General features: G+C 42.4%; 2 protein-coding genes across 4 annotated transcripts; one reads left to right on the top strand and one right to left on the bottom strand.

Annotated features, from left to right (window-relative positions):
* Positions 1-78,091: 78,091 nt before the first annotated feature.
* Positions 78,092-81,997, top strand: LOC147420332 (pentatricopeptide repeat-containing protein At4g25270, chloroplastic-like). The gene has a single exon (XM_086504373.1). The coding sequence runs from the start codon at positions 80,503-80,505 to the stop codon at positions 80,860-80,862; it is 360 nt and encodes a 119-aa protein (XP_086360499.1). The 5' UTR covers positions 78,092-80,502; the 3' UTR covers positions 80,863-81,997.
* A 1,424-nt stretch (positions 81,998-83,421) lies between these two features.
* Positions 83,422-122,368, bottom strand: LOC147420331 (serine/threonine-protein phosphatase PP1-like). Of its 3 annotated transcripts, XR_015186965.1 has the most exons (5): positions 121,979-122,367; positions 84,575-85,134; positions 84,266-84,487; positions 83,982-84,096; positions 83,422-83,843 (listed from the first exon to the last, which is right to left on the bottom strand). XR_015186965.1 is itself a non-coding variant. In XM_086504372.1 (4 exons), the coding sequence occupies exons 1-4, from the start codon at positions 122,154-122,156 to the stop codon at positions 83,737-83,739; spliced, it is 936 nt and encodes a 311-aa protein (XP_086360498.1). In that variant the 5' UTR covers positions 122,157-122,368; the 3' UTR covers positions 83,422-83,736. The 3 variants fall into 3 exon arrangements, 2 of the variants coding, with proteins under 2 accessions (XP_086360498.1, XP_086360497.1); XM_086504372.1 differs by lacking the exon at positions 83,982-84,096 and having other exon boundaries at positions 84,397-84,487; positions 121,979-122,368; XM_086504371.1 differs by lacking the exon at positions 83,982-84,096 and having other exon boundaries at positions 121,979-122,366.
* Positions 122,369-144,179: the final 21,811 nt, after the last annotated feature.

The following is a 144,179-nucleotide window of genomic DNA, read 5'->3' as shown; positions in this document are numbered from 1 at the left end:
CACGCGCAAAGATAATTTTCATTATTTTCATGGAAATGTCAGAGGCAATGTTCAAGCTTACACAATCCTTTACACATCAAGGGGGGCAAAGTGGTACAAATACCCCTCCAAAGATACAAAGTAGTTTTCAACGTATAATGAAATGTCATCCTCGACATCAAACAAGGGTGTGCGGCGGCTCTAAGTAGTGGGGAACTTCTCATCTACCCACCCACAAATCCATGGAAAATTGACCTCCATAAGGTACTTTGACTTTTTCGGGTCATAATATTTTGGCTCATATGATCGAATGCAGCGGCACAAGTTGTAATCATTCTTCAAGGACTTGTATCTCGTGTCGTCCACAAGGAGGGTGTTCGCTTTATTAAACTGCGGATGCTTGCACCACACTCTTTTTAGGAGCTTTAGAAAAATGGGCTTGTCACCGAACTCCTCCAAAATTGCTGGCACATCTCTGAATGTGGGAGCCCACATCTCACATTGAGACTGGTCAGAAATATATGTGACAGAGAAACTAAGTGATTAGAATAGCTATGTATAAATAAGAGTACTAAAGCAACAAACACACAATACCAAATGAGTAAAGAACCAAGTACAAAACAATAGGAAATTGTGTACACAGTACTAAACATAGTACCAAAGTACCATAGAACCAGAAAACCAAAGATACAAACATTATCAAATTCTATACACAACAGTAAACAATACCAAAAGTACCAAAGTACCATATAGTACCAAAATGTGTACAAATCAGTAGCAAAGTGTGAAATATTACCAAAATCAGTAAAGCTAGTTTGAAAGTTAGGGATAAATACCTAAAAGAGGTCTTTCATCTTCGTCAATTTAGGGAAGCAAGCATTCATTATATTCATGAAATTCTTCCTTTGGCTACATGACCAAAGCATAAGGTAGTTCTGCTTCCTCAAGTTGATGATGCAGTCCTCCGCATCAGGTCCGACCACACAATATTTGTATCGGGAGACCTGATCACCTCGGGGCCTACATCCCATTGGGAATGGGATATTCCACAAATCTTTGGGTTCTTCAACACAATCCTTCAATAGCACTCCATTGACATCCAAAATAAGAAGGCAACTATTGCTCGTCATTTCATCTGCGGACATTGATGTATCCGGTCATTCTTCATTTAGCCACCAATTGTCCCTGGTTGTAGTACCACTAAACTATATGAGCAAAGTTGGACATTAGGCACCATCAAAGTTTACCAATTTTTGACAGTAGGACATGAAATTTGACAAACACATTGACATCTTTTAAGAGTAGAGTGACATAACACCAAACGCATTGGCATAAGAAAAATGGGTTGGTATTTCATATTAAGCTAGAAGCAAGTACAAAATGCTGTCACAACAGCTAATTTTTGCAGGTTCATGGCTTGAGGCAACAACCAACAAGACACTTTCTAGATTTCACATTGAAGAGGTGGGAGGGAGTGTCTGAATCAATGTTGTCACCTATTTCTAAGGGCATCGCATCAGGTGTCTCCTCCACACCTTTGCCCTCCGCCAAACCTTTGGCCTCATCCGCGCCTTTAGCCTCCTCTGCAACTTTAGCCCCTTTGGCCTCCTCTGTGCCAAAAGCCTCCTCACGGGGCTCCTTGGCACCTATAGCCTCATGTGCACTTTTAGCAGATTTCGTCGTCCACTTTACCTTCTTCCTCCTCTTTTCATCCACCTCCTCTACAACTTTTGATGTCGCATCCAAAAATTATGCCGTCAAGAGAACTTCAAGTGTTAACACTTCAACGGGCATTTCTTCGTTGATCTTCTTGCCTTGGTCAATCTCCATTTCAACAACTTCCTCAGTAGGATCATTTCCCTCTTGTTGCTTATCCTATTGTCACCTTCCCTCTTTACCTTGTTTAAGCCTCTCTTGCACTTCAACTTTCAGTTGCTCTTCTCCCAAGCTTGAGTCCACAGTGCCCTCATCCCCTTTCCCTTTTGCTGTGCTGGCATCAAGGTCTTGTAGTATATCCTGCACTTCAGCTTTCAATTGATCTTCTCTCCTGATTGAATCTATAGTAGGCTTAGTGCTTTTCCCTTCCATTGTGCTGGCATCAAGGTCTTGTAGTATTTCTTGCACTTCAACTTTCAGTTGATCTTCTCCCAAGCTTGAGCCTACATCAGGCTCAACCCCTTTCCCTTCCACTGTGCCGTCATCAAGGTCTTGCAGTATTTCTTGCAATGACTTGTGAGGATCTTCCTGGAACATGTGAGTCGCATCGGACTTGCTATGACCACATAGATCCTTCCGATCCACTAGGGTGTTGTCATGGGTGTCCGCACATAAAGATCCTCTACCTACATATACACAAAGATGAAAGACAAGATTAGATCATCAATTCAAATGAATATAAGCATAGTGTCCAACACAACGCCCCACTTACTCTTCAATAATGATGAAAGGGCGGTGGTAATGTGTGCTAGTCTCCACCCAACCATGCTATCTTATAGCCTCCCCCTAGTGTACACATTGTCAGGCCGTGCCGGTGGCCTTACCCGTAGGACCCATGTCCTTACATTACCCCCCCCCCCTTGAAGAACCATTTTTGTCCTCGTAAACGAACATAGGAAAACGTTTCTTAAGTGCGGAGACATTCTCCCATGTAGAACCTTCTTCAGGTCTATCTAGCCATTTTACCAACACCTGTTGTCTGACATGATGTTTGGTGCAAAGCTCATGAAAATCCAAAATCTTTTCAGGCTCATGAGGGATGCTTGGTGGTTCGATAAGGTCAACTAACATACCTGTGTCAATGACATTATCATTCTGTCCTAGTTGTTTTTATAAATGGCTAGTATGAAAAACAGGATGAACTCGTGAGTGCTCTGGAAGAGCTAACTTATAGGCCACTTGACCTATACGTTTGAGAATGGTAAACGGTCCACAATAGCGTGGTGAAAGTTTAGCAAATTTTCCCGTCTTCAAACTTTCTGAATGCTTCGAAACTTTGTGGAAAACCTTGTCTTCTTCTTCGAAAGTAGCAAGACGATGATGCTCATCTGCATACTTCTTATATCGATCTTGAGCTTGCTTAACATTCTGTCGAGAAACTTGAAGCATCTCAAAATGTTCTTAGAGAAAATCCTTCGCTTGTTGTATCTTCTCCTTAGCCAACCCCACCGTAACGAGTGATCTAGGTTGAAATCCATATAAAAGCATAAATAGACTAAACCCTATAGTCACATGCTTTGAACTATTATAAGAAAATTCCAATATAGGTAAGTAGTCTTCCCAATTGGTTTGCTTCTTGCTAACGTACGCTCATAGAATATCCTCTAACACTTGATTAACTCTTTCAGTTTGACCATCTGTTTCTGGATGATCATTCATACTTAGATTAAGTTTAGTTTACAACTTTTGAAACACAACTCTTCATAAGTGATTATCGAACTTTCAATCTCTATCACTAATGATACTAGCTGGAAGCCCGTAGAGTCTATATATATGCTCTACAAATAGCTGTGCTAATTTCGATGTCTTAACCGTAGTCTTAGTGGGAATGAATCGACCCATCTTTGTGAGATGGTCTACAATTACCCATATGGCATCATGGCCACGATTTGTAGTAGGTAGTCCTACTACAAAATCCATAGAGATACTCTCCCACTTACCTTGTGGAATCTCTAAAGGATGTAAAAGGCCACCTACCTTGAGGCACTTTGCCTTATTAACTTGGCACTGTTGGCAATTTAGTACGTACTCTTGAACATCATGATGTAAGCCCGGCCAATAAAATTACCGTCGAACTAAGGCATACGTCTTAGTATAATCAAACACATAAACAATTGTAAATGTCAAAAACTAAACAAGTTTGGGGTCGCTAATTTTAACGATCGAAAGGCACTAGAGGTCAACTATTAATACTATGGGTAAGCTTCTTAATTTTCTCTGGTTAATTAAGTTGTTTAATCGCAAGAACCAAGTATTTCATGTCCGAGGGCTGACTAGAGGCTAGACCTAGAAGACCTTGTAGTTAAGCTACAATAAAAGGAATTGCTCATGAAATCATTGCATGTCTTTTCTTTGACCCCCCAAAGTCTTTTTACATTGATTCAATTTTGATGTGTGTGATTATTTTGTATGCCTTGGGTTTTTTGCTTTTCAAGGAAAAGCGTCCACACCACTGGGAACCTCTAGGTCTCTAGTACCATAGGTGATACATGTGAGTGAAGTACCAAATCAATCTTGGATTTCTCTTCCAACTTAAGATTTTACATTGTGACACTTTTGATTTTTTTTGTTTGTTCATTTTCAGCATTTTAATTTTGTAACTTTGGGGGGTCATATAACACTGTTACCTTCCCCAGGCTCATCACAAGAGTAAACTCCCTTTATAATACTTAAGCTAAAGATCAATAGCCACTAAGCCCACTAGAAAGTCCTAGTACTTTGCACACAATTTCGCCTAAATCGGATTCAGAACCTAAAGTAACCATTGATTATTAGGAAGGCATTCCCCATGGTATTAAGAGAAGATCTCTAACTCCTAACTTGGTCAAACTAGCTTAGTTAGACTGCTTGATTCTGAAACCTAGACAAGGGATTATGATCAAAATTTATATAGAATCTAATGTTTAATCTAAGCAAATGTGTGGAATATTGTGCTACCAGTCACATTTAAAGCTGATAAACATGGATGCAAAAACAAAGACAAGGGGCAAAGCTAATGGTCAAGAAACACCTGTTTGTGTTGATGATCACGCTTGATTTGAAGAGTGAAAGAGAGAAAGATTCCATGAAGTTCCAAATCCTAACAACAACAACACATTCCTATACACACTAGGAAACACAAAGAATACCTCTAGGGGGCACATCAAGTGGGAAGAGGTACCAACCCTTATTGAACACAATTAAAGAACATAAGGAACCCTAACCTATTTATTTGCACTCCCGCTAGAGAGTCAAGGGAATATGATATTGTATAGATTGGGGGGGAACCCTAAGGCTAAACCCCTATCCTCCTCGTCGTCGAAAAAAACAAAGTCATCATCTGTGAGACCATACGAGCCATCCGTGTAATCATGTAAATCGTCTTCATCATTAGAGGCACCAATGCTTACTAAGAATGTCACTAGACGTCTATAGTCATCTTGGTCAAAAGGGTAGGCTTGTGCAATGGAAGAGACGCTCTCTACTAAGTATGGATCAGTCATGGTCAAGAGACGTATCAGCCATTCTAACTCCTCAAAATTCCTCTCACATACTAGCATACCTACCAAATCCCATTCACATGCAAGCACCAAAAAGACCATGTGAAACATTTGTGAAAAGTAAAGAGGATACCTCTCACCCAAGGCAGAAGTAGATGACTCTAGTGTACTAGCCATATCTATACACACAAATAGATGATGGTTAGAGTGCAAATATTATAAGGGTCGTGTCAAAAGGTCGTGTACTTGTGCATAATGTGTTTTTATGATTTTGTGTTATGTATAGAACTTACAAGCTCTTAGATTATTGTTTGGTGGCTCCTGCTCTTTTAAATTTTTATATTGTTTTTGTGAGTATAAAGCTTTATATATACATTCCCTAAGATTGGGAGATTGAGAGGTCAGAGAGGAAGGTTGAGAGGGGAGTGAGTGAATGATGAATGTCAGTAACACTCCCCCCTTCCTTGGGTAGATCATACCTTTTGGAATGATGTCATCACCTTTTGAAACCAATTGTTCCAAGTTGTCTTGGGTGAAGACTTTGACCAATAGTTTTCAACCGCCTTAGGCATTTCATCTAGTTGCAAGGGTGGTAAGGTACTCTCCCATGATTTTACTTGCAACATTGTTGTAGGTGGTGAACTTACAACGGGAGGTGAAAACTCTTTCTGTTTTTATGGATATGTACAATGGTCGGTGGAGGTTGTGTCGAAGATTCTATTTTCGCATATGAACTACATAAGAGCAAGAAGCTTCATTCGTTTTTTCCACGGTTGAGCTGAGCAAAACAAGCCTTTTTTGCTTGGGAACCCATACTAGCTCCGGATCCGGTGCATAGTGTTCTATGATTTTTCCCTTCCCACTATCTTCCATTGTATTTGTCGTCTCCCAAGATTTGACTCACATGGGTTAGGTGACACGTAAGAACACAATTTATGTTTTGGCACCCAGATTTGATCATTTCCTTGATAGTAGCCTTAGGCTTTCAATAGTCATTTAGGAATCCAACGCAACATTTTCTTACATTTCCGGGAGCGAGTGGGGCTTTTCTTAAAAGGCTCCCGTTTTTTAGCATCAACCATGGTCGCTAAAGAAGCTTTAGGGACCACCCACTTGTATGTTTTCTTTGCTATATTAGGATGCGTCTTATGTGTCTCAAGCTTTGTTTCAACTACTGAAGTTGAAGATCTAGAGAGTTGGGCTATAGGGACATATGGTTCAACCTCCTTGTTACCATACACATGTGGTAGTGATGTGTGTGAACACACTAGGACCGCCGGGGCATTTTTCCCCTCTTTAGGAGGTTTTTTCCCCCGTGCATTGAATATACGCCATCAATCTTTCCATTGCACACTAAGTAATACACTCTCTATTGTGTGCCTTGAGCTTCCTTCGTCTTCTCCAAGCTGTGTGTGTTTCTCTGCAACCCTAATTCCAACAATTGGTATCAGAACAGGTTGCGTCCTCCCGGGCTTAGTCGCCAGCTGCTTCAGTACACGCCTGCTCACTTTCTCCGATTTCAGTGAGCTTTGGCGAGCGTTCACAAGTCGACAAATACTTCGGGTTTGGGCTCATTTCGGCCTTTGTTTCCACTACAGGCAGTATTGCACAGGCTATTTCGTCATTTTGTGCAGAATTTCTGCCAGTGCCGTTTTCTGCATAACAGGTGCCTTATAGTCTTCTACGGTTTGTGCTATATAGTACGTGTTGTTCCCGCTCCAGTTCTCCTATTTTCGGGTAGTTTTTACATCAGGTGCAGCATTTACCATGGCTGACAACAACAACACAGATGTGTTCAAGATGTTTGTTGCTGAGGACAGGTTGGATGGGGACAACTACCCTATGTGGGCTTCTATGATGCAACATGTTCTTGTGTCAAAGGGTGTTTGGAACATTGTGCAGGGCATTGATGTATGTCCTGGTTCTGAGGATGTAGGCGATGTTGAGGATGTTGCAGGTCTTGCTGCAAGGATTGCAGCTGTTAGAGTTGTTTTGCCTACGGCAGAACAAGCTCGTTGGGATGTTAAGGATGCGCAGGCTCATGCATTGATTGCGTTGTCTGTGAAGCGCACCATTATCCCTCACATCCGTTCAGCAAAATCTGCAAACAAGCTTGGGATATTCTAGCACGTCTTTATGCAAGCTGCAATGAGGCTAAAATTGCTTTGCTCCGTAAAGAGCTGGAGTCAAAGATTATGCATGAGGAAGATGACATGGACACTTTCCTTGCTAGTGTCAAGGATATCAATGAGCAGCTTATTTCTGCAGGTGAAGTCATTTCAGATAGTTCCCTTGTGCAGACTGTTCTTGATGCCTTACCAGATTCTTACTAGACTTTTGCTAGTACTTGGAGACTTATGACCCAAGGAAATCCAGAAGTTGTCAAGTTTGATGCATTATGCACATTGCTATTGCAAGAGTCACTTTCCAGAAAAAACAAGACTAGACAGCGTGCAGTTGAACATGCTTTTATTGCTTCTCAAAGAAAGGGTGGTAACAGCAATGCAACCACTTCTTATGGTTTTGCTGTGAGTGGCAAAACTTCTGTTCCTAATGCTTCTTCTGGCAACACTTCATCTGGCAATTCTGGTGATAAGGGCAAAAAGAAGATGCGTTGCCATTATTGCAAGGCTAATGATCACTTGATCAAGTCGAGTCCTAAGTTGAAGGCCAAAGAGGCTAAGAAGAAAGAGGGTGGTTCCACTGCAAATGCTGGTTCCACTACAAATGCAGCCATTGTTGAGTCTTCTGTGAAAGGAGACTGTAATGCTGATGTTGATGCAGAATGGGCTTTTAGCGCAGAGTGCACTTACAATCCTGCTGTCCATGATGCATGCTTGTCAGTTGCTGTAGATTCACATGTGTGGTATTTCGAAAGTGGTGCTACAAAGCACATTACCTCACATCGTGAATTGTTTACCTCTCTCGAATCTGTCCCTCATTGGAATTCAGTCACTTGTGCCAACAACGCCTCTTATCCAGTTCAGGGAGTTTGAAAGATTGTGCTCACTACTGCTAATGGCAGCTCCTTCACACTTGTTGATGCACTTTATGTACCTGGGATCAAGAAGAATCTCTTGTCTGTATCCGCACTTGATAGACTTGGACTTGTAGTCAACTTTGTGGATGACAGATGTACACTTCATGATCTCAGTTTTGGAAATTGTTGCATCTGGCCTTTTGTGCCATGGGCTCTATAAGCTCACTTTGTATGACAAGTGTGGACAAAATTTTGCAAATGTTGTTGCAGACTCAAGGGCTATTTCAGATGAAAAACTTTGGCATGCACGTTTTGGTCATCTGAATTTTGCTAGTTTCCTACGTTTGCAAAAATCTGATATGGTTGCTTCTTTGCCGCCTCTTGAAGCACCTATCAAACATGTTTGTGAAGGCTGTATTATGGGTAAGATGCAACGTTCTAAGTTTCCAAAGGATGGTTCAGTTCGGGCCACATGCAGGTTGCATCTTGTGCATAGTGATGTTTGTGGGCCCATGCAAACTCCATCCTTGGGCAATTACCTGTACTTCGTGACTTTCATTGATGATTACTCCAGGCATGCATGGGTATTTCCGCTTAAAGCGAAGTCCGAAGTTTTTATGTGCTTCAAACAATTTCTGGCTATGGTTGAAAATGTCTCGAAATGTACTATGGGCACCCTTCGTTCCGATCGAGGGGGGGAGTATATGTCTCATGAATTTAATGCATTTCTGGCACCAATGTACAGTGCCTTATACACCTCAACAAAATGGTGTTGCTGAGAGGAAAAACACGTCACTGACGGAAATGGCACGATGTATGGTCAAAAGTCAAGCTTTGTTGCATTCTTTTTGGCTTGAGGCCATCATGTGTGCCACTTATGTACTTAACAGGTGTCTTACGAAAGCTTTGCAGTCTATTACTCCATATGAAGCATGGCATGATAGAAAGCCTTCTATTGAGCACATGCGTGTTTTTGGCTGTTTGGCATATGCTTTGGTGCCACAAGTGCAGCGCAGAGAATTGGATGATAAGGCTGTCAAATGTATTTTTGTTGGTTATAGTGCTGAAAGCAAAGGTTACAGGTTGTATCATCCGCAAACAAAAGGTATTCTGGTTTCACGGGATGTAGTGTTTGTGGAAGATTCTGCTCAGCCCTTGCTGTCATGTACTAGAGACAGTAATGTAAGCTCACAGGACATTTATGACACTTTGTTGCCTCTTTTCAGTGGTGGAAATATGAATGTAAGTTCCAATGAGGCAAATGTACAGCATATGGGGGTTGCTCAAAATGTTTTAGATGTGCCTATTACTGATGTAGATGTACATGATGTACTTGATGAGGAAAGGGCTGAAAATGAGCAGGCTAGAGGTATGCCAAAATGGCTGGTTCACACTTTGCGTGACAGTAAATTGCATGCACCTTTGTCTAGTCGTACTCGTTCAGGCTCTCGCCATGCATCTTATCCATCAGATTGTTTTGCTTTGGCTGTGTCTAGCTTACATGATGTTGAGGAGCCTCTGTCTTTTGATGAAGCACAGAATTCAGAAAATTGGATGGCTGCCATGCAATCAGAATATGATGCACTTATAGAAAATGACACATGGACTTTATGTGATTTTCCTCTTGGCAAAAAGGCCATTGGTACGAAGTGGGTTTACAAGTTGAAACGCAAGCCGGATGGTGCGATTGATCGCCATAAGGCTCGACTTGTTGCAAAGGGTTATGCACAGCAAAAATGCATAGATTATGAAGAGACTTTGGCTCCCACTTGTCGTATGACTACTGTGCGTTTTATATGTGCATTGGCAGCTCATTTTGGTTGGGATGTACATCAATCAGACATTGTTACTGCTTTCTTGAATGGTGACATATTTGAGGAAGTTTATGTAACGCAGACTCGCGATGTTGTCATAAAAGGACAAGAGGACAAAGCGTGCAGATGTAAGAAGGCTTTGTATGGGTTGAAGCAATCTCCCCATGCTTGGTATGAGAAAGCTGACACTCATTTGGTTAAACAAGGCTTTCATAACAGTCAAACAGAAAGCACATTGTATGTAAAGCGTGAAGGTGATGTACTTCTCATTGTGGTTCTTTATGTTGATGATTTGCTGATCACTGGACCCAATGATAGACATATTGTTGAATTTAATGCTGATTTGAATGCTACTTTCAAGATGAAAGATTTGGGGCTATTGCATCATTACTTGGGTATACAGTTTAAGCAATGTGATGGTGGTATTGCCTTGTGTCAGAAAAGTTACATAGAGACATTGCTATTGAGGCGGTCCGGGGCGGGCAACAAGAAGAGCAACCTCTAGACACCCTTCAAGGCTCCCGTGTTGCTCAATGGGGCTGGGACACAACACAACACAAACCAAAACAACAAACCCCCAGCCAAATCCCAACTACACAAGGGGCACCACCTAGTTTAAGAGCGAACTAGGACGCAAAAGAGGAGAATCGTTAGAGCAACCCACAAACAAGCAAGGAATTTACACTAACCCTAACACCAATGGAACACTCTCATACACTAAAACACGAGAGAGAGAGAGAGAGAGAGAGAGAGAGAGAGAGAGAGAGAGAGAGAGAGAGAGAGAGAGAGAGAGAGAGAGAGAGAGAGAGAGAGAGATGGTGCTCGGGCTGCTTTGAAGTGTATCGTTAATGATCAAGCAAACATAAATATATATATGTAAGAAAGAGAGAGAAGGGGGAAGGGGGTGCTTGTTGCACTAATGCCTTCTTACAAATCTGTCATGACCAATCAAAGTGAGATTAGTATTTGTTCAACATAGCCTGAGTAAATTACACCACAACACATCACAAGAAAAAAGCCACCCCAATCACTGTCTTAAGGCCAGGGGAGTCCTCTCCACCCTGTCGCCCTCTTACAGCATGTGGGATTTATGGCTAAATTGATAACAGTACCCGGAGACAAGCTATCAAGAACTTACGTAAAACACCAAGACACTTACACATCATTATTGTCCATGACTTCACGTTGGAAGGGAGACAGGGTATCCATGCTTAGTCCAAATTCACCCTCCTTGATTCAACAAATGTTGGGCTTACTCTAGTAGGAGAAATGATAGATTTCCTACTCTCAATTTAATGATCACTCTCTCTTACAATGGCATAGAGTTCCCTTGCTAATCACCCCTAATACAACACATACATATGCCTAATGCCAATGAGATTCCACTCAAGAGCTCCTTCTCAAGAGGTTGAGCTTGGCTTCTCAAGCTATAGCATAGTGCTCTTTCTTCTCCCCCCCTTTTGTGCTAGCTACACCCTCCTTTTATAGCAATTTTGAAGGCTAGGGTTACTCCTCTAACCATGGTTGGGTTAGATTTTCAGCAATTTATCTAATTTCTTTTGCTTGGAATTATCAAGAAGTTGGTGGGGAAAGAGAGAGGAGAGAAATGGAGGTGATAGGACTTTTCATAGTGGGTTAATGTTAGTAGAGTTAGTATTAATTTACAAATGGAATTGGATATTTACAATGGGAGTATCCATGTAGGATACAAATAAGGAAGAAAAACTCTTAAGAGGTAAGAAAAGGTGGATTTCTTACAAGGTTGATGCTCCAAGTGTCTTTAGTAGGGCCAATTTTGACGCTTGTTGACGGTCCACTAGCTTTGACGGTACATTTTTTCTCCACTCTTGACCTTCCTTGAGAGACAAGGTAATTGAAGCTGAGTAATCAACCACCATGATGCTGTCTTTTAAGAGAAGAGGCTGAATTTTGTGGTTTTTTTGATAGATCTGGGTAATTTGGAGGAGGAAAAATGAGACTAGGTGGTCAATTTTGGAATGGAATTGTGTGTGGGAGGTATGAGTTCACCATGGTTTCTCTTATTCTTCAAGGTTGAGGAGAAGGTGAGTAGGGTGCAGAGAGGAGTGGTGAGAGAGGTGGGGATGATGAGTGGAGAAGTGTGTGTGAAAGAGGAAAATGATAAAGTGGAAGAGAGAGTGTGGCTGCATAGCATGGGAAAACTGGGGTCCACTAATAAAATCACAGCTCACAGCTCGTAGCTCAAAAAAATATGAAAAAATTTGAGGCAAAAGTTCAGCCCACGAGCTACAACTTTTGTTTGTATCACCTTTTCAAATTCGGAGAGCAAGTGAACTTTAAAAATTCAGCAAAACCGACCGTTTTTTTCCACTGCACAAGGTCCTTGTGGGGTCCTTCTTTGGATGATTCTTTTGAATACCTCCAAGAGTGAGCCCTCCATAGTGCATGTATGCATGCCACCTACCCTTGACCTTATTTGGTAGGTCTATAATTGAAGATATTGTTGAGATCATGATATAAGTGAATAGTACAACTAAGAAAATCAAATATTGAGGGGTCTAAAAAATATGTACATGTCAAATATAAATAATATAAGTGGAAAAAATATAAAGGGGTCAAAAGAAATCTCTCTCATTATGAGGCTACCATAAAAAGATAAATATTTTTGGTGTTCTAATTTTTTAGAAAAAAAACAAAATAGATGTAGGAAGGGAAAAATCACAATAGTGAAAAAATATACACATAAATAAAACTAGTTTTTTTGGATTTTTGTTGGGGTGGAGGTACACCAAATATAAGAGAAGCTTACATGAAAATATTTCTATATGGAATAAAGAGTATGAAAAATGGTAAGAAAAATTGTGGTAATGGTGAGGCAATGTACAGAGCATAAATAACACACACCTACGTAAAAATATTTAAATAAATACCAAAATAATTATGAAAAAATCTTTTATTTAGGCCCTATATACAAAGAAATATTTACATACGCATGGGCCATAATATACTTATATTTTTTATATTTTTATTTTTTTGGCTCAACTAGCCCAATGACTAGCTAATTGAGGGTTTTTTATTTCAATAAGGAGATATGGGAAAAGTCCCCTAACTCACACGCACCTATATACAGTGAAAGGGTGAGGGTAACCACAGTGTTTGAGTGATTTGATAGGGTGAGATAACTCACTATGGCAATTACAGAGAGTCGAAAAACGGCTATCACTATGTAAGTTTGGACTTGAGGATTGCAAACCTATTGCCACTCCCATGGAAACATGTTTGAAGTTGAGTCTACATGATGCTGGGGATCCTGCTGATGTCACTCTTTAACAAACTGCTGTTGGCTGCCTCATTTATGTATGCAACATGAGGCCGGATATTCAGTTTGTAGTCTCATAGGTCAGCAGATTTATGCATAGCCCAGGGTCTAAGCATTCGCAGGCTGTCAAGAGGATTTTCAACTACCTCAGTGGCACTTTACATCTCGGCTTGTTTTATCCCAAGGGGGGATCATTGCCGCCAGACTTACATGCTTTTTCGGACTTAGATTGGGCTGGTTGTTTTGACACGAGAGTGTCCACAAGTGGTTTTTGTTTCATGCTTGGTAGTTCATGTATATCATGGTTGAGCAAGAAGAAACCTACTGTGGCCACTTCGAGTTGTGAGGCTGAGTACAAGGCAGTCTTCACAGCTACGGTTGAGTGTGTATGGCTCAGACACCTTATGGCTGATTTGGGTGTTGGACATGACACTGCCGACACTATCTACACTGACAGTCAGAGCGCATTGGCAGTTGCGAGGAACCCAGTTTTTCATGCTCGCACAAAGCACATTGAGGTGCATTACCACTGTGTCAGGGAGGGGCTCTCAACAGGAGAGATTAGCTTGGCTTATGTGCCAACACAGGACAACCTTGCAGATCTTTTCACAAAGTCATTGTCTCGTGAGAAGCTTGAAGCTTTCCGCAAAGCTTTGGGCTTACTCCCCTTTGTGGACTAATCATGTCCTCAGGGCATGGCACTTCCCTTTACTCATGTGCCAGCTCTCGTTCACCGCATCACTCCAGGGGGGGATTTGTTACCATATACATGTGGTAGTGATGTGTGTGAACACACTAGGACCGCCGGGGCATTTTTTCCCTCTTTAGGAGGTTTTTCCCCCCGTGCATTGTATATACGCCCATCACTCTAGGGCTATCAATCTTTCCATTGCACACTAAGTAATACACTCTGTATTGTGTGCCTTGAGCTTCCTTCGTCTTCTCCAAGCTGTGTGTGTTTCTCTGCAACCCTAATTCCAACACTCCTGGACATGCATTGTTTTTGGTTTTATTTCCTCAGGGGGTAATATCTCAGGGACTATGGCTTGAGTGACAGGGCTAAGAGGTTGTTTCTGTGTTGTGACACTCCGTGTCCCCCAATCAATAGTGCATTTGGTGGCTATCATCCATGTGCATCCTAGGTTTATATGACCTTCCATAGTTCCAACAGGCATGACCAAAAAGTCTTGAGTCACAATCCCATTGTCATAACTGATAAAAGTGTGCCAGATTCCAAAAATCGTAGTTTTTTTCTTGTTGACACCCTTGACTTGGATAGTACTCTTAGATAGAGATGGCTTTTTCAACTGACACCACACTCCATATAACAACAGATTATATTTAGAACCTGTGTCTAACAAGGCGTTATATAGCACTTTCCCATCTTAGAGGTGTGTCAGAGTCCAACCAATCATCCTCTATTTCAACGTGGAATGCATGTGTAATCCCAAGGTTGACCTCCCGTTGGCGTCTTATGCATTGTTGTCGCTCCTTAGCCTCAGCTTGAGCTTGTATCTTCTTCAATTATGTTTGTGTCTTGGCTGCCTTTTTTTAATGGATGGCACATAGCTCCTCTTAAATTAAAGGATCATTATATCTTTTAAATTTGCTACCATTGAGAAATCCAGTGGTTTCAACTCCATCAAGTGTCTCCACAAGAATGGTTCCTTGTGGGGTGATTTCACATACTCTATATGGTCCTTTTCTCGCATATTTGAACTTTTTTCTCGTTACACACTCCATACATAAGGACTTTATCAACAACATTGATATCTTTGTTCTTTAGATGACGATCAAACCATTTCTTCCTTCTATCTTTCTCCACAAGTGAATTTTGCACAGCCAATTGTCTTTCTTCATCTAATCTCTCAAGGATATATAAGCGCTCAACTAAAGGGTTACCATCCCAACTTTCTTGTGAAGCTACTGCAGACTAGGAATTACAAACTCCCATGACATAGCTGCTTCTTGGCCATATACCATTTTGAATGGTGTACAATTAATAGCAACTTTGTAAGAAGCAGGGTAAGCCCATAGAGCTGATGTCAGCTTCAAATCCCAATCTATGCAATGAGCTTTGACTGTTTTGGTCAAGATAGAAATTAAGGTCTTGTTAGTGCTCTCTGCTTGGCCATTTGCTAAGGCGTGGACTTATGGTGAGCTATCATGAAGTTTGTTGTGAGTTCCTTTATCACTCCATTTATAAAATGAGTACCATTGTCACTAACAATTTCAAAGGGACAACCAAATCTTGTAATAATGTTCTCAAAGAGAAACTTGGCAGTTGACATTGCATTAGCCTTATGTGTCACCCTGGCTTCCGCCCACTTTGTCACATAGTCAATGAAAATGATAATAAATTGAGATTTAGTGTTATGAGGTGCCATACTAATTGGGCCTATAAAGTCTAAACCCCATTTTTCAAATGGTTGAGTCACTTTAACAGGATGTAAGGGCATCTTATCCTTTCGTTGTGTGATCTTGTAAACATTGGCATTTATCACATCCTTTTGCAAAAAGTGATGCATCCTTGAATAAGGTAGGCAACCAATAGCTTGATGGCAACACCTTTCTAGCAGTTAGTTCCCCTGAGAAATTTCCTCTGGTTATACCCATGTGGGCTTCTTGGAGTATGTATAAATACTCATCCTCAGGGGAACAACGTCTAAGAATATCATCCTTCCCTAGCTTGTAGAGAGTTCTTACAATAAGAGGATAAGATTCACATTCTTTTAGCAGTTTTTGAGCTATATCCTTACGAAGCTCCTTGGGTGGAAATTTCCTCTGGTTATACAGATGTGGGATTCTTGCAGTATGTATAAATACTCATCCTCACGGGAACAACGTCTAAGAATATCATCCTTCCCTAGCTTGTAGAGAGTTCTTACAATAAGAGGATAAGATTCACATTCTTTTAATAGTTTTTGAGCTATATCCTTACGAAGCTCCTTGGGTGGAAAACCATTAACTAGAAATTTCACAATCTTCTCACTCCATTCAGGCATGGTCTCGACTAGAAATAAGGAAGTATCGGGCAATTATCATCGACTCCAATAGGGGCTTCACCATTGGGTATGCGAGACAAATGATCCGCCATGACATGTCTTTTACCAGGTCTCACCACAACAATAATATCAAACTCAAGAAGAATTAACAACCATCGTGTAATTCTTCCCATGGAACAAGGTTTATTTACTAGATACAACAATGCTTGATGATCAACATAGAAAACAAACTTGTTGGCAAGAAGGTAGTAGCGAAATTTCTTTACTGCATAAATCATAGCTAAACCTTCCCTCTTTGTAGTGGTGTAGTTTCTCTCAGTATCATTTAATTGGCGACTTGATGTAGTCTAGTTTATGTTCTCCTGGTAGAGTTAGAACACGCCCAATAGCAAAGTTCGATGCATCAATATGCACATGGAGAATTACATTCCAACCGGGCACTCATAGAATAGGAGCGCTTGTCAAGGTCTTTTTCAATGACTCATAAGCATGGTCACATTCCGCGGTCCAGTGGAACTCAATAAGAAGCGTGTACAAAGGACGAGCTATCTCGGCAAAGTTTAAAATAAAACGTCGATAATAACCAACATGGCCCATGAACCTCTGAACTCCTTTATAGTTTGTAGGTGGTGGCAATTCAACAATGACTTTAATTTTTCCTTCATCTGTAGAAATCCCATTTTTGGACACTATATGCCCTTAAATGACTCCATGTTTAATCCAAAATTGGCATTTGAAAGGGTTTAAGATGCGATACAATCTGCACTTCTCAAATACTTTTTGTAAACATAATAGATAATCTTTCCAAGAAGAATAAACACAAAGGTCATCTACGAAAGCTTCGCAAAACTCCTTCAAATATTCTCTAAAAGCGGTGATTATTAATCTTCGGAAGGTAGCATGAGCATTGGTTAAGCCAAAAGCCATAACACAAAATGCAAACACTCCAAATTCGGTTATAAAAGTTGTATTAGCTTGGTCCTCTAGTGCAATTGTGATCTGATTGTATCCAGAGTACCCATCTAAAAAGCTATAAGCTTCCTTTCCTGCAACTCTTTCAAGCACATGTTCTGAATATGGCAAGGGGTAATGGTCCCTCCTAGTGGCATCATTGACCTTCTTGAGATCCACGCAAACTATGAGTTTCCCATCCTTTTTTGGCACAATAACTATTGGAGACACCCATTCTGAGTGCTCAAAAGGGTATATGAATCCGCAGTTGACAAGCTTTTGAATCTTTTCTTGAACAATCTTTGCATACTTAGGATTCATTGGGTAGGGTCGTTGTTGGACTGGTTTTGCCATGCTATTCGTGGGAATTGTGTGTTGCACCATGGAAGGTGGAACACCTTTCATATCATGATATGTCCAGGAAAATATATCCTTGAATTCCTTGAGAAGTTCTTTAAGTACATACTCCTCCGTCGCCATCAGATCTTGGGAAATGAGAACAAGTTTGGACTCTTCTCCTGGGTCTGCTAACTCTATCTCCTTAACTATCGTTGGACCTTCATCGACTCCATTACTTCCATCGATAGGTTTTCTTTGAGCCTTTGTAGACACAATTACATTCCTCTGTGGTGTAGGATTTGAAATGTTCAGGTGCAGGGTGTAAGTCTGTGGGGTCTTGTTGTTCTATGGATTCTGATTTCTCTTCCGCTTCCTTTTGTTGTTGAGCTAACTCTCGATTTTGTTGTCTCCTTACGGTACGGATCAACTTTGGAAACTTTGTAGCCTCTAGTTGTGCCATGTCAATGGGTTGTGGACTACACCACATAATGCTTTGAAGGTATTGACCCCAGTTATCTACCAACTTCCGATGAGCATCACATGCCCCTATGTAATTAAGCCATTCTTTGATAGATTTCTTTTCATTTATTCTAGCACGCACATTTGCTCGATATCGTTGCCTCTTATATCTCTGTCATCTAGGGTACCACTGGGCCTTGAATGGTTTTTCCCCATACTTGCACTAAGATTTAACTCAGATTCTTCCTCCTCAGGGTCAATTTCAATTGATGATTCTCACTCCAAATCGTGTGGGCTATAGTCTTGTGAGTCGCTACTGGTTCCAATGTCAATCAAGCCTTCATTCTGTAGGTCATAATAAGCTATATGCATTGCTTCTATCATATTTAAGGGTACGTGTGGTGGCATTTCATCCCCCTTAGGTGTTACCCACGTCATCCCCCTATTTCCCCAAGTGTCTATGGTTGCTGCTAGGTGGACCCAATTGACATTGTCAGACTTAGTCATCCCAGGTAGAACATCCATATAAGGAGAACCTTCCCCAACATCAGTGTCCATTTTACATGTGTAACAATACTACAATGGGGCCGAGTGACCTGTGGTGTCAAATCTATGATCAATTATAAATCTGCTTCCTAGAGGATGTTCTCGACCAATTACAAGATCTACTCGAATAATAGAGTCCTAGAACTGCAAGTAGACATGGTTTTAAGACCATTCATGCACCATTTTTGCTTCCCTCATGAAAGGATGTCCTAAGATCATCTCAGATGCCACAGTGTGCTTGGAGAAATCCATAACAATGAAAATATTTCTTATTTTATATCCAAAGACCAATAGACCCATTGGCCATCTTTACTACTAAGGTTGTGGTCCCAAGGTGAGGTCTTCCCATAGTTTCCCAACAAATTTTAATCACAATGCTAACCCTAGCACCACCATGAAGGATTCCCTTCACATTTAATCCCTTGGTAGTGATTGATATGGTCGCATTGGATTCATCACCCTCAAAGTATTGTCCCAACTTGTTAACATGTATTTCTACAACAAAGTTCTCATCTGGGTTGGGTTGTGGATCTAAGTGTTCCTCTTCTATTGGCATCTCCTTAGCTCCATCTATCTGCGCAAATTGTGGTAGCCCGACTTTCAGTTCTCCACTGAGGAAAGCTCGAAGAGCTAAGAATAGCTTGAGGTCTCCATATAGTTTGGACATGATGGTGGTTCTAACTTGTGAAGACATGAAATCCATCAATTTGGCAATATTTAACAACACCTTTTGGGCTTCAGTCCCTTGAAGTGGGGAAGATGTGATCTTCGATAGGGTCAGATAGTCTCTCTGTAAACATTCTTTCCAACAAGAAGTGAGTATGTCCACTTTCCCATGAATTTAAGTCACTTTCTTCTTGAATGACACTAGGTATGGCTAGGGGTCTATGAACTTGTGCGGTTGTTATTGCGTAGTGAACATTGTGTCTGTAATCTGGATCTACCTAGGTGCTAGCTCTACATCCCTTTGGGTATGTTCTACCAAACTCCTTCATTGATTGACTCGCTTGATCTCCTCTGTAGGGTTTGGGTAAGTTTCTATCTTCTTCTTGGGTCCTGTCCATTGTGGCTCATGATGATCTTCCTTGTTGGTTTCTTTCCTAGTGGTCGTTTTGGTCTCCATGTTCTCACCTGAATGAAAATCCTCTTCAGTGTCGTTTATTTAGACGGGGTCGTCACCAATCCCTATGTTGGTCTTTGAACTGGGGTCTGACTTTGCTGCTTTTTGCAATCTCTTTGTTCATGTTTTCTTCTTCTTTTGAGACTGGGCAATTGATGCCGTGTCTCTTTCCTCAATAATATAATTTTGTTTTTGGAGCATCGATTGTGTGAGTACATTTATTGGTACCACATGTGTACTTTGTGATGGCTCCTCGATAAACTCAATCAAGTTTAATGGTGTGATCTTTGGTGCATTTGGATTATTCGGACATTGGGCAATCAAATGATCTATGCCACATCGATTACACATGAGTATCGACATTGTAGACGTTCTTGCTTGATTGGTTTCCATTAATGTAGCATTCTTTTGTAGCCTAGTAGGACACTCGGCTACACGATGTGGATCCTCACACTCATAGCATTACATAGGTGGTGTCTTGGTAGTGTAATTAATATTTTGGCCTCTTGTAGCAAGAGAAGCTACTTGGTAGACATGTTTGACTTGTCCCCAATAGTCCTCCCTTTAGTATTGTGGACTTTCTTTAAGTGCATCAATCACATAGGCAATATTAGGGTCTATATCTTCCTCACAGCCCTCCAAACAAGCAATAGATGACTGAAGTGATTCTCGGATGTGGTGGTTGCGGTCCTAACACCGGAGGTGGTAAGGGTATTTTTTGAACAACATTTTGGGCCCTAGGGACCATGTGTTGTGACGTTTGTTTAAGAGGTGGGGCCGACATCAATGCGGACACTCGAAGTGTGTTCATTCATGCTAAGGTTGGTCTAGTAGCCATTGTGCGCTTAAATACTATGCAATCCTTGGCTTGATTACCATACCTCCCATATGCATTGTAATTCCCATTGAAGTTTACTCTAAAAGTAGGGCATTCACTGGTACTATGCGGATCATAGCAAACTGAGCACCATTGTTGCTCCCTTCTTGGATACATATGATTGTTTTGTGGATCAAGATTGTCTCTAAGACTCTCTTGAATGGCCTTGGTGAGGTCTGCTAAAGTCATCTCAGATATCTTTGGATCCTTAGCAATAGGCTTTAGGGTCATTGGCTGGTGCCTCGATGCTTGCGAGCTAGTAGATTTAGGCTCAACAGAAACTCTTTCTCCTTGAATCATAAAATTATCCTCCAATTGGATCGCATTGATGGTGACTGGTTCCCAAGTGGTGATACCTCTAATGACTAGGCCATTGTAGATACCCTCATGTCGTAATCCCTTGATGAATCTATCAAGAAATTGGTTACTATTGAAGTGCTCACTTGGATTACAACGAGAATTTAAATGCTTCAAGCGACTAATAAAGTCTCTCATGGACTCTCCTTCCTCTCGTTGGGCTTTCTGGAGCTGAGATGCTACACCCCAAAGCACTCTCTCTCGTATGTATTCTTTCAAGAACAGTCTCCTAAGAGTAGGGTAAATCTTTTTTTCTTCCACCCTTAGGGTTCTATACCAATCCCCAGCCTTCCCACTCAAGGTTATGCTTAAAAAATTACTCTTATGCAGGTCATTGTGTTCTCCTAGAGAATCACATATTTGTTCAAACACTTCAATATGCTTCCTCACATCCCCGTCTCGACTATTTGGATGTTCTGGTTGTGGAGCATAGGTTGTTGAAACATGGGAGGGATAGGAGCTACATGACTACGAGGACCCATAGGTGTATATGATTGGTACACACTTGTAGGTACTTTTGCAGGCATTGAGCTATGATGTAGTAGTGCTTTACGAACAAAAGAGGTCCATGGCGTGTTTCTTGGCATGCCCATCACTTGGGTAGGTATGGTAGCCGTGGTGTCATCAAGGGAAAGATGAGTAGACTTGGAAAGGTAAAGCTACACCTGTGGGCTTAGATTGCACTGAGACCCCTGGCGAAACAACAAATGGAGGATCCATCGGACTTATCGAGGGAGTCTCCATTTGCGATAAGGTTGGTTGTTTAGCCTTCCCTGTATCCAAGAATCTCATGAGACCCGTTGAAGGCATGCTGTAAGGTTTCCAGTTTCTGAAACCTTAGAAATTGTACAAAGCCTGATCAAATCAACTTGGTTGTTAAGAAAACACTGTAGAATGATCCAACTATGGCAAATATTGGTACTTTTGGAACCGTAACCAAGGCTTTACTAGGTTAGAATTTTTCAGAACAAAATTCCAATAAAATCTAGAAAAGTTACGGGCTCTAAAAGGTTACACTGTGCATTTAATTAGCTAAGTAAAATTGAAGGGTTTCAGTAATTATTACTGCCAAAGACTTTTTATCCTAAAGTTCTAGAAACTATAGATATTTTCAAAGCTAATCATTAAAAGTCAAAGAAAATAGCAGAAATCGGTTCTGGAAGCTGGGGGGGCTGTGATGAACCTGCCCAAGCTGATTTTAGCAGTAGGTGGTGTAACATTTAATGGCCTAATAACTTATGTGTAGCGGAAATTAGCATGAACATAGTGGGCATTTCATTAGAATAGATTCCTAATGAGAATTACAAGAGTGCTTGGGTGGAGAGAGCAACAAAAATCATAACACCTAGTTAGATAGCATCGACAATACTTTCAAAAGAGAGAGAAATTAAGCTATTGACAACAGTTGAGGACCGGATTTTCATGGAGCCGGTCCCCCCTCCAAAAGGCTTTGTATTATGGTTTCTCCCATCAAGAGAGACATTGTACAATACAATTCTTTGTGTTCCTTCAAGACTAGCTAGTGCAATGAAGATGGAAACTTCATGCACTAAGCAAAACACTTAACAAACACAACTTGAATTATCCCCGTTCTCAGACCCAAGACCTCACACACCTTCGAAGATGGTGAGAGCTAGCAGGGTATGAGAGTAGATTGAGAGGAAGAAGGAGTATCTTACGAGAAAGATGTACATCTCCTCACATAATCACTCATATGTAGCATAGCTTAGCTTAGTGATTAGCTTGGTAGAGGAGATGAGCATGCATTGAAGCTTGGCTCTTGGTTGGATTTGCATCCACATGCCAAGAGAGTGTTGATGTAGGCTTCTATCTCACAAGCTTGGAGTAGGTGATGAGTTCTCCATTAAAGCTTGGGGAAGAGATAGTCTTCTTTTTCTTCACACATGAGCTTGTGTGAGTGTGTGTGTGATAATGCCTTGCAAAAATCAGCCCCCTCGCTCTCTTAGGCGAGCCCTCTTGCTAATTGCTCTTGCTGAAGCCTCATTGGCCCTCCCCAAGTCAAGCCAATTACAATTAAGCAGTATAAGTGATAGCCTTCTGACATGTGTCCCCCTTTCCCCTTTTGTGAGAGCTTTAGGTAATTAAATAATTAAACTAAACTCTCATTGGACCCCTTTGCCTCATGGCCAATAGGAATCAGGCAAGCCATGGGGCTCCCGAATGCTCATTGGACCCCTTGGGAGACTGCCCAATAGTCTTCTAGGAGACTTAATTCTCATTGGTTTCTTTTATTAAAGGTTTTTAAATTAATTAAACTAGATTTACTCTAGCTTAATTCTCATTGGTCCACTTCAAGGGTCATCCAATAGAAATTGGGCACACCTTGTGGGCATCTGGCCTAGGGAGCTGACATGTGTCCCTCATTCCCTTTGTGTAAAGGGAGCCTGTGTGTGTGTGTGTGGCTTTCTCTCTCATCCCCTACCTTGAGAGCTCACCCCCTCCCATGTAGGGATGTGCAAAGACTTTTAGGGCACACACAAAGCATCCAATTTTCCCTAGGGTTGACCTTTGGACACAACCTTTGTATTTTGGAACCTTAGCATTTTGGAAGTCTTAATGGGCTGAACCTTAGGGTCTTTTTAGCCCATTGTTGCACATGGCTCTTTTGTAGATGGCCCCCCCTTTGGATCCCTATTTTCCCTCCTTTGGATCCCAACTATGGCCGGTCTGCAAGCTTAACCAATATTCTAGCTTTTTCTCCCTTGGCCTTCCCCACATTAAATGATCAGTTTAATATGAGAAAATCATTTAGGAGAATTAGATATTGATTATTATGACATTACCTTTCTCTTGAAATCATAGTCGTCCTCGACTATGGTGTAGAGAAGATAAAGCATGTTCATGAGTCCTTTTCTTAGCGGGTAGAGGATCCCTATGTTACCCTACGACATCATTCCAAAATGGATGACTAGTCCATTTGGCGCTTGAGAGCTTGAGGCTGCCGCAAGCATGTCTGCACATTAGTCCTATCAGTCTTCCATAGTAGAGTGACAAGCTCTACTTGGTGTTTGGGAGACGTCGTCTCCGCAAACTTGATCTAAGCATGCATACTACTTCATTTTTGTGCACAAGTAAAGAAAAAGAGAGTCTTATACGACAAAATTTTGTTCATTTTTAACATTTTGTGCATTTGCTTACTCTTGGGAAGCATTGTAAGCATTGACAAGGTTTAGGTTATCCTTTAATTGTATGCCTTGCATCCATCTAGCATCTTCAAAAGGATAATTCTTAAACTCAATAAAATATCGTCGGATAGTCTTACCGCCTCTTAGTACCATGTCTTCATGTCGGAGAATGGACTCGGGCTGCAGCACCTCTTCTTGGTCCTCGATCTCCGGTGGGTCTTCAATAGTTGGTTCTTGAGGTGTCTCTCCTTTGTAAGGCTTTAATAGGCTCACATGAAAAGCATTGTGTATGAGCCAATGATTGGGCAACTTGAGTTGATAGGCCATCTCATTGATTGGCCTAAGAATCTGGAAGGGACCATAGTACCTTTTTGCTAGTTTAGCATAGTACTTTTGGTGTCCCGTAGGATTCTTGCCCGTTGTGTGCCTTAATCGAGCCTTGGGAAACTTTAACAAGACCCAATCATTTTCTTTAAAAGCTTGGGCTCTTATGTGCTTCTTAGCAGCAGCCTTTTGCCTTTGCTGTGAGATAGAAATAGCATCCTTAATCTTTTGAAAAGATTCTTGTAGGTCTCGGCTATACTCATCTGCAACGAAGATCTTCCCATGTACCTTAAGTAGCAAGGGACTTTTTAATCTTCCCTCAATTACCTCGAAAGGTGCTTTTCCCGTGGAAGTATGTACAGTGTTATTGTAAGCATACTCCACTAAGGGTAAGTACTTCTCCCATTGGGATCTTTGATCTACTTCCGTTACATAGGCTTTTAGTATATCGAGAATTGTTAGGTTAGCTATTTCACTGTGGCCATCCGTTTGTGGATGATAGGCCGAAGAGAAGTTTAGCCTTGTCCCTAAATTCTCAAAGAGATCCTTCCATAAATTACTGGTCATTCTAGGATCTCTATCTGACACTATGGACATTGGCAAGCCATGGTACTTGAAAATTTGTGAAATGAAGAGGGTTGCCATTTGATGGGCTTTGATAGTCTTTTTGACAGTTATAAAATGAGCTTGTTTACTGAACCTGTCTACTATCGTCCATATTCCCGTATTCTCATGTATAGACTTAGGTAATCCAAAGATAAAATCCATGGATATGATCTCCCATGGTGAATTAGGGATTGGCAAGGGTTGAAGCAATCCAAGTTGCTTCCCTCTATCAAATTTTGTCTTTTGGCATACCACACATTTGGAAACATACTCTTGTATGTTCACTTTCATGGTAGGACAATAGAAATATGTTACAATTCCCTTTAACGTAGACTGAATCCCTCTATGCCCCGCATAAGGTGGAGCATGAGATTCATACATTACTTTCTCACGTAGTGAGTTAGTAACGCATAGTCTATTGCCATAGAGAAGATAACCATCTTGTAAAGTAAATGGTTCTTCTTTCTTCCCTAATGCAAGGGCTGAAATCACATCTCTAAAATCGGGATCAATAGCATACTCATCTATGGAAACCGCATTCACTCTCGGCCGTCTTGAGAGTGCATTAGCTACTTGATTATGCTTGCCAGCAATGTGAGCAATATGAAAATGAAATTGCGAAAGGAAATTTGCCCACCTCATTTGTTTGTCGGAGAGCTTGGTCCGCGTCATGAAGTACTTAAGACTTTGGTGATCCGTTCGCAAAATGAAAGGAGTCCCCAATAAATAGTGCTTCCATGAGTCTAAGGCATGTAGAACTGCAAGGAGTTCCTTTTCGTATATGCCTAGAGCTTGCTCAACAGGGTCGAGCCTTTGACTCTCATAGCCTATGGCGTGCCCTTCTTGGAGCAAAACAGCTCCAAGGCAATCACCACAAGCTTCGCATTGGACCTCAAATGGTTTTGAGAGATCCGGTAGTGTAAGCACAGGTTGAGAGATAAGCTTTTCTTTAAGCTTTTCGAAAGCATTGTTCTCCTTAGCAGACCATGTATACCTAACGCTTTTCTTTGTTAGGTCATGTAATGGTCCCACAATTTGTGAGAACTTTTCTATGAAGCGTCTATAGTATGCACACATACCTATGAAGCTTCTTAGTTCATGAAGATTCCTTGGTTTAGGCCATCCTTTTATTACCTCTAACTTGGATGGATCCGTTTGGATGCCATCTTGAGAGATAATGTGACCTAAATACTGAATCTCTTGCAAGAAAAATTCACTTTTCTTTCGATTAACATAAAGTTTATTCTCTCTTAAAACTTGAAATATTACCTGGAGGTGTTGCTTGTGTTCCTCCAATGAATTAGAGTAGATGATAATATCATCAAAGAACACTCCAGTGAAGGTTCGATGAGGCCTAAACAGCTTCTCCATCAAGCGGTTGAATGTGGCTGGTGCATTGGTCAAGCCAAAAGGCATGACAATGTATTCGTAAAGACCAAATGTAGTACAAAATGCGGTCTTTACAATGTCTTGATCAACTATCCTTATTTGATGATAGCCACTTTTTAGGTCAACCCTACTGAAGTAGGTCGATCCTTGTAGCTTATCAAATAGGTCTTCTACCCGTGGAACGGGAAACCTATTCTTGATAGTGATCCTATTTAGTGCTCTATAGTCGACACACATACGATATGTGCCGTCTTTGTTTTGCACTAATAGCACAGGTGAGAAAAATGGAGATGAGCTTGGCCTAACCATACCCTTCTCAACTAGCTCATGGACTTGCCACATAATCTCCTCTTGTTGAGCTTGAGAAACTCTATAAAGAGGTTTATTAGGCGGTGAACTTCCTGGAAGAAGTTCAATTGCATGGTCATCATTACCTCGTTTAGGAGGTAGCTCACAAGGGATGTCGTCAATAAAAACATCTTGAAACCCCTTGAGAAAATTGGATAACTCTAATTCCTTTTGGTTGCTTTTATTTTCTTTTGCTAAAGCATTAGGTTCATTTTGAGAGTCTTTAACAAAAATCATGTACATGGAAATAGAGCTCTTTATTGACTTGTTGAAAGCTGGTGTATGTACAATGGGGATGGTGTTACCCATTTCCTTAGCATCTATATACATGTCTTTTTCCCTGAACTTAAAGGAGATTCTCCTTTCAGGAAATTTAACATCGGCAGCCAGGCGGTCAAACCATGGTGCCCCTAGGATTACATCCTCATTCTTGAGAGGAGAGATAAAGAAGTCCTCTTTGTCCACATAGCCTTGGACATGAAGCCTCAATTTCCCGATTAAGGGAGTGACTGAAGCTTCTTGCCCCTTGAAGGCACTGTCTGCGGGTAGGACATCTCCCATCTCGTAGGATTGTATTCCTAGCTTGGTGGCCAACTCTATAGATATAAAATTGTGAGTAGAACCAGGGTCAAAGAGAATAAGAGCATCATGTTCTCTTACCTTTCCCCAAGCATGGCATAGAGGAGATCCTTTGTGGTGAGTTTGGTGAGTCTCCTCCTCTTGGATTTCAACCAAGGAAGCTCTAGGAGGATCTTGGCGGTTGTTCTTTTGGGGACAAGCGCGGTACGCATGCCCTTGTTCGCCGCACTTGAAACACCGGTTATCCTTACGATAACGCTCAAGCTCTTCAGGAGAGAGTTTATTCTTACCTTTGTAAACTCCCTTCTCTTTAGCTTTGTTGGAGTTGCCCTTAGGAGACTTTTGGACATTGTCCTTCCCCTTAGGCTCATTGGAACTTTTTGCCCCCGTTTGGAAATTGATTCTAGAGGCGACCATAGTGTGGTGTATTATCGCCGATATGGTACGTGGTCTTTGGGAGTTGACATACTCCGCCATTTCTTCGGTTAAGCCCGCACAAAATTGTTGCTTTTGCCCTCCAAAATCCAACTTTTTGAAGACAGTGGCTTTGAGTTGTAGGTCCCAAAACTTGTCTACATATTTGTGGATAGGTTCATTGGGAGAGAGCTTTAAGCTTCGCCATTCGGTGAGTACTTTGTCTTTGGCATCGGTGGCCAAAAACTGCTTCATAATGGAAGCTCTTAAAGCTTTCCATGTTCGTGGAGCTTCACCGTTGGCTCGTAGGTTAGACCACCATTGTCTGGCGGACTTTTGAAAGTGCATAGCTACATGGCGTAGCTTAGAGGACTCCGTGAAGCCCTCATCTCCAAACGCCGCATCGAATTGTTGGATAAAGGCCAAGACTTTGTCCGTAGCACCAAAGGTACCATCATAGGTAAGGAAAGAGATGCTCTTCCCTCCCTCTTTGAATTTCTTCAACTTGGACGACCTCTTCCATGCGGCATAGGATTTCCTATGGCCTCTTCTTTTTGATGGTTCAAAGGTTGCACCATCACTTTCTTCAGAAGGTGAAGAATTTGAAGAAGGTGGAGAAGAGGGTGACCTCTTTCCGCCTTTTTCTTGTCTTGATCTTTGTCATCTTCACCATAGCTTTCATAAGAGGAAGAGGATGAAGAAGATGGAGAAGAGGGTGTCCTCTTTCTCGCCGTTTTCTTCTCTTGATTTTTATCATCCCTCTTTGAATTATGGCGTGGAGAAGAGTGTGATGGTCTTCTCCGCTTTGGTGGTGATGGAGAGCGTTTAGCCCGCCGTCTTTGTGGAGCCATCTCCGCCGAGGTGGCGGGAGACTCGCTTCTTTGTCGTTCCTTCGGTGGAGGCTCTTGAGTTCTCCTTTGGGAAGGAGATGCATCATCAAGAAGTAAATTCTTGAGCCCTTCATATGGATTCTCTTCTTCTTCCCGAATCGGAGAGAGACCTCTTTTGGTAGTCTCACAAGGAGGCTTCCTAGGTGTTCTCTCGTCAGGGTGATGAGCTTGGAGAATCCCGTGAGCACGGAGCTGCCGTTGCACTTCACTTTGGAGAGATGGATTGCCCATGGCTTGCTGAAGCCTAGAAACAAGATAGTTAACAAGCATTGAAGCATCATTAGTAGCTTGCTCATGAGCAAAATCAAAGTTATCAACATTAATTTCACTCTCTTTACTATTGTCAGCCATTCTAACAACTTTTAGGTGTAAACTTTTTAGGTGTACTTTGGCACTTCAAGCCCTAGTTGCTACTCCTCTTTACCCCTTTAGAAAAAGCACTCAAGCTACTGTACCTACGGCTCGAATACCATTAATTGCAAGGAATAGAAGAGAGGGTCTTTCGACACCAAAACAACACCGGCTCCTGTCAAGCTTCGAATAGCTCAATAGTGGTTAAGCCGTAGGCAAGCCCCGTAGGACTCCACTATTAAGACCATAGCTCTCGACGGTGATGCCCCGTTAACTGCACGAAGGCAGGTACACTGCAAGGCTGAAAATCCCTATTCTACTTACTCACAGGCAATTAATAATACCAACCATTTGTAGCTAGCTTGAGGACCTCTCTTCTTGAGAAAGAAAAGAGAAACCTTGAGCTCTGATACCAATGTAACATTTAATGGCCTAATAACTTGTGTGTAGCGGAAATGAGCATGAACATAGTGGGAATTTCATTAGAATTGATTCCTAAAGAGAATTACAAGAGTTCTTGGATGGAGAGAGCAACAAAAAGCATAACACCTAGTTAGATAGCATCGACAATACTTTCAAAAGAGAGAGAAATTAAGCTAATGACAACATTTGCGGACTGGATTTTCATGGAGCCGGTCCCCCCTCCAAAAGGCTTTGTATTATGGTTTTGTCCCATCAAGAGAGACATTGTACAATACAATTCTTTGTGTTCCTTCAAGACTAGCTAGTGCAATGAAGATGGAAACTTCATGCACTAAGCAAAACACTTAACAAACACAACTTGAATTATCCCCGTTCTCAGACCCAAGACCTCACACACCTTCGGAGATGGTGAGAGCTAGTAGGGTATGAGAGTAGATTGAGAGGAAGAAGGAGTATCTTACGAGAAATATGTACATCTCCTCACATAATCACTCATATGTAGCATAGCTTAGCTTAGTAATTAGCTTGGTAGAGGAGATGAGCATGCATTGAAGCTTGGCTCTTGGTTGGATTTGCATCCACATGCCAAGAGAGTGTTGATGTAGGCTTCTATCTCACAAGCTTGGAGTAGGTGATGAGTTCTCCATTAAAGCTTGGGGAAGAGATAGTCTTCTCTTTCTTCACACATGAGCTTGTGTGAGTGTGTGTGTGATAATGCCTTGCAAAAATCAGCCCCCTCTCTCTCTTGGGCGAGCCCTCTTGCTAATTGCTCTTGCTGAAGCCTCATTGGCCCTCCCCAAGTCAAGCCAATTACAATTAAGCAGTATAAGTGATAGCCTTCTGACATGTGTCCCCCTTTCCCCTTTTGTGAGAGCTTTAGGTAATTAAATAATTAAACTAAACTCTCATTTGACCCCTTTGCCTCCTAGCCAATAGGAATGAGGCAAGCCATGGGGCTCCCGAATGCTCATTGGACCCCTTGGGAGACTGCCCAATAGTCTTCTAGGAGACTTAATTCTCATTGGTTTCTTTTATTAAAGGTTTTTAAATTAATTAAACTAGATTTACTCTAGCTTAATTCTCATTGGAAGTTATAGGGCCGGAATAGTTTTTTTTTTATTCAACAAGTTGTCCCGTTTCCACTGTGAGACAGGACTAGGTCTCCTTCTAGGGCTATAAATCTAAACCATTATTAATGGTAAGGGTGAATTCCCTGAATTCTTCTTGTTTAGGGATTCAGATTTTATTAGGCCTAGAGACCTGTCAAGGATCCCATCCCGCATTTTGGTGTTGGCGGGGTTGGGGACCTCACAAGTGGTATCAGAGCAAGGTTTAACAAGGTCCCGACTCTAGGATGAAAAGTTGACAAAATAAGCACAATAAGTATTTTGCATTTTTAATTATAGTATATTTGAGATGAGAATTTCCCTATCAATATAGGAAATGTCCGCCAAGCTTAGCGGAAGTTTATGATCTTCAAAATCATGTTCGAGACTGCTTGCAACTCTAGTAAATTCTTATTTCGCAAGAGCATCATGCAATTATTAGACGAAATATTTTCCCCTCCTCCTACATGGGGAATCAATTGGTCACAGTTTGGCGGAATTTTCTTGATTGATGCGGGACAGATAGAAGGATTGGCACTAAATTTGAAGAGACTCAAATGGGCAGAAACACTTCGAACCATCGAAGTTTTATTTTTCAGTGGGACTGAAGATCAGGATCATACTATTACTATAAATGGGGTAGAGTTGTCTCAAAATTAGTAGGTATTTGATCAGGTATCTAAAGTCATATACCCAGGTAGGATCAGACCCATGAGGGTAGGTCCTAAATTTAGAGGACCAAAAGATGTTATATTTTTTGATCCCATATCAGACCCACCAATGGTTAAGAAGATTTTGGTATAGAGAGTTTCCTCTTGTATATAGTATGAGTCCATCTTGTACACAGTATGAGTCAGTGATTGTATTAACTCTTGTATATACCATGGGTTTATGAGAATGACATGCTTTGTGTAATTCAAATGGAATGATTATAGTAATTGTTGGATTTCTGTTTTCATTCAAAGTTCTGAAAGTATATACATAGATTAGAAAAGTTGCATGACAACACAAAGTTACTTGTTATCACTAAAAGATCTTCATTAATTAAAAACTCAGGGTAATGCAAAAAGCTTTTATACTCCCACCCAGGAGAAGAAACTACTACTAAAACAGGTTCAACTCCCAACTGTCAAGGGACAAGAAGACAACTTAGAACGTGATGCCGAAGCCTGCCTCGACGCCATGGATGATTATTTCATGGCAGCATGAACTGCTTCAGAAAATTAGGCAATGCTAGGAATGTTTTGACTCACTGGAGATGCTAAACTTTGGTGGAAATAGCATTGTAGAGATAATCCTTCCATTAGTCCATCCTAGGAAAGAATAAAATAGACAATGAAAGAAAGATATCTTCCTCCGGCTCATCAAGCTATTAGAATGAATGAATTTTTCTCCCTCAGACAGTTAGCGCTTACTTTAGAAGAATATTACACCAAATATGTGTCTTTACGGTGTTATGCACCACCAATGACAATGGAACAATAGATTGCTCGTTTTTGCCAGGGCCTAAACAAACCTTTAAGTACCCGTTTAGAAGCTATGAGACCCACATTTATTCAAGATGCCCTTCTCAGAGCTAAACCGCTTGCGACTGAAGGAAACCCCCCTGCAAGGAACTACTATAACTACAATAACTTTAGAGCAAGGACAAGGGGAAATTTCCACCAAGGAAATCAACGAAGAGCAGTGACAGTTGCAGCTACTATAGAACAAACTTTTCCAAATATCAGATGTTATGGATGCAATCGAATAAGGCACTACAGGAGTTGATGCCCCGAGGAGAAAAATCCTCGAGTTGTTGATGGAAATACTCCTCAGAATCAAATAGGCCAAGGAAATAATCAAAGAGGTGGAAGAAAAAGAGGATGAGGTAGAGGAGCCAGAGCTTATGCTGCAGTAGGAGAGCCAACCTTGATGGATGAAGAAGATGAAAGAGCTACTCTTTTTGCCGCCATTGATAACCCTGGAGCACGGCAACAGTATGCTGTTATCCAAACCACTGCAAACAAAGAAGGTGAAAATTTTGAACTACTTATAGATTGTGGCAGCACACACTCTTTTCTCTCCCCTAAATGCTTAAGGAAACTAAATTAAACCAATACCCCACCAAGAAATTAGTGGTAGAACTAGAAAATGGGAAAGAAGTTCTATCTCAATTTATAGCTGGGGAAGTTGAGTTTGAACTGGGAGGAACCCTTACTTCATCTTACTTTTGGACTCTACCAGTAGGAATCTATGGCAGTATTCTAGGAATGGATTGGTTAATCAAAAATCAAGCCCATATTCACTGTGATCAAGGGAACCTATCCTTCAAAAATAACTTAGGTAAAGAAACATTAGTACAAGGATCAAATGGGACGCCTAAGGCTCATTTAGTTAAGGCTAGTCGACTTCTGAAAGGGTTACGCAAGGGGCAACAGATCTTTGTAGTAAAACTCAATAAGGCAGATGATTCAAAGGACAACACAACTCCAAAATGGCTTAAGGAATTTTCGGATTTATTTTCGAAAGATCTCTCAAATTTACCTCCCCCAAGGGACATAGACCACGAAATAGAAACCTTTCTAGGTAGTGAACCAATTTCAAAAAGACTCTACAAAATGTCACTCCCTCAAGCTATTGAATTAAAAGAACAGCTTCGTTAACTTATTGAACAAGGATTCATAAGACCAAGCATTTCACCCTGGGGAGTGCCTGTTCCATTCCAAAAGAAGAAGGATGGATCTTTACGTCTCTACAACAATTATAGGGGACTTAACCAGGTATCAATAAAGAATAAGTATCCTATTCCTCGCATCGACGAATTACTTGATAGATTACATGGAGCCAAGGTATTCAAAAAAATTGTTCTCAGATCAGGTTACCATCAAATCCGGATTAAGAAAGCAGATATTTATAAAACTGCATTCAACACCTGATATGGGCATTATGAGTTCATCGTGATGCTTTCGGTCTTATGAATGCTCCGGCTACTTTTAACCGTCTCATGCAAGATATATTTAGAGAATATCTGGATGATTTTGTGTTGGTATTTTTCGACGATATCTTGGTATATTCCAAAGATGAAAAAGAGCATAAAGGCCATGTACGTAAAGTACTTCATCTTCTATGCCAACATCATTTGTATGCCAAGATGAGCAAATGTGTGTTCTTTACGCTCGAAGTTAGCTATCTTGGATTTATAATAAACCCTAAAGGAATCTCTGTAGACCCTGCAAAGATTAAGGACATAATAGATTGGCCACAACCCAAAACAGTCAGTGAGATTCGAGGATTCTTGAGCATTACAGGATGGTATAGAATCTTCATTAAAGATTATGCAATCATCGCCGCACCCTTGATGCAGCTACTTAAAAAGACAGTCAAACTTACATGGAAAAAAGAACAGGAGGACTGTTTTCTCAAACTAAAACAAAATCTCACATCAGCCCCTGTACTCAAACTCCTTGACTTCACCCAAGAGTTTAACGTAGTAACCGATGCCAGCGGCCTTGCTATAGGAGGAGTTTTAAACCAAGAAGGTAGACCAGTCACCTTTACTTCTCAAAAATTAAGAATCCACGAGCTAAATTATCCAACTCATGATCTGGAACTCCTAGCCATCATCCATGCTCTTAAGCTCTGGAGGCACTATCTTCTAGGAGGAAAGTTTCAGTTAATCACTGATCATCAAAGTCTAAAGTGGATTTTTTCACAAGCAACACTCAACATGAGGCAGTGTAGATGGATAGAACTCTTACAAGAATATGATTTTGAAATAAAACATAAACCAAGAAAGGAGAATGTAGTTGTTGATGCCCTTAGTCGCAAGGTTTTTGTTGGGGCCATTTCCACAGTCGACAATCCAATCCTTAACAAGGTTAAGGAAGCCTCCCTGGAAGATGAGGATTATCAAAAACTCCTACAGGTTATCAATCAAAATGACCTAAAAGAGAAAGAGAAGAACAGAATCACGGATTATTCACTTGAAGATGGGCTTCTGTATTATAAATACCGGCTTTACATTCCTTAGAATCCAACATTAAAGGAGTTAATCCTTTATGAAGGACACAACACTCCAGTCGCGCCGGCCATCCTGGCTATGCAAAGACCCTTAATGCCATAAGGAAAAGCTATTTTTGGCCAGGAATGAAAGGAGATATACTTCGCTACATCAAACAATGTCTTTCCTGTGAAAGGATTAAGGCTGAAAGGGTAATGTTGCCAGGGAAACTTCAACCTCTTGACATTCCTCAAATGAAGTGGAAACTTGTTAGCATGGACTTTGTAACAGGCCTTCCATTATGGTGGTAGTGGACATGCTGACTAAAGTGTCTCATTTGATGCCTATGAAAACAACTTACAATGCATTAGACATAAGCCGTTTATTTATCAAAGAGATCTTTAGATTACACGGGCTTCCTAAGAGAATAGTCAGTGAGACAGGGATGCAAAATTTACTTCAAAATTTTGGAAAGTTTTATTTGAATCCTTAGGTACCCAGCTATGTTTCAGTACAGCATATCACCCTCAGACGGACGGTCAGACAGAAGAGTGAATCAAGTTATTGAAGACATCCTTAGAGCTTACTGTAGTAGAGAACCCCAAAAATGGATACAATTTCTTCCTTTGGTGGAATTCACCTACAATTCCTCATTCCATAAAAGCATTGGGATGTCACCGTTTAATGCACTTTATGGGCATGAATGTATACCCCACTACAAGAGAAGAAGCTTCAAAACAAATGTTGGATGAAATGGATGCCCAAACCAAAGCCATACGACAGGACATTCAAGCAGCTAAGGACCGCCAAAAACATTATGCTGATAAAAAACGGTATGATCGGTTGTTCAAACAAGGGGATAAAGTATTCCTTAGGGTACGGCCAAAGAGAAGCAATTTATCCTTGGGAAAATTCAAAAAACTAAGCCCCAGATATTGTGGACCTTATGAAGTGATAAAAGTAATCAGTGATCAAGCTTACAAATTAAAGCTACCTGAACACCTCAAGGTCCATAATGTATTTCATATCAGTCTTCTAAAATCCTATATTCCAAACTTGAATCACACTCTAGACGAAGAACAGATTGTGATGCAGAAGCAAGGAATTCTTGAACTCCAACCAGATTGTATCATTGATACTAGGAAACGAAGTATGCAAAACAGAGTAATCAGAGAACATTTAGTAAAATGGAAGGACTACCCCACTGAAGACGCCACATGGGAGGACGAAGTATCACTTCTCAAAGATTTCCCCAAATTCGGTTGAGATTCCTTAAGTTGGGGTGATTGTAAGGTTTCCAATTTTTGAAACCTTAGAAATTGTACAAAGCCTGATCAAATTACTTGGTTGTTAAGAAAGCACCGTAGAATGATCCAACTATGGCAAATATTGGTATTTTTGGAACCATAACCAGGGCTTTACTATGGTTAGAATTTTTTAGAACAGAATTCTGATAAAATCTGGAAAAGTTACGGGCTCTAAAAGGTTACACTCTGAATTTAATTAGCTAAGTAAAATTGAAGGGTTTTAGTAATTATTACTGCTAAAGACTTTTTATCCTAAAGTTCTAGAAACTGCAGATATTTCCAAAGCTAATCATTAAAAGTCAAAGGAAATAGCAAAAATCGATTATGGAAGTTGGGGGGGCTGTGATGAACCTGCCCAAGCTGATTTTAGCAGCAGGTGGCGCTAGATGGAAGCTGGGGGCTTGCTTGAGGTACCAGGACCTGCCAGAAACAGCCCAGGGACCCTGAAAAACTATAAACAGACCCCCCTTCTTCACAAAAAAATTAGACTCGGAGTCTTGGCAAATTCTCTCTCATCTAGAGGGATCTCTACTCAGAAATCACTAGAGAATCAAAGCTCTAGTCGGTTACTCAACGGTTGCCAATATGGCTCCAAAAAGAACCAGAGGAAATCCTCTTTCTGATGAAGAGGATACAGAATACAATCAACAAAATAAATAGAGCAACTCATGACCATGACGTTGGGCCTAGTCATAGGCCTACGGAGGAAAGTCTGCAGGCACCAGCGTAGCAGCAAATGGCTCACCAGTCATGTGGATTTCCAATTGTTCACTTAAGTCTTTAAATAGCTTAAAGTTCGTTTATAAATTAACATTGCATATGTAAGAACTAGGAAGGATTAACTGGCCATAAACGGAAGGTGACTTCCAAGAAACCAACGAGCAATGATTATAAATAGGAAAGAAATGATTGGGCTACGACTGATTGACATAGAAAAGAAATGTTTGATCATCCTTAAGACAACTTGTCTCAAGACACCTCTCATTCCTTGGAATATTTTACTCCAGGTAATGAGTAATGATGGCGACTCCGCCATGGATGAGTCGGTTTCCTCAGTGCGCGTGGAGTCTTTACCCCGTGCTTGTCTGTGCTTGTGGATATTACTTAGGATATTGAGTTTATCCTATAGGCACTGCCCAGTTGTATGGGCAACCGGTTGGCGTATGGGCGCCCGGACTATGGGTGATGACTTTTTCCACCCCGATTTTTATAAATAAGAAATGGGTGCCGTTTTTTCACCCCTATATAGGTGGTCTTGAGACAAGCCAGTACTGATTAGAGTTACTCTAGAATGAGAGTACCTTGTCTTAAGTCTAAAGATGTCTGTTTACTAAAAGAATGTTTTCAATACCATTTTCAAGGGTTGTTTTAATGAAATTTAGTTATGAAAGTTAAAAGAAATCATTATTTTAATTGTGACAAGAATGTGGTAATAATTAAATAACAAAGCAACATGTGTGAGTGCTGGGTGGTAAGTGGGGATTGACTAAGGTTGTCAATCATGGACGGGTGGACCTGATTAGTCAGGTAACTATCCATTCTCGTGCACTGAAAGAGTCTAGAAACTTTTCCACTTGGAAGAGGAGTCCACCAGCAGCTGTGCCCTCACATATGTTAGGGGGAAAAAAGCGTTGGCTAAGGAAACCTTAATCCGAATGATGGAAGTTATATGGCCGGAATAGTTTTTTTTTTTATTCAACAAGTTGTCTCGTTTCCACTGTGAGACAGGACTAGGTCTCCTTCTAGGGCTATAAACCTAAAACCTAAACCATTATTAATGGTAAGGGTGAATTCCCTGGATTCTTCTTGTTTAGGGACTCAGATTTTATTAGGCCTAGAGACCTGTTAAGGATCCCATCCTGCTTTTTGGTGTTGGCGAGTTTGGGGGCCTCACACATGTGGATCCCCTTGTTTGTCTCTCTAGCTCAATAACCCTATGGATGACCTCACAAACTCTTTGTTGTTGATCCTCTACACTAGTAACACCCTTTGTGGATTGTACGACATCTAACCAACCCACAAGATATGTGTGACCTGTGTATAGGTCGGTTAAAGTCTCCGTTTGTAGCTCATACTCCCAGTTTTTGTTTAGGAACGCTCCATCTAGGAATGAGGTGCTAGGGGTGTCCTTTGAACTAGATGCAATGTGGGTCTCTATGGGTTGACCCTTAGTGGTCGCTAATTCAGGAGCACTTGATTGCTCGCCTGGCATGGATGTTGACATAGGGGCTTTCGCTTTTAACTCTCTCCTTTGCTCTACCCTATGTAAGCTCTTGATTTCCTTTTCCCTAGCCGCAATGATATACCGTTGAACCTCTTGCACTTCGGCAAGGCTTCTACCATCAGGTAATATAACCTTGGAGGGGGATAGCTCTAAAGAGTCAAGGGGTGTAGTGAATGGAGTAATCCTGTGCACACTCTCCAAGAGCATGGGGTCTACGTTGGACATGAATGGCGAATTTACTTCCCCCCCCTCATTTACATCATTAGCCCCATGTTCGGAGCGAGTGGCTCTACTAAAGGTTTCCTTCAAGCGGCTAAGCACGCTCGGCCCAGACCGTGGGCCCATGGCATGCATGTCTTTGCTTGAGCTATCAGGATTAGTCATTGGGTAACCCTCCATGACGTTGTACTCAGAGGAGGAGTCACTAGATGGAATATGTGGGTTTTGAGTGGTACTACCTTGAGTTCCTACTGAGGGCGTAGAGCCTAAGGTAGAAGAATAATGAGTGTCCACATAAATGGAGACACTCTTGATGTGTTCGTCCTCTAGCACATGACCACATCATAAATGCATGTGACCTCAACACTCTAGAGGTGTTGTTGAGTGTTCGTGAAGGCCGCTCACCTAGTTTTTTAGGTGTTTACGACACAATTTTTTTTGTTATGTTTTTGGTCTCTTTTTTTAACCGAGCCACGGATATGGCATGTGAAAGCTCAAAACAAGCATCTTGGCTAGGGGGATGTGCCTTGCTTTACAACCCCTGGTTTGGTTACGTACAGCCCTTGAAATCCTAAAACTAGTCTTATCCTAGGTGGGGAGAGGGCTAGAATTAGTAAGTCCAAAGGGTGAGTGTGAAGGGCATGGTGGAGGACTTGAGGAACTTGTCCCACATGCCTTCCCTTCACTTGAGGTCCTAGTCTTTATATATAAAGTGCTGTGTATAGTATATCATAAGACTAAGGACTTCCCACATGCCTTCCCTTCACTTGAGGTCCTAGTCTTTATATATAAAGTACTGTGTATAGTATATCATAAGACTAAGGATTAAGGCTTGGGCTTGGGCTTGGGGAATGATCCCGATCCTTCCTTTTAGGATAAGGTTTTTTCAAATTTAATTTCCAAATTTCTTTTTAGTCCCAAATATCTTGAGTGTTTTTTTTTAATTATATTTTTTATTTTTATTTCCAATTTTTTTTTTTTGTGAGGATAATGTGGCTACATGGATGACGAGCTCACACGCGCACACAACAACTCCTAGGAGATCTGTCTAATCTCCTTGCAACTAATTAAGAGCTAATTAACTATCTAACACAAAATTGCACACTCACAGACAGTCAACTCTACTGCTCACTGTCTACTCTACTTCTCACTGTCTACACCTGTACATTACAGATCTTGCAAACCTAACAAAAATCAGTACAATGCAGCACTAATAGAGCTTACAACCACTATCAATATCTAACAAAAACCTGCTAAAATTACGCATTTCAGTCACTTAACAGAATCTAACAGAAACCTGCTAATCTGCCTATTGCATCCATTTAACAGTTCTCACACAACACAACAAAAAACAAAAAACAAATGGAAGAAAATATTCCAGAGGTAGCGTTGAGTGCTCCTCAAGTTTAATGCAAGGCATTCCCCGGCAACGGTGCCAAAAATGTATGCTTTGTCGTACGTGTCAAAGCTGGGAGCTTGCATGTGCACTGTGTGTGAGCCTCGAAAGGCTGCAACACACAACTAGAAGAGCCTAGCAAGCTCAAAGGGATAGGGGTGTGTCACTCACCGCTCAATACTTCCGTCGTGAAGGATCCTGTGCTACGAAGAAGAAGGAGCCACCATCGATGCCGCGCTCAACCCCCTCGTCGTCGTCGATGCCGTCGTAATGCTTGATCTCTCTCTCTCTCTCTCTCTCTCTCTCTCTCTCTCTCTCTCTCTCTCTCTCAAGCGCGCACACACACACACACACACACCTGTGAGCACACAAAGGAGAAGGAGATAGAGATGGAGCAAGATCACTTATTAGCTTACATCTCAGAGAATGAGGATTTTTAGGTCAAATGGACCTTTTATAAGAGTTTGACCCATTCACACATGGGCGCCCACAAAGGCCGGTCATTGCAAAACTACTATCAAAATAAGATAAGTGGTGTGCCTCTCATCGGTGATCACCTACACACCTATTGGACCGACAAGCCCGGTCCATGACTCAAACAAATAAATAATATGCATCCGTCGAAGGTGATAGAGTGTCCCTGAGGGTTAACAGGGGGACTCAAACCCTGGTGGCTACTCTAAATAAAACTCCTCCTTGAGAAGTCCTTTTTAAAAAGTAGATACTACATCCATTTGGTAAATAACCCACAAAAAGATAGGAGCAAGAGCAAGTAAACGGCGAATAGTGGTCATTCAAAATTTGGGAGCAAAAGTTTCACTCACATCAAACCCTTCAACTTGTGAGAAACCTTATGCTACTAAATTTGCTTTATAATTTTCTAATGAGCCATCACCCTTGTGTTTAGCTTTGTAAACCCATTTGGTGTTAGGGATTGGCTCCTTTATAGAGCCCACAATTTTTGTCCTCATTAGAGCCATGTTGATGATGTGTTTGGAGTCTCTTCTTTGCTCCTCTATTCTCTTTGATCATCACAAACCACCCTCTTCTTCATGAGGATTGTGACCATGAGGATTTTACTCATCAAGAGCTGTTGAGCCCACTTTGGTAGTGGCTTCTTCTGTGATGCTACAATAGGTTGGTTAGTTTTGTATGAGCTGTCATCATCAAACAACTCCTCCTCTTGAATTTTTACCAGACTCCAATCCGACACAACGTGAGTTATTTCTTCATTTGATGAGAAAGCGGAAGAACCTGTTTTCTCCACCAAATGTGGCCCTTCTTCAAATACCACATCACGCGACTAGTGAGTATCTTCTTTGCCTTTGGATCATAGAGTCTATATGCCTTAGAGTCTTCATTGTATCCTAGAAGTACACACTTCTTGCTTTTGGCTTCTTACTTAGTTCTTTGGGAATTAGGAATTTGTGCATAACGAAAACACCCAAAAGTTTTGAAATGTAGGACCAAAGGTTTCTTATCGGAATAGGCTTCTGGAATGAGCTTGATACCTTCAAAGAGCTATTCCAGGTTGGTACTTGGAGTTAATGATATCACACTTATAAGGATCAGATCATACTTCAGAATACAAAAAGACATAACTAGAAATAAAATGACAAGAGACACAAAGACTGAAGCCAAAAAGGTATTCAGAAGAATAATCAAAGTACAACTGGTAGTGACACTGTAAAGTACAAAGTATGCCAATGAATGGCTCCAAATACAATAACAAGCCTTTGGGATTACAAGAGATCCAAAGATCAAGGTGCTCAAGAAGAGAGAGAGTGCAAGATTACAAGGTGTGACAACGTCACCCAAAAATGAATAGTGGGTCCTATTTGTAGGTCCTCACACTAGTGTTTGACTGATTGTGCACTACCAACTACTGTGGTAACTCTCTGGTTATTGCTTTTGGAAGCTTCTGGCATCTGTCAACCACCTATTAGAGGTTGTTCCTGCCTTCTACATTCCTCCTCTCCTTTCTTGAATTTTGGTATAATACCAAAATTTCCAGAAAATGATGGTGTCAAAGGTAGCTCCACTACCTTCTTTATCTTTTGTATTTGGGAAATCAACTCTCGATTGCCCGGATAGGACTCCAAAGGTGCCTTCTAAAAGCATTGGATCTACTTCATCTTGCAAAAGTCCAACGATAGAGCACTAGTAGCTTAACCAGTGTCTGTCCAGCAAACCCTCTTTTTTTCAGGTGCCTCCTTCTTTTGGATGGTGCCTGGGATGCCTCTGAAGTGGTTATTACTGCATTTTCCTTCTGAATCAGTCTGAATATTTCCTCTTGCTTTAGCTGGTCCTTCGTGATAGTGTTCATCTCAACTTCATAAGGTGTTAGTGGATTCCATGTCTTGGTGTCAATATCATACAAAGTGCTCTTGGCCTTTGTCAACAATCTAGCCCTAGCCAGCTTATGGTAGTAGGATGTAGTGTGCGACCATCCTTGAGGTAATGGCTAAATACATTTGACGAGTGCTTTGAACAGAATCTTTGCCATTTCTCTGAATTGGGGTCCAGACCTTGCCTTGTTAGCCAATTCTTTCTCTAGAATCTTAGATGCTTCAATTGTCAATTGCAGCAGCTGGTTCGTGATCTTTATGAGCCTTTTGATTTGGATTTTCCATTGTCCTATTATTAAAAGATGGAACCTATGAAAGGCACCAAGAAACTCGTTGACCTCCATCTTCTGGAGCGCCTCTTGCAACACTTGATTCCATGCCAGCCATTCCATAGTTGCCTCTTCATACTAGACTTTGAGCCCATCTGCTATCTAAATATATCGTTTTGGATTGACATGCTTAGCATGGGGTGAATAGAGAGCTAGAAAGAAGTGAGGTAACTCAGCTTCTTTGGCTGGTATAGAATATAAGAGTACTGGAGAATTGGGTACGAAATCCTTCCTTTGTTGCTTGCCCATCATGCAAGCTTCACATACTTCATTCATTTCTGAAATTTGCGGCATGTGTGCAACCATCCCAGATCTCTGCATTTCTTTTAACACAACAATACTTAGGTGACCTAATCTCTCATACCATAATTGAGTTGTACCTTTCTCTATAGTTATCGTAAGTGCAAAAACTTTGTAAAGATTGTTGCACCTTACGTCCTCTCCCACTGTATTGCCTTCAAAATCCAAGATTTTTGCTCCAATTTTCTTGAAACAAATGTCGAGACCACGATTTAGTGATCACAATAATCGAGATCAACTTCTTCTTGATTTGAGACACATACAATACATCAAAGAGTTGCTTAGTTTTGCATGTAGCTGGTAAGAAAGAAATTGTCCCAGATCCATTTTACATTATTCCCAAAAATTACATTGATGGGTTCCAGTTGAGGCTTCCAGGAACTATGTTAATCTTTCTTACTAGTCATATGTCAGGATGCTCCACTATCTAGAACCCAAGAACCACCAGCAAAGGAATTTTGTGCTGATGAGCATACCTCTTCTATGACAACCCACAGTTCAAAGTCAGCCTCAGCATTGTTGACGGATTCTCTTTCCTTCAAGAAGCTTTCGTGGTGTCGTTCTTTTCATCTGCTTTCTTCTTTCTACAATCTTTAACATAATTACATTTCTTGTCACAATAAAAACAGGTACTTGAAAATTTCTTCTTCTTGGGCTTCTTCTTAGAGGTATTTTGCAAAGTCCCCTTGCCTTTTGCCCTGGCTTCTGTGAAAGCAGCATCATCCTCCCCATTTCTAGTCATGAGTCATAGCTCCTCTTCAAGAAACATTGCACTTAGTTCTTCAAACATAAGAGGGGTTGGACGAACTTGAGTGTTGAGTGCCACACCAAGACCATCGTATCTTGCTAGAAGTATGCGAATGCAACGTCAAGATAAATATTTTGGACAAGTAGCAACACCAACGATAGCTAATTGATCTTGGAGATCCTTAATTCGCTTGATAAAGGCCTCCACCTTTTCTCCATTAGCAAGTTTCTAAGCAACAAGTTGATTTTCTAGATTTTGAATTTTGGTGTGATTGTGCGCCTTATATTGGCGATCCAATTGTAAGACAAGGAAAGCTAGAACCTGAGAGTCCACCACCCAAACACCCATTATATAGCATAGCCCCTGGCCCTTTGCCCTAGTTGGACTTCCTTTCCACACTGCCTAGCCCGGCCTTGCCCTTGTCTAGTCCGGCCTTCCCGGTGTCCTGACATTACTCCCCCCTTAAGAAGAGTTTTTGTCCTCGAAAACAAAAGTGGGGAGCACAACTCATGATAATTGAGAACACATTCAGGTTCATGCAGTAAGGTAGGAGGTTCAATGAAATCAACCAAAACCTGTTGGTCAATGACATTGTCGTCCCCATGTAACCGCTTACGTAAATGGCTTACATGAAACACCGGATGAATGCGAGAATGTGAAGGTAGTAATAATTTGTAGGCACGATCACCTACTCGCTTGAGTATTTTGAAAGACCCACAATATCGGGGAGATAATTTAGGTGTTGGCCCAGTTTTCAGACTTCTGAATGTTCTGGCACACGTAAAAAAACTTCCTCCCCTTCTTCGAAGGTAACTTGTCAACGTTTCTCATCAACGTACTTCTTATACCGATCCTGTGCTTGTCGGAACATTCTGACGAGCAAGTTTCAACATATCCATGGGTCTTGGAGAAAATCCTTAACCTGTTGGAGTTTTTCGGTTGCCAACCCTCCCGTAACTGGTGACCTAGGTTGAAACCCGTACATGAGCATGAAAGGACTAAAGCTTGTTGTGACATGCTTAGCACTGTTGTAGGAAAACTCAAGAATAGGTAAGTATTCTTCCCAGTCTGACTGTTTTTTGCTGACGTATGCTCTTAGCATATCCTCTAGCACGTGGTTAACTCGTTCCATCTGACCATCTGTTTTTGGATGATTATCTATACTGAGGTTCAGTTGTGTACCCAATCGTTTAAATAAAGCTCTCCAAAAGTGGCTGTTAAACTTGGGATCACGGTCACTAACAATGTTACTTGGCAAACCATACAGTTTGTATAGATTGTCCACAAATAACTTGGCTAGTTCTGGTGTCTTAACCGTTGATTTGGTCGGAATAAACTTACATAGTTTAGTCAACCTGTCTACGACCACCCATACTGAGTCATGACCTCGTACAGTGGTTGGTAAACCCACAATAAAATCCATATAGATGCTTTCCCATTTTCCATTGGGAATCTCCAAAGGATGTAAGAGTCCTCCTGTTTTCAGGCGCTCTGCTTTGTTAACTTGACATTTTTTGGCAATGCAAGACATAAACTTGAACAAAGCTATGTATACCTGGCCAGTAAAATTGTCGTCGTACGAGAGCATAAGTTTTTCTAATTCCCGGGTGTCCTACACTTGGACTATCATGACATTCATAAAGAATTTGGCATCGAATGTCTGTGTCCATCAGTACACAAACTCTCCCCTTGTGGAGTAGGCACCCATTGTTGATGGTGAAATGCTTCCATCGTTGTAGTTCATCACTTAATAAAGGAGAACTTGGTGTGGAGGTTAATTGTACACTACCATCATTGGACTGAGAAGGATCCCTCTTTTGAACATGGCTCCACACTTTGGAATATGCTTCATCATGCTCATATTTTCCTTTGAGAGAATCTAAAAATTCACTACGAAGTTCCATGAACAAGAGCGAATTGATCTCTAGCATTCGACTTAGAGCGTCCGCCACGACATTGTACCGGCCTTTGCGATACCTTAGCTTGGCGTCATATTCCTGAAGAATCTCAGCCCACCTGGCTTTTTGACCCTTCAAATCCGTTTGTTGTGTAAACCATTTGATGCTTTCATGGTCAAACACAATCTCAAATTGAGCACCATACAGATAATGCCACCATGTTTTTAAGGCAGACACTATTGCATAGAGTTCGCGTTCGTAAGCAGAATAGTTCTGCTGAGATGCATCAAGCTTCTTGCTTTCAAATGCAATTGGCCGTCCGTCTTGTAATAGGACTGCTCCAATAGCACGGTCACTGGCATCCATTTCCAAAATGAATGGTTGCAAAGGATCTACAATAGCCAGTATAGGAGCTGTAGCTAATGCATCCTTGAGCGTATCGAAACTGTGCTGTTGAGCGGATCCCCACTGAAAAGCTTTACCTTTGCCTTTTAGTTGATCCGTCATAGGAACAACAATTTGAGCATAGTTTTTAACGAACCTTCAAAAACCTGCAAATCCTAAAAATATATGTAATTCCTCCAGATTTTTAGGAGAAGGCCATTTCCGGATGGTATCCACTTTGGATTGATCCATATATAACCCATTAGTTGAAATAACATGCCCTAAATAATGAATTTCATTTTTTAGAAAATCACATTAGATTCCTTGGCATATAATTTGTTTGTGCGTAACAACTCAAACACCTGCCTGAGATGTTGTAAGTGTTCTTCTTTAGAATCACTATAGACTTGGATGTCATCGAGGAAAACAATGACAAATTTGCCCAAATATGGCTTCAAGACACTATCCATAAGTGTCATGAATGTTGCAGGTGCATTGGTTAACCCAAAGGACATCACCAAGAACTCGTAGTGTCCAAACTCTGTTTGAAATGCAGTTTTGGGTATATCAGCAAGTCGAATACGGACTTGGTGATATCCTGACCGCAAGTCTATTTTTGTAAAAATGCAAACATGAGTGAGCTTATCAAACAACTCATCTACTCTGGGCAATGGGTATTTGTTCTTAACTGTAACCGCATTTAAGCCACGGTAGTCTACGCACATGCGCATACTGCCATCTTTTTTCTTCACTAAGAGGATAGGCGAAGCCCATGGTGAAAAACTGGGTTGTATAAACCCTCTGCTAAGGTAGTCAGCAAGCTGGCATTCCACCTCGGTAGCTTCTGAATAACTCATACGGTAAGGTGGTTTACTAACAGGTTTACAGCCTGCAGCCACGTCAATGCTATGTTGCACTGATCGTGTCGACGATAATTCTGATGGAAAATCATTAGGAAATACATCTTGAAATTCCTTTAATAATTTTTGTAATTGACTAGCAATGTTTGCTTGTTTAGAATTAGCAATTGGTGGAACAGAGGAGAGAGAAGCATGCGGCGTTGAGGAATGTTCAACAGACTCAATGTTAGAAACAAAATGAGACAGTGAGTAACACAAGAAAACCTGATCTATTTCATTATCAGAAACGAGCTGCATAAGCTCAACGGTACAAATCAGTGGTGATGAAGGTATATATTTTTCTCCTAACAACAACACATGTGCGCAATGGGAATCAAACATCAAGCTGTTGTGCTCATAGCTACGCTTCAATGATGGTCCTAGGCTATGCAACTACTCCCTACCAAGAACCACATCAGCCCTTTCCATGTTCATAACCTGAAAATCCAAACATGTGGAGTGCCCTTGTACTTCCAATGGAACAGCTTGGCATTGAGTATCCCAGATTTTAGTATCATGTCCATTCATCATTGCTACCTTGTAGCGGTGGGTACTCGGAGTTTGAGGCAATTTGAGTTTTTTCACCAATCCGTAATTGATGAAATTGTGAGTACCACCGTCATCTACCAAGATGCACACCTTGTGTCCTTGCAGATATCCATGCATACGTACTAACTCATGTGGTCCAAAGGTTGGTTGCCACATGGAAGCTGTGAGACAGCATTCATGCACCACCTCAGTGTGTGTTACTTCCACTGTAGAGAATCGTGAGGAAGACTCAAGAGGTAGCAGTTGCACTGTGTGCACTGCTTTCTCCTTGCCCTGAGCAGCAGATTTCCCCTTGGGACAATCCTTTTTGCCATGACCTCTTCCTAAACATTGAAAACATAATTTTTCTTTCTTGGCTTTATCAAAGTACTCAGGAGAGAGAGGACCCTTGACCCCTTGGGTTTTTTAGATGCATCCGAATTGGCAATTATAAATTTTCTTTTATTATGCCCATACTGAGTGCGTGTGTTACCATGTATATTAGTAGGCACGTGACTATTATGTGTTTTCTTTTCATCTGGATCATCATGAATATGTGCTTTCACTATGGCTTCCTCAAGTGTTTTAGGGTCTTGGGTCTTGACATACTTCTTAAGCTCGGGTGTCAGACCTCATATGAACCCCCGTACTTGTTGAAAGGTATCTATCTAAGCCTTCCAACTTGAGGATAACATCCTGATAGTGAGAGATATATTCAAGTAGTGATGGGTATTGACGCATAGAACATGTATCCCAAGCCATCCAATTCCGATTGGCCTCATTTGTAGGCAAAAATTCCTTGCTAAACATTGCTTCAAAAGCTATCCAACTCTATCGTATGATGTTCTTCTCCTTGAGAGACATCCACCATTTGTAAGCCTTGCCTTCCAGAGTTAAGATTGTTTGCAGAGCTCTGACTGCGTCCAGAGTACGGCGTAAGGTGTGAATTCCATCCCACTTGCTGAGAAAGATATTCACTGTATCCTTATTGCGGTCTTGGTCTTCTCCCTTGAAAATCGGTGGTTTGGTGTTTTTCAACAATTCATCCACCTCTTTTGCAGTGAGAGTTTGCAACGTATCAGCATTTGGGCCTTGCCCTAGATTAGAAGTGCCTTGCCCTTGTGTAGCAACGTGCTCATGCATGTGCGTGTCAGTAGGACTCTTAAACTGCTGTTGCATTAATTGAATTACTAATGTGGATAGTTTAGTAACATTTTCATTTAAAGCTTTAAAATTTTCATCCATGACTGTCATGCGTGTCTGAAATGCACGAAATTCTTGAATATCGAGCAATTCGTAAGTATCCTCACCTGCCGTAGCATCACGAGTACTCTCCTTGAGAGGATCTGGCCACGGGCCATCATTGGCAGGATTAGGCGTACTTTGCTCGAAATCGAATGTCATATTGATATTCGAATCCATGGCGACACAGTGTAGTGGAAGGAATAGCAAGAAAAAATACCTGTAGATGTAGGATGTACCACCAAGGCTAATTAAGGTTAATTAGCCTTGCTAATTACGTCAATTTTCCAAATAAAAAACGATCCAAAATTTCAGCCGTGCAGGTACTTGATTTGAACACATTGCAGTCGAATTGAGTGTGAGTGGTATTGCTTTTGACCGCAATCAATTTGAGAACTACTGTCACCAATGAATCCGCTTATGAAGCTTTATTGACGTACTGAATTTCTGCAGCCAACACACAGGGAATTCGTGTATTGCCGTGTACTTGCCGGCCCCGTCTCGATTCCACTCGGATATGTGCTCACTAAATCCACTCGGAGTTTGTTGCTCGTGGCAGGGATGTGTATCCGTTGCGGAGGTGTGTATCACCCCTAATCTTAATTTAAAGTCTTAAGGCCCTTGGCCTTAGGCGTTTATGTGTGAAAGCTAAGCTTCAAAGCTCCATTGCCATGAGCAAGCAGCGTGCGGAGGCTTGGGAAGATGAGGGTGGTCGATGCGTTGCAAGGTGGGATTTGGCCCTGTGTCGAGAAGTGACCAGCAGGCCAATGCGCATGGGTTGAGCCCGAGCGCACTCGATTTGGTGCTCCTGCACCCGGCGGCTCTCCTTGCCAAGCCCGCTTGCCCACGGTGCTTCCTCCTCGTCGTTTTTCTTAGCAAGGGGTGATCTCCACAGTTTTCAACCACGACATGCAATCATGCAAGGCTTTGTGTGGCTAAAAAGAACCACGCCTTCCCCTTTCCCCAAAATAGGAACTTAGCTCTGATATCAGTGTAAGACAAAGGGAAGCTAGGACCTGAGAGTCCACCACCCAACCACCCATTATATAGCATAGCCCCTGGCCCTTTGCCCTAGTTGGACTCCCTTTCCACAGTGCCTAGCCCGGCCTTGTGCTTGTCTAGTCTGGCCTTGCCGGTGTCCTGACACCAATATACTTCAAGCTTCATGTCCTTTAGCGGTATGCTGAATCAAAGTGAGAACAAAATCACTTACAGACATCGTAATGGCGCACAATGCATCTACATTCCTTCTTTTCCAAGCTTGTAGAAGAGTAACATCTGGAGAAATCACAAGACTTGGATTTTCTAGATTAGTTGTTGAAGTGGGCTTTGGGTCAACACCAATTGGCCCTAACACTATATCCAACAATTCATACAAATACACAATTACAAAAAAATTCAATTTCGACAATATATAGTTGGTGCCATCAAGCTTGCCTCCCGTGAAGTCTCGTGGACAAATGCGTAGCGTAGCAGCACTTGAAGACACTGACATGATTGATTTTATACGATAATGAAAGTACTTCTAGTACAATCTTAGCTATAAGCACCTAATGATCTGATACTATGTAAGAAATGTAGAACAAAATAGGATATTTAGCAAGGAAAGTAGATAGAGATACGATGCAAAGTAGATTAGTGGAAAATTAAAATTTTAGACTAGCACTATTACAAAGTGATGGCGTCATCCATCCATGCACTCTCAAGGTAGAGCTTAGATGGCGATTTAGACAACTAGAGCAAGGAGGAAAACAAGGGGTTGGCTATCCTTCAATAAGGATGTGTGTGTGTATGATTGCTCATGGAGATGGTCTCCTTATATAGATGTTAGGGAGCCTTTGGGGGGCTTCCTCTCTCATGAGAGGCAGTTGTCCATGCGCCCATGTGTAGCCACCCTTGTGTAGACAAGTCCAAGTAGAACTCGACCATGCATTCATGTGGAGCCACCCTTGTGTAGACAAGTCCAAGTAGAACTCGGCCACTGGCCGTTGAATATCGGTCATTGACCACCGGCCCCATCTGCCATCGGCCATTGACCTATCAACCACCGACTGTTGTTATCCGGCCGCCATCCCCAGCCAAGGTATTTTGGCGAAAAGGAATATTTTAGCTTCTAAATTTGCTCCGTACCATCCATGATCACAAATAAAGAACTCCTTAGCGTGCAAGCTAGAATCCACAAAATAAATGCCGGCTCCAGAAAAGGAGACACTTGTCAAGATTTTTATCCTTTGTAACAAAAAATGATCTTAATTATCTTGTCAAAAAACCATTAGGTCTTTGTTCAGTCTGTAATTATAAAGAATTCAAGACTATGATCTCTCAAGTTGTATTTTTATGTTATGTCTGAAGCAAGTCCAACCTTTGTACATGAGACCCTGAGCCAAGGTATAAAAGGTAATTTTTGTAAAGTTTTGATCATCATTATTATTAATGAAAGTGAAGAGTTTGTATGTCATGTGTCGTCTCTTACTATTGTGTCTTTATCTCTTTGCACCGTACCACACGATCATCATATCGAAATTTTGAGAGCACCATTGTCTTAGTCTCAAGGAGCTCTATGTGTGGATATCTACATTGCAAGCATTTTGCAAGATCCAAGCGTAGACTCCCACAATCTTCTAGGCGACATATGTCACTATCCAAGTGTTGTTTTGAGGTTTTGTTGATTGCATCAGATTCTCAGCACTTTGGAGCACCTAGTAGGCGTGTCTGACATTAGATTTGATGACCTGCAATTTTGCTCCTGGAAAAAAAGTGTTTTATTCTAGTGTGCAGATTTTAGGTTTGTTGACCCATAAGTGTTTTTGACCATGCAAATTGTAGGTTTATTGACCCAGAAGTGTTTTTGACCCTGCAAATTTATAGGTTTGTTGACCTAGAAGTGTTTTTGACCATGCAGATTTTAGGTTTGTTGACCTAGAAGTGTTTGACCGTGCACGGATAATGCGTATTAAGTTTGGTGTTGTTTGGAGTTGATTTGGTGTTGGTTTTGCTTGTTGATGTGTGAATGGATCATAGAGATGAAAACTAGAATTTTCGGTGTTAGAACGCACATAGACACTTCAAACAAAGTGTATTGTGTTTAGACGAGAGATTGACAACATCTTCACATGCCTCCATGCCCTACTCGAGTCACTTGCTAGCAATATATTCTTGGGTCCCTCTCGCCATGAGATGTGAAAGGTGATGACAGTGTTGCCCCCACTCAATATGCAATACAAGCTACAATGTCCAAAACATGAACCTTGTTAAGCACTTTTTGTGCTCTCCAAAACAAGCCGCAATTGGTGTGCACATTGACAAAAGGATCGGAGAAAAAAAGATAGGGGGAGATAGAGAAAAGAGATAGGGGAAGACAATTGCATGAACATGCACATACACAAAACCCAAAATAAATACCATCATGAATTTACTGCTCATATGGACTTTTGGCATAATGTCACATGCCTCCAAGATGCCTTCATATGTAGACAACAACATAGTGCTTCTGCGCATTGCACGCTACAACATCCAAAACATGAATCTTGTTAAGCAGTTCTTGTGCTCTTCAAAACGAACCATGATTGGTATGCACATTGATAAAAGGAATCCAACAACTCCCTCATTAACAACTTTTTCATGAATTATTTGTCTATGTTAAATTCTAGCATAATGTCACATGGCTTCAAGGTGCATGCATACTTGATTCCATCCAGAGCTTCCCAGTCATGCCCTTATTTAGCAAACAATGCTCATCAAAAGATGACATTCCGTGAATAGAGCTTGTAGAGCACTTTTTTGATGTCACAGATGGACCCCTCCCACACACACACACACATATAATTAAGGGATTGTTACCATATACACGTGGTTGTGTTGTGTGTGAACACATCACAACCACGTGTGGTCCTAGTGTGAACACACTAGGACCGTCAGGGCATTTTTTCCCTCTTTATGAGGTTTTCCCCCCGTGCATTATATATATTGTTGGGGTGGTAAAGCCCAATGTGCCACGCCTAAGTGTTGGGTGGCCGGAAACTAATCGGGAACTAAAACTGACCATTCATTCTACATTAAAGAATAAGGACTCATAACCCTAACACTATTGTGTTTGGAGTCCACCCAAACCTGTTTCTCCTCTCTTCTTCTCTCTTCTCCATTGCTACACACACACACACACTCACGCTCTTGCACGCGCACTTCAACTGGTATCAGAGCTCAGGGATTGGGAGCACCATTGGAGCTCAGCGGGAGGCAGGAGGAGAAGCAGCAAAAACTGCAACACGCTTTTGCATATCAGTTTTGGCCTACGAAAACATATTCATTCAAGATGATTCCCACATTTCCTGACCGGTTCTTCGTCCTCTTCAACTTTGCAGAAGAAAGTTTTCTCAAAATCTTCACCAATTTGAGATACGTCACTCATGTTGCCTCTAGGTCGTGAAGTACAAGCTGCAAATTTTTACAGATATGTATTGACCTATAAAAACAGCTTATTTCATGTCCATTCCCGCATTTCCCAACCGTTTTTGCATGGTCTACAACTTTGCAGAAGGAAGTTTCTGTAAATTTTGCACGGTTTGAGAGATATTTGGTTCAGACAGCGAGGTGTTCTACCTTCGTCGGTTCTTCTGCGTACAAGTTTTTGTTGCAGACTCTTTCTGCAATCTCTGTCACATTCATATTTGATGTAAGATCTTGAGGGTTTGTTAAATCAGACAAACCGCCGTAGCGGTTACGAAAAAGGATTTTGTGGTTGATGTAAGATCTTATGCGGTTTATATATTGTGATGGAAATATGCAAAGCCTATTGTTGAGGGTTGTGGTAAGGTTTTATTGAGCTGGGGGATTCTAAAATGTGGAGATCCTTTCAGTGATACAGGTTTTGGAGCGAGCCTCCGACATCCCTATAGTTTTGGCATTGACATAGAATGTATGTTTATGCGGTTAGTGCAGTATTGGTATGCATCTGCTGACCCACCATTGTTGGCATTGTTGTCATCTTTATGCGTATGCGTTTGACAGTGTTCAGTTGGTCAGAGACATTCTTCTAGAGTTGGAGACATTGATAGTGACAATACTTTGAGATTCTATCTTGTCGGTTTAGCCACTTTGATCAGCATTTCAGTCATTATACACATTTGTTTTGGGTTCATGAAAGGGCGGTGGTAATGCGTGTGCTAGTCTCCACCCAACCGTGCTTTCTTATAGCCTCCTCCTAGTCTACACACTGTCCGGCCGTGCTGGTGGCCTTGCTCATAGGACCCATGTAACATTCTCCCATGTAGAACCTTCTTCAGGTCTATCTAGCCATTTTACCAACATCTGTCATTTGACATGATGTATGGTGCAAATCTCATGAGAATCCAAAATCTTTTCGGGCTCATCAAGGATGCTTGGTGGTTCGATAAGGTCAACTAACACACCCTGTGTCAATGACATTATCATTATGTCCTAGCTGTTTTCGTAAACGGCTAACATGAAAAACAGGATGAACTCGTGAGTGCTCTGGGAGAGCTAAGTTATAGGCCACTTGACCTATACGTTTGAGTATGGTAAACGGTCCACAATAGTGTGGTGAAAGTTTAGCAACTTTTCTAGTCTTCAGACTTTCTGAATGCTCCGGAACTTTGAGGAAAACCTTGTCCCCTTCTTCAAAAGTAGCAAGATGACGATGTTCATCTGCGTACTTCTTATATTGATCTTGAGCTTCCTTAACATTCTGTCGAGCGACTTGAAGCATGTCAAAATGGTCTTGGAAAAAATCCTTTGCTTGTTGTATCTTCTCCTTAGCCAACCCCAAAGAAATGAGTGATCTAGGTTGGAATCCAATAAAAGCATAAATGGACTTAACCATGTAGTCACATGCTTTAAACTATTATAAGCAAATTCCAATATAGGTAAGTAGTCTTCCCAATTGGTTTGCTTCTTGCTGACGTACACTCGTAGCATATCCTCTAGCACTTGATTAACTCTTTCGGTTTGACCATCTATTTTTGGATGATCAGCCGTACTTAGATTAAGTTTAGTTTCCAACTTTTGAAACACAACTCTCTAGAAGTGATTATCGAACTTTCGATCTCTGCCACGAACGATACTAGCTGGAAGACCGTAGAGTCTATATATATGCTCTACAAATAGCCATGCTAATTTCAGTTCTTAACCATAGTCTTAGTGGGAATGAATTGACCCGTCTTTGTGAGACGGTCTACAATTACCCATATGCCATCATTGCGACGATTTGTAGTAGGTAGTCCCACTACATAATCCATAGAGATACTCTCCCACTTACCTTGTGGAATCTCTAAAGGATGTAAAAGGCCACCTACCTTGAGGCGCTCTGCCTTATTAACTAGGCATTGTTGGCAGTTTAGTACGTACTCTTGAACATCACGATGCAAGCTTAGTCAACAAAATTGTGTGGAACTAAAGCATACGTCTTACAAATGCCTGGATGACCAGCACTTGGACTATCGTGACACTCAAATAAGATTTGGCGCATAGTGTCTAAGTCCTTTGGCACACATAGTCTACCCTTGTGGAGTAAGTAGCCATCATCAATGGAAAAATTCTTCCATCACTTAAGCTCTTCCTAAGTAGGGGTGGAGCTCTGGGTGTTGGAGTTTTTATATGCGCGTGCAGAGACATGTGAGTGTGAGGGATCTCTTTTTAAAACTGCACTCCACACTTTAGCATATGATTGATCTTGTGCACACTTGCACATAACGACTCCAAAAATCCACTCTATTTCTGTGAAGCAAGTGAATTAATCTGAGGCATCCGGCTTAGTGCATTCGCTACTACATTATCGCCCCTTGCGATATCATAGCTTACAATCATAACCTTGAAGGATTTCTGCCCATCTAGCTTTATGGCCCTTCAAGTCCATTTCAGTAGTAAACCATTTCATACTCTCATGGTCAAAAACTACTTCAAACTCGGCACCATATAAATAGTGTCGCCACTTTCGTAAAGCATGAATTATGGCATAGAGCTCTCTCTCATAGAAAAAATAACTCTGTTGAGCTCTATCTAACTTTTTACTTTCAAAGGCTATAGGTCTTCCCTCTTGGAGAAGTACCGCACCAATTGCTTTGTCACTAGCATCAGTCTCTACCACAAACGGCTTAAGTGGGTCAACGATTGCTAGGATGGGAGTAGTGGCTACAGCTACCTTGACTTGTTTGAAACTGCGTTTTTGGGCTTCTTTCCAAGAGAAGGTCATACCTTTTGCTTTAAGTTGATCCATCATAGGAACAACAATTTTTGCATAATCACGAATATACTGTCAATAAAATCCAGCCATGCCTAAAAATATTTGAAACTCATCAACCGTGTTGGGATGTGGCCATCGAAGAATGGCAGCGACCTTGTCAGTGTCCATCTTGATGCCAGAATAAGAGATCACATGACTGAGGTAATGTATCTCGATTTTAAAGAAATCGCACTTTCTTTGCTTAGCATACAGCGCGTGAGCTCGTAGCTGTTCAAACACTAATTGTAAGTGTTCTATGTGTTCATCTTCAGTCTTACTGTAAATGAGAATGTCACCAAGGAAAACCACAACAAATTTTTCAAGATAGGGACATAAGACACTATCCATGAGTGTCATAAATGTAGTTGGAGCATTGGTTAGAACAAAAGGCATAACCAAAAGTTCAAAATGCTCGAATCGTGTTCTAAAGGCAGTTTTGGAGATATCTTTCAAAAGGATACGCACCTGGTGGTATCTTGAACAAAGATCTATTTTTGTATAGTATCTTGCCGCATGGAGTTGATCAAACAACTCATCCACTTGAGGCAGAGGATACTTGTTCTTGATGGTTATGGCATTTAATCCGCGATAATCTATGCACATGCGCATAGTATCGTCTTTCTTTTTTACCAATAGAATTGGTGATGCCGAAGGCGAAGTGCTAGTTCTAATGAAACCATGGGCGAGGTAGTCAGCCAACTGACTCTCAACCTCCTTGGCTTCTCTAGCACTCATACAATAAGGTGGTTTACTCACCGGTTTAGTGCCTGGCAAGACATCTATGCCATGTTGCACATCACGTGTAGGGGGTAAACCCGGCGGTAAATCACTTGAGAATACATCACTATACTCCGTGAGTAAGTGAGTCAGCTTTTGTCGTGCAAAAGGAGAAAGTAAACTAGAGTTATGCTGGGATGGAGAATCTTGTAATTCTTGTAAAGTTTGTTTTACAACAGTTGCACGTTGCTCTATAGAATTAAAATTGACAGCACTTTGCTCGTTAAATTTATTAACACTTTGTTTATCATTAGAATTCATTGCACTTTGTATACCATCACTAGAATTCATCGCACTTTGCTCTTGAGAATTCACAAGACTTGGAGACAAGCAGTAACACAAAAAGACTTCATCTATTAAATTTGCTTTCTGCAAAATAGAAACCGGCTGTACATATAAGAGGTGCAGATGGTATATTTTTATCACCAAGCAAAAGCACATGTTTACCATTGGCCATAAAGAATAAGGAGTTATGTTCATAACTAGTGTGCAATGTTTTTCCTAAACCATCCAACCATTCCCGTCATAAAACTACATCAGCACGGTCCATGTTTATAACTTGGAAGTCAAGGGTCATCGTATGATCTTGAACAATAAGCTCAACCCCTTGAACTACCGTGTCCCATACTTATTTATCATTCCCAGACATCTGCTCCACCACATACTTGTGAGAGCAGGGAGTCTGTGTAAGCTTCAATTTCTTGACTAGCTTATAGTTCAAGAAGTTATGAGTTGCACCATCATCCACTAAAATACGAACACGTTGTCCGTTAATAGTTCCATGCATGCGAATCAAATCATGGGGACCAAAAGTGGGCTGCCACATTGAAGCAGGCACACAACACTTGTGCTTTTCTTCCATATGAAGAATTTCTATAACACAATATTTAGGAGATGAATCTAGTGTGAGGCGTTGCACCATGTGCATGGCCTTTTCTTTGTCTTGCAAAAGAGGACAATCTTTCTTGTTATGTTGGTCCGAAAGACATCTAAAACAAAAATTTGTTTCTTTGCACGCTCAAAATCAGCAATGCTGAGAGATCCACGTGAAGTATCTCGTGATTGCTTAGGCTTCTTAGCCTCTTGTGGGTGTGGAGAGGTAGATTGTCTCTTATTCCTCTTGGAACATGTGGGAGATCTATCTTGCCATTCGCTCTTAGCCACATCATTCTTAGCAAAATTATTCTTAGAGTAGGGAACATTTACTTTCCTCTCTTGGTCATCATCATATCTTTGGGCATGACTGATGGCTTCTTCCGAAGTTTTTGGATTTTGGGTCTTGACATGAAGACAATAGTCTTTGTCAAGACCCCTATTAAAACCTCGTATCTTTTGGAATTCATCTAGACCTTCTAGTTTTAATACGATTTCCCGATACTTTGAAAGGTATTGTGTGAGAGAGAGGCCTGACATGCGGCATGCATCCCCTGCTAACCAATTCTTATCTTCTTCATTGGAGTCCAGAAACTCTTTGGAGAAAGAATCTTGAAACGCAGCCCAAGACGGAGGACGAGCATCTATTGGAAATTTCATTCACCACCTATAGACCTTGCCTTTAAGAGATAGACTTGTTTCCACAGCCGTGTTTATATTTGGGGTGTGTCTCATTCTATGAATATCACTCCATTTGTGTAAGAACGTATTGACCGCATCCTTGTTGCGATCACGCTCTTCCCCGTGAAACTCAGGAATGGTGATATTCTTAAGTAATGCATTTCTACCTTCTATATTTTCAGAAGCACTTGTCTCTTGGACTCCTTGAGTCGTGCGAGCTTGGTTCCCTTGAACCGTGCCACTTGTGGTTCCTTGAGCCGTCTGTGAATTCATAAATTTCACAAGTAACTTCATAATATTGGTAGCATTTGCATTGAGTGTAGAGAGGTTGCGTTCAAGTACGCTTTGGCAATTTTCCAAAGTCTTGAATGCAGCCTTATCTACAAGGCCATGATCTCCTAGATCATTGCTGTCATGCATATTAGTGTAAACAGCACGTGTGGTGCCGTGATTTTGATCTACATGCTCAAAATCAAAAGTGTGTGTAGGTGGGATATCCTCACTGGCCATGGTAAACACACACTAATGTAAAGAGAGAGAATAAAAATATAAACTTGTACCTTGTGAAATTGAAGTCTTTCTGTTTTGTATGCTCTGCGATTTGCGTTGCATGCAAACCTTGCCTTGAGGGGATTGTAGCGCCTTCACATGTCGTTCATCGTAAGAACACCTTTGTTGATTCTTCACAAAAACTCGTTGTTTTTGTGAAGGCTTTTGTTCCCTTTGAAGCAACCTCCTTGAGGAAAAAGAATTTTTGGAGGAAAACTTGCCTTCCTCCAAGAAGTGAAAAGGAAGGGTGAAACTACTTCCTTGAAGTTTGAAGCTTTTCCTTTCCTTCTAGCTTTCCTTTCAACACAAATAAGCTATCTTTCCTTGCTATACACAAGAAGGGTCAATAGCTTGATGGTAAAGTGTTGGCCTCTTACCCTCATGGAGTGGGTTCAGTCCTCCTTCATGCAAGGGTTAAGTGGGCCTTCCTACGCACGTAGCCAACAAAAGCCTTCGAAGCCTCGGTGTCGTTAAGTTGCCGATCCAGTTTGCCTTGGTCGCCCACCTTGGTCCCCCGCTGTGGAGGGCGTAGATGGTGGTCATTGTCTATCTTCAGGGCGCGCATAGGAAACTGTGCATATCTTCTTTTTGCTGCATAGTGGAGACATTGCTCTCTGCGAAACATGGGAGAGAAGCAGCACATCGCATGCACATGCAACCCGTCTCACTGTCTGTCTTCAAGGCGCGCACAAGAAACTGTGCCTGTCTCCTTTTTGCTACACAATGGAGACATCACTGTCTGCGGAATGTGGGAGAGAAGCAGCGCGTTGCATGCACATGCAATCCGCTTTTCCCCTTCTCCAAGAATAGCTCGGATACCAATGAAAGGGCGGTGGTAATGTGTGTGCTAGTCTCCACCCAACCGTGCTATCTTATAGCCTCCCCCTGCGTACACACTGTCCGGCCGTGCCGGTGGCCTTGCCCATAGGACCCATGTCCTTACAGTTCAGAAGCCAGTTTTAAAGAGAAGACTATGCCAAAAATTTTCAAGTTTTCTATCATCTTCTTTAGTGCAGCGGATCTATCGCTTTTGTTCCTTGTCGACTGATGGCTTCATCAAAGAACTCTTTGTTCAACATTGAGAAGTTAGATGGCACTAACTTCCCATTTTGGAAGGAACAAATTTACAATGTCTTAGTACAGAAGAAGCAGATCCGACCGATAAAGATGAAGGGTATAAAGCCTGAGGATATGGATGAGAATGATTGGCAGGAGCTGGATGAGCTTGCCAGGTCCACCATCATACTACTTTGTCAAAAAATGTGTACTTCAATGTGAACATGGAAAAGACTAGCTATGAGCTATGGAAGAAGTTATGTGACCTGTATGAGAAGCAAAGTGCAGCATTACAGGTTTATTGGCTAAAAAAGTTAGTTGATTTGAAGATGGATGACGAAACACCCATGTGCAACCATCTCAATGAGTTCACACAATTTTCAGTCAGTTTTCTGCGCAGAGAGTCGATTTCGACAATTCTGTCAAAGCAATGTTCTTGCTATTTACGTTGCCAGAAAGTTGGGATACTTTTCGCACAACCATAAGTAACTCAGCACCTCCTGATGGTTTAACATGTGTTGATGTTGAGGGCAGTTTGCTTACTAAAGAGGTTAGCAAGAAGAATCTTGATACTTCTCGTGGTACTAGCAATGCTCTCGTTGTTTGTGGTCGATCACAAGAAAAGGACAAGCAGAATTAGAGAGAAAAATCTCGTAGAAAATCACGTTGTCGAAAAGACATTGAGTGCTATCATTGTCACAAAAAGGGTCATATGAAGAAAGACTGTTGAAAGTGGGAACAAGAGAAAGGTAAAGACAAGTAGCAAGAAGAAAGCAAGACTAAGGAAGGCAGTATAAAGATTGAAGAGATCAACAATGTTTTTGTTGAAGATTCTGATGGAGACATTTATCTCACATCTGCCATGGATTCAACATTTTCGGTTGCCACTGAGATGACTATGCTTTACAGGATTGGGTTATTGACTCAGGTGTATCGTTTCATGTGACTCCTCACAGAGAGTGGTTCAATACATATGATGCAGCCCATAAAGGTCGTGTTTTTCTTGGCAATGATTTTGCTTGCGACAAAGTTGGTGCCGGCGATGTGCAACTGAAATTTTAGAATGGTTCTTCATTCATGCTCAAGAATGTGAGACATGTGCCGAAGCTTACCAAAAGCTTGATTAGTACAGGATAATTGGATGACGCAGGATATTACTGCACATTTGGTTATAGTTCCTAGAAGATCACCAAAGGTTCTTTAGTGGTAGCACATGGTTCAAAGTCTGGGACTTTGTACATGCTACATGTATCCAATGTTAAAACCATGTAACTAGTGTAATGGAGTAGCCAAGTGTTTCTTTGTGGCATCGTCGGTTACCTGACATATGTCTCAAATGGGAATGAAAATCTTGTCTTGTTTTGGTTATGTTCCTAGCTTCAATTTCTCAGACTTTTTAGTTTGTGAGCATTGTCTTTATGGTAAACAAACATAGTCACCACACAAAAGGGGAAGCACTCGCAAAAGTGAGCCATTACAGTTAGTGCATAGTGATGTGTGTGGACATATGCCTAACGTATCCATGGGAGGTTGATTGTTCTTTCAAAATTTGAGAATTTTGTGGCATCAGTGGAGAATCAGTCTGGCAAGAAAGTCAAGTGCTTAAGGTCAGACAATGGTGGTGAGTATGTCACTAAAGCCTTTTAGAATTTTTGTGATTCCAAAGGTATCAAAAGAGAGTTGACTACTCCATATAACCCTCCACAAAATGGTGTTACAGAGAGGATGACCGTTCCATACAAGAGAAGTTACGTAGCATGTTGTCTAATACAGAGTTTCCTAATGGATTTTGGACGGAAGCGTTAGCAACTGTTGTCCATCTTATTAATAGATCTCCTAACAAGGCTTTAGATGAGAAGGTACGTGAAGAGCTTTGGTCTCGGAAGCCACCTTCTTACAAGCATCTTAGAGTCTTTGGCTGTGAAGCGTATTGCCATGTTCCAAAGGACTTTCAAAGCAAGTTGGCTCCTAAGTCAAACAAATACATATTTCTTGGCTATGGCAATCCTGGCGAGAAACATTGGGAGGCAGTGAAAGGGGTTATGTGATATTTGAATGGTACAAAAGACATGTGCATTTGCTTTGGAAGAAAGGAAGCATGTGTAATGTTGAATATGTTGCAGCTTCAAAAGCTTGCAAGAAAACTATATGGCTTGGTCGGTTGGTGGGAGACTTGGGAATCAATGTTGAGATGCCTGTGTTACATTGTGATAGCCAAAGTGCTATACAATTGGCAAAGAATCCAATGTTTCATGCAAAGACAAAGCATGTGGATGTGAAGTATCACTTCATTCGTGAGGTGCTTGAGGACAAGTGATTGTAGCTTGCCAAGATTCACACCACTAAGAATCATGTTGATCTTCTAACAAAGGGATTACCTTCAGAGTGGTTTTCACATTGTCGGGCACTCATGGGCATTGGGTAGATGATCATGGTCATTGTCTACATGTATTGTATGTATACATACATTATCACCCCGGCTTAAAAGCACATTGTTCTTTAAGTCGGAGGTTGTTGGGGTGGTAAAGCCCAATGTGCCACGCTTAAGTGTTGGGCGGCCCAAGACTAACCAAGAACTAACACTGACCATTCATTCTACATTAAAGAATAAGGACTCATAACCCTAACACTATTGTGTTTGGAGTTCACCCAAACCTGTGTCTTCTCTCTTCTTCTCTCTTCTATATTTCTGCACACACACATGCGCTCTCGCACGCGCACTTCATATATGCCCATCACTCTAGGGCTATCTATCTTTTTATTGCATACTAAGTAATACACTCTCTGTTGTGTGCCTTGAGCTTCCTTTGTCTTCTCCAAGCTGTGTGTGTTTTCCTGCAACCCTAGTTCCAACAAATGGTATCAGAGCAAGTTGCATCCTCCCGTGCTTAGTCACCAGTAGCTCCAGCACACGCCTGCTCGCTTTCTTTGATTTCAGTGAGCTCAAATTTTTGGTTCGGGCTCATTTCGGCCTCTGAATCCACTACAGCCAGGTCTGCGCATGCAATTTTGTCATTTTGTGTAGAATTTCTATCAGTGCCAAATATTGCATAATAATAGGTCCCATACAGTCTACTGCGGGTTGTGCTATATAGCACGTGCTGGTCTCACTCAGTTTCTCCTAATTTTGGGAAATTTTCACATCAGATACATGCATTTTACATGGCTGACAACAACACAGATGTGTTCAAGATGTTTGTTGCTGAGGACAGATTGGATGGGGACAAGTACCCTATGTGGGCTTACATGATGCAACATGTTCTTGTGTCAAAGGGCATCTGGAATATTGTACAGGGCATTGATGTACGTACTCGTTCTGAGGATGTAGGTGATGTTGAGGATGTGGTAGGTCTTGCTGCAAGGATTGTTGTTGTTAGAGTTGTTTTGCCTACGGCAGAACAAGCTCGTTGGGATATAAAGGATGCGCAGGCTCATGCATTGATTGTGTTGTCTGTGAAGCACACCATTACTCTTCACATTCGTTCAATGAAATCTGCAAAATATGCTTGGGATATTCTGGCTGTGGTCTTTATGCAAGCCGCAATGAGGCAAATATTGCATTGCTGCGTAAAGAGATGAAGTCGAAGATTATGCATGAGGAAGATGATATGGACACTTTCCTTACTGGTGTCAAGGATATCAATGAGCAACTTATTTCTACAGGTGAAGTCATTTCAGACAGTTCTCTTGTGCAGACTGTTCTTGATGCCTTACCAGATTCTTACCGGACTTTTGCTAGTACTTGGAGACTTATGACCCAAGGAAATCTTGAAGTTGTCAAGTTTGATGCATTGTGCACATTGTTGTTTGTGCGCTTCTGTCGCATGTGTCAATGCAAGGAACTTGCCAATACAATGTGTGCAAGCCACAAATGGCTCTGAGCATGCAACTAGCCTAAACTAGTAAGCTCAAAGATGACGATGGTGTGTCACTCACCGCTCTACGCTTGCTGTCGTGGAGGATTCCTCGCTGCGAAGAAGAAGGAGCCGCCACTGTGCCACGCTCAACCGCTTCGCCGTTGTAGTGACGTCATTGCAATGCTCGATCACTCTCTCTCTCTCTCTCTCTCTCTCTCTCTCTCTCTCTCTCTCTCTCTCTCTCTCTCATACACACACACACAAGGAAATGAAGAAGAAGAAGATGGAGATGGAGCAAGAGCACTCTTCAATTGCACAAATGAGAGAATGAGTAAATTTCAAGTTTAGTTGACTTTTATATGAGATCGCCCCATTCACACTTGGGCACCCATGCTTAGCCAACTAATCCCTTGAATGTTCCAGTTAGAGTGCGCCTCTCATCGACGATCACTCTTATCCTTTTCCTATTGGACCGACAAGCGTGGTGCCTGACTCTACCAAATAAACAATACGGCGTCCATTTTAGGTGATAGGAATGTGCGTGAGGGTTAACATGTCCCCCTTCCTGATGTAGATTCCGTCCTCGGAAGCTATTGAGTTGAAGCTCGTTCGTCGAGGTAGAAGAGCATTTGAGATGAATGTCCTTAGCCTTCTTCAGTCCACTGCAAAATCAAACAACATTGGCACAGTAACTGCATTCTCATATACAATTAAAAAGCATATGCAGTTGTAGACAGACAATTTGATTGGTAACAGAATTTTAAACCATTTGTCAGCAATAAACATTAAATTGCAATATAATCAAACGCATAAACAGTTCTAAAGATAAAAAATTAAACAAGTCTGGGGTCGCTAATTTAACAATCGAAAGGCACTAAAGATCGACTATTAATACCATGGGCAAACTTCTCAATTTTCTCTGGCCAATTAAGTTGTTTAATCGCGAGAGCCAAGTATTTCACGTCCGAGGGCTGACTAGAGGCTATACCTAGAAGACCTCGTAGTTAAGGTACGATAAAAGGAATTGCTCATGAAATCATCGCCTGACTTATTTCCTTTTCTTTGACCCCCCAAAATCTTTTCACATTGTTTCAATTTTGATGTGTGTGCTTATTTTGTATGCCTTGGGTTTTTTTCTTTTCAAGGAAAAAGCACCCACACTAGGAACCTTTAGGGCTCTAGTACCATAGGCGATACATGTGAGTGAAGTACCAAATCAAGCTGAGATTTCTCTTTCAGCTTAAGATTTTACATTGTGGCACTTTAATTTTTTTGTTTGTTTGTTTGTTTCTAGCATTTTAATTTTGTAACTTTGGGGGGGTCATATAACACTATATAACATTGTTACCCTCCCCATGCTCATCACACTAGTAACCTCCCTTTATAATACTTAAGCTAAAGGTCAATAGAGACTAAGCCCACTAGAAAGCCCTAGTACATTTCACACAATGCTACCTAAATCGGATTAAGAACCTAAGTAACGATTGATAATTAGGAAGGCATTCCCCATGGTATTAAGAGAAGATCTCTAACGCCTAGCTTGGTCAAACTAGCTTAGTCGGACTGCTTGATTTTTAAACCTAGACAAGTGATTATGACAAAAAATTACATTGAATTTAATGTTTGATACTAAGCAAATGCGCTGAATATTATGCTACCAATCACAATTAAAGCAGACAAGCATGGATGCAAAAAGATAAGGGGCAATGCTAATGGACAAGAAACACATTTTTGTGTTGATGATCATGCTTGATTTGAAAAGTGGATGAGAGAAAGATTCCATGAAGGTCCAATCCTAACCACAGCAACACGTTCCTGTACACACGAGGAAACACAAAGAATACCTCTAGGAGGCACATCAGTGGAAAGAAAGAACTTTGCTAATCACTAGACTCTAAAATAGAAACACTCCTATCGTACTAATTCTACCTACCCTCCATCACTTGAGTGATGAGGATCAAAGGTGTTTGATGACATAGGTTTCTGTTTCAGTGTACCGGATGTGAATGTGTAGGTCTAGGTCAATGTTTTGACTTTTGTTGTGCATAATCGTTTGCTAATTGCTCTTGCTCTTTATTATTTTTGTTTTTTGTGAGATAAGGCTTTATATATACATTCCCTAAGATTGGTGATTGAGAGGCCAGGGAAAGAAGGGTAAGAGGGAAATAATTCAATAGGCTGACATGAATGAAGACTTCCCCCCTTCCTTGGGTAGGCCATACTGTTTGAAATGTGCTCATCACCCTTTGAAACCAATTGTTGCAATTGGTAATAGGTGAGGATTTTTGCCAATAGTTCTCTATTACCTTAGGTGCCTCGTCAAGTTGCAAGCGGTGGTTAGGTACTCTCCCAAGATCAAACTTGAAGTGGTTCATCAGGTGATTCTTGAACACTAGGAGATGTGGATTCCTTTGTAGCTTCATGGAGGTCCACATTGTAGGTGGAGGCTGTGGAGAAGCTTTTACGTCTATGGATGCATTACATGAGGAACTAGAAGCTTCATGGGACTCCCCCCTTTCTGAGCTAGGTGGAACAAATCATTCTTTTTTCGGTACCCAAACTAGCTCTAGAGTGGGTGTGTAGCATTCTGTGATCTTTTTCTTTCCGCGATCTTCAATTCGTTTTGGAGCTACGGCATTGGGCGCACATGGGTCAGGTGACAAGTAAGAACACAATCTACATTTTGGCACCCAGATTTGATCATTTCCTTGATAGTATCCTTGGGCTTCCAATAGTCCTTTAGGAATCCACCGCCACGTTTCTTTACATTCCTTAGAGCAAGTGGGACGTTTCTTACAAGGTGCCTGTTTTTTAGCACTAGCTATGGTCGCTAAAGAAGCTTTAGAGACCCACTTGTATGTTTTCTTCATTATATTAGGATGAGTTTTGTCATAAGCTATATGCATTGCTTGTAGCATATTTAAGGGTACGGGCATTCCATCCCCCTCAGGTGTTACACAAGTCGTCCCCCTGTTTTTCCAAGTGTCTATGGTTGATGCTAGGTGGACCTAATCCACATTGTCTGACTCAGTCATCCCAGGTAGTACATCCATGTAAGAAGAATCTTCCCCAACATCAGTGTCCGCTTTACATGTGTAACAATACTGCAATGGGGCCGAGTGAACTGTGGTGTCAGATCTATGATCAATTATAAACCTGTTTCCTAGGGGATGTGCTTGACCAGTTATAAGATCCACTTGAATGACAGAATCTTGGAATTGCAGGTAGACATGGTTTTTAGACCAGACATGCACCATTTTTGCTTCCCTCATGAAAGGACGTCCTAAGATCATCTCAGATGCCATACTGTGCTTGGATAAATCCATAACAATGAAGGTAAATCTTATTTTATATCCAAAGACCTTGATCTTGAGGTCTTCTAGCATCCCAATAAGTTTAACAATAGACCCGTTGGCCATCTTTACTACTATGATTTTGGTCGCAAGGTGAGTTCTTCCCATAGTTTCCCAGCAATTTTTAGTGACAATGCTAACCCCAGCACCACCATCAAGGATTCCCTTCACAGTAAATCCCTTAGTAGTGACTGGTATGGTCGCATTGGATTCATCACCCTCAAAGTATTGTCCCAACTTGTTAACAAGTATTTCTATAACAAGGTTCTCATCTACATTGGGTTGTGGATCTAAGTGTTCTTCCTCTATTGGCATCTCCCCAACTCCATCCATTTGTGCAAATTGTGGTAGCCCAAACTTTAGTTCTCCATTGAGGAAAGCTCGAAGAGCTGAGACTAGCTCAGGGTCTTTATATAGTTTGGACATGATGGTGGTTCTAACTTCTAAAGACATGAAATCCATCAATTTGGCAATGTTTAACGGCACCTTTTGGGCTTCAGCCCCTTGACGTGGGGAAGATGGAATCTCCATTTCTTCGATAGGATCAGGTAGTCCCTCTGTAAAAATTCTTTCCATCAAGAAGTGAGTACGTCCACTTTCCCATGATTTTAAGTCACTTTCTTCTTGGATGACACTAGGTATGGCTAAGGGTCTATGGACATGGTGAGGTTGTTGTTGCGTAGGGACCACGGTGTCTGTAATTTGGATCTCCTAGGTGATGGTTCTAGATCCCTTTGGGTATCTTCTACCAAACTCCTTAATTGCTTGACTCGCTCGTTCTCCTCTGTAGGGTTTGGATAAGTTCCTATCTTCTTCTTGGATCTTGGTCATTGTGGCTCATGAAGACCTTCCTTGGTTTCTATCTTAGTGGTCGTTTTGGTCTCCATGGTTTCACCTGAATCAGAATCCTCTTCAGCGTCGTTCATATATATGGGGTCGTCACTAGTCCCTATGTTGGTCTTTGAACTGGGGTCTGACTTCACTGCTTTTTGCAATCTCTTCCTTCGTGTTTTCTTCTTTTTTTGAGATTGGGAAATTGATGCCGTGTCTCTTTTCTCAAGAATATAATTTTGTTTTTGGAGCATCGATCGTGTGAGTACGTTTAGTGGTACCATAGGTGTACTTTGTGATGGCTCCTCAGTAACCTCATCAAGTTTAATGGCGTGATCTTTAGTGCATTTGGATTATTTGGACATTGGGCAATCAAATTATCTATGCCACATCGATTACACATGAGTATCGGCATTGTGGACATGCTCGCTTGATTGGTTTTCATTAATATGGCGTTCTTTTGTAGCCTAATAGGACACTTGGCCACACGATGTGGACCTCCACACTCATAGCATTGAACATGTGGTCTCTTAGCACTGTAATTGATATTTTGGCCTCTTGCAGCAAGAGCAGCTACTTGATAGAAAGGTTTGACTTGTCCCCAATAGTCCTCCATGTAGTATTGTGGACTTTCTTCAAGCACATCCATCCCATAGGCAATATTAGGGTCTATATCTTCCTCAAAACCTTCCAAACAAGCATAAGTGATTCTTGGATGCGGTGGTTGCGGTCCTAGCACTAGAGGTGGTAAGGGTGTTGTTTGAGAAACATTTTGGGCCCTAGGGACCATGTGTTGTGTTGTTTGTTCAAGAGGTAGTGCCGGCATCAATGCAGGCACTTGAGGTGTGTCTGTCCATGCTAAGGTTGGTGTATTGGCCACCGCGCGCTTAAATACTATGCAATTCTTAGCTTGATGACCATACCTCCCACACGCATTGCAGTTCCCATTGAATTTTACTCTAAAAGTAGGGCATTCACTGGTACTATGCGGTCCATAGAATACTAAGCACCATTGTTGCTCCCTTCTTGGATATATATGATTGTTTTGCGGAGCACGATTGTCTCTAAGACTCTCTTGAATGGCCTTGGTGAGGTCTGCTAAAGTCATCTCAGATATCTTTGTCTCTTAGCAATAGGCTTTAGGGTCATTGGTAGATGCCCCGATGCTTGCGAGCTAATAGATCTAGGCTCAACAGACACTCTTTCTCCTTGAATCATTCAATTATCCTCCAATTGGATTGCATTGGTGGTGACTGCTTCCCAAGTGGTGATACCTCTAATGACTATGCCATTGTAGATATCCTCATTTCGTAATCCCCTAATGAATCTATCAAGCAATTGATTATTATTGAAGCACTCATTTGGATTACAATGAGAATTCAAATGCTTTAAGCGACTAATAAAGTCTCTCACCGACTCTCCTTCCTCTTGTTGGGCTTTCTGGAGCTGAGACGCTATACCCAAAAGCACTCCCTCTCGTATGTATTCTTTCAAGAACAGTCTCCTAAGAGTAGGGTAAATCGTTTTTTCTTCCACCCTTAGGGTTCTATACCAATCCCCGGCCTTCCCACTTAAGGTTAGTCTTAAAGCATTACTTTTATGCAGGTCATTGTGTTCTCCTAGAGAATCGCATATTTGTTTAAACACTTCGATATGATTTCTCACATCCCCGTCTCCACTAAATTTTTATGTGAGCTTGGCTATTTGTACTGCCTTACTTCTAGTCTCTCTATCAGGCGTGTTACGCATATTCTCAACAATAGATCGACCAATAGCTTGAGCAAATGTTGCCAAGTCACCTAAGTGAGCTGGCACCGTGGGTGAAGGTGCTCCAGAGACTACATGTGGAGTAGGTATTGGCATTGGGCTTGACGTATAGGAAGCCCTTGGGTTCCACGTTTGGTACGGTGTTGTGCCATGTGGCGGCCCAAAGTTCATATGTATGGCCCTAGACATGGCAAACGTCGGATGTGACATGCTAATGCTAGCCGGTATGGTCCCATGGAAATAAGAGCTTGGGTGTTGTGGTTGTGGAGCATAGGTAGTTGAAACAATGGGAGGGTAGGAACTACATGAGTACGAGGACCCATGGGTGTATACGATTGGTACACACTTGTAGGTACTGTTGCAGGCATTGAGCTACCATGTAGCGGTTCTTTACTAACAAATGAGGTCCATGGCATGTTTCTTGGTATGCCTATCATTGGGGTAGGCATGGTAGTCGTGGTGTCATCAAGGGAAAGATGTCCATCGGACTTACCGAGGGAGTCTCCATTTTCGATAAGGTTGGTTGTTTAGCCTTCCCTGTATCCAAGAATCTCATGACACCCATTGAAGGCATGTGGATCCCCTTGTTCTGTCTCTCTAACTCAATGACCCTATGGATGACCTCACAAACTCTTTGTTGTTGATCCTCCATACTAGTAGCACTCATTATGGATTGTAGGACATCTAACCAACCCACGTGATAGGTGTGACATGTGTATAGGTCGGTTAGAGTTTCCGTTTGTAGTTCGTACTCCCAGTTCTCATTTAAGAACGCTCCATCTAGGATTGAGGTTCTAGGGGTGTCCTTTGAGCTAGATGCAATGTTGCTTTCTAGGGGTTGGCCCTTAGCGGTTGCTAAGTTGGGAGCACTCGATTGCTCTCCTAGCAAGGATATTGACATAGAGGCTTTCTCTTTTAACTCTCTTCGTTGCTCTGCCTTGTGTAAGCTCTCGATTTCCTTTTCCCTAGCCGCAATGATATATCGCTCAACCTCTTGCACTTTGGCAAAGCTTCTACCATCAGGTGATATAACCTCGGAGGGAAATAGCTCTGAAGAGTCAGGGGGTGCAATGAATGGAGTATTCACGTGCACACTCTCTAAGGGCATAGGGTCTACATTGGTCATGAATGGCGAATTTACTTCCCCACCCCCCTCATTTACATCGTTAGCTCCATGTTCGGAGCAAGTGGCTCTACTAAATGTTTCCTTCAAGCGGCTAAGCACACTCGGCCCGGACCATAGGCCCATGGCATGCATGTCTTGGCTTGAGCTATCGGGATTAGGCATTGGGAAACCCTCCATGACGTCATAGTCAGAGGAAGAGTCACTAGCCGCTATGTTTGGGTTCTGGTTTGTACTACCTTGGGTCCCCGCCGAGGGCCCGAAACCTAAGGTAGGTAGATAATGAGAATTCGCGTAAGTCAAAATTCTCTCTAGTTGCTCCGTCTCTAGCACACGACCAGAGTGCAGATGCATGTGCCTTTGGCACCCTACAAATGTCGGCGAATAACCTCGAAGGTTAACCGCTTACTTTTTTAGGCGTCCATTTTCACTCGTTTTTTTATGTTTTTTAATGATCGATTTTTTTATTAAAGTGTGTGATAACTCAAAACGAACGTATCACTCAAAGGATTGTGGTGTGCTTTACAGCACAACGTTCAGTCACCTGAAGCTCCGTTGGTCCTCAAAAAGGTCGATTTTTAGCTACGTGTGAAGCTAAAATATGTAATTTTAAAGGGCGACTAAGGCCTGAGTCTAAGCGTGAGCTTGGGCTTGGGTCTGGGCTTGGGTTTGGGAGATATTCCCGACCCCATTCCTACCTTTTTTTTTTTTTTTTTAAATGTTTTTTCGTTTTTTGGGATAAGGTCGCCACGGCCGCGTTGTATGCGCGAGCACACACACACTCTACCTACCTACTTACAACTAATACACCTATTGTTACACACTAACACACTTCATTAGCTCTAACAGATCTACTTCCTACTTACTGTACTTTACACAGAACTAACATTATGGATCTACAACCTTAATACTAACACCTTATCACATAGAAAATACAGTACCTTTCAAAACCTCATTAACAAAGAAATACACAGCAGCAAAACAAACTCCTTCTTCACAACACACACACCTTCCTTCCCTAACTTTCCTACAATTGAAATTGCACCACAAAGAAGCACAGAGTGCCATTCAAGCTTAGTGTATGGCATTCCCCGACAACGATGCCAAAAATGTACGCTTCTGTCGCTCATGTCAATGCAAGGAACTTGCCAATACACTGTGTGCGAGCCACAAATGGCTCCAAGCATGCAACTAGCCTAAACTAGTAAGCTCAAAGATGATGATGGTGTGTCACTCACCGCTCTACGCTTGCTGTCGTGGAGGATTCCTCGCCGCGAAGAAGAAGGAGCCGTCGTTCCACCGTGCTCGACCGCTTCGCCGTTGTCGTGCCGTCGTCGCAATGCTCGATCACTCTCTCTCTCTCTCTCTCTCTCTCTCTCTCTCTCTCTCTCTCTCTCTCTCTCTCTCACACACACACACACACACACACACACACACACACACACACACACACACACGCATACACACACACACACACAAGGAGATGAAGAAGAAGAAGATGGAGATGGAGCAAGAGCACTCTTCAATTGCACAAATGAGAGACTGAGTAAATTTTAGGTTTAGTTGACTTTTATATGAGCTCGCCCCATTCACACTTGGGCACCCATGCTTAGCCAACTAATCCCTTGAATGTTCCAGTTAGAGTGCGCCTCTCATCAGTGATCACTCTTACCCTTTTCCTATTGGACCAACAAGCCCGGTACCAGACTCTACCAAATAAATAATACGGCGTCCGTCTTAATTGATAGGAATGTGCATGAGGGTTAACACTGTTGCAAGAGTCACTTTCCAAAGAAAACAGGATTAGACAACGTGCAGTTGAACAGGCTTTTATTGCTTCTCAAAGAAAGGGTGGTAATAGCAATGCAACCACTTTTTATGGTTCTTCTATGAGTGGAAAATCACAAGTTCCTAATGCTTCTACTGGCAAAAATTCGTATGGAAATTTTGGTGATAAGGGCAAAAAGAAAATGCGTTGCCATTATTGTAAAGCTAATGATTGCTTGATCAAGCAGTGTCCTAAGTTGAAGGCCAAAGAGGCTAAGAAGAAAGAGGATGGTTCCACTACAAATGCTGATTCTTCTGCTGAATGGGCTTTTAGTGCAGAGTGCACGTACAATCCTGCTATCCATGATGCATGCATGTCAGTTGCTGCAGATTGATTCACATGTGTGGTATTTTGACAGTGGTGCTACAAAGCACATTACCTCACATCGTGAATTGTTCGCCTCTCTCGAGTCTGTCCCTCATGGGAATTCAGTCACTTGTGCCAACAACCTCTTATCCGGTTCAAGGAGTTGGAAAGATTGTGCTTAGTGCTACAAAAGGCAGTTCTTTCACACTTGTTGATGCACTTTTTGTACCTGGGATCAAGAAGAATCTTTTGTCTGTATCTGCACTTGCTAGACTTGGACTTGTAGTCAAATTTGTGGATGACAGATGTACAGTTCATGATCTCAGTTTTGGTGATGAAATTATTGCATCTGGCCTTTTGTGCCGAGGGTTGTATAAGCTCACTTTGTATGACAAGTGTGGACAAAATTTTGCAAATGCAGTTGCAAATTCAAGGGCTATTTTAGATGCAAAACTTTGGCATGCGCGTTTTGGTCATCTCAAATTTGCAAGTTTGCTGCGTTTACAGAAATCTGATATGGTTGCTTCTTTGCTGCCTCTTGAAGCACCTGTCAAACATGTTTGTGAAGGCTGTATTTTGGGTAAGATGCAGCGTTCGAAGTTTCCAAAGGATGGTTCAGTTAGGGACACATGTAGGTTGCAGCTTGTGCATAGTGATGTTTGTGGGTCCATTCAAACTCCGTCCTTGGGCAATTACCTTTACTTCGTGACTTTCATTGATGATTACTCCGGGAAAGCATGGTATTTCCGCTCAAAGCGAAGTCCGAGTTTTTATGTGCTTCAAACAATTTTTGACTATGGCTGAAAATGTCTCGAAATATACTATGGGCACCCTCCGTTCTGATCGAGGGAGGGAGTATATGTCTCATGAATTTAATGCATTTCTAGCTAGTCGTGGGATAAAACACCAATGTACAATGCCTTATACGCCTCAACAAAATGGTGTTACTGAGAGGAAAAACAGTTCACTCATGGAAATGGCACGATGTATGGTCAAAAGTCAAGCTTTGTTGCATTCTTTTTGGCTTGAGGCCATCATGTGTGCCACTTATGTACTTAACAGGTGTCCTACAAAAGCTTTGAAGTCTATTACTCCATATGAAGCATGGCATGATAGAAAGCCTTCTATTGAGCACTGCGTGTTTTTGGATGTTTGGCATATGCCTTAGTGCCACAAACACAACGCACAAAATTGGATGATAAGGCTGTCAAATGTTTTTTTTTTTGTTATAGTGCTGAAAACAAAGGTTACAGGTTGTATCATCCGCACACAAAGTGTATTTTGGTTTCACGGGATATAGTGTTTGTGGAAGATTCTGTTCAGCCCTTGCTGTCATGTATTAGAGACAGTAGTGTAAGCTCACATGACATTTATGAAACTTTGTTGCCTCTTTTCAGTGATTGAAGTTCGAATATAAATACCAATGAGGCAAATGTACAGCCTATGGGGGTTTCCAAAAATGTTAGAGATTGGCCTATTACTAATGCAGATGTACATGATGTACTTCATGAGGAAAGGGCTGAAAATGAGTAGGCTAGAGGTATGCCAAAATGACTGGTGCATACATTGCGTGACAGTAAATTGGATGCACCTTTGTCTAGTCGTACTCGTTCAGGCTCTCGCCATGCATCTTATGCTCAGATTGTTATGCTTTGGCTGTGTCTAGCTTACATGATGTTGAGGAACCTCTATCTTTTGATGAAGCACAAAATTCAAAAAATTGGATGGCTGCCATGCAATCAGAATATGATGCACTTATAGAAAATGACACATGGACTTTATGTGATTTTCCTCCTGGCAAAAAGGCCATCAGTACGAAGTGAGTTTACAGTTGAAACGCAAACCGGATGAGATCGATCGCCATAAGGCTCGACTTGTTGCAAAGGGTTATGCACAACAAAAAGGCATAGAGTATGAAGAGACTTTTGCTCCCACTTGTTGTATGACTACCGTGCGTTTTCTATGTGCATTGGCAGCTCATTTTGGTTGGGATGTACATCAATCATACATTGTTACTGCTTTCTTGAATGATGACATATTTGAGGAAGTTTATGTAACGCAGCCTCGCGGTTTTGTCAACAAAGGACAAGAGGACAAAGTGTGCAGATGTAAGAAGGCTTTGTATGGGTTGAAGCAATCTCCTCGTGCTTAGCATGAGAAAGCTGACACTCATTTGGTCAAGCAAGGCTTTCATAACAGTCCAACAGAAAGCACATTGTATGTAAAGCGTGAGGGTGATGTACTTCTCATTGTAGTTCTTTATGTAGATGATGTGCTGATCAATCGACCAAATGAGAGACATATTGCTGAATCTAAGGCTGATTTGAATGCTACTTTCAAGATGAAAGATTTGGGGTTGTTGCATCATTACTTGGGTATACAATTTAAGCAATGTGATGGTGGTATTGCCTTGTGTCAGAAAAGTTACATAGAGACATTGCTATGTAAGTTTGGACTTGAGGAATTCAAACTTATTGACACTCCCATGGAAACAGGTTTGAAATTGAGTCTTCATGATGATGGTGATCCTACAGATGTCACTCTTTACCAAACTGTTGTTGGATGCCTCATTTATATATGCCGCACGAGGCCAGATATTCAGTTTGCAGTCTCACAGGTTAGCAGATTTATGCATAGCCCACCAAGCATTGGCAAACTGTCAAGAGGATTTTTCGCTTCCTTAGTGACACTTTACATCTTGGCTTGTTTTATCCCAAGGGGGGATCATTGCCGCTAGACTTACATGCTTTTTTGGACTCAGATTGGGCTGGTTGTTTTGACACGTGAGTGTCCACAAGTGGTTTTTGTTTCATGCTTGGTAGTTCATGTATATCATGGTTGAGCAAGAAGCAACCTACTGTGGCCACTTCTAGTTGTGAGGTTGAGTACATGGCAGTCTTCACAGCTACGATTGAGTGTGTATGGCTCAGACGCCTTATGGATGATTTGGGTGTTGAACAGGACACTGCCAACACTATCTACACTGAGAGTCAGAGTGCATTGGCAGTTGCAAGGAACCCAGTTTTTCATGCTCGCACAAAGCACATTGAGGTGCATTACCACTGTGTCATGGAGAGGCTCTCAGTAAGAAACATGAGCTTGGCTTGTGTGCCAACACAGGATAACCTTGCAGATCTTTTCACAAAGGCATTGTCTCGTGAGAAGTTCAAAGCTTTCCACAAAGCGTTGGGTTTACTCTCCTTTGTGGACTGATCATGTCCTCAGAGCATGGCACTTCCCTTTATTCATGTGCCAGCTCTCGTTCACCGCATCACTCCAGGGGGGATTTGTTACCTTATACATGTGGTAATGATGTGTGTGAATGCACTAGGACCATCGGGGCATTTTTCCCCTCTTTAGGAGGTTTTTTCCCCGTGCATTGTATATACGCCCATCACTCTAGGGCTATCTATATTTCATTGCATACTAAGTGATACACTCTCTGTTGTGTGCCTTGAGCTTCCTTCGTCTTCTCCAAGCTGTGTGTGTTTTCTTGCAACCCTAATTCCAACAACGATCTGAAAAAGATACAAAGAACACCCGTAGAGTTACATGTGAGCTTGTTAAAGCCCTCCCCCCTCCCTTCTCAAACATACGTTGCGATACCTCTTATGAATTCTACACGTGACATGGAGTAACTTGGAATCTTACCAATGCCAACACTTGCTCTAATCATTTTTATGAAAAAAAGTAAAAAGGACTTTAGTTAGAAATTAACATAAGCTCCATACTTGACTATAATTAGGTAATTATGTACAAAATTGAAATGACTCTTGGAGCTTGTATGGAGTCACATGGTCTAGAATGCCAATATTTGAGATAGGCAACCCATCTAGAGCCAATTAGAAGCTCTCTCTCTCTCTCTCTCTCTCTCTCTCTCTCTCTCTCTCCATCCATGTTTTCAAACCTTTGAGTGAAGGACAAATGCTCCTTGTACTTCAAGAAGGAAGATTTTATGTCTTAAGTCCTTTCACGTAGTAACATTGCCTTTATTTGGTTGCATTCTCAAAATAAAAGTGTTTTTGCAAAGTCTCATGTTGTCCTCGACATTGCCCTACACTACAACACTCTTTATTGTGTACTCATGACTATTGCTCTTCTAGCTCCATTTCAAATAATTAATGCACATGTATCCGTTGTCACTATCTCGCACATGGTCCCTCTGAGAGGGGATCTAGGACTCAAACTAGGCGATGTGGCACGGGCTTAGTCTCCACTATCAAATTGCTAGGTAAACTAAGATGAACTAGGGAGTAAACTAGGGTAGTGTACATTCGCCATGCCCACAAGGACTTGCGATGCACGATAGCATGGGGGTAAGGTTTTTGTGTGAGGACTACATGGTCTCAATTTCAAACCTATGTGATGCGAGGAAATGTGCCATAAACTAAGGGCACAATTTTTTCCCCTTTCAAGAAGTGGACAATCCAGATCACCTAGTGAACTTCATCTTGGGCTTGGGCTCTTGATCCTGAGAGATGAAAATTAGGATTGGACATGTATAACACATAGTGGACATATGTATGGGCAATCACGACTGCGTGTCCAACTAAGAGGGGATTTAGACTCCACACAAGAAGCAGAAGCATGGGCATGGTAAGAGGTAGCAAACCTCGATTTGCGAGGAAGCTGAGAGAAGCTCTTCTAGATCCATCTCAAGATGAAGGACAGGCAACCTGACCCCCTCAAAAACAAAGCCAACATTATCATAGTTAAGGAGAGTGTCTTCTATCACACAACCCCACACGCTGCCTAACTTTCGTTTGTTGGGAAAGTAAACATCTTTTACTACATGTTCCTTTGGTGTTTGTGCAAATAGGCATGAGGGTGGAAATGGTACCCCTTGGGCTTTGCTGGTGGGTAGTCTAAATGCACCCTAAGGGGGGCGTGTGAACCTACGCATGATCGTCAAGGAGGATTTCGTGTCTACTTTGGAGCCCAATTTGTGTAAAGGTTCAGCTTGCCAATCTCAAAAAGGATGGGCAAGTGCCTGCCCATTTTAGTGTGGAAATAACCTCAAAAGATCTATCAAGATCTAATGGAGAGAGGAAAATAGAGAGATGTAGTGTGTTGGTTTGGCATCCCTTCGCACTGCAATCAGCATAAGACCAGTTGCCTCTTTGTGCACATGTTGAGGGTAGATGGCAATAGTATTTGTGACAACGTCTGAAAGGGAAAAACAAAAACATATAAACTAAATCAAAATGCTAAAAAGTAAACTCGGAGACATATGACGATTGAGCAATGTTTCGGTTTTCGTGTCTCACTATTCGCGCGTCTATTGTATCACCCACGCTTCCTTCAATACCCCGTGTTACTTAGTCTTCCAGGGTGCGAGTGAACTCAGACGATCGTCGTGAGAGGCTCGTGCTCTATCCACGTGCATGCGAACGTTTGGTTATCCGAAAGGGGAAAACAAAAACATATAAACTAAACCAAAATGCTAAAAAGTAAAGTCGGACACATCTGACGATTGAGCAATGTTTTCGATTTTTGTGTCTCACTATTCGCGCGTCTATTCCATCACTCACGCTTCCTTGAATACCCCGTGTTACTTAGTCCTAAGGGGTGCGAGTGAGCTTCCTTCAATACGCACAATACCCAGTGTTACTTACGTAGTCCTGCAAAGTTTTGATTAAAAGATGAAGTCAATTCGAAAGAGGTAAGATTGGGAAGGCAATGGCCGACCGTGCTTGGCATGTGGGTGCGCTGCCTTCGAGCTCCTTTCCTTGAGCTTCCGAGCTTAAAAGAGGGCAGCAACTGGTAGGGCTGGAAAGAATGGAAAGAGGCCGAATTGGGAAGACGGTGGAGAACCACGTCAAAGCAAGGGGGAACTGGTCACTGCATGGGAAGCTCTGAGAGCGCGACTGGGAGGAGTCGAGGGGCTGCACTTGAACCTGACGTCAAGTCCTAATTCAGAGCATCTTTCAGGAGCGGGAAGCTCTGGAGTTATAGCTTCTGGGAAAAGGGCTTATCCAGCGATTGATAGAGATTTTATGCTTGCAGATTGCTACTCTTGTGCATCTTTCGTTGAACATGCTCAGACTGGGTGCTGATGTTGTGTCAAAGAATGGGTTGTCTGAGCACCTGCACATTGTTTGTATGGGTGTCGATCTTGACATATTTGGCAAATCATCAGTCTGTAGTTGCAAGTTTACTCTTGTTTTTGACAAAAAGCTAGAAAGGGAAGTTGAGGGGACGGAGGGGTAGTCAAACCGCCATGTACAGAAAGTAGAAGACGTTTTTTCTTCCTTTCTAAAGCGGAGTATGTGAGAGAGAGTGCGAGAGCGGGTGAGATAATGTAGTTATATGAGAGGTTGTTATGGGTAAAAGTGTGCTCCGAGCTATACGAAGGCAAGTTTGTGGGGAGGTTTGTGTGCTGTCCTTCGCCTATCATCAGGTTTTGGGGCCTCGCACTGAGGAGTGGCAGTGGCGTTGACATGCACTCGAGGGAGCTTTCAGACATCTTTTATACGGTGTTCGCGAACTAATTTGAATATGGCAATCAGATTTTTTAGTTGTGCTCTTGGAGAGGATGTCCAGGCGTGGTTTCGCTCATAGAGAGCGAATTCGCGCAACTAAAGATTTTTGAGGACGAGGCTCGTGCCGATTATGCGTGGCAAGGTCTTCTTGGTGATGCGGTGTATCTCTATTTCATACTCTCAGAAGAGGAACAATGGAGCTGGATATACATGAAGCAGACGATTTTCTTGGCATTTTATCGACCACCAGAGTGGATGGGAATGATTGAGAGTGGCCGGATACTTACAAAGTCTTGGAACGAGCTTCAAATGCAATTTTGGGAGAACTTAGAAACCTCATCATCATAGGTATGGTCACCTCAGGTTGAATGTGATCAAGGTATGCAAGACATTGATAGGGTTGCAGTTGTTTCCAATGGTTATGGTAGTGACATAAGCTTCAACAGTGAAGTTGACGAGGAGAGCCACGATGAGACGAGGATGTTTTTTCTAGTGATGCTAACCTGGATTATAATGCCATTCATAGAGGTCTTGCACGGGCTCTTGATGTCTTTAGAGGGTATGAAATCAATGATTTTGAGCATACAGTTGCCGAGTTTGTCAAGGAACCTGTCCTTGAGGAGGCATGCTCCGAATCTGAGGATAGTCATGTGGAGAGTGCTGCAGAGGATGTGCATAATCAATGGTTTGATGAGCAGAGGGTTGGGCAAGCTTTTGAGAGCTATGGTGAAGAAGAGGAGCATGAAACCGTGGTGGAAAGTGCAGACTTATACAGAGATCTAACGATTGTAGAACTACCTATGCATGAGAGTGCTCCACGTGATTTTGTTAAACTTGTTTGCAGCTTGCAGGGTTGCGGTAGCATACTTGACCTTAGACAAGGTAAAGAGCTGCATGCTGATGCTAACAAAAGGGATTCCACAGATGCAATTTTGGTCAACAACTCTCTTCTGAGCATGAATGGCAAGTCTTGCAATTTGGGAAGCAGAGCACGTTTTCGGTGAGATGTTTCAACATAATGTTTTATCGTGGAATTTGATGCTGTCCTTCTACATACAGCACAATAAAGGCGAACATGCTTTGCTGCAAATGCAAGCAGCAGCAGGTGTAGATCTAGATCAGCACACTCTTGTATTTGCTCTACAGGAATGTGTTAAGCTTGTTTCTGAAGATGCACTTGTTCCCAGGGATAGACAATCAGTCAAACTAGCATCATAAGAAATAGGTCAGACTTTTCATGGAGACATAGCTAAGAAGTTGTCTTCGGACTTTTTTGTTGGTACTGCTCTGTGCGGAATATATGCAAAGGCTGGACTGGAGAGACATGCAGAAAATGTGCCATGGGGACATCATATCATGGAATGCAAGGCTTTCAGCATATATTGAGCAAGGCTAGGGTGAAAAGGCATCTCTGCTGTTCAGGAAAATGCAGATGGAAGGCATGAATTCAAACAAGTGAATGTTTGTGAGTGCATTGAAGGCATGTGGCACCCTAGCAGAGAAGCAAGCAGGTTTCATTTCGTGGTTTGCGTCTTGAAAGCCTGTGGCAGCATAGATGCAGCCAACAAGGGAGAGAAAATCCATTATGAGGTTGCCGAGCAGGGCTTGCTCCGTAATAACAGTGTGCTTTGTACTGTTGTGTTGGGCATGTATACCAAATGCAGTCCCCTTGTGAAAGTAAGACAAGTGCTTGAAGAGCTTCCCTTCCGGGATGTTATTTCTTGGAATAAACTGATGGCAGGATATATGGAGCAGGCAGAAAGTGAGCAAGCTCTGATTTGTTTCAAGCAGATGGGGCATGAGGGAATCTTCCAAATTCTATCACCTTTGTCAGCAGCTTAAAGCTTGCGGCACCATTGAAGATGGTCAAAAGGGAAAATGCAGACATATTGATATTGATGGAGGGGGGCTTCTTAAGACCGATCTTGCTGTTGGTAGTGCCCTGGTGGATATGTACACCCAATACAAATCTCTTATTAAGGTGCAGGAAGTGCTTGACCGCTTGACAGTTCGAGATGTTATCACTTGGAATGCTCCGTTTGAGGACATGTGAATCATGAGAAGATCGAAGATGCATTGAAATTGTATGATGAAATGCAAGTTGAAGGGGTTGCTCCTCTCTCTCTCTCTCTCTCTCTCTCTCTCTCTCTCTCTCTCCAGCTGCATGAGGGCTTGCAGGAACCCAGGTGCGACAGAAAAGGGCAGGGAGTTACATGCTGCGATTGGTAGACCAGGTTTGCCCGCAGCAGGCATTTCAATATCTGACACCTAGGTTGAAATATATGCCAAATTCGGCCTTCTTGTGGAAGAAAAGCAAGTGTTTGATAGCTTAGTGAGAAAGAGTGTAGTTGCATGGAATGCAATCATTGCAGGATATACTGAGCAGAATGTGTCGATAACAAGTGGTGCTCAATTGTTTCCTTCTGATCCAGGTGGCCTGCCTATGGGCACAGACGACTCTTATGTGTATATTGTTCATGCCCTATACAGTGAAAGGTTCTTTTGGTTTTTTGGATGCATCAAGCACTTGTTATTCCATGCAATGTATAGTTTGTGCTCACAGGGTTTTCTTTTGGTTTTTTGGATACATTGAAGAGTTGTTATTCCATGCGATGAGAGCTCATGAATGCTCTACGAGAGGGTTGGTCAATGATGATGCCGACCAGTTTGTGGGCACTTCCGAGCTCTGCTACTTGTTAGCTTGGAGCCAAATGTGAGGCCTTTAGGGGGTGTTTGACAAGAGGATGCAATATGCGCATAACACGAGGGCACAGCACCTCCTCAACTGCAAGCACTTGTGTAGAATACTCCATACTTCCAATCACTTGGGTCTTGTGGGAGAAGGCCAAATGCTTTTTGATGGCATGGAGTAGAAATAATGTATAATGCCTGATAGATAGCACTAGACTTGCACTGTTAATCTTTTTGGATGGACAAGGCATTTTAATAAAGCCATAACAAAGATGGTTTGATCCTCTGTTCTCAAGTCAATGAGGCCTCGGGGGGTTTTTTAAATACAAAGTTATGACTAAAATTGAAGTATAGTCAATTGGGAAAATGCCGAATTGGGAAGTATCTGGTTATTCTCCGGTTTGATCCTCTATTCTCAAGTCAATGAGGCCTCGGGGGCGATTTTTAACTACAAAGTTATGACTAAAAGATGTAAGTATAGTCAATTGGGAAAATGCCGAATTGGGAAGACAATAGCTTGACATGTGGGGGAGCTCAGAACTCCAGGCAAGGAGTCTCGTAGGGCTGTAAAGACTGGGAAAAGGCTGAACTCGAATCACATCATAGCAAGGGGGATTGGTCTGCATGGGAAGCTCTGAGAGCACTAGTGGGAAAAGTCAAGGGGCAGGTGAGGAGTCAAGGGGCTGCACTTGAAGCTGACGTCAAGTAGTAGTTCAGAGTATCTTCAAGAGCGAGGAGCTGTACAATTACAGCCTCTGAGAAAAGGGCTTAATCATCGATTGAAATAAAATTTATGCTTGCACCGTTCTGTGTGCGCTATGCTAGTGCATCTTTCATTGGGCATGCTCAGATTGGGCGCTGATGTTATGTCAAAGAATGGGTTGCCTGAGAACCTGCACATCGGTGGTATGGGTGTCAATGCACTGTTATTTAGGCCCAACCATAGCCATCAAAAGGGGTTCCACTTCTGGTCTCATGGCAGGTATTAAAGATTCGAGACACATTTGGGTCTCTAATTGCAAGTTTATCAAAAAGCAAGAGAGGTAGTCAACCTGCCATGTACAAAAAGAGGCAGATTTGCACATCTATGCCACAAGAAATTCATCATTTATGACTGCAAAGCCTTTCATAAAATTCTATTTTCAAATATGCCTGCCTCGTACCTCTCTACAATCAGTTCCCGACTTATAGCTGGACATGGGCTTTCCTCAACTGCATGTATCCTTTCCAACCACGGGCCACAAGCAATGTTCTAGGTGCATAACCACAAAATGAGCAGAATACTGACTTAGGCCCGTGTCAAACAAGACATGTGACTTTGAGTTGGTGCAAAACTACTGGCTGGAAGCTGCGTCCGCTAGAGAGTTTTTTCGCCTGGGGTAACCATAACCACCAGATTGCAGTTCAAAAGGGGACGATGTCAGCAGGCCTTAGAACTCCAGATGTGGCAGATGCAATGAGAGCACTTTACAGCTGCACTAGACTCGTTGGTTGCTTCAGATTTGAAAATACTTAATTTTGTGCAGTCACCCCATGTGGACAGAGAAGGCACCCAACCTTGCTTTTTTGAGCCTGTCTGGACGCCCACATGCAACAGCAGCCTTAGTAGAAGACATCACCCTAGTCCAATGCCAAAAGCTCAGAAAGAAACAGCATCCACTGTTGTATGACATATTAACAAGACATCAAAAGAAAAAAGCAAAAGAAACATAATCAGAATAAGCCTCTTCTAATCACAAGGCCAATGTTGTGTTAACTGATCTCAACCAGCAGGCTCTTAGCCTTCATCAGGATGTTCCAACTGACAGAAATAGATCTGATGCCTCTACTATAATACACAGCCTTCTTTTGATACTTCATGCTCCTTGAGTCCAAAACCCCAATACAGACAAATCTCTCTCTCAACAAATCTCACTCTGTGACAACCGAGGGCTGTATTGTGTGTTCCCTCATCTTTGTCTATGCCACAGTGATAAATATTATCCAGTCACCAATCAACAGCAACATTGATGTTGCTCCGAACATTCAGCAACTTGATCTGAAGTAATTAAAAGAGCATGGCACAACTTCAAATTGCACACGCATCAATCCCACCAACAAGAAGACGATTAAACTTTCCCCCCTTGAAAAACCTGCAAAATCACAAGAAGCAACAATATTTTCAGTCATGAATAAATAACATGAAAACAACATAAATCAAACAGCTAAAAATACAATCGCCCTCTCCCCTGCATTGAAGAGGACCAGCCTACTTAATGGTTACCACCCACATTTGAAGGCAATATTACATTGCATCCAATCCTATTGACTTCTTCGGCAGCAAACAATAGACCGAGGTGACCTTCCTTCTCAAGGAGATTCTACCATGGATTGCCGATGGCCCACCTATAGTCACAAAAGCCAAAGCCACCACTAACATCAAGTGACGCAAACCAGCACCTCATCTCTGCTCAACTTCAAGAACCCTTGTCTGGTTATTTGGGGCTAGGCTACCTGCCTCCTTACTGCACAATCTCCTGCTACAACCTCAGTACCTCAAATCTCAAAACTTTACCTTGGCTCCTCTGGGTGGGGTTCCCTGCCGGGCTAAGCTCGAGTTATTGTAGTTAAACTTCGGCTTCTTTTCAGCTGGCTTTAAGATCTGAAATGAGCACATTAAGGATTCATCCACACTCATCATGGCACCTGCATTGTCGAATTCACCACAGTAATTTGGAGCAGAGAAAATCGTCACCAATCGCCTCTCAGCAAAAAACTCGTAGCCCTCTTCTACAACCTTGAAAAAAACACAAACAGTTTCACAATGCTCCAAAGGGAAATATACAAATTCTAAATATCGTACACTACCAAAGAGAAGACGTACCTGATGCGCCCGACATATGAGATCCAGGTCATGTTTTTCCAAAAACTCAACCACCTTATCAGTGCCGAAGGTATAAGAAACCCCTCTATCGTTTTCCCCCCATCCTGTAACTTCCTTGTCAGGATCTGACCAGAGCAAGTCACAAAGCAATCCCTGATCCGGAACATCAGTAGGGCGATGGATGTTCTTAATTTGATCCAGGTTATTTAACTCCGGAGAAAGGCCACCATGCATGCACAAAATCTTCTCATCAATCAGAGCAGCAACTGGTAGAGAGTTGAAGCACTCAGTGAAAGCCTTCCACAGCCTTACATTAAACCGCCTCTTGCACTCATCATAGAAGCCATAAATTCTATTGATTGAAGCACATTCGTGGTTGCCCCTCAACAAGAAGAAATTCTCAGGGTATTTTATTTTATATGCGAGGAGGAGGCATATTGTTTCTAAGCTTTGCTTGCCTCGGTCCACATAATCCCCTAAAAACAAATAATTAGCTTCGGGAGGAAACCCACCATATTCGAAGAGCCTTAATAAATCAGAGTACTGTCCATGAATGTCCCCTGAAAAATGCACATAGCAAGAGCTTCAGCTAAATGAACATTTACTTAACAGACTGCAAATTTAATTATCTAGACTGGGGAACTTGAATCATGTGAAGGCAGTGATAAAGACCACTCGTCAATCGCAACAAATTTCTTATAAAAAAACAACACCCTTAACCCTTAAAGCTGTAATGTTTACTTTGTTTCCACACTTTTCACATCTCCGTAAAAACAACACTCCAGTACAGATAATCAGAGATAGGAGCAACAAATTTTGACTGAAAACTGCAAAAATTGTTCCAGTAATAAGCGTGTGTGCGTGCCTGCCTGGGCCAGAGTGCCAGTTGTAACCAGACTTGTGCAAGTGGCCTTTCAAAGCAAAAGAGAAGTTGTAATCAGCCAAATTCTCTTATCTGTATTCAGAGAAGCCTTATGAGCCAACTGAAAAGAACAGAGTCCAGACTGGAATAGACTTTAACACTTCAAAACAACTTAAACAAAGAGACACGGTAGACACAGAGTGGCAAAGTTCCACTCCCAGCGCACTAGCCCCAAAAACCTGGCACTCCTTTGGATTTTTCTTTTATATTGCTTCACAAAGGCACAACTGTCAGGGGATTCCTCTCCTTCCACACACACAAGAATGCCAGAATAAAGCCCCCAAGGCTCATATTTATAGGCCCTTGGTCCAGAAACATCATACATGAAAAGTTGTGACTCCCAAAAGCTCTCAGGACTCAAGACTGGCACCCAAAAGCTATTCCACATTTTACGGTCATCCGTAGAGCCTTTCACGTTTTCAGGACATCCATACAGGTTGCCACGTCAAAAACTTTTAGGGTTCAACCGATTTGTCCATAGTTGTGGTTCTTTTAATGTCTTAACCCCCTGAAGATTGCCACGTCACCAACTTATGACATACCCTTCTCTTGAAAGAAGAGTAATTGTCCACCATTCTCCAAAACTCAAATCTGATTCTTTAGCAAACACTGCCGTTATGGATACATGCCAATGCCCATCAGTGCCAGACAACATATTCTCTCACATGCATTACACCATAGAGTTCCACAATCAGATTTTCATCCGGTCATCTCATCCACATCGACGCTCTTGATATTCTAACGTAGCAATATTAGCCATCACACCCAAAACAACATTGATCATGTCAAGGGGTGTCTAAATGCACTAAGATCACATACCTAGGCAATCTCATCCAAATTGGAACTATTGATACGCCAGTTTCATATCCTCACAAAATGCTTTATAGACGACACAACGTTCACATGTGCAAACATATAGCATAAAGACATTCAGATACAACAAAAATGCTCCCCGAGGATTCCATATACAACCAAACGCTCCCCAGACTGCAGCCCATGTTGCTCGAAGGTTTCCAATTACAACTAAACATTCCCCCAGACTGCAACTTGCGTCATTTAGAGATCCCAAGTACAACTAGATGCTCCCCAGACCACAGTTTGCGTCATCCAAACATTTTCAAACAACATTGAAACCAACACTACAACTAGAATCAAACAATTTCAATTGGCATCGAGACAAGTTTAAAATAGATAGAATCTATTCCAAACAATTTTCAAACACTATTCCAAAAAGTATAAAAATACAAAGCAATACTAAAACCATTCGTGGTTGGTTTTTGCGAGTCTAACTCGAAGGACAACTGACTTGCCATTCTAGATCAACGTGATGGTTCTGTTGCGGACGTGAATGGTAGTATCGTTTCTGTCATGCAAGGCATACCCTAAAGAGCATCACAATGCCCTAACTTCTTGATGTGGAAATCTACTGTCACGGACTACTAACATGTCAACAACTGAAAACCAAGGGGGTTGGGTTCGGACTCCCTTAGCAGCTTGTAGATCTCGATCAAGGGGCCTAAACTCTAACAGAAGAAGAAGTAGAAGAAGAAAAGACCAACTTACTGAAGATTGCTAAGGGGCCTAAGAGACAAAACGGTTAAGGATTAAAAATCCTTACCCAACCAACTTACAGATCATTGGCCAAGGGGCCTAAACCCTAAGATAAAACAGGGTGCTTGCTTTTGGACCAATTGCTTTTAGAACTAACTTTTTTTATGTGAGATGATTTTTGGATAAGCCAAGGACCTTTAAATATGTTGTGTGGACTCTCTCTCTGGCATTCTATCGTGTGGAGAAGCAAAGTAGAGTTTTCAAAGAGAACACGTGATATGAGCAAGGAACATGCATCTGAAAGCATTTGTAACCATAGAGTTCAACATGAGGAGAACCCTCTAATTGAAATTTTACTTGAAAAAGTGTCTGAGAATAATGTTTGGAATTTGTTTGAAATAGAATTGATCTATTTTGAACTTGTTTTGGTACCGGTTTAAGATTGTTTTATTTTGGTTTTGATGCTCGCTTCAATGGTTTGTGATTTACTGACGGCTCGCGCTTTCTTGGGAAGAGTATTGAAGGGAAATTTGGTGCTTGTTAATGTCTAAATATCTTCAGCTCAAGCTTTCCTACAAAGAGTGTTCATGTTAATTGTAGAACCTCCAAACGATGCAGATTGATGGTCTGGAGAGCGTTTAGTTGTAAGTTGGAAATCTCTGAATGACGCAGACAGTGGTCTGGGAGCCTCCAAGAGACGCAGGCTGCGGTCTGGGAAGCGTTTGGTTAGAGTTGTCCTCTATATCTTATGGCCCGGACCTTTTTAGGTTATTTGAGGGGGGAGTGATGAGATAGTCGATGAATATCTTCATGCCTAAGACCGTTTGCCTAGGAGGAGTGTTCAACAACATTGTTTGTTCTGATGTCTTGTAGCATGCATTTGTATTTTGCATTGCATTTTGATGTGTCAACCGTTGAATATTCCTCATTGGGTGAAATTGCCTGGGTATGTAACTTGAGTGCATCGAGACACCCCTTTACAGTCTGGGTGTGATGGCTAATTTTGCTACGCCAAAATATCAAGAGCTTCAATATGGAATGAAAAAATTGAATGACCCTCAGATATTTTTGGAGTTATATAATCACAGACGATTACTCTTCTTTCAAGAGGGGGGGATGTATCATGTCACAAACTGCTGACATGTCAACTACTAAAGACCGAGGTTAGGACTCCCTGAGCCTAACCCTAGCCAACTTGCAAATATCGACCGAGGCGCCTAAACCCTAGCAGCAGAAGAAAAAACACACTTATTGAAGACGGCCGAGGGGCCTAAAAGACAAAAGGGGTAAGGATTAAAAATACCAACTTATAGGTCATTGGCCGAGGGGCCTAAAGCAGTGCATGCTTTTGGACCGTATGCTTTTAGAACTAACGCTTTTCATGTGAGATGCTTTTGGATAGGCCAAGGGCTTTTAAATATGTAGTGTGGGCTCTCTCTCACGCATTCTACCGCGTGGAGAAGCGTAGAAGAGTTCCCAAAGCTTGTACTTTGTGGAAGCAATACTAAGAAATACCGAAAGGGACGCCACGGTTTGGGGTTTGTGCCTTCTACGACTCCATGTCTCTTGTGTAGATTCTCTCTCTTTCTATTGTATTGATTCTTGAAGTGCTAAAGTTTGTTCTTTCAATTGGCATGTGGTGCCTTCCCGTTACCATGGTACCCTTGAATGGAGATAGAAAGAGCATCAATAAGTGAAACAATTGCGTTAATATCTCCTGTATCTAGCTCGACCTCAATGCCTCGAGCAAACTTGTCGTACTTAAATCAAGGAACTCTAGGTGGATGAAGTTTTCGGTGGCTCTTGCATCGAAGAAGATAAGTGCTTCATGGCCATGTATCTTTCCATAGGCTCCACATAATTCCTTAGAAGCATCCGGTACAAACATTCCATAAATATCTAGAACAATTCCCACTCAAGTTCTGGCTTTCTTGGTGGAAGCTTGCTTTGGAGATTTATCACCTTTGTGGGGCCAGACATAGGAAGTGTGCTCCATTTGGAAACATTCGATGCATCTACCTTCTTGTTGCAAAATTTCTTCTTGGCAAGTAGTCAAGCGAGGTCGAGCAAGTTGAGTCAAAGCGTCGCAGGAATCTCAAGAATTTGTGCATTGTTGTCGAGGATTCTAGTTGGTCATCATTGGTAAATTCCACTCTTCCCATCATAAGTTTGTAGCCAACAGCAGCATGGTCCATGAGCTGAAAGGACTTGCTTGGACAAAGAGTATTCCTGTAGTGAAACAAGATTATCAACTTGAAGAAAGACGCAAGCTAGATGTCTAAAAACTATTGATTATAATCTTCCATATTTTCAATGGCCAACATTTTCATGTTACTCCTTTTTGCCAGAAGTTGTACTTGAAGCAAGGAGACCTTCTAACTTTAGACGAAAATATTCTTGAAAGCTTGCCAAGTCCTTGGAGCGTGAGGCTTGGTGGCTATAGAACTCCACCATTGCATAGCAGTATCTTTGAGAAAAGCAGCTACTCCAAGGATTTTGGATTCTTCTGTGTAGTCCCTAGTGCATACATAATGTAGAATTGTTGCGAGAACTGTAAAGCTTTCTTCCATCTTTCACTCCCTAAAAAGTGAAAACTTTTGAAGTGGATCCACCATCCTTGGTCTGGGCTGATTTGGTGCAAGTCCTGGAGATGAATAATAGGGGTAGGCATATAGGCTCCAATCGTTAAATCCACGTGATGGTGAGGGAGATGGTGGCAAAGAAGATCGCACCGACAGATGGTGCAACCATATTTTTGAAAACTCCCCCAATTGAGACAAAAGATTGTGTAGAGAAAACAAAGGTGGCAACATGGAGATGGTGGCAAAGAAGATCACACCGGCAGATGGTGCAACCATATTTTTGAAAACTCCCCCAATTGAAACAAAAGCCTTAGTAGGTTGTTGAGATGAAGCCGTTCTAGTGTCCGGGGAGGGAAAACATAGGTGGCAACATGTAGTTCAAAAAGTACTTGAAGTTTTGCAAAAACGGTAGATTGTCCTGAGGATGCTTCAAGAGTATGTCATGGAGTTCGTCAAGGAGGAACTACAAATGCTCGATAAAATCAAGAAGCGCCATCTTTGTTGTCTGTTGCAGTGAGAATCGGTGTGCTGTCAGTGTTAGATTTTCATTCACCTCCAAATGCTTCGCACATTGTTTACAGGCTCCTCACCAATCAAGTGCATTGGCCCTTGGTTGTGGGTTGGCCACCAGTACACCTACTGGATAGGGATCTCAGGCACACTTAGGGTTGTTCATCACATTTCCCATTTTCGACCTGTTTTGGTCACATATTTCCCCATTGATATTGGAGGGTCATATTTTTAGGTCTTTGGGCTATATTGAGCCAGACCAGCCACTATTCTCCTATATATAGGAGGGGGGGCACCCTCTTTCTCATTGTCTTGTCTTATACAGAGTTCGCCATCTGTTGGGCTGCTAGCCTTTCCACCATCTCTCTCTCTCTCTCTCTCTCTCTCTCTCTCTCTCTCTCTCTCTCTCTCTCTCTCTCTCTCTCCCCCCCCGTCCGCTGCACCCACTAACATGGTATCAGAGCACAAGGGTGCTAGATCTACCATCGTCGTCAGCAAGGAGGCCATTGCGAGGAGTTCCATCGTAAAGAAGTGCTTTCCTCCACCCACGTTTTTGCTTCAAGCCAGCGCCATAAGCGCTGATGCTGGGAAGGGAAAACGCTAGGCTGTGGATCTTCTTGCTTGGAGGGAAATCGCCACCAAGGTTCTTGATGAGAAGTTGCCTGTTGAGCACTGGTGCTCCTGCTGCCTCTTCTGCCAATTAGTGCTAGTCTAGGTTTGCTTACATACAAACTTACTCAATTTGCCCTATCTATTTTCCAACAAAAGTCACTTGAAAATAATAAGTGAAAAAATGTCAAAAATAGGAAAAATAGGCTAAATGCACTGGAAAATTCCCCCGATTGATTCTAATGGATTTTGATGGGAATGCTTATGATCATGCTGTGTGCAACCAGAGGATATGCATCTACACTAAGTGACTGGGCATGCACGGTCTACGAATAGACTCACAAAAGTGCCAGATCACTTCTAATCTAGACTGACTAGACTGACTGAACCCTGATCATGTTGTAGCTTGTCCACGGACACATAGGGTTGGATGTGTCACGTGACAGTTTCGTTGTCGAACAACCCCAATTTGACCTTTGATGGTGTTAGGGGTTTTATCTTGAATGAGGAAATCACGAGGAAAGCATGTGGAGAGGGAGGCAGCTCTGCCAACATGGTTAGAGGCAAGACAAAGGAGTAAGAGTAAGAGTAAGGAAAGGGGAAATGCCAGCAAAGGCAAGGGTGATGTGACTTGCTATCAGTGTGGCAAGAAAGGTCACAAGAAACCCGATTGCACGTACTACAAAGCCGAGTTAGAACGGAAAAAGAATGGCAGAGACAAAAAGAAAGAGAAGAAGGAAGTCAAGACAGATGCACGGGACAGCTCAAAGGGCAAAGAGAAGGCCAATGTGGCTTCTAGTGTTGTGATTGAGGAGCTGTCAGATGTAGAGGACATCTTGTGTGTCACTCTATCAGATAATGATGCTTATGACCTTGATGTCTCTCTTAATGTTCATTCACAGGACATGCTGATCACCAAGAGTTATCTTATTGATGCTTTGTTGACTGTCAATGATGCATTATCCCAAACTTGGATATTGATTCCGGTGCTTCATTTCATGTGACTCCTATCAAGGAGTGTTTCTCTACTTTTGATGCAGGCAAGCATGGCCATGTATACCTTGGAAACAATCATGCATGTTCCATTGAGGGTATTGGCACTGTGCATCTCTCCATAGATGGCACAAATGAGCTTGTCTTGCATGATGTTAGATATGTACCTGGGAATCAAGAAGAGTCTGCTTTTTGTTGGTCAGATGGATATGCATAGTTACAGCATCTTGTTTGAGAGAGAATCATGGAAAATGACTAAAGGCTCAAGGCTGATTGTAAAGGGCACAAAGAAAGGGACACTTTACTGCATGCATGGAAAGGCCATGTTGGGCAAGTTTATTGCGTTGGCTGAAATTAACTCACATGGAGTTATGGCACAAGAGGCTTGGCCATATGAGCCAAAAGGGCTTTTCTAAGCTTTGTACTTTGAACAAGCTTGATGCTAAAGACACAAAGCTTGACTTTTGTAACGAATGTCAATATGGCAAGCAAGTGAAGCGTTCTTATTACTTCGGTGTCTCTCGTAAATCTTGTGTGCTTGATCTTGTACATTCTGATGTATGTAGCATGCCTACTAAGTCTATGGGAAGTGCATGCTATTTTGTCTCCTTTGTTGATGATCATTCTAGGAAAATTTGGGTTTATTTGCTTAAATCTAAGGATGAAGCCTTTGCTGCGTTTAAGAAATTTCATGCATTTGTGACCACCCAAAAACATGTAGAAAGCTGAAATGCTTGCGTACGGACAATGGGGGGAGTTCACAAGTGCTGAATTTAACAAATTTTGTGAAAATTTGGGCATTAAGAGGGAGCTTACTGTGCCATACAGCCCCTCTTCTAATGGTGTGGTTGAAAAATTCAATAGGACACTTTGTGAGAGGGTGAGATGCATGCTGTCCACAGCTAATCTCTCTCATGGATTTTGGCGAGAAGCTTTGAAAACTGCAGTGCATATATGCAATCAAGATTCGATCCCCTCAAATGTCTTTGAAAGGTGACATCCCTGAAGAGGTTTGGTCTGGCAAGCCTGCTTCATATGATCACTTACGCACTTTTGGTTGCGAAGCTTTTGTGCATGTTAACCCTGAGTTGAGAAGCAAACTAGATGCCAAGTCCATTAAAGGCCTTTTCATGGGATATGGTGAAGAAGGCGAAATGGGTTACAGGATTTGGTTACCTCAGCTCAAAAGGGTTGTGGGCAACCGAGATATTGTTTTTAATGAGGCAAGAATGCTTCAAAACAATTGTGCCTCAAAGCATGACCATAAAAGGGTCAAATTTCAACATGACCAACCACCTGTTAGATCTATTCTTGACCCTCAGGATGCACCACACATGGCTGAAAATGTAGATGATCCAGTGGTGTTTGAGCCAGATGATGTTGGGCAGCAAATTGAGGCTCCTGAAGGGCATTTGCAACCACGAAACAATGCTGAAAATGGTGCTGAAAATGATGTATAGCAGCCCATTGTTGATGATTTTATCATGCCACCTGATGTAGATCCAGTATCGGATAATGTGGATCATTGGGTGAGGCGGTCTACTCGTCCAAGACTGACTATGAGTAGATATGATCCCTCTTTGCATTACATTATGTTGACAGATGAGGGAGAGCCTCTTACGTATAAAGAGGCAAAGACATGTGAGCACAGCGACAAGTGGGAGCTTGCTATGCAAGAAGAGATTAAAGCTTTGCATGCTAATCATACTTGGGATTTGGTGGAATTGCCCAAAGGAAGGAAGGCTATTCCTAACAAATGGGTGTATAAAATCAAGACAGTTGATGCAAAACCCAAGTATAAGGCAAGGCTAGTTGCAACGGGATATGTTCAAACCAAGGGCATAGACTTTCATGAAGTATTCTCTCCTGTAATGAAGATGACCACTTTGCGTGTACTGTTTGCCATAGTGGCTGCCCTTGATTTGGAATTGGACCAAATGGATGTACATACCGCTTTCTTGCATGGTGATGTGGAGGAAGAGCTTTACATGAAGCAACCCGAGGGTTATGTTATTCCTGGCAAGGAACATTTGGTATGTATGCTCAATAGAAGCTTGTATGGGCTGAAACAATCATGTAGACAATGGTACAAGAAGTTTGACCGCTTCATGCTCAAACATGGTTACAAAAGAAGCCATGCAGACCATTGTTTGTATATCAAACGTGATGAGGATGGCAGCCCTATCATTCTTGTGCTCTATGTGGATGATATGTTGACAGCTGCAAAGAAAAGAAGCATGTTGATGCTCTTAAAGAGCAGCTGAAATCTGCATTTTCAATGAAAGACCTTGGGACAGCTGAACATATACTTGGAGTGAGGGTTAGAAGGCAAAGGGACCAGCGCATATTGTATTTGTCGCAAGAAAAGTACATTGAAAAGGTGTTGGACAGATTTAACATGGCTACAGCAAAGCCTCTTGGCGTGCCATTACAGCCATATGTCAAAATCTCCAAGGATGATTGCCCCAAGTCAAAGGAAGAAGCCAATGACATGCAAAGTGTGCCTTACACTTCAGCTTGTGGTTCACTTATGTATGCTATGGTTCCTACTAGGCCTAACATAGCCCATGCAGTGGGAATTGTGAGCCGGTTTATGGCTAATCCAGGCAGGTTGCATTGGGATGCAGTGGAGTCCATTATGAGGTACTTGAAAGGGACTAAAAACAAATGCCTCTGCTATGGTAAAGGACCATTGAAGTTGAAGGGATTTTGCGACTCTGACATGGCTGGTGATGTGGATACACGGAAATCCACAAGTGGTTATGTGTTTACTCTTGCAGGAGGTGTTGTTTCATGGTTCTAGATTGCAAAAGATCGTTGCATTGTCTACTACAAAGGCTGAATATATTTCAGCCACTGAGGCTTCCAAAGAAGCCATTTGGTTAGCACGTCTATGCAATGATTTTGGTTTGCCTGACAAGGCACCTATGCTTGGTTGTGATAGCCAGAGTGCCATATGTTTGGCAAAGAATGCCATGTTTCATGCACGCACAAAGCATATTGATGTGCGGTATCACTTCATTCGAGAAGTGCTTGAGGATGGCCTTATCACATCGGTTAAGGTTCATATATCACAAAATACATCAGATGCTCTCACTAAGTGATTACCCAAAGCACAACATCTACTATGCATACAGATGGTGGGAGTCACGTAGCTTAAAGACGCCATTCATACCTTTAAGTGGGAGGTTGTTGGGTTAAAGGCCCAAATGACCCCTTTTGTGTATATTTTTAAAGATTACTAACCTTTGGCCAAGTTCACATTAAACTTGGCCACTAACTTAAAAATGGTCCTATACTTTAATAAAGGGAATGAGAGCCCAATCCGCTCTCAACTTATTCCCCTCACAAAATCGTGCAGCCTCTCTCTCTCCTACTTCGATTCCTTGCACCCCCATCTCAGCATAACAACGCCTCCTCTTCAAGGCTCAACTCCTGCACATCTCCTCGTGCTCCATCACTTGCACACATTGCTCCGCACTCATTATTCTCCGCATCTGTTCTTGAGGGGGGGTGTTAGATTTTCATTCACCTCCAGATGCTTCGCACATTGTCTATAGGCTCCTCACCACTCAAGTGCATTGGCCCGTGGTTGTGGGTTGGCCACCCGTACACCTGCTGGATAGGGATCTCAGGCACAATTAGGGTTGTTCATCACATTTCCCATTTTAGACCTGTTTTGGTCACATATTCCCCCATTTATATTTAAAAGTTAAGGGTCATATTTTTAGGTCTTTGGGCTATATTGAGCCCGACCAGCCACTATTCTCCTATATATAGGAGGGGGGGCACCCTCTTTCTCACTGTCTTGTCTTGTACAGATTTCGCCATCTGGAGTTATTGGGCTGCCAACCTTTCCACCATGCCATTGTCTCTTTCTCTCCCCCTCTTCCGTTGCACACTCTGACAGTCAGAAGAGCAGACGCCTGCAGCTATGATACCACACTGTATAGGAGAGCACCACTTGCCAACTGAAAAGAACAAGATGTTAACACTTCAAAACAACTTGAACACACAAAGAGAGAGAGAGAGAGAGAGAGAGAGAGAGAGAGAAGAGATTCACACGATAGACAGTGGCGGAGTTCCACTCCCATAGCATTGGCCCCAAAACTTGGGCGCCCTTTCAATATATCTTTTATATTGCTTCACAAAGATACAATTGCCAGGGAACGATTCCTTTGCTTACACACACGTGAGAATCCCAGAGTGAGCCCCTAAGGCTCATATTTGAAGACGCTTGGCCCAAAAACATCATACATGAAAAGTTGTGACTCCCAAAAGCTCTAAGGACCCAAGACTGGCGCCCAAAAGCTGTTCCACATTTTACTGCCTTCCGCGCTTACGTCGAAGATTGCAGACGTCCACACAAATTGCCACATCAACATTTTTAGGGTTCGGCTAGTTTGTCCATAGTTGGGGTTCTTTTAATGTCTAACCCCTTTGGGGGTTGCCACATCACCAACTTATGACATCTCCAATTTCACATCACCTCTCTTTCAAATGTGAACCAATACCGAGTTCAGCACCACAACCAAGGTCGTTAGACTTCAAAGCAAGCAAGTCAAGTTTAATAGTTTTGATGGAAGTCGAGAAGTCTCAAAGGCTTTCTCTCTCATCTAACAATTTGAAGTTGCCTTTGCCAACAACAATTGTCCAAGAGAGTCCAGATGAGATATGTAAGCATGCAACTCAAGGGGACAATAAATAATTGGTAGTATGCTAAAGTTATACAAGGAACTCAAGAAAAGACTTGGGACTCAATTCAAGGCAGCATTTTTCGATCAATTTTTTTCTCTACCCTTAAGGAATCAGAGGAGAGGGGGATCCGTTTTCCCAAGTGGAGTACGAGCGAGTCACGCATTATATGGATAGGTATTGGTTCACTCTCCAATTCATGAACCATTTTGAAGCAAAAAAGATGAAGCTCAAAGCAACATTCTTACTTACTCCCACTTTGCACAAGCATGAAATGCAAAATATTTTGCCACGGATCATGGAGACAACAAAGAAAGCTAAAGATTTACACCCCAATATAAGAGGGATCTAATCTCTGCATTGGAATGAGAAGCATAAAGAATCCTTTTTTGGTAGCCTCTCATAGAAGGATGTCAAATCTCTGCACTGAGATGAGAAGCATAAAGAATGTTTTTTGTAGCCTCTCATAGAAGGACATACTATCTTCCTAGGAGAGTTTTGAACCATTTAAATTCAATTTGACTCTTGCATTTTGTATGGAAGACCCTCAACTTTACGTGAGAGAGCATGTCTTTAATAGAGGATCACGTCTTCGAGAAATACATAAAGTGCGATGTTGCTTACTTGCTTTTTCGCAAAAGATGACAATGCGTCTGACAAACAAAGCTCATTCTTGAGTATAAATGAGACTTGAACTAAGTTTGCAAAATTCTTCATTTGATAAACACGTTTAGTGAAGCACCTGGAAGATCACAAATTGACCAAGTATCCGATAATTCTCCATGAGATTACCTACTCTATTGGGTAAGATAGAACAAAGGGACCATTTGGAGCCTTCGAAAAAAGGAAGCCTACATGAGCTTTAGTACCCTTTCATACCACAATCCATCAAGCTTGAGTACCCTTTCAGACCACAATCCATGCAATATTAGGGAAGTTCATTGTGATGCTTACAAGCTTAAAGGTGTTGTCCTCGTGAATCTCTATTGGAGTGATTTTGATAATAGTTTAGTTATATAAACCTCTCTCTTCCAAAAATAAGAAGCAGAGCAGGCGCCTTTGCTCACAGCGTTTCACGAGCAAAATCCAAGTTGGATTGAAGAGTGGGCTTGCTTTGAGATCAAGTCGGGGATTATAGAGTTGAGAACTCCAATCCTTAAGACTATGAGTAGCGAGGGTCATTCCGTGAATCCTCTCACATCGGGTGAGTAGACCAGCCCAAGATCTACTGTGTTGGCCTTCCACAATCCACATCGAGCCAGATCTCATTGATGCATCAAATCAGCCCCATAGATGCTTTATCTTTAAGAGTTACTGTAGCTAAATCATCCATATAGTCAAATAGAGTCTTGCATTGAGGTATTGCATGTGTGTACATCCCTTTTATGCGATCTAAAGCAAATACCACATCAGTAACGGTGTGGGGAATCCTTCTGAAGGTTGTTGGGACTAAGATGTTAATGCATTTGTTGTTTGTTGTCTGAATTCCAATCTGAATTAATATATGTTGGAGCATGCTTTGTCGATATATTGCCTTGTGTGGATGGCCATTGGCAAGTCTACATGTGTGCCCTTGATTCTTGGTGCTATGTCAATTGTACAAGCGTATGTCGTGAGTGGTAACAAAAGATGGGCAAATATGGCTGAAAACAACGATAACAGGTGCTCTACCTCTCAACAACTGACATTTGAGAAGAAGCTCATCTATCTTAGTCCCAAGAAGACAAGGCAAGGCACGCCTCCATTTCCTCTTCATCAGAAACTCTATTGTATAACTCTAATTGTACTCACATCTGCAATTGTTGACACTTACATGTCTTCAACACTTACTCGCACATCTGGTAGCAAATCCAATATGTTTGAATCCCTAAGAGTAAAACCCATATGTACTCGAGTATCTCCACCATCCACACCGAATCAATTGTAACACTCTATTGCTCCTCGCAAATGTAACCACTCTCCTCTAGCACACAATGTAACATTTGATCCAAAGTAACCTACATGAGAGTAATCTTTGTTGTGTGAGAGTCCAAACCTTAAGGAAGAGGATCAAGTTGGTACAATCCACAAACAACTGCATCCCCCTCTGACTTCCAAGCTGGAGACATTATCTCGAATTGACACCCCTTGCTCATCGGATAGTACCACCATACCAAGTCTACACGCTGACATAATGTGGTAACCAAGACGAAGCACATAAAGAACACCAGAGATATACTTCCTCTCGACCGTCTGGAATAAGCTCCATAATCCCCTCACTGTGTACAGGAGCCACTAATCTGTCTCCGAATATAATTGAACCTTCATACTGACTCAAGTCATACATCAAATCACGAGAATAAGTCAAGTGTCTGACCGCACTATCAATGATCCAATCTCGAAAGTCGACAAAAGTAAAATCCTCCTCTTGCTCCAAAGGTATCTCAACCTGAGAGATCTCATATGTGTAATATAGGCACGTGTTGGAGTCATTGATGCACACTCTGCTCTCCGCAAAGTACATTTCCTCCGGTAACGACCCTTCTCTCCACAATTGATACAATGTCTTTGGGCTTTCAAGCAAGGCTTCCCTCTCAGCATCGGTCTTCGAAGAACGTGGCTCACTCTATCTAACCTTCCATTTTCCTTCGGAATCTATAACCAAAGCCTGAATTGAGTCAAAAGATCTCGATCTAGCTTGGAGTTTAAACCGCTCCTCCTCGTCCAAAACCACGAGCACTAACTCCTACATAATAGTATTCATTGTAATTAAAGAAGAATATAAACCCAAGGCAACCGTGATTGGGACATGAAATAAATGTTCACCATTGCAATGTTCTTCTCCATTTGAAGAATTTCCTGCCACAATAAGTACATCTTGATATGAGCCTGTGGAAGCAGCTCAGGCTACATCCAAGTTGATCAACTGCACTTGCAAAGCAACACACTTCATAGGGGTAATATACTCATGGATAGACTCCAATGATCCCAAACCTGCTTAGTACTCGTTATTGCCTTCACATGATCCAAAATCGGTGGTGTCACGTGCACATCTAACCCTATGTGCATGTGGGCAAGCTGTAACTCCTACTTCTAGAATTTAGGACGGCCTAGGAAGTGTTATGGGCCATGGCACCCCTCTGAGCATGTACACAAGATGTGCATGTCCAGTCACTTTAGAATAGTTGCATACCCTCTGATTGCACATAAGCACAGCCAATGCTTGCTACGTGTAGGCATAGGAGAGTGTTTCCATACAGTTGTAGTAGTACCCAACCTAGGTATTTCTCTACTTGTGAATCACCTTTTATTAGTAATTCATCAACTTATTAATAAGTGACATTTTACCATCATTTAGAAATTGTGGGTTTTTAAGTGGCATTGCCCTACCCACCTATTACCCCATATATAAGTGACCCTAGGGGCCACTTCTCAACGATAAGTCAGTACCCGTAGTACTTCAGTAGCAACTATAGCATTTTTGCACCAAATCAGCCGGCGTTTTCAGAATTCAGCCCATTGTACCAGATCAGCCAGCGTTTTCAGATTCCTGCATCAGATTAGCCAGTGTTTCCAGATTCAGCCCAAGACAATAGATCGACCAGCGTTTTCAAATTTAGCCCTCATCAGTCAGCGTTTTCAGTTTTCAGCCCATCGTTGACATTGGCGTTAGCAAATCAGCTCATAGCCTCGTTGTCGTTCGCGGATCCCATCAGTCCCATTAGCAACTTTGCATTTCAGCCCTTAGCATCTACATCAAGTTCCCATCAACATCTCAACATTCACAATCATTGTATCAGCATTTGTGCAATCAGCCCAGAAGACCCTGTCAATACATCAGATGATCTATGTGTGATGAGATGTGGAAGTGGGTACCCCCTTGGCCCCATGAATAGGTGCCCAAGGGGAGGTAGGGCAAAGCCTGGAAAAATCCCCCCTGACCCAACATAAATGACATATGGAAATATATATGTGGGCGCCCGGACAAAGTGGGCAGTCGACGGACCAGGTACAACCTAGACTATGGGTGGCCAGCCCGGAGACATACTAGCTGTGCAAGTATGCCCTAGACCTATGAAGCAACAAAATGGTGTAAATCTAACACCCCCTCTCAACGCCTGATGCTGAAAAAACTGGGTGAAGCCGAAGATGTGAGGCAAATGATGAAGATGTTTGCTACAATGTCCACTGAAGGACAATACACCATGAGTATAGCAACAGTCTGGGGTGTCCCAACCGCCAAGGAATCTCAATGGTAAAGTGCCAACACGAGCAATGTAGCAAACTGCTGTACTCCGCCGATACGGAGTGAAGATACTGTGTAAAGATCCCGAATTGAGTGTGAAAACAACTCCTTGTCGTGAAACAAGTACCAATAGATTTGCAAGTGTCCTGCCCATGGTGTCTGTAGTCAAACCGTCTAGAGAAAATGGAGAAGCCCAAGAACCGTCATGAGAATGACCGGAAGCCTGTCAATGCATGAACCTGCAACCCAGTGTGGCTAGGTGGCTAAGCTGTGTAAAACTCTAGGAAGGCCAGATGTAGTAATCTGCGCAATAAACTCCTCCGAATCAAGGAAAGCCAAACTCAATAATCTGCATTGTAGAAGCTACCATAAGCTGCAGCAGTCACCGAGAGACCGCACAGACCACCACCGGATGGTGTCCTGTCAGTAGGTAGAGTAATCCAAGATGAGGGGAAAGCCAAACTCAACAATCTGCATTGTGAAAAACCTCTGAGAAGAGGTATGGTCAAACCAAGCTGTCTGCACCGTAATCATCCTGTATGAAGAAGGGAAGCCAAATTGAGCAGTTTGAGCTGTGAATAACCTCTGAGAAGAGGAAAGGCCAAACCAGTTTGTCTGAGCCGTGTTGCCTACATCTCCTGCCTCCAATCCTCCGATGTCAACCAAAACAGAATCCGCACCAACAACGCCACCAAACCGCAAGTCGGTGTGGCTCTCAATGTGAATGAGCTGGGAGTGGCCTACTGCCTAGGTCAGGGGATGAGTCTGTTGTAAGATTACGGAGGGTGAGTATAAGCAACTCTGAAGGTAGCAATCCAAATGATCAGGAGTGTAGAAGAGCAACTACACTATCATCCAAGCCAAGCTCCGAGTAACTCCGGATGTTGTCGCGGGATGCCTGATCCCTCACATCTCGTGGGTAAACTCTCCAAGAGAGTCCAAAGCACTGAAGTCCCACTCCAATCTGTAGATCCAAGCAATGAACCTGTCCAAGAAGAGATCCAAGATCCTCTCCCTTAATCCATGTAGATGCTCATGTGTAAGCAAGTGATCTGACATGTCAAGGTCAAGTGGTAAGTGTCTGTCCACCCAAGACGGTGGTGTCTTCTCTGAGAATGTCGGAATCCCATATGCCATGAGCATGGCCATACCTCGTGTAACTCCTCTGATGAGTTCATAGGTGTGTCCAAACAAACCACAAGTCACCACCCCCTTTGGCGTGCGCAATCGCCTATGATGGCTAGAATGAATGGATCTCCCAAGGATCGTACGCCCGTAGATGATCAAGCCAATGTCGAAGATACTGTGTACTTCAGCAGTCATTGAGAGACCGCACCACCATCGGATGGTGTCCTGGCAGGAGGCGACTTCATCCTCTGTGAAAAACACAAGCCATGTGGCTGATGTCCACCCAAAAACACAACTGCGAGGTGATGAAAACGCTGCTGTCCAGCAATTTTCAGCATGCTCGTACGCCCCAGACAGGGTCCAGAACGGTGCAGAGGCTGTAGGGAAGGGTGGTGAATCACTGTCACTGCCCCAGATGGGCTGAAAACAAAGAAAACGGCGAGGGGTAATGATTGAAATTTGATAAAAACGGAGAGGATACTCACCGGCAATACACAGATGCAAAGCCGGGTAGGTGGTGGCGAGATTCGGGGTCCAAAAGCTGAGCGCTGCATTCCTGCTGCAAAAACGCATGTCAATTTGCAATCCACTTTTGCTGCACTTGTTGGCACCAAAAACCTCTGTTTGTTGAAAAAACAAAGGCTTGATGAGTACCCTAGGTACCCAACAACTTGTGGAAGGTGTCTGACACAAAGTGACCAATAAAACCGCCGAAAATGGGCTGAAAATCCAAAACGCGGATCTGGCTGAAAAATGCAGATTGAGCAAAGGAGGTTTCCGACGATGAAATGATCCCAGAAGTGAAGCACTAGCAACCTGATGCAAAAAACGATGACCTTATCTGCAAAAACGCAAGTGGAGGATATCCTCCACAACGAAAACGTAGCTCTCATAGCGCGCCTGGTTGTTTAGAAAACGCTGGCAAAATTTGCATGAAAACGCTAGTCATGCTGCTCTTGGGAGGAGAACCTGATGCGGAGATGCGTTGTCCCAGGTCATGGAAAGCCTGAGCTTTGATACCATGTGAGTGCGCGTGTGAGGAAGCGTGAGAGAGGAGAGGAGAGAGAGAGAGAGAGAGAGAGAGAGAGAGAGAGAGAGAGAGAGAGAGAGAGAGAGACAGTACACAAAAACGCAAGATATGGTGAAGAGGGGGCGATCAGCCCCCCATGACTACCATGAGCAAAAGACCCTGTCAATACATCAGATGATCTTTGTGTGATGAGATGTCGAAGTGAGTACCACCCTGGCCTCATATATAGGTGCCCCAGGGGAGGTAGGGCAACGCCTGGGAAAATCCCCCACGACCCAACATAAATGATAGATGGAAATATATATATGGACGCCCTGACAAAGTGGACGGCCAACCCCAAACTCGGGCGGTCGGACCAGGTAAAACCTAGACTATGGGTGGCCAGCTCGGAGACATACTAGCCATACAAGTATGCCCTAGACCTGTGATGTCACGTGACACATCTAACCCTATGTGTCCGTGGACAAGCTACAGCACGACAAGGGTTCTATCAATCTAGTCAGTCTAGATTAGAAGTGTTCTGGCACTTCTATGAGTCTGTTCGCAGACCGTGCATGTCCAGACACTTAGTGTAGATGCATATCCTCTAGTTGCACACAGCATGATCATAAGCATGCCCATCATAATCCATCAGAATCCTTCAAGGGAATTTTTCAGTGCATTTAGCCTATTTTACCTATTTTTGACATTTTTCACTTATTATTTTTAAGTGACTTTGTTGGAAAGTAGGTAGGGTAAATTGAGTAAAGTTTGTATATAAGCAAACCTAGACTAGCACTAATGGGCAGAAGAGGCAGCAAGAGCACCATTGCTCAACAAGTAACTTCTCAACAGAACCCCAAGCCCTAGCGTTTTTTGCTCAGCAGCAACCACCTAGCGTTTTTGGACCAGATCAGCCAGCGTTTTTGCTCTTGCAGATCCCTGGCGACAGAAGACTCGACAAGAGACCTAGCGTTTTGCAGTTGCAGGCCATCCGGCGACAGCAGAGCCATTTTCAGCCCTAGCGTTTTTTATTTGCAGATCAGCCCCAGCGTTTTGTAGATTTACTGCGACAGATCATCAAGAACCATCAGCATTTTCAGTTTTCAACCTTTAGACTCCGCAGATCAAGTCCCGAACCTTGCAGATCTCACCTTCCCGCAGCAGTTCCTCACGGTCAATTTCCAAAAGGTTTACAGTTTCAGCCCGGAAAACACAGATTTCAGCATCTACGTTTTCAGCGCGTAGTCGTCGTATCGTCGTCATCGACATCCTCACCGACATAGAGTCTGAATAGCCCTTAGAGTTTCCAGATTTCAACCCGTCTCGTCGTCGTCGACATCGTCGGCAAGTCCAAGCATTGTAGAGATTTGTGCAATCAATACTAGACCGCTCTCGCCATAGAGAGTGGGGCCTTCGGAGGAGGGTTTTACAATGTCTCTGGTGTCGTATTCTTTTCTCTCTCTCTCAGTCTCATGCACTTCCATTCACAGTGTCCATTCACTTTGTTTGTGTCCATTGCACTCTCTCACTAAAGGAACGGAAGGCTCTCCCTTCCGTAAGTAAAAGGAACCCTTGAGCACAGTTCGGAGCACTCATCTTGAGCAAAGTTCAAACATTCATTCCGCTGCACCTGACATTGGTATCGAAGCTTTGGCAGTGTTCTGTATCACTCAAGGAAAGAACCACAAGAATTTTTTTTGCTTATTGCAGTCGCACGAACCTAAGTTCACTTGGGCGTGTCGATTCCTAATCGTGTTTTTGAAGCGTGACAGAAAACCCAAGAAAGAAGAGCTTGTCCAGCCTCCCCTTGTGCCTCTTTTCACTCATTGAGAGTGAACCGTGCACTTAGCAGCCGGCCAATCGACGTGAGGTGGGAAAAGGCAACCTTGGTGTGAGCGCAAGGCCGCCAAGCGGTGCGCCCGCGGAAAAGAGTAGAACTCGGGTGAAGAGAAGATCCTTCTCTAACACAGATTGCAAGCAAAAGATGTAAGGTGCAGCGGAATGAATGTTTGCGCTTTGCTCAAGATGAGTGCTCCGAACTGTGCTCAAGGTTCCTTTTGTTCTTATGGAAGGTAGAGCCTTCCGTTCTTAATGAGAGAGTGCTATGATCACAACAAAGTGAGTGGACACTATGCGTGCAAGTGTATAAGATTGAGAGATAGAGAGAGAAGAGAGATACGACACCAGAGACGTAAAACCCTCCTCCGAAGGCCCCACTCTCGTCGGCGAGAGTGGTCTACTTATGATTGCACAACTTGGTACGATGGGGATGCATATGACTGATGCAATCCTAGGCTATGTCGGCGATGACGACGGGGACGACGAGACCAACCTAAGGGCTGAAATCTGCAATCTTTTATATGCTGTCCAAAAAACGCTATGGGCTGAAATCTGTTGTTGCCGAAAATGCCAAGGAAAACGCTGAATTTTCTGGTCTTTGTCTGAAAATCTGCATCTACTGTAGGGCTGAAAACTCATGATCTTCGGGCTGAATCTGCTACTCTTTTAGGGCTGATTTTGCGGGTTCCTTATTGCTGAAAAACGCTGCATGCTGAGGTTCCATCTGCTGAAAACGCTAGCCTTATGAAAAACGCAAGGGCTGCAATCTGGAAACGCTAGGTCTGGGGGTGTGTGGGCGATGATATCCTGATGCAAAAACGCCAAGGATTGGGACTTGCTGGCGATGATGCAAATGCTGAAAACACAAGGCTGATGCAGATGAAGAAAACGCTAGGTGTTGAATCTTGCTTGGAGGGGAAAACCGCCAAGGTCTTGCTTGAGAAGTTGCCTGCTGAGCTTGGCTCATGTTGCCTCTTCTGCCATTTAGTGCTAGCCTAGGTTTGCTTATATACAAACTTACTCAATTTGCCCTACCTACTTTCCAACAAAAGTCACTTAAAAATAATAGGTGAAAAATGTCAAAAATAAGTAATATAGGCTAAATGCACTTGAAAATTCCCCTGAAGGATTCTAATGGATGCTGATAGGAATGCTTATGATCATGCTGTGTGCAACCAGATGATATGCATCTACATTAAGTGACTGGGCATGCACGGTCTACGAATAGACTCACAAAAGTGCCAGATCACTTCTAATCTAGACTGACTGGATTGACTGAACCCTGATCATGCTGTAGCTTGTCCACGGACACATAGGGTTGGATGTGTCACATGACATCCCCTCCTTTTCAAAGTGAGGTACTGGTACCGAACTGTAAGGCATCGAGGGAGATTGCCAACAACATCCGGAATCCTCGAAAGGACTCTTCGCTGGCCCACTCTGAGGTGTGGGTCGTGTGATACTTGAACTTCATAAAGGTCTGCAAAGCTTGCTTCTTTGGGCCGAGCGGAAAGCGACACAAAGTCATCTGTGGCACCTTCAATGCTTCAACTTTGTCTAGAGTCATGCTTCTTTCTTCTTCAAGAATCTCCATGGCTCAAAATTCTTGAAACCACTTCCAACACAAAAACATGAACAGACCTATTCCATGTAAAGTGAATGGAAAAAATCTCGTCTTCCTAAAAGACTGTTGCATGCAATGTAGATGAAGAAATAGACGGAGTGCCAAACCATTCACAACACACGCAAACAATGAGATCGACTCTTGTCTTTCGGATCCAAATCAATCTACTCTGGCAATTCACAACGGAAATGCCCATGCTTGGTGCTCATACTTTCATGTGCTCTTCCTACGAATGTGTCACGCCGAGGAAGACACATGGAATGTGACTTCCTTACATACATACTTTTCAGCTTTTTATGGACAATCCGCATACATCCGTGCTCATTCATGAGTGAAACGTGCTCAACGTACAATATGTCATGCTTGTGAAAAGGAATCACATAAGGACGTTGATTAAAATAAAGGAAACGATCACGAATAAAACGCTCGAACAATGCGTGCTGACTGATCATACGAACACATAATACTTCTTATGAGGGTTCTCTGGACCTAGACTCGAGAGCCAAGATCGGTTCTTCCTGAGGGGGTTCTTTGGACCTTGACTCGAGAGCCAAAATCGGTGCTTCGTGATTGATCGTCTCTGCAATGAAGTTAGCTTCACTAGAGAAGTATCAACTAACACATCATCTTTCTAGACAATCACATCATCTTCATGCAAATCATCATGCTTGTCTGTATCATTCAAATCCTCATGCTCATCATTATCACGCAATTCATTATCCTTATCATCATGCAAATCTTGTGTCATGCTTTGGAGAAGAAGAGACTGAGAGAGTCTCCTTTTCCTCAGTCCTTGCAATCTTCACCAGCACATTAGCAATGAGAGATGAAGAATGAACAACTTGCTCTCCACGAATGACAATGGGAGAGTCACTTTTGGCATTGAAAGTGAACGTATTTTCCGCCCAATCAATGAGAGGGTTATGCTCACGAAACCATCGAATGTCCAAAATCATATCACATCCTGAGAGAGGAGAGACTAAAAAACGGAAAGCAGCTTGTTGAACTGTGCATGCAATGTAGATGAACAAAGGGACGGAGTTCCAAACCGTTCACCAAACATACGGAAACAATGAGATCGAATCTTTCTCTTATGCTCTAGAACAATCAACTGTGGCAATTCACAAGGGAAATGCCTATGCTTGGTGCTCATACTTTCATGCGCTCTTTCAGGTACTATGTCATGCCAAGGAAGAGACATGGAATGTGACTTCCTTGAATGCATACTTTTCAACTTTTCATGAAAAATCCGCATACATCCGTGCTCATTCATGAGTGAAACGTGCTCAACGTACAATATGTCATGCCTAGTAAAAGGGATCATACAAAGACGCTGACTAAAATACAGGAAACGATCCCGAATGAAACACTCGAACAATGCGTGCGTATCAATCATGCGAACACATAATACTTCATGTGAGGGTTCTTTGGACCTAGGCTCGAGAGCCAAGATCGGTTCTTCCTGAAGGGGTTCTTTGGACCTAGGCTCAAGAGCCAAGATTGATCCTTTGTGATTGATCGAATCTGCAACGAGATCAACTTCGCTACAAAAAGCATCAACTAACTCATCATCCTTGTGAACAATCATGTCTTCTTCATGCAACTCATCATGCTTGTGAGAAATCACAGCTTGATCATGCAATTCATCATGCTTGTCATTGTCAACCAAATCATCATGCTCATCATTATCATTCAAATAATCATGCAAATCATTGTCATTCGAATCATCATGCAAATCATTGTCATTCAAATCGTCATGCAAATCATGTTTGTCTTGCTTTGGAGAAGAAGAGACTGAGAGAGTCTCCTTTTCCTGATTCTCTTGCATTTGTGTCTGAACTTGAGAAAAGAGTCGCAAGAACTCTTTCATGTGTCGGTCGCTCTGTTCTTGTCTTGCTTTGGCTTCGCGATGTATGGCTGCCACTCTTTCTTCGTGTTCACGCTCTATTTCTGCATTTCTTTCTGCGTGTCTTGCTTCGCATTCTAACTTCCTTTCCATAAACATGTGCTCCAACTCCTCCATAGGAGTTAGTGCAATCCTTGGCGTAGATGGAGAAGGGGAAGGGTCGGAAAAACCTCCTAGTGGGGAAAATTCTTCTTCGCCTCTCTCATGCTCATCACCTCTAAGCGAAGTATCCATTCCGCTTCGAGTGATGACCATCCACTGAAGTCTTGGGTTCTTGTGGGTTCTTGTGGTCTTGGGTTCTTAAGTTCACAAGGAACTTGGGTTCTTGCGGGTCTTGGGTTCTTGAGGTTTTCTTTCGCTTGCATTCTGTGTTTGAGAACGATCTTCTCTTCACCCGAGTTCTACTCCTTTCCGCGGACGCACCCCTTGGCGGCCTTGCGCTCACACCAAGGTTGCCTTTTCCCACCGCACGTCGATTGGCCGACCGCTAAGTGCACGGTCCGCTCTCAATGAGTGAAAAGAGACGCAAGGGTAGACTGGACCATAGTTACAAGGGACGAGGGGGGGGGGGACGGGCCCTAGGGCCGAGGGACGCCCGTAATTGGGCCGGGGACGCCATGGGACGGTCGGAATTCCGGCCGGATGGATGGCTCGCACGCTGCCAGACCGAGACCGAGACCGAGGACGGCAGGAAATGGCCAAGAACGGCCTTTTTCAGGCGGGAAAAAAAATCAGTTTTTGAAAAAACTGGCCGTTTTAAACGGCTAGTTGCAGCCAACGACCACATTTTGGGGGGGGGGGGGGGGGGGGGGGGGGGGGGGGGGGGTTGACCCTTGGGAGGCTATAAAAGCCCCCTTGGGCCTCTTATTCCCTCAAGCTCTCCTCTCTACTCATGGCTCAAGCTCCATGACTACGCGCCGTGGCCCGTACGCTCTACGGTCTACCTTCTAGAGGCTTCTAAGCCTTCTACACTCTAGTGACTCTACATTCTACCCTTGAGTCTCCACTCTCTCCCTCTTCTACCCACTTTGAAGCTCTCCTCTACTCTCTCTCCACACAAGCTCTCCTCCAACTCCTCTAACTTCTAAGCTCTACTCTCTCGAGTCTCTCCACCATCATGTCATCTCAAGCCAACTCCACTTCTCAAGCCGGTTCTTCTCGAAGGAGGCCCGCCGTGCAAACGTGGTCGTGGTGGGATGAAGTCGACTTTAGCACGCGTGGCAAAGGTGGCGGTGCAAGACCATGGACATACAAGCTATGCCCATACAAGAGAACGGGTGGTTCACACAAAGTGCGAGCCCATCTTCTTCATGAATCTGGTCACGAGGTGAAGTTTTATCCTCGAGTAACTCCCGAGACAAGGTTGGATCTTCTTGAGAAGCTCACGGTGTATGAGGTCGCGGAAGCGGCCAAGAGGGGCCGTTTTGTTGCCGTTGATCCCTCCGCCACGGCGACACCTTGAGAGCAAGGGGAAGCCAACCTTGACGACATCTCTCGAGCCTTCAAGACAAATGCATCTACACCGTCCTCTTCCGTTCCGCATCGCCAAAGCACCCTCAACGAAAATTGGAATCCTAAATAGAAGGATGAGGTGGATAGGTCGGTTGCCCGATTCTTCTTCCACGACCACATTGCCTTCCATGCTTCGCGGTGAGTTTCCCTTGGCATATGCACATTGCAATCTTCCATTTTGTATTCATGATGGATTCTAACTTCTCGACTCTCGACTCTCCATACTAACACGACATGCTCTATTTTGTGTAGATAGGTCTCCATACTTTCGAACCATGGTTACAAAAATAGGGGAATATGGCTCCTCTTATGTGCCACCTTCATCAGAGAGGCTTCGCACCACCCTCCTTGACAAAGAGAAGCTGGCCGTGGAGCAAGCGGCCCAAGCAACAAAGGATTTGTGGGAGACCAATGGCGTCTCTCTCCTTGTAGATGGATGGAGCGACACCCGCAAGCGGTCCATCCACGGGGTGGTGGCCTACTCTCGGGGGGAGATGAATTTAATGGAGTCACATGATGCATCCGATAGTAGCAAGGCCGTGGAGATGCTTGCTGCAGAGTGGACAAGCACCATGGAGATCACCGGCCCGGAGAATGTCCTTTGTATGGTTGCATATGGAGAGGCGTCAAATAGGGCAGCCGGGGCTATCATTGAGGGCATGTATCCCAGCATCCATGTCACATTTTGCATGGCGCATAGGGAACTTGTCATGGGATTTCACCCACCATCGGTGACGCCTCTCGAATTGTCTCCTTTGTGCTCAACCATCAAAAAGTGCGCCATGAATTCTCAAAGAGGAGCCACTTGTCCTTGCTCAAATATTCAGAGACAAGATTTGCATTCAATTGGCTTATGCTAGGCCGCTTGTCTACATGTGGCGGAGCCTTAAGGGGCCTCTTTCTCAATGATGAGTTCCAGGCCATGCCGAAGTCTACATCAGCAACATGATTGAAATGCCGAGAATGGGCCAACGACGCCGCTTGGTGGGAGGAGGTGAAGACTCTTGACGCCATGGTCAAACCTATTCTACACCTACTTCGAGTTGTGGATGGCTTGCAGCCATGCATTGGCAAAGTCTACGAAGCCATGGATTGGATGATAGAGGCACTTGAGAAGCTTGTGCCTAACCTTGTTCAGTATGCGGAGATTGATGGCTTGTGTGAGTCGAGGTAAAATAGATACTACTCTCCACTTCATACGGAAGCTTATGTGCTTGACCCTGAGTTTTAGGGAAGGCGTCAAGAGATCGACAAGGAGGTGAGCAAAGGATGGTGGCTTGCATTGGAGCGCCTTGAGCCTAGCACTGACACTAGGCGCAAGATTAGAGACGAGCTACTCAACTTGTCACGTGACACATCCAACCTTATGTGTACAGCCGTGGACAAGCTACAGCATGATCAAGGTTCAGTAAGTCCAATCAGTCTAGATTAGAAGTGATCTGGTACTTTTTTGTGAGAGTATTCGTAGACCGTGCATGCCTAGTCACTTAGCATAGATTCATATCCTCTGGTTGCACACAACATGATAATCAGTATTCCCACCAGAATCCATTAGAACCAGTTAGGGAATTTTCTAGTGCATTTGACATATTTTACCTATTTTTGGCATTTTTCACTTATTAATCTAGGTGACTTTCCAACAAAAGTAGGTAGGGCAATTTGAGTAAGAAAATATATAAGCAAACCAAAACTAGCACTAAATGGCAGAAGAGGCAGCAGGAGCACATGCTCAACAAGCACCTTCTAAGTAGAACCCCAACAGAACCCCCCCCCCCCCCCCCCCCCCCCCCCCCCCCCCCCCCAGAGACCTAGCGTTTTTGCTCCACAACAACAGCCTAGCGTTTTTGGACCAGTTCAGCCAACGATTTGCACTTGCAGATTCCGACAACAGCAGAATATCAGAGCAGCCTAGCGTTTTGCATTTGCAAGACAAACGACGTCAGAATTGCAGATTTTCAGCCCTAGCGTTTTTGCATCTGCAGCCAACCCTAGCGTTTTACAAATTCTCCGCGACGGAAAGTCAAGGAACATCAGCATTTTCAGTTTTCAGCAGTTAGTACCCGCAAATCAAGTCCAGAACCTCACAGATCTCACCTTCCCGTAGCAGTTCCTCGCCGCACGGTCAGTTTCCGCAAGGTTTACAGTTTCAGCCCAGAAAACGCAGATTTCAGCATCTGCGTTTTCAGCGCGTCGTCGTCGCATCGTCGTCACCGACATAGAGTCAAAATTCAGCAGATAGAAGATTAGCAGATTTTAGCCCATAGCGTTTTTGGACAGCAGTAGAAAGATTGCATATTTCAGCCCTTAGGTCGACTTCGTCGTCATCGTCGACATAGCCTAGAATTGCATCAATCTCATGCATTCCATTTGTACGAGATTGTGCAATCATAAGTAGACCACTCTCGCCGACGAGAGCGGGGCCTTCGAAGGAGGTTTTACGTCTCTGGTGTCATATCTCTCTTCTCTCTCTCTCTCTCAATCTCATACACTTGCACGCACAGTGTCCATTCACTTTGTTTGTGATCGTAGCACTCTCTCATTAAGAACGGAAGGCTCTACCTTCCATAAGAACAAAAGGAACCTTGAGCACAGTTCGGAGCACTTATCTTGAGCAAAGCGCAAACATTCATTTCATTGCACCTAACATTGGTATCAGAGCTTTGGCTGTGTTCTGTATCACTCAAGGAAAGAACCACAAGAACCACATAAATTTCTTTTGCTTGTTGCGGTCACACGAACCCAAGTTCGCTTGGGCGTGACGATTCCTAATCGTGTTTTTGAAGAGTGACAAGAATCCCAAGAAAGAAGGGCGTGTCCAGCCTCCCCTTGTGTCTCTTTTCACTCATTGAGAGCGAACCGTGCACTTAGCGGCCGGCCAATTGACGTGAGTGGGAAAAAGCAACCTTGGTGTGAGCGCAAGGCCGCCAAGGGGTGCGCCCGCAGAAAGGAGTAGAACTCGGGTGAAGAGAAGATCCTTCTCAAACACGGTTTGCAAGCGAAAGAAAACCTCAAGAACTCCAGAACCCCAAGAACCCAAGTTCCTCGTGAACTTAAGAACCCAAGACCCCAAGAACCCACAAGAACCCACGGCTTCAGAATTGTCATCACTCGAAGCGGAATGGATACTTCGCTTAGAGGTGATAAGCATGAGAGAGGCAAAGAAGAATTTTCCCCACCAAGAGGTTTTTCCGACCCTCCCCCTTTCCCATCTACGTCAAGGATTACACTAACTCCTATGGAGGCTTTGGACCACATGAATCTGGAAAGGAAGTTAGAACGCGAAGCACGAAACGCAAAAAGAAAAGCAAAAATGGAACGCAAACATGCAGAAAGAATGGCAGAAATGGAACGTAGACACGTAGAAAGAAGAGCAAAAAGAGAAGCAGAAAGAAAGGAAGCCAAGAACAAATCGACCAACACAACAAAGAGTTCTGGCGACTCTTTTCTCACGTTCAGGCACAGATACAAGAGATTTGGGGAACGGAGACTCTCTCAGTCTCTTCTTCTCCGAAGCATGACACACAGGATTTGCATGATTCTGAGAAGCATGAAGATTTGAATGACAAGCATGCTGATTTGGATGACAAAGATAAGCATGATGATTTGAATGATGATGATAAGCATGATGATTTGAATGACAATGATTTGCATGATGATTTGCATGATCATGTTGTGATTTCTCACAAGCATGATGATTTGCATGATCAAGATGTGTTTTCTCACAAGCATGATGAGTTGCATGAAGATGATATGATTGTTCACAAGGATGATGTATCAGTGGATGCTTTTTCTAGCGAAGCTAACCTCGTTGTAGATTCGATCAATCACAAAGAACCGATCTTGGCTTTCGAGTCGAGGTCCAAAGAACCCCCACAGGACGATTCGACCCTTCAAGAAGTAGCGATCTTGGCTCTCAAGCCTAGGTCCAAAGAACCTCGCAGGAAGTATTATGTGTTCACATGATTGATACGCACGCATTGTTCGAGTGTTTCATTCGTGATCGTTTCTTGTATTTTAGTCAGCGTCTTTATGTGATCCCTTTTCCTAGGCATGACATATTGTACGTTGAGCACGTTTCACTCATGGATGAGCACGAATGTATGCGGATTGTTCATGAAAAGCTGAGAAGTATGCATTCAAGGAAGTCACATTCCCTGTCTCTTCCTTGGCATGACACATTTGTAGAAAGAGCACATGAAAGTATGAGCACCAAGCATGGGCATTTCCGTTGTGAATTGCCAAAGTTAATTGCTCTAGATCAAAAGAGAAAGATTCGATCTCATTGTTTGCGTGTATGTCGTGAACGGTTTGGCATTCCGTCTATTGGTTCATTTACATTGCATGCACAGTCTTTAGCAAAGACAAGATTTTTTCTATTCGCTTTACTTGGTATAGGTATAATTATGGTTTTCTGTTGGAAATGGTTTCAGGAATTTTCAGCCATGGAGATTCTTGAAGAAGAAAGAAGCACGACTCTAGACGAAGTTGAAGCATCGAAGGAGCCACAGAAGAATGTCGCTTTCGACACGGCCCAAAGAAGCAAGCGTTGTAGACTTTTATTAAGTTCAAGTACCGCACGACCCACACATCAGAGTGGGCCGGCGAGGAGTCCCTCCCAGGATTCCGGATGCTGTTGGCGCTCTCCCTCGACGCCATACAGTTCGGTACCAGTACCTCACTTTGAAAAGGAGGGGATGTCACGTGACACATCCAACCCTATGTATCCGTGGACAAGCTACAGCATGATCAGGGTTCAGTCAGTCCAATCAATCTAGATTAGAAGTGATCTGGCACTTTTTGTGAGTCTATTCGTAGACCGTGCATGCCTAGTCACTTAGCATAGATGCATATCCTCTGGTTACACACAACATGATCATCAGTACTCCCACCAGAATCCATTAGAATCAATTAGGGAATTTTCCAGTGCATTTAGCCTATCTTACCTATTTTTGGCATTTTTCACTTATTAATTTAAGCGACTTTCCAACAAAAGTAGGTAGGGCAATTTGAGTAAGAAAATATATAAGCAAACCAAAGCTAGCACTAAATGGCAGAAGAGACAGCAGGAGCACATGCTCAACGGGCACCTTCTCAGTAGAACCCCAACAGAACCCCGCCAAGAGACCTAGCGTTTTTGCTCCACAACAGCAGCCTAGCGTTTTTGGGCCAGATCAGCCAACGATTTGCACTTGCAAATTCCGGCAGCAACAGGATATCAGAGCAGCCTAGCGTTTTGCATTTGCAAGACAAACGGCGTCGGAATTGCAGATTTTCAGCCCTAGCGTTTTTGCATCTGCAGGCAACCCTAGCGTTTTTCAGATTCTCCGCGACGGAAAGTCAAGGAACATCAGCGTTTTCAGTTTTCAGCAGTTAGTACCCGCAAATCAAGTCCCGAACCTCGCAGATCTCACCTTCCCGCAGCACTTCCTCGCCGCACGGTCAGTTTCAACAAGGTTTACAGTTTCAGCCCGGAAGACGCAGATTTCAGCATCTGCGTTTTCAGCGCATTTTGTCATTGCATCGTTGTCATTGACATCGTCATCGACATAGAGTCAGAATTCAGTAGATAGCAGATTAGCAGATTTCAGCCCATAGTGTTTTTGGACAGCAATAGAAAGATTGCAGATTTCAGCCCTTAGGTCGACTTCATCATCACCGTCGTCATCGTCGACATAGCCTAAACTTGCATCAATCTCATGCATTCCATTTGTACCAGATTGTGCAATCATAAGTAGACCACTCTCGCCGACGAGAGTGGGTCCTTCGGAGGAGGGTTTTACAACGTCTCTGGTGTCGTATCTCTCTTCTCTCTATCTCTCAGTCTCATACACTTGCACGCACAGTGTCCATTCACTTTGTTTGTGATCATAGCACTCTCTCATTAAGAACGGAAGGCTCTACCTTCCATAAGAACAAAAGGAACCTTGAGCACAATTCAGAGCACTCATCTTGAGCAAAGCGCAAACATTCATTCCACTGCACCTAACACAACTACAGGCAAAAGAAGGGCTCCTATGGATGTGTAGATGCACAGCTTGATCGCAACAAGATTGGCTCGGTTTTGTGGTGGGAGGACTATGGAGGAGATGGCCCACATTTGTAGCGCTTGGCTGTTCGTGTCCTTAGCCAAGCATGTACCACTAGTTGCTTGGAGCAACTATGGAGTGTGTACAGCCACATTGCCTCTAAGAAGAGGAATCGCCTTGGGGTCAAGAGGGCCAATGATTTGGTGTTTGTGAGCGCTAACTTGCGCATGCTTGCCAAGAGCATCACACACAAGGTAGATCCCTTCACTGAGTGGGAGATGACACAAGAGAATCCATCTATGGCCGATACACTTTTGGAGGAGCTAGGGGAGAACTTCGAGCCTCAATGCGAGCCTCCCGAGCCCTCATACATCGCTAACGACCTCGACTACGACGACGATATGGAGATTCAGCAGGCGAGCACTTCTTGAGTTTGATGATCATTGATCACTCTCGACTCTAGACTCTTGAGTCTACGAATCTACCTACTACATAGCCCTTTGTACTTTATGTTATGCTTGAGGCCTCAGGCTTGTCTTAAGTCCTTTAGGCTTTTCGACCCTTGAGCCCTTGTGGCATGCACTTCTCATTTTGTATCCATCGATCATCGATGTTTTATTAGGCACATTTCCGCCTATATGACTCTTGTTCTTTGGTCTAATTAGTGTAAATTTGTGGTCAAAGTGATGCTCTATGTGTGTCGCATGTCTGTAGGTCAAAAAATGCCAAAAAAACTCTTTTTTTATTGCCGTTCCGACCTCCGTCCCCGTTTCCCCGTTCCCGACCCTGACACGCCGTCCCATGTAACGATGGGCTGGACAAGCCCTTCTTTCTTGGGTTTTCTGTCACTCTTCAAAACCACGATTAGGAATAGACAAGCCCAACCGAACTTGGGTTCGTGCGACCGCAACAAGCCAAAATATATATATATATATATATATATATATATATATATATATATATATATATATATATGGTTCTTGTGGTTCTTTCCTTGAGTAATACAGAACACTGCCAAAGCTCTAATACCAATGTTAGGTGCAGCGGAATGAATGTTTGCGCTTTGCTCAAGATGAGTGCTCCGAACTGTGCTCAAGGTTCCTTTTGTTCCTATGGAAGGTAGAGCCTTCCGTTCTTAATGAGAGTGAATGAGTGTACACTGTGCGCGCAAGTGTATGAGACTGAGAGATAGAGAGAGAAGAGAGATACGACACCAGAGACACTGTAAAACCCTCCTCCGAAGGCCCCACTCTCGTCAGCGAGAGTGGTCTACTTATGATTGCACGACTTGGTACAATGGGGATGCATATGACTGATGCAATTCTAGGCTATGTCGGCACTGACGACGGGGACGACGGACCAACCTAAGGGCTGAAATCTGCAATCTTTTATCTGCTGTCCAAAAACGCTATGGGCTGAAATCTGTTGTTGCCGAAAACGCTAAGGAAAATGCTGAATTTTCTGGTCTTTATGGCTGAAAATCTGCATCTACTGTAGGGCTGAAAACTCATGATCGTCGGGCTGAATCTGCTACTCTCTTAGGGCTGAATTTGCGGGTTCCTTATTGCTGAAAAACGCTGCATGCTGAGGTTCCATCTGCTGAAAACGCTAGCCTTATGAAAAACGCTAGGGCTGCAATCTGGAAACGCTAGGTCTGGGGGTGTGTGGGTGATGATATCCTGATGCAAAAACGCCAAGGATTGGGACTTGCTGGCGATGATGCAAATGCTGAAAACGCAAGGCTGATGCAGATGAAGAAAACGCTAGGTGCTGAGTCTTGCTTGGAGGGGAGAACCGCCAAGGTCTTGCTTGAGAAGTTGCCTACTGAGCTTGGCTCATGTTGCCTCTTCTGCCATTTAGTGCTAGCCTAGGTTTGCTTATATACAAACTTACTTAATTTGCCCTACCTACTTTCCAACAAAAGTCACTTAAAAATAATAAGTGAAAATGTCAAAAATAAGTAAAATAGGCTAAATGCACTTGAAAATTCCCCTGAAGGATTCTGATGGATGCTGATGGGAATGCTTATGATCATGTTGTGTGCATCCAGAGGTTATGCATCTACACTAAGTGACTGGGCATGCACGGTCTACGAATAGACTCACAAAAATGCCAGATCACTTCTAATCTAGACTGACTGGATTGACGGAACCCTGATCATGCTGTAGCTTGTCCACGGACACATAGGGTTGGATGTGTCACGTGACAAAAGAAGAACCTCAAGATCCAAGAACACGAAGACCCTCAAGAACCCAAGTTCCTCGTGAACTTAACAACCCAAGACCACAAGAACCCACGACTTCAGTGGATGGTCATCACTCGAAGCGGAACGGATACTTCGCTTGGAGGTGATGAGCATGAGAGAGGTGAAGAAGAATTTTCCCCACCGGGAGGTTTTTCCAACCCTCCCCCTGCCCCATCTACGTCAAGGATTGCACTAACTCCTATGGAGGCTTTCGACAAGATGGTGATGGACATGAAGTTAGAACACGAAGAAAGAAAAGCAGAAAGAAAGGCCTACGAAAAAAGCATGGCAGCCATAGATCGTGACTACGAAGAAAGCGTGGCAGCCATAGAGCGTAAGTACGACTTGGAAGCCAAAGAAAGTCAAGCCAAATTGGATCACTAGAACAAAGAAAGTTCGATACCAGTACCTCAAATTGAAAAGGAGGGGATGTCACGTGACACATCTAACCCTATGTGTCCGTGGACAAGCTACAGCACGACAAGGATTCCGTCAGTCCAATCAATCTAGATTAGAAGTGTTCTGGCACTTTTGTGAATGTTCGCAGACCGTGCATGTACAAACACTTACTGTAGATGCATATCCTCTGGTTGCACACAACATGATCATAAGCATTCCCATCAGAATCCTTCAGGGGAATTTTCCAGTGCATTTAGCCTATTTTACCTATTTTTGATATTTTTCACTTATTATTTTTAAGTGACTTTTGTTGGAAAGTAGGTAAGGCAAATTGAGTAAAGTTTTGTATACAAGCAAACCTAGACTAGCACTAATGGGCAGAAGAGACAGCAAGAGCACCATTGCTCAGCAGGCAACTTCTCAACAGAACCCCAAGCCCTAGCGTTTTTGCTCCACAGCAACCACCTAGCGTTTTTGGACCAGATCAGCCAGCGTTTTTGCTTTTGCACGTCCCTGGCGACAAAAGACTCAAGAAGAGACCTAGCGATTTGCAATTGGCAGGCCATCCGACGACAGCAGAGCCATTTACAGCCCTAGCATTTTTTATTTGCAGATCAGCCCCAATGTTTTGCAGATTTACCACAACGGATCATCAAGAACCATCAGCATCGTCGTAGCATCAGTGCGTCGTCGTAGCATCGTCGTCATCGACATCGTCACCGACATAGAATCTGAATTAAGCATATAAATATTTGCAGATTTCAACCCTTAGAGTTTCCAGATTTCAGCTCGTCTCGTCGTCGTCGACATCGTCGACAAGTCCAAGCATTGTAGAGATTTGTGCAATCAATAGTAGACTGCTGTCGCCATAGAGAGTGGGGCCTTCGGAGGAGGGTTTTACGTGTAGTCCTTTCTCTATCTTTCAGTCTCATGCACTTCCATTCACAATGTTCATTCACTTTGTTTGTGTCCATTGCACTCTCTCACTAAAGGAACGGGAGGCTCTCCCTTCCGTAAGTAAGGGGAACCCTTGAGCACAGTTTGGAGCACTCATCTTGAGCAAAGTTCAAACATTCATTCCGCTGCACCTTACATGTGAAGCAGCAGAGTGGTGTAAATCTAACACTCTCTAGCGATAGAGAGGAGGGCCCTTGGAGGGGGATTTGGGGCTCCATCTGGTGTCAGTCCTCTCTCTCTCTCTCTCTCTCTCTCTCTCTCTCTCTCTCTCTCTCTCTCTCTCTCTCTCTCTCTCTCTTCTTTTGCACAACTCTCATAAAGTAAAAGGAAGTCTCTCAGTCATTAAAAGGAACCTTGAGTATGCAATGAGCACTAATCCTAAGCACACACCATCAATCACGTCCGTTGCACATAACATACGGAGTACAATTCAAGATGATAAAAGGCCGCACTCAAGCATTGGAACTCTCCTAAAGTGCACCCTCCTTTGTTGTGGATGGCTTTTCTACCTTCTCGATCACAAAGAAACCAAGATCGTTGTGAATGGCTTTTCCGCCTTCTCAATCACAAAGAACCCAAGATCATACGAGTCAAATACCGCCATCGTCATCATCCTCCGAGTACAATAGTTGATACCATCTAAATGACTATCAGCCGAACAAGTCGTAAGGGTAGGTATCTTTACAGGTCGATCATTGGTCTCCTTCTAATACCGATCCCACATAGCGCCTTACGATGGTCTGCATGGGGAGGGGGGTATGTCACAAAATGATGATGTTGCATAAGGACCACTATCAAAGCACAACTCAACTAAAGCATTCAATCAGTGCAGCCCAAGGTGGCAACACGAACCCAAACACAAGCTTCCGTGCAATATGTTAAACTAAAGATGTGGAAGCTACTACGGAAAACGATCTGTTGGACAACTTTTTAGCCACCAATTATCCTTAACAGCTTACATTTTAGGTGCTATTAAGCACTAACATAAATAATAGATGAATTGAGTTATATTGTGGAGACAGGTGCCTATAACTGAGAGGGCATAATGCCATTAGCACTCAAGTTCCATTTTCACTTCCACAACATTTACAATTCATCTATTGATTTTTGTTTGGGTTATTGGTTAGTAAAGACATAAATTTCCAGAGTGGCGTTCTTGACCAAAGGTAAAAGAATTGGTCAATACCACCAGACACATCTCTACCTTGGCAAAAATCATGTCATTGTGTAATGCACTTTATGTCTGTAAGCTAAACACTACTAACTTTGAAAGCATTGCTTTGTTGAGAGTGCACCTTTGCAATGGACATACAATAGCCTTTCTTTAGCAAGAGTGGCTCTGTGATTTGTGAAAATCTAAGCTAATTATTGAAATCATCTAACCGCTTGTGCGGGCAACATTCTTTCCTTCCGACTTATCTCTGTGGATTAAAACAAACTTTGAAGTGCATGAGTAACGCAACTGGTAGGACAATTAGAAGGAAAGAGAAGTGCTATTGAAAAACCTAGCTGCAACATATATGTACACTGGCCACTTGTCACATTACATGACTTAAGGCTTTGTACATGGACACACGTGATTTTCAAGAGGGTTTTCCATAGAAGTCTTCGTACCACGTAGATTGAGGTTTACACCCCAGCAGGAATATCCAGCTTTCATTTTATCGTATCCCTCCTATTCAATGATATCAACATTTTGTACCTTAAACTCCTATGAGTATGCAACAAGATACTAGGGTTTGTGAGCAACACCCTTGATGATTTTTGGCAGAAATACATTATGAAAACTGCCATAGACAACTCATCTATATCTCATCTGTCACAATCATTGTAAGCACTGGCATAAACACCATATAAGCCCACAGAAAGAAGAAAAAAATAAATTCTTTGATAAGCAGAAAAGAGAAACAACGAGGGGCTAAGGGCAATACGTTAGTGTTCAACAGTATTTAATTTAAAAACCATGTTTACAGGTAACATATAGTAGCTTTTGTTGAATTTGGCCTTAATAGAAAGTCTTGATGAACCGTGATCCTCAACGTTCAGGTGGCGAGGATTGCAAAGTGCGTGCTCAATTGTAGTGATGTTAAGGTGGGCGAGGATTTACAGACTGCCTGTTGGGCTCAAGGGAACTAAACGCACTTTGTATGACTTGAAACCACATTCAAGCCAAGCAAATAAGGAGCCTTGCATCACCAGGCAAACGTATCTTCTGAACTGTTAAAACCATGCTGTTTTTATGATTCGTGTCTTTCTCATCTCAGCGACATAGAACTCTCTACATGACATTATCAGTGTCTAGCTCTGTTCTTGACTATCAAACATCCCAGTTGATAAGAATCAGTTGTCTAACTGTGTTCTTAGCATACTCAAAACGAAAATGAGACCGGAAGATTCCTACTTTGCGCCCACCTGATAGACAAATATAATGCTGTCAAAGTGCACTTTGATTTCTTCAAAGTACTAAAACACTAAAAATTACACAAGAATCTTGTCTAACACTGCAAAAAACCAGAACACAATCACAGGCTCGGCTCTTTTAGTTTGATCCAAAGATACCTGACTGGCACTGAATGCCATGACCGCAAGCAGCTATGCATCCTTCAAGAACTGGGATTTGAAATGCAACCCCACATTTGAACCCAAGAAAACCAGAAGGAAAAACTAACCACAAATCTTGAGGGGAGCCTCCAGCTCCAGCAGATTAGGCTGCTGCATGAAGATATTTTTGGAAGTAGAACAGAGCTGCCGGATCTCGTTTTCAGAAAGCTGAACCTGCTTGCCGGGCCGGGAGCTTCGCACCTCAAGCAAGCGAGCAATAATATCATCAACAACGGCAGGGTCCATGAGCAGCCACTGCTGACAACAAACGTGCAAGGTTTTTGCACACAGAGTAGAGTGAAGATTTCCGGTGAATGGGCTTTTCTGCAGCTCGATGAACGGAAACCCTAGCTAGGGTTTTTACTGCAAGCAACGCAGCTCTCCTTCACGCTAAAAAGTTTTGCACAGAGGAACAAGGGTGTGCGCTTTCAGCTTTCCCTTCTTCCTCCAAACTCTAAAAGAGGGCAACCTGGTGGGCACCTGGCAAGTTTGTAAAGGTCAAAGAATGTTGGAACGGTCCATGTTAGGGCGTTCACACCATACCAACCCCATGCCACCATGTTCACATATACACCGCCCACGTATTTAAAAGAGTGGCACACAACAACACACAAAGCATGTTGCCTCGTGTTGGTGAGAGATCTAGACAGAGGGTAGAGGCTGCCCAAAAGAGGGTAGAGGGCTGCCCAAAATTTTGGATCCCACCGAATCAACCCATCGTCGATGTTTTCCACACAGCGTGCACAATTGAATGCCAATTATGGCACTCAACATGTTAAGCCCTTAGTTTCACAAGCATACCTTACACAAGATGGGATCTTGGAAAAGGGCATAAGGAAGAGCTCGACCATTGCATCACTAGCTTGTTAGGGAAAGAGGATAGTCATGCTGCAAGGATGGTATCAAAATTGGTTTTGATTATACGAAAGAACATACATGAACTTCAAAGCTTCATAGGATGGTCTGCTTGTATAAGAAATACAAAGAGAGAGTCTTAATTATAGCAATTCCATTTCATCTCTTGACAAAGAAAAAGGTTGATTGATTGCAAAGAAACATTTAGCCTTTGAAAAACTTAAGCAACTTCGCATGACTCAACTAGTAGTAATACTCCAAGACCTCGCCAACCCATTCAAGGTCCATTGTGATGCACATTGGGATTATTTAGGAGCACTCCTTCACAAGAATCGACACAAAGAGGGCTTCTCCTTGCAAAAGCTTACACAGACTCCATGTCTTACAAAGAGCAAAAGCTCCTCTTTACTTGTTCCCAAACACTCTTTGGCAATAAAGCCCTTTTCACTTTACAATCATCCCTCTTATAGGGAGGCTTCATTTACAATAAAAACAAAAAGGTGGGTTTCTTTTGCTCGTTCAACTCAAGGGAGCCTCTTTTTTTGAATTGGGGCTCGTTTGACCCACTTGGGCATACCACTTTAGCACATTTGATGGGGTGCTGACACCTCGGCACGTCCTCTCTCTCTCTCTCTCTCTCTCTCTCTCTCTCTCTCTCTCTCTCTCTCTCTCTCTCTCTCTCTCTCTCTCTCTCTCCACTTGAGAATCCCTCACTTGAGCCCATTTTGGTTGTCACGGCGTTGTGCCAACCCTTTTGGTGCACATTCCCTTCAATAAAAAGCTTTGGCCGTTTTGAAGGCCCGCGGGCATGGCCCCTTACTGAACTGCCACGTCATCCACCTCGCAGACCACTACCGCCCAAAGGCCATCAGAAACTCCACCAACTGTAGGTGCTCGCGCGCACGCAAGGCCGCCCACGGATGCCATAGCTAGGGAGCTCCCAAGGATCTCACTCTCGTCAACTCGTTGTCGATAAGGTGCGCTCACTCTAGGATAAATACATTAAGCTCGACCCTAGCACCTACGCATGTGGGATTATGGACGTGCCATGTGGCACTGCTCCATCACTTGGCCCTCAAGGCCCCTTAATTAACACTAGTTTTGTAATTGGACACTTAAGTGTTCTATTTTTCTACCAAGTGGCAATCTATTACCATAGGTTGGTTATGAGAGAAAGAAAACACTGGATTTTTCTCCATATCAAAATACAATCCGTATGGAGAGAATTCTGGTAAGTTCTAAGTCATAAATTTTAGTAAAATTTCAAGTTGTTTTGCCAAAAAAATCATAAAATCCTTATATCTTTTTGTAGATATGGCCTTTTTTATGTTTATAAAAGCCAAGTGTTAGCACTTAACAATTGAATGCACTTTAAAGATAAGTTTTCAAGTCACACACAAGTTATAGACATAACTTCATACTTGAGCACGTGCTGAATAAGAGCATAATTTTGGTCTTCCAAAGGTCCCCTCGTGAAAATGGTACTATTATAGTGAAATTTGACAACTACAAATGATTTTATATGTTTCAACCAAAAAACTACGTATTTTTTGGGCTCCCTAACTCAATTAAATCTCGTTGCTTGAACTCTATCTTGAATTTTTTATCGTACAAAAATTGTTGAGAATCTTGAGTTCTCCATAATACCATTGAAACCAAGGTTTTAGGCACCCTGATTGTGTATGTACCACGTACTTTGATACATTTAGTTGATCTACATGGGAAGTTTGATATTATTTGAGGTTTTGGATGCTTATGTCTCAAGAATAAAAATATCAAAGTTTTCTCTTATGCAATTTTGAATATTTAAAATGATCTAATAATTGTTGCATACCAAAGCCCTTCTACTTGCCACCTTGAGTGCTCAATGGAAAGGTCAAGCAATGTATCACTTTTTAAAACTCACAAATACATCAGAAACATATTTTTCTTTGTATACAATGATATGCTTGAAATGACCATATCAAACACATGGAGCTTTCCATTATTTTATATGCTCCAAAGTCAAATATTTTGCATATGAAACTTTCAATTATGTATAGAAAAATTGTGGAAAAGTCACCTAAATTTTTCTACAAGGTCGCTTCATTTTTTTCTTGAGTTTATAAAGGCAATTTCTTCAAAGCATCGATCGTAGTCTTACGAGAGTGAACTTGATGAGTATAGTTCTTGATCATGGTAGATTCTAAAATGCAAGGTTATATTTTTAAAAGACCCTCTAGCTAACATATTTAAGCATATCAAGAGGGTTTTCTTAAATAAACCGTCTAATGCAAGTAGCATTTAATTTAAATTTGTAAAGAAAGGACATTTAAGTGTCCTGTTTTGGTACCAAACTAGTGTTAAAAAGACTTCAGTTTTTTTCAATTTCATGGCCTTGCCACTTCTTGCACAGTTATCCAATGCTCAAGCCGTAAAGCATTGCCTGTAGACCCAGTCCTCAGCTATAATCCGTACAAATCCGACACAATTTGATTCCCCGCGCCCACTAATCGAGGTGGCCAAAATTGGCAAAAAACACATGGCATCTCCCCGCCGTCTTTTGACCCCAAACTTCTAGCTGCAATATCTTGGCCCTCGTGATCCCATTTGACAAGCCGTAAACTCTGGCTACCCCCATACATTGCATATGATATTTTAGAACTTGGTTGAGGCCCAAAATCTCCAAGTTGACACGCTTTCCAATGTGGGTAAGTTGGCCCATAACTAGCCCCCGACAAACATTTAACTGGCCACCCATAACCTACCCTGTAGAGCTCCGTTTGACTATCCGAGAAGATCGGCATGCTCCACAACTTGAGTGCTTCACATTCACTTGTTAAAACTAGCCTTGGCCATCTGTCCCCATCTGCCCTATTCGTCGGGTATCTGCAAAATCTTCTAACTTTAAACTTCATTATCTTTCATATCGTGGCTCCGTTTGAGGAGTCGTCTGGACTGACTTCTAGAGCACTTTGAACACTATATTCTTGGATAGTAGCACAACACTTCAAACACTTGGACCTATTATCCCATTTGGCCTTTCCTGGAGCCATCTTGGCCCAAGAAACTACATTTTACATGCATTTCCTCTGACCTTTGCCTGCCCAGGCCTTACATACCAGCTTTAGCATTTGGTCCCACAATTGTAGGCATCCATAGCTTTGTAAAGCACACTTTGTAGCTCAGGACAACTTTGGTTATACCAACGTATTAAAGGCTAATGAATTTGTTGTCTTGTTTATAGGGATGTAGATGAGGACTCTATCTTTACTCAGGATCTTCTTGGCTAATGTTGTCAATCATTGTAACCTGGCCTCTTTCACTTCAGAATAAGTTTTTTTTTACTATCTTATGTATAAAACACTAGAATGATACCTCATTCTCACTATGATGTACAAAAATGAATCAAAGACCGAGTTGTTTTTGTGCTTATCATTGTCCTTTGTCTAAAGCCAACTGTCTTTTGAACTAATTTTGTTTTGTGTATAAGTAGAAGTCTAAAAATAGCAACACACACACACTTTACCATGAAATAAAAGACTCCTTCTCTTTCATAAACCTGTAATTGTTTTTAAAGCTTTCATTTTTTAGTCCCCCTTTGTACATGTAATTACGTAACTCTTTGAAACATAAAAAACCCCTCCGAGTGAACGCATGTGCTACACTTACATATTTTTAGGTGTACCCTAGGGATTTATCAAGGAATGCATGGGTGTATATTCTTAAGAAGAAGTCTAAGTGTCTATGTGCTTCAAGCAATTTATGCTTATGACTGAAAATGTGTTTAATTGTACTATGGGCGCCCTCATATATATTGAAAGAATTCCATGCATTTTGGTAAGTCATGGAATGAAATAGAAGGTTTAATTTTACATACCCCATAACAAAATGGTGTTTTCAAGAGAAAAAACATGTCACTGATGGAGATGGGACAATGTGTGGTCAAAAGTCAAACTTTGCCGTATGCATTTTGGCTTGAGGCTGCTGACATGTGTGTTGCATATCTACTAGATATGTGTCCCACTAAAGCATTGTATTCTACCATTCCATATGAGGCTTGACATGGCAAGAAGACATCCGTTGGTCACTTACATGTGTTTGGTTGGCTTATGGCATGTTGCCTAAGCAACAATAGAGAAATTTGATGATAAGTGTGAAATATTTGTTACAGTCTAGAAAGCAAAGGTTACAAGTTGTATCATCCATGAACAGGGCTTGTACTAATTAGTCAATATTTTTTTGTGGAAGATGCAATTCAATCCCTATTAGCATCTACCAAGGAAAAATATTTGAGCTCACAAAATATATATGATACGTTGATGCCTTTGTTTATTGGTGGGAGCATGAATGTGAGTCCTAATGAGGTACATATGAAACTTAGGTACGCTTCAAAAGACGTTATAGATATTTTGCTTTTTAGGGCATATTTACAAGATGTAATTGATGAGGATAGGGATGCTAATGAGGAGGATAGAGGTATGCCATGATGGTTAGTGTAAACCTTGCATGCCATTAAATTGGTTGCACCTTTGTCTAGTTGTACTTGTTCAAGTTCTCATCATGCCTCTTATGCATTAGATTGCTATGTTTTGGTTGTATTTGGTGTGTATGATGAGGAAGAACCTTTTTCATTTTATGATGCCAAAAATAGAATGCTAATTAGCTACACTACAATTTAAGTATAATGCTATTATGAAGAATGGCATATTGTAGAAGGTGGGAACTAGTCCTTAGAGATGTCTTGGATGACGAGTTATCTCTGAGTATTTGCTTGGATGGTGTTTGAGCTACCTAAGGAATCTACCACTAGTTACCTGACATTGTACTATCTCCAAGGGGTATCCATGTCGACATATAATATGCTCCTAATAGGAACTAGGCCATGGACTTGGCTGTATTGTTGGATAGTGCCTAAGCTTCCACCCACCACAGGCTAACATAGCATGTTGCAATGACCATGTGCTTATTTTTTCTTGGTGTGACTCTCTTGAAAGGCCCATGAAATCCAAACCCCACTTCATAACTATTCCCAAGGGTTGAATAGTGGTCAGAGGTGTCATGTGTATGTTGTAGGTCTATCCACTTGTTAGGTCCAAGCCCATGGAAACATGTCTCAAGTCAGAACTCATACATGCCATTCCTATTTTTAGGACTCTATATGCAAACTTTAGTGGTTCTATAGATATGTAAAAGGTTCAATCAATAAGATCACTTTGGCCCAGCATGCACGATGCCTGGTCAGGCTATTGACCATGGAGAAGATTGATGAGATCCGCCAGTGAGGAGCAATGCTGGATCTTTTGTGATCTGTGATTTAGCTATCCCACCTATCTGCTTAGATCACACCTAGCTGTTTCAGATTCCATAGCATTTTATTTTGTCATTTTTTTGTTACTCTGACTTTGTATCAGATCCACCACATTGTAACTTTCTGGTCTCATAGGTCATTCTGGCCTTCTGAAGACGTATAACATTTCATTTCATTTCTCTCTCTCTCTCTCTCTCTCTCTCTCTCTCTCTCTCTCTCTCTCTCTCTCTCTCTCTCTCTCACACACACACACACACACACACACACACACATTATGCTCGCTCGTTCTCCCTCCTCTCATGGCCTACACTTGTCATCACCCACCATATATGCTTCAAGTTGCTAACAATGGTATCATAGCCAAGGTTGGTGTGGCTAATGTGGGGTGCTCCTCCACACATAGTGCTCTAAAATGCTACTCACTACGCTAGGTCAATGCTCGGTCGATGGAGTCCCTAGGTTGCTTGTTGGCGTTACTCTCCTTCCTATAGTGCTTCAAAATGATGTTGATGTGCACAAGCAGAGGGGCGGTTGCAGCAAAGGTCAAGGTCCACAAGTTTTGCACAATGGCATTCTAATTTTTTGCAAGTCTTGCATGAGTTGATAGTTTGACTTTGCTGCCTTGCAAATGTTTTTTGTGTTCTAACACGCTCTTAAAGCTAGGTGGTGTTGCAAGTTGTGCTTGCAAAATTGAATGCTCACCTTGCATCACATCTCAAAAAGTGATTCCTATCTTCAAGTAGCTATAAAGAGTAACTCCCCTTGTCAAGAGTCATGTGCATGTAGATGTGGTTCTCAACAATTGTCGTCGTCATCAAGTTTTTTGGAGATTCAAATATGGCATCCAAAATCAACAAGTTTGACGGATTCAATTTTCACACGTGGCAAATCAAAGTCAAGGAAAACCTGATGCAAAAAAATCTTTGGAGCATCATCAAGCCTCTTCCAGCAGACAAAAATGGATACAATGTTTGTAGTCACTAGAGCTTTATCTACTGAACAACAAAGGAAAGATGAGTAGGCACTTGGTATTGCTCTTACTTCTCTAGAAGACCATTTTATTCATTATTTAGATGATATCACATCTTCAAGTGATTCTTAGATAGAAATAGAAACTCTTTTTGGTGCAAAAGCCAAATATTCGAAGATGAGCTTAAAGATAGAATTATATTTTCTAACCATGCATGCCAATGAAAATATAGCAACATCAGTTAACACGTTAAAGAGCATCAAAACCCGGCTAGTATAGGTTGAAGCTCCAGTACCTGACAAGGTCTTATTGCCATTTTACTCAATAGATCACCTGCTGAATTTTGTCAAATTGTGATTGTTATAAAGGAGAAAGACCCTCTGCCTTTTGTAGATGGTATTGTTAATAGCTCACCTTTTGAATTTTGTCACGTTATGACCATCTTAAAGGAGAAAGATCCTCTTCCTTCTCTAGATGGTATTGTTAATTTCTTGTAGGAAGAGGAGAAAAGAGCATCTCATGCTACTTCTTCTATGGTTCCCACGACATATGTAGTCAGCAGATACACTTCTACATCAACGTTTTTGCCTACAGCCACTGCACAATGAAGAAATCCTACCTACGCTTGGTCTCCATCGCCAAGTTCTTCCAATGAGTTCTCATTCTCAAACCAAGACACTCCTTAGAATCCAGACATAGTGGAAAGAGCTCTCAAGAGTACCACAGCTATGTAGGACAAGAATGAGCAACTCAAAGCGAGCGAGGCCTAGAACTCTAAATGTTTATAGTAGTAGGTATAGGTATTAGATGGAACTTCAAGTCAATCGACAAATAATAAAATGTATTAGAGGTTACAATAATTCCTTGTCAATATTGATAAAAAGGACTAGCCAAACCCATGGTAAAGGCATACACTTGAACCTACCCTTAACCATATTCTAATTTCCATTTGAAGCTATCCAAAACTGAAGAGAATTCTTTGATAGATAAGAGAGAATAAAAAAATGCTAACGAGGCCTTTATCACAACTTCAATTCAATCGATAAATGATAAAATGTATTAGAGGTTACAATAATTCCTTATCAGTGGTGATAAAAAGGACTAGACAAACCCATGGTAAAGGCATGTACTGGAACCTACATTTAACCATAATCTAACTTCCATCTGAAGTTATCCAAAACTGAAGAGAATGCTTTGATAGATAAGAAAGAAAAAAAATTCTAAGGATGTCTTTATCACAAACGTTCGTCTATAGGATAATAAGATAGTAACTAGTACTTGATTTGTGTGAAGTGTTTGTTAAATCACTCCATTACGAGCCTTTGCCAGAGAAGTGAATCTCGCTAATAATAAGCTAAACTTATCTAATGAGCTTGTTGTTTGTAGAGAATAATTTTGAGTTTATCTTCTTGTCTAGCTATTGTAAAAATTACAATTTCCTTTACATTTATATTAAAGATCTAAAAAAATTCCTAGGTTCTTCTCTCTAAGTGGGTCAACAAGCAATCCACACTTGATGAGGATGCTACCACTCCTAGATAAAAAATTAGTAGAGATAAATTTTTAAAAGCTTTAACAGCTTGGGGGAGATGATAAAGGAGAGAGCATGGGAACGTGGTAGGATATGTATGCCAAATGTGGTGCACTTTAGAAAGCACAAAAAGTCCTTCATTAGCTTATTATTCGGATTGACATGCACTGATTACGGGATACGCACAACAAAAGTAGGACGAGAAAGCTCAAGGCTGATTGCAACAAATGCAAAGTGAGGGCTTCTGTCTAGATGCAATCACCTACGCATGCATCTTGAAGGTATGTGACTCTGTGCAAGATATTGATATGGGCATAACAATTCTCATTGATATTGTTAGTTAGGGTTTGTTGCAAAAATAATTCATGCTTGGCAATGCCTTGGTTGACATGTTTGCTAAATGTGATGCACTTCAAAAAGAACAAAAAGTGATCTAGGAGCTTCCTGTCCGGAGTGTGGACTCTTGCAGTGCATTGATTGCAGGATTTTGCCACATAGGGGGAGGGCCAGAAAGCTCTAGTGTTTTCAATGGATGGTGCAAAGCGAGTGCTTCTCTCCAGTTGTTACAATCACCTACGCGTGCATCTTGAAGGCATGTGTCTCTATGCAAGATGAAAATATGGGCGCAAAAATTCTCACTGATTTTGTTAGTCAGGGGCTGTTACTAAACATTATCATGCGTGGCAATGAATTGGTCGATATGTATGCCAAATATGGTTTGCTTCAAAGAGCACCAAAAGTGCTTGAGGAGCTTCCTATCCAGAGTGTGGACTCTTGGAGTGCACTGATTGTGGGATTTGCCACACACGACAGGCTAGGAAGCTCAAATCTATTTTCAGCGGATGCTGCAAAGCGAGGGCTTCTCTCCAGCTGCAATCACCTACGCATGCATTTTGAACGCATGTCGCTTTATGCAAGATACTAATATGGGCACGAAAGTTCTTGCTGATATTGTTAGTCAAGGGTTGTTGCAAAAAATTGTCGTGCACGAAAATGCCTTGGTGGACATGTTTGCTACACGTGGTGCACTTCAAAAAGCACAAAAAGTACTCAAGGAGCATCCTTTCCAGAGTGTGGGCTCTTGGGGTGCAATGATTGTGGGATTTTGCCACGCAGGGGCAAGACACCAGAAAGCTCCAGTCTATTTTTATCGCATGATGCAAAGAAAGGGATTGTCTCCAATTGCAATCACCTATGCATGCATCTCGAAGGCATGTGGCTCTACGCAAGATGCTGATATGGGCGCAAAATTCTCATTGATATTGTTAGTCAGGGTCTGTTGCAAAAAATTATTATGCATGGCAATGCCTTGGTCGATATGTATGCCAAATGTGGCTCGCTTCAGAGAGCACAAAAAGTGTTTGAGGAGCTTCCTATCCAGAGTGTGGACTCTTGGAGTGCACTGATTGCGAGATTTTCCACACAAAGGTAGGCCAGAAAGCTCCAGTCTATTTTCACCAAATGTTGCAAAGCAAGGGCTTCTCTCCAACTACAATCACCTACACATGCATCTTGAAGGTATGTGGATCTACGCAAGATGCTGATATTGGCACAAAAATTCTTGTTGATATTGTTAATCAAGGGTTGTTGAAAAAAGGCGTCGTGCTTGGTAATGCCTTGGTTGATATGTATGCCAAATGTAGTTCGCTTAAGAATGCACAAAAAGTGCTCAAGGAGCTTCTTGTCCAAAGTGTGGACTATTGGAGCGCACTGATTGCGGGAATTTCCAAACGGGTAAGCCCAAAAAACTCCAGTTTGTTTTCAGTGGATGTGGCAAAGCAAGGGCTTATCTCCAACTGCAATCACCTACGCGTACATCATGAAGGCATGTGGCTCTATGCAAGATGCTAATATGAATAGAAAAAATCCTCCTAATATTATCAATCAGGGGATGTTGAAAATTGTATCATGCTAAGCACTACCTTGGTCGATATGTATGCCAAATGTGGTTCACTTCAGAGAGGACAAGAAGTGCTCGAGGAGCTTCCTGTCCTGAGTGTGGACTCTTGGAATGCACTGATTTTGTGGCATTTGCCACACAAGGACAGGGCTAGAAAGCTCCAGTTTGTTTTTAGTGGATGGAAAGCAAGGGCTTCTCTCCAGCTGCAATCACCTATACGCACGTCTTGAAGGCATGTGTTGATATGGACACAAAAACTCTCACTATTATTGTTAGTCACAGGCCATTGAAAAAAGGCGTCGTGCTTAGCACTGCCATGGTCGATATGTATGCCAAATATAGTTCACTTCAAAGAGCACAAAAAGTGCTCGAGGAGCTTCCTATCCAGAGTGTAGACTTGGAATGTATTGATTGTGGGATTTTCCACACAGAGGTAGGGCCGTAAAGCTCTAGTCTGCTTTAAGCGGATGCGAAGCGAGGGCTTCTCTCCAGATGCAATCACCTACGTGTGCATCTTGTGAAGGCATGTGGCTCTACGCAAGATGTTGATATGGGCACAAAAGTTCACAATTATATTATTAGTAAGGGGTGTTGAAAAAAGGTGTCGTACTTGGCACTGCCTTGGTCGATATGTATGCCAAATGTGGTTTGCTTCAAAAAGCACAGAAAGTGCTTGAGGAGCTTCATGTCCAGAGAAAAAAAATATAGTCTCTTTTCAGGCTTCAATGGATGCAAAGCTAGGGATCCTCTCTAGTTGAAATCACCTACGCGTGCATCTTGAAGGCATCTGGCTCTACGCAAGATGTTGATATGGGCACAAAATTTCATAATTATATTGTTAGCAAAGGCTGTTGAAAAATGATGTCATTCTTGACACTGCCTTGGTCGATATGTATGCAAAGCTAGGGCTCCTCTAGTTGCAATCACCTATGCGTGCATCTTGAAGGCATATGGCTCGCTTCAGAAAGCACAAAAAGTGTTTAAGGAGCTTCCTCTATCACAAGATGCAAAACAAAAAGAGTCCCTCTTGATGCAATACTATGCATGAACCTTGAATGTCTTTGACATTATGCGAGATATTGTCATTCATGATTAGGTTCTCAGTCAAGGGCCGATGGAGAAACATGTTGTGTTTGGATATGCTTTGATCAATATGTATGCTAACTGTGGTGCCCTCACAAAAGCTCGAAAAGTTTTGTTTGAGCTCCCTGCCTAAGATGTTGTCTCTTGGAGTGTGTTGATTGTAGAATATGCCCAACATGGTTGTGGCAAGGAAGCTCTTGACTATTTTCACTAGATGCAAAGCAAAAAGGGCGCCTCTGCAAATGGAATCACATATGCATGCATCTTGTAGTGTTGTATCTATTTGTATCATATGAGAATCGAACACAACATCTCTCCATATACAATCACATATGCAGTGCAAGACATCACCTTGGGAAAATTTATTCATGATAAGGTAGCTAATCAGGGGCTCTTGGTGAAACATGTTGTGCTCGGAGGTGCTTTGGTTGGTATGTATACGAAATTGTCTCATAAAAGCTCAAAAAGTTTCGGATGAGATTCCTGCATAGAATGTGGTCTCTTGGAGTGCGTTGGCTATGGTATGTAGATTTACTAGTCATGTGGCTCTTGGTTTGCACTAGGAAAAAGTGATCTATTCAAGAGTGAGTAGGAAATCAAGGCTAGCTAAGAGGGTACGACTTGCCATCTACAACAAGGAGATTTCCGTTTTGAATATCTAGGTGAGTTGTGTGTGCCTCCTTTACTCATCAATAAAAAAAGGAGGGCGCCTATCAATCAAAGGAGTAGGAGGTAAAGCATCACATGCGCTCGTACAAAGGGAAGTAGGAATGTTAGCATCCACTAGGAAATCGATTGACCAGTGAGGATGAGGGCGAGGCTCTAGGCCACATGAACATGGCTGCAACACGCCAAGTCAAAGGCCAAGTTGCATCTTGAAGGCTTGTGACCTTAAGCAAGATGTTTGTGTGTGTGTGTGTGTGTGTGTGTGTGTGTGTGTGTGTGTGTGTGTTTGTGTGTGTGTGTGTGTGAGAGAGAGAGAGAGAGAGCATACAGATGGACAATGCGTACCCTAAGATCACGAACATCGGTAATACATGTAACAATAGGCATGATAGAAAAAGTGAATGGGACAGTCGACATGCTGGCAGAAGTCACAGAAGGGATGACGATTGCAGGACAAATACTAGTGGCAAGGTGGTGGACCAATGTAAGGAAGGTCTAGGAGCTGATCCATCCAAGATTGTGCTTTAATGTGTACGACCAATACCAATGGTACGCTCATATTTTGTATTTTTATTTTCTTTATGTGACCTCAAAATTACTTAGATTCCATCATGCACACATTAAAGCAATGAATTTTCAACCATCACATTCTGCATACCAACTTTATCTACCTGCTCTTCAAGCACATGTCTTTGCCCAGCTTCATCACTCTCCGTCTCCACCAAGCTCGAACCTGGATTCATTTCCTCACAACCATAAGGAAGACCTGTAACCATAGATTCACTTATCTGATGTTGTTCCATAAAAGATGTGGCCTTGCCCTCCTTGGAAAAAACATGGAAAAAAATTTGCACTTGTTGCACGACTATAGCACACTCAACTAATACTTTTGCAATCATAACCATCGACAAGCTACTGCATACCTCTTTTGCATCACATCCAACTCTGAACCCCTTCTTCATATACTTGTCCAAATGATGTGAACTCATTCTCCCTATTGTCATCACAAGCTAACTCCCAAAAGCTTCAATTCAAGTTATCCTTGCCTTTGCCATAAGTTGACTCCCTCTATCTTCATTCTTGTTGCTCTCGGAGAGGTTTCCCACCCCTTACACTCTGCACATTATCTTTGCCCATCTCTCCGTGCTCATTTTCTTGCTCCACATCTGCCATCTTCTCTTCATGCATACATCCTTCATCCAGGTCCTCATCCTCAATAATGAGGTTAACCCCTTCTTGTACATCAGCATACCAAATTGGAGGCACAAATGGAAAAGATAAACCAAAGTGGATCCCCAATGGCAAAGCAACCACCTCTTTGATGCTTGAAATCTCCTTTGACTTCACAATATGATGTACCCCCATCGTCAAGCCAAAAACATAATCTGTAGGCTTCAACAAGGCCATTCCCAGCTTTCTCTTTGCTTTCTTGCTCTTTATCTTTACCAAGTAGACAATTTAAGCATAGTTTTTTGCACCACCAAAATGACCGTCTCTTTAATTCTCATATGCAGGGAGGCTAGAAATTGTTCTTCTTTGAAACAATCCCCATTCCGTATGCATGTAACAACAACTATTTTCTCCCAAATCAAATTTCTTCAAAAACAAATCAAAATCTTCACTTACATCCTGTTTTGAGGCACTCAACTGTGCATTCCAATTTGATGGCAAAACTCACTTATGAATGCTTCAATAAACTGCTTTTGAACTTGGCGTGGCAACCACCGATATGCAAACTTCAATCCTTCAAACCGTACTCTAGCTTTTCCTTGCAGTGCTAATGGTAGGGCCTTCAACTTTGCTTCATCTTCATAGATTTCCATCTCTAACAAGTAGATCTCAAAACCAAAAAACCAATCTATAATAGCTTTATCTCCAGTAGGCATCGTCTTGATACCATGCATCATCTTTAGAACCTTACCGTGGAGCAATCGCTGTGATCGTTCAGTGGGGGCACCAAAAGATGTAGAGGGGGAATGGGAACACGCCAAGATACACAGAGATGCCTTTATATAGATGAGGGTATTCACAACACCCCTATCCTCTTGTAAACACCTCAAAAAGTCACTTTCGACTAGAGAACTTGCATCCATACATTTGTTAGGAAATAAGACGTAGCTAAATAGATAATTGAGTAGATTACTTAATGGAGAGAGACAAATTTACATACACGAGATTATAGAGTAGAGAGAGAGAGAGAGAGAGAGAGAGAGAGAGAGAGTACACACGATATACGTGGTTCACCCAATGTGGGCTACGTCCACGGGAAAGCAGCCACTCAATGGCTTTAGTACTTCTAAACAAGAAGTAGTTTACAAAGGGATTATACCCTTAATGGAGCTCCCGCCTTGCTTCACTCTCACCACCTCACACTCACCTTGTTGCATCAACTTCACACTATGAAATGTGTGTAGAAATGGCCTCCTTTTATAGGCCAAAAGGGCTGCCCTCTCTCATGAGAGGCAGCCATGTGTAGCCGCCCTTGTGTAGATTAGTCCAAATCGGACCCTTCAATCCACCCATGTGTGGCCGCCCTTGAGAAGACAAGTCCGCTTTTGAATTCGGCCACCGGCCGAATTCCCACCGGCCATTGACTTCCGACCACCGGCCACCGACCATTGACTACCGGCCACCGGCCAACCGACGGTTGTTTTCCGACCACTTTCCGGCCGCCGTCGGCCATAATATTCCAACGAGGGGAAAAAAGTCTCAGGGGCGGAAAATTTGCCCCTAATTTTTGGCCGTGAAAATTTTGGTTTTTGGCGAGTGATTTTCCTTCACGCACGATGGCTTCTCCTCATAATGGGGGCCTTACAAATGTGCGCTTTTACCACAGAAAATTACAAGGGTAAATCAAGCTCCATACTTAACAATCTCCCACTTGGAGATTGATCTCCAAACCAAACCTGTGGCTGCTTTCCATTCTGGCTTCTTATCCTTGAATGTCGATTGAAGATGAGCAAAATCTCAACTTCTCCTTGTTGACCACCTTTGTAAACATGTCTGCAGGATTTTCACTTGTATGCACCTTTCTTAGCTTTAGATGTCCCTCTTCCAAAAGAGTGCGTATGAAGTGATATCTCACCTCAATGTGCCTTGTCCTTGAATGAAAGGCTGAGTTCTTCGCAAGATGGATAGCGCTTTGGCTATCACTGTACAAGACACAATTGTCTTGTTTGAATCCAAGCTCTTCTAAGAATCTGTGAAGCCATAGAATTTCTTTGCTTGCCTCCATCATTGCTACATACTCTGCTTCCGTGGTAGAAAGTGAAACCACTTTCTACAGCTTTGAAGCCCAGCTTACTGCTATGCCTCCAACCGTGAACACATAGCCAGTAGTGCTCCTTCGAGTATCTTTGTCACCTGCCATATATGCATCAACATACCCTTCTAGAAAAATATCAGTTCCTCCAAAATACAAAGCATTTGTTGTTGTCCCTTTTAGATACCTAAGTATCCACTTCACAGCTTGCCTTCAAATGTACATAGTTTTTTTTTGTAAAAAAAACATGTATGTGATCACTTTTATTAATCATTGTCATGTCTCTTTTTGAATATACTGTTCAAATTGTGAATAAAGTATATAGATTAATACTCCAACATACACACATAGGCACAAGGGCATAAACTTGCTTTGTCAATTTATGTCCAAGAGTATGGCAAAGATACAAAAAAATTAGATTATTAGGTGTTGACCTGATTATCTAATTGGGATACATACACACATTTATTATATCCCATGTCATGCCAAGGGTAGGACCGGGCAAGGCCAAGGACAGCCGTGCGTTAAGGGGGTTCCTATATTTAGCCAGGCCAAGGGCTTATATAGGACACGGTTGGGAGATGAATTGCACGATCTAGTCCCTTGCAGTCTCACACTGGTATCAGAGCTCAGGGGAGTGGGGCATGGAGGAGTAGCCAGGGAGGAAGGAGAAGACTAGTGTTTTGCTTCTCTCTCTCTCTCTCTCTCTCTCTCTCTCTCTCTCTCTCTCTCTCTCTCTGAGTTCCATGGACACAGGTTGTGAGAAAGGTCCCTTGGAGGGAGGAGGAGTCGGGGTCGAAGACGACCGTGTGCAGGCCCGCTTAGGAAGGATGGAGCCCAGTCATTGACCTGTATGAAACCTTGAGATGATGGGCTCATCGGGGTCGCCCTGACCTGTGGAGGCTTTTTCAACACATGGTCGCCCTTCGACTCGGCCTACATCGGGCACCCACTCCCCTTCTCTTTCCCACAATTCGACAAAAGCCACCATAGTTTATTTCTTCTCACTTGGAGGGCCACCCACAGTCAAAAAAGGTGGCCACTCTTCAAAGGCCTTAAGGGGCCTATCCCACAGTAGTAGCAATCGAACAGGGAAAGCTTGCAAGGTGTCGGCATGGAAGGCATGTAGGGTGACCATTAGAACTTGCATTCAGCAATTTTGCAGTAGCATGCAAAAATTTCTCACAGCTAGGCTTGAAGCCCTTGCAGCGTCAATCGCTTCACCACTTTGGCAATTGAGCGGATCGATTGTCACCTTCTTGGATTATCCTACGGTCTAGGGCTATGGCTACAAGCAACCCTGGACAAGGGAGAAATGCATCAAAAGAGACTATGAAGAGCCAAGGTCATTTCCGTGCATGGTTCAAGGGCTATGAGCCATCCAACGGATTCAAAGCCGCCACAAACACATCCATTATATGGGAATCAAGTGGAGTTTTTTATAAGGGAATCAAAACTCCGATATCAAGGCATTTTGATGTGTATTGCAATATCAACATTAGGTATTCTCTTTCATTCAAGTTGATTTTTTAATCCGTATATGCGGTTATTTTTAGTTATTTTACAAAAACGTACAGATGGAGATCAACAAGTTCAAATTTAGATGCATAGGCAAGGCTTGTTGCTAGTTTTGATCACACATGCCAAAGCATGGCTCCTAGGCAAGTTTTTTGCAATCACTGAAATTCAAAATATCCGTGATCAACCCATTGTCGGAAAGCAAGATCCGACAGGGTTTCGAGAGTAACTGCCAAAACGTGCATGCCAATAGTATTGGGCAACACAGGCACGCTTTGTTTCTGCAATTAATATAGATGTTCTCAAGTTCGGTACATTGTTCGACAAGGTCAACAATCGATAGGATTAATTTCATTTAACTCTGTTTAAACTGACAATGTCATAAGATGCACTACGGTACATCAATTCTTAATAATCGGCTTCTATATTACGTCGGTTATTATATTTTTGATCTCTCCTCCATGTGCTACGTCGAGGAGGGGGGAAGCAAGGCTTTCAGGAGCATGGCGCCACACATTGGATACATAAAGCATATTTTGCCTATGGAGTAGGACTCTGTATGGGGCCACCCACTAGCAAGGCTTGTGTAAACAACTGTTGTCCTACAGTTTTCATAACATTGAAGCTTGTATCTCTGACCTAGTGTCGAGGAAGAGACAAACCGCTCAAAACCAAGGAAAAGAAAGGCTTTCAAGAGCAAGGCTCCATACCTATGTTTATGCATTGGGTGCACGGTCACTCCATAATATTTATAACTTGCCATAGTACGGGCAAAAAACTATACATGAAACAGATTGGCATCAACAACTATGCTACACCTTCCAGTGCCAAGGGTAGTGGTTACAAAAAATGTGTTTTGCAATAAATGACAATTGTTAGCTCATTTTAGATGCTACCTCTATCATTCTTGGGCAATCTCATGATTCTCAATAAGCTGCACAATTCGACAAGGCTCTATGAAATTTTGACATGGTCGATCCTCTTCTACTTTGACACATGTGTGTCAACAGGAATACCTATTTGCTATGAGCACTCAGAATCAATTCTCTCTCATCTTTCTAATGGACTTCTAGGAAGCAAGGCTTCACTTTAAGACATACTACATAGCAGTTTCCAAAATTTGGAATATGCTATGAACATACGAATTTTGGGAAACTTTGCAATAAGTCTACATTTTTTTCTTCACTAGAGGTCGGAATGCACCCAACCAAGACGGCATGCAAGGGACATCCGATAGCTCAAATTTAACAACATAAATAGGTATGAACCACGTTCACGCGATGACCGCTCAAGTTATGCTTGTTTTTCTCTTCTTTACTTTTTGTTTTGCAAAAGATTTCTCTCATGTGCCAAGCACTGTGCTTTGATAGAATCCATGAGAAGTGCACTATGCAAAGCAAAGTGCTTTGACAGACTTCATGTGAAGCAAGGCTTCTATTATGTGCCACTATACTATCCATTGACTTCAGATCTAGGATAATGGCACCTATCTTTGGTAGTTAGTGGATATAAGTTCATAGTTTATGTTTTCAAATGACGAACTATGATGTATCTATGCTAGTGAAATCGTGCAAGGTACGTATGCCATTGGCTCCAAGCCGTCGGTAAAGCCACTGACTTTTTACATTATTCTTCTGTTGTGCATGCATGGCATGCCAGTACGGTGGATTCCACTACATTATTGTTTACGCTTCCGTAATAATATCAACTATTCTATTCACGATGAATTGAGACTGCTGGATGGGCTTGTGATCGTTGTATATATATATATATATATATATATATAAACGGTGGGCACTTCAGATCTTCACGACTTAGTTGTGAATAAGATTCCAGCTGAAGAAAATCTGCTACTTAGTTGTAGCATTGGTTATGTATCTAGGAGTGGTATTTTTAGGGTATGACCCAGCTAATACACAATCACTTCATAGGTGTCAAGAGTCATGATTTGACCTCATCACAATTGGACTTTCAAGGAAAGTAGTTTGCAAACTGCCAAGGGGTAGTAGACAAGTTCAACTTTCAAAGTTGATTTTCCTCACTATTAGAAACAATCGACTCTTTTGGTCATTGTCCGCTACTAGTTTCAACAGTTTTCATGCAATGTCTATCCAAGGGTTTGGATTGCAATGGCAACCCCCAAGGTTACATGTGCAATACTACTTGCATTTTCAAATTCGTGCTCCTAGGTTGCACGCGGAGAATTTGGGCAGGTGCCTTTCACTACGGATAAGTGAACACTATATTCCACCTCCAGGTATGCATTTGATTTGGTTTTGCTTCTTTTTGTTTGCTTTTTCCACATAGGATGCATAAACTATGCTATCCATTTTTGCTCTTAAGAGAAATGACAAGGTCATGTCAGAGCCAAAAAATTTGGGCTGTAGTGTCCAAAATAAGTTTCTGTATTACACAGCTATGGACCCACTTGTAGGGTTTGATTTGGCACATGTTGTCGTATGGGATACAACATGGCCTAGGAACTCGAGGAGTTCGGTTTAGCCAGTGTGGAGCATGGATAATGAGGGTCTCTCTCACGCACGTTGCATGCGTGTTTACAGTTACCTCCACACCCAAGTACATCTTGTACGTGAAGGATGTTCTTTTTTCAGACATCCTTACAACATATTCCACATTTGGAGAATATGAGTCTGTGGGATTGACATTGGCACCGCTACTTCAATTATGTGTCGCGACGACGTCCCTAGGTGCTGCTCAAATCCGTTTCCTAGACCATTTTTTGCATGTCATATCAGGAACAATTTCAGTGACAAAAAATTGTCGGATACTCAGAATGACTTGTTAACGTACAAGTGCTGCTAACCAATCTTAACGGATGGTTGTTTATGCATATAGCAAGGCTATGAGTTGTTAATGAAAAGATTTCATTGTTTGCCCCTAGAAGTGATTAATGTTTCACCTGCTATTACGGTTCAAACGTTTCAGCAAGGCTCGCAAATGATTGCAGTAGAAAGTATTTAGTTTCTTTTTAGAATTGTTTACACTCCTCTTGAATGTGTGCTAGGAGCATCACATTGGCCATAAGTATTAGGAAGGATGGTCATGCATATACAGGTTCAGATCTGTATTTTGCTAAATGCATGCACACTAGGTGTTATGGGCCCTAGTGTTTAGCAAAGGCTGATTTGGAGCGGCATGCATATTCATCACCTTAGTGCTATGAAGCATTTTGCACTCTATGTGCAGTATCTCTATGAGATTATGTTTGGATCTACCAATCACCAATAGAGGTCATGGCTCGGTTCGGTTGCTTGTGGATCTTTCAAGTTAACCAAGATGGTTATTCATGACATTGTCATTTCCTTAGCAATGTTGTATGACATTGTGATCCCTATTTGCCAGTCATTTAGAAGATTGTCTGTAAACCATGGGGAATCCCAAACACCTCACTACTGTCAGTATCCAAAGAGAAAGGCAGATTACAACAGTTATGCTACTGTCAATATCCAAGGGGATAGGCAGATTACACAGTTATGCTACTGCCAGTATCCACGGGGATAGGCAGATTACAAAGCGTAATCTTGTGCTAAAGGATATGCAAAGTGCGTACATTAGCACCAAGCAATCCAATTAGTAAGCATGTATTGCTCTAGTTAGAATTTGCTTACTATAAATTAAAACAAGTGTAATGCTAATGGCCTATGAACTTTGAGAATAGCTCAATTAAGATAATTAGTGTCATAATAATCAATATTTAATTCTCCTAAATGATTTTCTCATATTAAACTGATCATTTAATGTGGGGAAAGCCAGGGAAGAAAAAGCTAGAATATTGGTTAAGCTTGCAGACCGGCCACAGTAGGGATCCAAAGGAGGGAAAATAGGGGTGCAAAGGGGGGGCCATCTGCAAAAGATCCATGTGCAACAATGGGCTAAAAAGACCCTAAGGTTCAGCCCATTAAGACTTCCAAAATGCTAAGGTTCCAAAATTCAAAGGTTGTGTCCAAAGGTCAACCCTAGGGAAAATTGGATGCTTTGTGTGTGTGCCCTAAAAGTCTTTGCACATCCCTACATGGGAGGGGGCGAGCCCTAAAGGTAGGGGATGAGAGAGAAAGCCACACACACACACACAGGCTCCCTTTACACAAAGGGAATGAGGGACACATGTCAGCTCCCTAGGCCAGATGCCCACAAGGTGTGCCCAATTTCTATTGGATGACCCTTGAAGTGGACCAATGAGAATTAAGCTAGATTAAATCTAGTTTAATTAATTTAAAAACATTTAATAAAAGAAACCAATGAGAATTAAGTCTCCTAGAAGACTATTGGGCAGTCTCCCAAGGGGTCCAATGAGCATTCGGGAGCCCCATGTCTTGCCTGATTCCTATTGGCCAGGAGGCAAAGGGGTCCAATGAGAGTTTAGTTTAATTATTTAATTACCTAAAGCTCTCACAAAAGGAGAAAGGGAGACACATGTCAAAAGGCTATCACTTATGCTGCTTAATTGTAATTGGCTTGACTTGGGGAGGGCCAATGAGGCTTCAGCAAGAGCAATTAGCAAGAGGGCTCGCCCAAGAGAGAGAGGGGGCTGATTTTTGCAAGGCATTATCACACACACACACTCACACAAGCTCATGTGTGAAGAAAGAGAAGACTATCTCTTCCCCAAGCTTTAATGGAGAACTCATCACCTACTCCAAGCTTGTGAGATAGAAGCCTACATCAACACTCTCTTGGCATGTGGATGCAAATCCAACCAAGAGCCAAGCTTCAATGCACTCATCTCCTCTACCAAGCTAATTACTAAGCTAAGCTATGCTACATATGAGTGATTATGTGAGGAGATGTACATCTTTCTCGTAAGATACTCCTTCTTCCTCTCAATCTACTCTCATACCCTGCTAGCTCTCACCATCTTCAAAGGTGTGTGAGGTCTTGGGTCTGAGAACGGGGATAATTCAAGTTGTGTTTGTTAAGTGTTTTGCTTAGTGCATGAAGTTTCCATCTTCATTGCACTAGCTAGTCTTGAAGGAACACAAAGAATTGTATTGTACAATGTCTCTCTTGATGGGAGAAACCATAATAGAAAGCCTTTTGGAGGGGGGACCGGCTCCATGAAAATCCGGTCCTCAACTGTTGTCAATAGCTTAATTTCTCTCTCTTTTGAAAGTATTGTGGATGCTATCTAACTAGGTGTTATGCTTTTTGGTTGCTCTCTCCACCCAAGCACTCT

The sequence above is a fragment of the Adiantum capillus-veneris genome, chromosome 28, assembly GCF_014529385.1.
Source record: "Adiantum capillus-veneris isolate H3 chromosome 28, ASM1452938v2, whole genome shotgun sequence".
Classification (NCBI taxonomy): Eukaryota; Viridiplantae; Streptophyta; class Polypodiopsida; order Polypodiales; family Pteridaceae; genus Adiantum; species Adiantum capillus-veneris.
Note: the sequence above shows the minus strand (reverse complement) of the source record. Positions and strands in the feature narration are given on the sequence as shown.

Excerpts from the sequence above, each read along its gene's own strand:
- LOC147420332 (XM_086504373.1), top strand. The coding sequence starts at position 80,503 with ATGTGGCACCCTAGCAGAGAAGCAAGCAGGTTTCATTTCGTGGTTTGC.
- LOC147420331 (XM_086504371.1), bottom strand. The coding sequence starts at position 122,156 with ATGGACCCTGCCGTTGTTGATGATATTATTGCTCGCTTGCTTGAGGTG. Across the intron at positions 84,488-84,574 it reads TCATATGTCGGGCGCATCAG|GTTGTAGAAGAGGGCTACGA; the intron begins GTACGTCTTCTC and ends GTTTTTTTCAAG. Across the intron at positions 83,844-84,265 it reads CCCCACCCAGAGGAGCCAAG|GTTTTTCAAGGGGGGAAAGT; the intron begins GTAAAGTTTTGA and ends GTGATTTTGCAG.